This window comes from Trichosurus vulpecula, chromosome 4 (genome assembly GCF_011100635.1).
Source record: "Trichosurus vulpecula isolate mTriVul1 chromosome 4, mTriVul1.pri, whole genome shotgun sequence".
Classification (NCBI taxonomy): Eukaryota; Metazoa; Chordata; class Mammalia; order Diprotodontia; family Phalangeridae; genus Trichosurus; species Trichosurus vulpecula.
In genome coordinates this window covers 105605194-105742730 of record NC_050576.1, presented here as the reverse complement: position 1 = coordinate 105742730, position 137537 = coordinate 105605194, and the positions used below count along the sequence as shown (strand labels likewise).

Here is a 137537-nt window from a genome sequence, read left to right as displayed (position 1 = left end):
GATAAAATCATATCTGTTTCTGCTGTCAAATATTTGACAGTCCCAAGGACTTTGGTAATGAAAACTTTCTTTCCCTGTTCTTTAGGTTGGGTAGCGGTTTGATACTTGCTATGTGACCCTGAACAAGTCACTTAACCTCTATTTGCCTCATTTTTCTCACCTGTAAAATGGGGATAATTATTGATAGCCCCTCCCTTAAAGGGTCAAATGAGATAAGAATTGTAAAGTTTCTGGTGCTATATAAATGTTAGCTATAATTATTATTATTACTGTATTTAGGTACTGCGGCTGCTGAGGAGACAGGGCTGCAGCAACCGCTGAAGCATCTACCAGGTTGCCTCTCCACAAGGGTTGCTTCCCAAGCTTTGGGGGATGGGCTAGAAGCAAAACCCAGCAGTCTGAGGGATTTTACACCAGTTCGTATTGATGGTGACAAAGAATGGGGTCTCTTTTTCCACAGTGATTGTTCCTCTCAGTGATGGTTATGGGGCCCGAGCTGGTAGTAGGACCGGTGGTCTGAAATGTACTGCTATGCCCAAGCTTCCTGGGCTCAGGGCCTTGGGTTGTCTCATCATGGTCTGAGGGAAGGTTGATGAGGGGTTTGGGGTGAGAGGTGCTCGACACCCCAAAGTACTGACACACCGGGTCCTGCCGAAAGAATTCGACTCAAGCTCTCAGCCAAGGGAAAAGATAAAGTTTATTAAGAGTTAGCCACATAGGCCTGCCCCCAAGACATCCCACCCCTTGTGACGCCTGTAAGGAAAGCGGGCCAGACCAATCTGAGCTAGTTTGGATCTCACCACCTTCATGGAGGCAAGATGGAGATTATATACACAAAGGTTGTGGGAGGGATTGAGGGGTGGTCTGGGGTGACCAGAAGAGGGGTCTAGGGAGGGACTTAAGGATGAGGTCAGACCCCAGGGTGGGGGAAATAGCTGAAGGCTATATGGAAATGACAGACCATAAAGGGCTAGGGTAACAGACCTAGGGTATAGATATTTTGATCAGGATTAAGGATGGGAAACGGGATTAAGGGTGGGAAACAGCTGGACAATAGAGGACTGGGCAAGGTAGGCATTTGGGCTTAATGGTTATAGCCTCAGGCCAAGGCCAGGTCGAGTGGGAAGATTCAAGGAGAGTTCAAGGGTTCGAGGGGTTCCCAGAGACTGTGCCCTCATCAAGGTGGTAGTCCAGAGACAATGGTAGTTTAACTTGCCTGCATGGAGGAAAAATAGGAGCCTCAATCATTTCACTACAACTTAATGGACTAACAATGTGGAAATCCCCCAACTTCCCAGGGGCACCTAATATTAGAAAGTCCCCAGACCTTTGCAGAAATGGGTAAAGAGTATCATCCATTGTTGTAATCATTACTTTCTGCTTTGGATGAGTGATGCTGTTTTGTCTAAAAGGACTGCTTTTACAATTGTAAAACTATTTGATCTCTTCTCCTGGTCTCCCCCTACCCCCACCAGGAATTTCCCCTTGCTTTCATTCCAAATACTCCCCTTTTCTCCTTTGGCTAATTCTCCCAGTTTCTCTCCAGTGAAATGCTTTACATTTCTATCCTAAGTAGCTGAAGAATGTTGATTGTGTATTCTAAATGAAAGTTTACAAAAAACAAATCTGTCCCTCAGGAATCAGAATTTGTGTCAATGACACAACTGTATCATTGTGTAGAATTCCTTAGCATGCTAATAAATGTCTTAACTTTCAATTTGGCTGGCTATGTTTGATTCACAGGTGTAGGATTCCCCCCACCCCCACCCTCCAGCTGAAGGGTATGCCTCTAAGAAGTTGACAGAATTCCCCTACCCTTAGTCACCTCCTGTATCTCCCTCAATGTTCCTTCATGATTAAGTTACCTTGGTACATCTGTTCTAGAGGGGCAATTATTTCTCAATACCTCCTCTAGAGATAGAATCTTGTAGGCATGAGTGCCCAGTCACCACCCTCGTCTTCTTCCCCATAAGGATAGAAATCACTGTCTCCCTTGGAGAAATGGTGAACCAAACCTCAGAACACGTATCTATCCCTGCCACACACAAGCCAACCATTCTATATATTAGGTAACCATCCACATATATGTCTTATACACTGAGCACAACGTGGTAAATAAAGACAATTTTGATTTAAGAACTCTTATCAAAGCAGTGATGAATCATGACTCCAGTAGCCTAATGATGAAGCATGTCTTCCATCTCTTGGCGGGAAGGCGATGAATTGTAGGTGCCGACTCAGGTAGACATTTTCAGAACAGATCAATTGAACACAATTTTGTTTTGTTTTGTTTTGTTTTTAAGAAGAAAGAAAAAAATTGGTGCTTAATAACTATTCGTTGTTAGAAGGAAACTTGGAAACAATTTGAACCAACCTTTCCTTATTTTACAATGAGACAACTGACTTAGCCAAGATAATATAAATAGTATATGGAAGAGTTAGGGTTCAAACCCAAGCCCATCACTTATTCCATTACACCACACTTCCTTCCCAGAATCCACCAATATTCCCCCTTGGATCTTACACAGCACTTTGTTTTCCAGTTCTCTAATTCAGCTCCCACATAATTTTTGTGTCAAACCTACTTGTTTTTTGTCTTATGATCTTACTGGACTGTGAACCCTTCTAGGAGAGTAAATACTGCGTATGTACCCTAGGGCCAAGCACAGTATTCTGCATGTCTCACCCTCAGTCATTTATTCTTGTGTAAGAACTGACTGGCAGCCTGGGATTTGTAATTCAGAGAGATAAATCTTCTCTCTTCAACTGAGAGTAATTTGGACTATCAAGATCTCTGACCTTGAAGGTGGACTTAAGTCACACTCAGGAGACTTAGAGGAAAGAAAGACGGGGGACTGAAAGAACTAAGCGGCATCAAGGTGGGGGGGTGGTGCCAGACAGCATGCCCAGTGGTACCAGGACTTATATATGGCACAAACAAAAAGAGAAGCTGAAAACAATGTAAATTGTGACAATGTAAATTGTAGGGAAAGGTTGAGGTGGAAATTGGGCTTTTGTAAACATCTCTCTACCGGGGACTTGGACTGAAGCTACTGGTTGTGATGAGGGCACAGTCTCTGGGAACCCCTTGAGCCCTTGAATTCTCCTTGAATCTTCCCACTCGACCTGGCCTTGGCCTGAGGCTATAACCATTAAGCCCAAATGCCTACCTTGCCCAGTCCTCTATTGTCCAGCTGTTTCCCACCCTTAATCCTGTTTCCCATCCTTAATCCTGATCAAAATATCTATACCCTAGCTCTGTTACCCTAGCCCTTCATGGTCTGTCATTTCCATATAGCCTTCAGCTATTTTCCCCACCCTGGAGTCTGACCTCATCCTTAAGTCCCTCCCTAGACCCCTCTTCTGGTCACCCCAGACCACCTCTCAATCCCTCCCACAACCTTTGTGTATATAATCTCCATCTTGCCTCCATGAAGGTGCTCAGAACCAATCTAGCTCAGATGGGTCTGGCCCTTTTTCCTTACAGGCGTCGCAAGGGGTGGGATCTCTCAGGGCAGGCTTATTTGGCTAACTCTTAATAAACTTTATCTTTCCCTTGGCTGAGAAAGCTTGAGTCGAATTCTTTCGGCAGGACCTAGTGTGTCGGTACTTTAGGGTGTCGAGCACCTCTCACCCCAAACCCTCATCATTTATGGTTCCCTGAACCGGGAAGCACTGCTAATCTCAAGTTCTTCTCCAGCCAAGACCAAAGGTATGTGAGCCTCCCCCTCTCCCAATCCCCCTCCTCGCTCTCCAAATATTTTGGATGTGCTTCTTGGGCCTGACCTTAGCAGGTCTCCGTGGGTCGGACAGCTTGGTCCAGTGGTCTCAGTGAGTCAGACAGCCAGGCTGTCGTGGTCAACCTGACGCTATCAGGTGGTTCTCGGTCCAGTGGTCTCAGCGGGTCGGACAGCCACGCTGTCCTGGTCAACCTGACGCTATCAGGTGGTTCTCGGTCCAGTGGTCTCAGTGGGTCGGACAGCCAGACTGTCCTGGTCAACCTGACGCTATCAGGTGGTTCTCGGTCCAGTGGTCATGTCGGAGGCCATGAACCTAAGTGGCTTCTGAGGCATGAAGGACATGGACGGATGCCCCATCCGGAAGCATGTGCCAGATCCTTTCAATTGTTTCAGCGCTGGGAATTTGGGAAAGTTTCAGGTACCCTCTGTATATTTTGTTTTCTTGTTTTATTTTGTTTGTCTCCCGACAATTACTCCTAACTTCTCCTTTACTAAGGAGGAAGGAATTTCCAGCCGAAGGGACGCCTACTCAGGTTTTGGCCTCATGGTCTGCCTCTGCTGCAGGCCCTGCACAACATCTATCACCATGGGCCCTACCCCCAAGGCAATCCCTACTCAGGTTCCAGCCTCGGGCCCTACCCCCACGGCAATATCTCCTCCCCTAGCCCCTCTCTCTGAGGTAGCACCCGCTTGGGTCTCTGGGGTATCTTCCCCTCTGACCTCTACCCCTCCTCAGGTACTAGCTGATCTCCCTTGCCAGGCAGATGCCCTGGCCTTGCAGTCTAATCTACCTCAGCCCCAAGCTCCAGGTCCCACAGCACCTTCAAGGCTTTTTCCCCTGAGGGAAATGCCTGCCTCCCCTGCTGGGACAAGGAGATTGCATGTTCCATTCTCCATTTCAGATGTCCTTCAAATTAAAGAAAAACTGGGGAGATACTCAGAAGATCCCACTAAGTTTACTGAGGGTTTTAGGGATCTGTCCCTACAGTTTGAACTTTCTTGGTGTGATTTGCATATCCTTTTCTCTACCTGTTGTACCACTGAGGAGAAGAGGAGAATTCAAGGGCTCAAGGGGTTCCCAGAGACTGTGCCCTCATCAGTTGTACTCACCTTTTCAAAGACTAGGAGAATTTCCAAAAGTTCTTCTTTCCCCCAGTTTCTCTTCTTCATGCTTGTCCAGTAATTGGCACTATAATAAACTCTGCTCATTTCCTTTACCTAAACATTTCCTGTATTTCAATTTTTAGTCAAATTATATGGATATATTGCTATTATAATATGTTATCTATTATAATTATAACATTATATGTGTCAATAGTTAGATGGAATTGCACAAAATTTAAATTAAGAAAGAGAACTACAACCCTGAATATCAGGGGTTTTCCTAACTGTGAGTTCAGGACTGTTGTGATTTTTTAATAATTTTTTTGTCATACAGACAAGTAGTAAAGTAGTAGAAAGAGAGAAGATGTGCACCTGAAGGACACTGTATTGCTCCTAGGCTAAAGAGTTAGCTTCATGTTTTAAAAAATGACTCCTTAAATCTTCAGAGAAGGAGTAGGAAGTGATGGGGTGCTTGGGTGCTTGTGCTTAGACCCCGGTTCCAAGATCACATTTCTGTCTAACGCTATCCCTGACAGTTTTCTCCCCAGCCCAAGGACACTATGCCTAGCAATAACTCATGAGCGGGCCCCACTAAGACAAACTACCTTTCCCCACAATTACTCATGAGCGGGCCCCAGTAAAACAAACTATTTTTTCCTATGACAAGAACAAGCTGACCTCTGAAGAAATTCTCTTGTAAAAATAGAACTATCTTGTAACCACAAAATTATCATGTATTTGATGAGGTCAAGGAACGATATATTTTTAGGGGCGCTTGAGACCCCAAACTACCAAGACTCCGGGTCCTGCTCGAATGAATTTGACTCAAACCTTCTCACAGCCAAAGAAAGACAAAGTTTACTACAGGTTCGCCGCAATAGGTTGTCTTAAGAAATCACAACATTTGTGACTGTTGTTTTCACAAGCTGGCCAGGTTCCATCTGAGGTAGATGGAATCTGAGCACCTTCTCAGAGGCAAGATGAAACTTATATACACAAAGATTGTGAGAGGGATCTAGGGTGGCCCTGGGGCGATGGGAGGAGGGGGTTAGGGAATGTTTTGAAGAGGAGTCTAAGGAGGAGCTTGATGAGATTGGGGTGAGGTCAGACTCCAGGAGCCAAGAGAATGAGATTAAGGGTGGGCAGTAGCTGAAGGCCACCTGGAGGTGACAGACAATGGAGAGCTACGGTAGTTAAAGGGCAACAACAGATTTGGGCACAGACATTTTGATAGGATCAAGGGTGGGAAGTAGCCCGACAATGGAGGGCTAGCCTATGTTAAGAGTAACCTAGAGATTTGAGCCTATCAATAATGAAAGGCTTATGGCCTCAGGAAAATTGAAGATTCCAGGAGAGTTCAAAGGGCTCTCGGAGGCTGCACCCCATCATACAGAAGCAGCTCTCAAAACTATCTTGCTACAGATATAACAGACCAAAAGTACACCCCTGAGAAATCCCTTCCCCTGGTTTCCAGTACGAAATGACCCCTGTGACCAAAGCTGTAAATTATCACCTAATTAGCATATCTGCCAGATAACCCACTACTTTTCCTGTGTAAGCTTTAGTATCATTCCTGTTGAGTTGCAAGTTTCTTAAGGAGCTCTGCAAGCTGTAATAGCTTAACAATAAATCTTTGCCACCTTGACTTAAAGAATGCTTGAGTCTGTGAATTCATTCCAGATGACCCTACCCAGTACTCCAGCCTCAAGGGGGTCTCTGAACCTCTCAAACCCCCTTCAAATCTCATCACAAGGACTGAGTACTGACCACCTAACCCTGGCCTTCTCAGATAAATTCAATAACATAACACACTCATGCATGGGATGGATAATTGTGCAGACTTCACAGGGTATGTCTAATGGAGAGATTTGGGGATTTGGCCTTGTAATTTTGGGAAGGCATGCCCTTCCCCTCCACCCCCCCCCCAGATGTTAGAAGATAATGAACTTCCTGTGAGCTATTTGTTCTCTATTCCAGGAAGGGTCTCTCCTTCCCCCACCCCATTTCTTCTCCTAGACTTTCAGATGCCACCCTGGCAGTTGAGTTCTGATAGGGAAAAACCTGAATGGACCGGATCAATCTTGGTCCTCTGTGCAGTTTTCGAGCCCAGACTGCAAGCCCACCTCCCAGCCAATGGTGAGAAGGGATAGAGGTGGGTGGGAATCTTTTTCATTAAGACTATAAATTAAGGCAGGTTCCCTTTTACCTCGCCTCCTCCATTATGGAGGTGTGCCCAAATCTTGCAAGGTTTGTAGAATAAATTTACTTTGTTTCTCTCAAAGATGTCTCTCCTATTATTTAAAAAATCTGTCCCATACAGATTTGGAGGTCCCACCGAGATTTGCACTCTCCATGTGGGCAGGCACCTGGCTCAAGGCTTAGCCAGCGCACACCGGAGATTTCTCCAACTAGCTGAGCGCCTGAGGGCAGCCTGGTCTCACTGGGAAGTCACAAACTCGGAGGAGAAGCAAAGTAAAAAGGGGGAAATTTGAGTGCACTATGAGCTGAGTGGAAATCAGCTGGCCATGAAATTTTCAGTCATGAACAGTCATATGCCGTGTGACCAAGGGTAAGTCCTCAGTGTCCTCTGTCTTTGCGATCCAAGAGTGTCGACTGACAGATTTAAGGACTCTGAGAAGACACTCGGGGACTGAGCTAAGATTGCGAGGTCTTAGGAAAAACCAAACCACCTGGCCTTGGAGTGCCAGGGGATTGGAATATGTGGGGTTTCTAACCCGGAGACTAGGGTGACCTGTCTCGTGTAAATTGGTTGCAAATCTCAGCACTTGGACAGCCCTAATGTGCTGTACCAAAGTAGAAAGGAATGGCCATAGAAAGAGTTCTTAATTTAACTCAGGTGGGGAAAATGGGTTTCCCCTGGTAATGTTGGAAGTGAGTCTGAATGCGAATTCGAAATTGTTCATGTGAAATGTCTGTCTGACTAATGTTTTGTCTTTTTTCATTTTGTTCTATGTTCAGGTAAAAATGTTTAACTCTAGGAGACTGAAATGGGCTCCTTTAGTATGAAAATTGTTAGATAAGGAGTCAGAGCTGAAGCTGCCAGCCAGGAGGGCTGGGGGCTCTGAATTAAGGGTTGGTTAGATTCTAAAGGAAAAATCTGTGTATTTTGTATTGGGTTAGCCTATCTAACATCAGGCAAGTGTTTAAATTGTAGAGGAGAGTAAAGGGGTCTGTATGAAAAATTGGATGACCACTTTAAGGAGGTTCAGTGGTCTGCTTAGGATGTGATTAAAAGTTGTTGGTCATTTTAATCTTTAAGTTTTAAGGTGAAAAAGAAAGCAGCTCGGAAAAGGAAAAGCTGGGTGAGTATGTAATTTATTATTTACTTGAAATGTTTGAGGTAGTTTGGGTCAAGATCAGGAAAGAAAGATTGAAATTGGACATACAGAGGGTAAAAAGAAAAGAAATGAGAGTGATGAAAGGTTTTATTGAATCTCTGGGAATTTACTATAAGAAAGATTCTGATTTGTATAATCATTAAGCTTTGCCCATGTAAGGTATTACTGAATTTTGTTTTCACAGAGATTATATAAAATCATGATTTGAAGCCATATGCTAATGGTTAGGAATAGGAAAATTAGCATGTCTAAAAGGCTGGCTCCTTTGTTCTCAAAGGGATGCCAGGCCCAAAGTAATTTACCCATGGCTGAGATCTTCAACTCACATTTGTCAATCTCCCTCAGCATTTAAAACGGATTTTTCCCCTCTATGTTATCTGAGGCAGACAAAGGGAGGGGAAACAGAAAATATTTTAGCTTGGTCAAACCCATGTGCTCTTAAGGACCACTCCCTCTTGTCTTTCTTAGGAGTCCAAAATGTTTTTTTTTTTTTTTGAAGAGAAGTGCCTGCACCCCTTCCCCCTCAAAATCCTTTTAGGCATTTTGTTAATTGCCAGTATGCATAAGATGAAGCTTGGATAAAACAGGGTACCAAATTCAAACCTAGACGGTTCATGAAAGCAGATAATGATATGAAATAAAGTTTTTCTTTCCTTTTATAAGTTCATTCATGGCCAGGCAAATATTCCTGATGCTTGGGCCAGAGGTAGTGGGTGAATTTTAAACTGTCATATTTGGTTTAGAAATGTATTTACCTAGACTGAAATGAGTAGTTCGAATTTTACATATATAATATATGTTTAGGGCATTATTACATTTCTGCAGTATAAATTTTGTTAGAGTTGTATTAACTTAAGAAGTTGGACAATTGCTGTAACGTAAGAGATTATAACTTTCAAGTTTTGTCTGAAAGTTCAATTGAAATCGTTTTTGCTATATATCAAGTATTTATACAAAGGCCATGTTGGGTCCTCTTGTAATCTCTGTTAAAATGTGGTTTTATAAACAGTAATCTTTTCTTTTACAGTGCTAAGAGTATTGGGCCTTAGAAATTAAAATGTTACCGCTAGTGATTAAAATAATTGCTCTTATAATCTAGATGTTGTTAGATTAAGAATTGTACTTAATTAAGAAATTGAGGTTGTTAACTGAACCAAGAACTTTTGGATATTCAATCTTGTTTAAAAGTTTTCAGTGTAGAGGGATTCCTATGCACAAAGCTTTTAGAGTCCTGGTAAACTAAGTGTTATCCCCCTTACAACACCTTTTTAACTAAAGAATTTTTGTGATATCTAGAAATTCTGTTAAACAAAGAATTGAGTTGTTATAATACTTTGAAAAACATAGGGGTATGATTTTCAAGCCTGTATTGTCTAAAGATGTATTTATGTATGTTAATCTGGAGGTTTATGGACTAATTTGTGAATGAACCCCGATGTTTAAAGGTTATTTTGCTTTAAGAGAGAGACACATCTCATTTTAGAGCTGTCCAAATAATTTTTCTTCATGAAAGTTTAGTGACAATCCCTGTTTATATCAGGATCAATTTTAAACTGTTTTAAAGAAGGGAAAATACTTTTGAAAAATGCTGTGTAAAATCTTTTTGTGTGATTTTCAGAAGGCCTGCTCAATTTCCACCTGTAAGCTAATTGGTTGCAGTTCAAACCTGCAGTTTTCCAAGTTCTGGGTGAGAACCTTATCTGTAGAAGTCTTGGGGGAGGGTGGTTAAAGCATGTGTTTTATGTACCCCAAGAAAGGCCCATTCAATGTCTTATTCTACATTTTTGAGTAAGGAGGCAGTCTGCATTCCTTACTCATCCCCCCCTTAGTTTAAATAAGAAGAAAGATTTCTACCTTTGCCCACCTGTCAGAAGGGAAGGAAGGGGGAGGAGCAGTAGTTACTGAGATTTGCAAAAGTGATGGGTTTTTAGAATAAGATTAGGTTTTGAGAATGTGGGTCTTAAGGATACAGTTTTTATTAGTGAAGCTTGCCATCTGAGGGGAAAGAACCCACCCTCAGGGGGAGATGAGATGGCAGATCTCTGTAATCAGAAATAAGCCAGTAGTGACAAAAGGGAAGGTATCTGCCAGAATCTGTTACCATTGTGAAAGAAGTTGGTTTTATGGGAAAAATAGAAAATTGGATAAATACAAATATGTGAAATCTTGTTGTTTTTAATCAAATGACTAGTCACGTTGGTACTCTTGTATAGTCAAGTGAAAGATAATGTGGCTTCTAAAGTATTAGTGGGAATAATTTGGGAAAAAGGGAAAAGAAGTTTTATGAGATAATATTGTTTACAAATGTAAGGTTGAATCATTATCCCATAGACTAAGACTGGGATCTTAAAGTTATATTGTATCTATGTGAGATAGAGTTCTTAGATGTTTTAAAGTGATAAGAGCAATTAGGTATTAATACAAATAGTGTAATTAATTACCGCAACTAAATCAGAGACATCTTCAGTTTAGGGAAAAGAATTTCAATGTAAGTCTCTTTAGGAGAGAAGTTGTAGAATATTTCTGTATTGATGGGAAAAGTTAAATGTGGATTTGAATTCATTCCATTTTCTAAAACATAAAGACAAAGTTATACGGTTTAATTCTTTCAGATCAGGCATAATTAGAGAAGAATAGGAAAATAGAAGAGAAACTGATGCAAATGTGTTAGAGCAATAACTTATGATCTTAATGGGAAGACTTTATGAATAAGGGAGGAAATGCATGCAAGCTATTTAAAGCTAGTTTTAAGGATGTTCCTGAAGCAATGTGAGATTATATTCATTGGAACTTGCCATTAAAAGACTTAATGGGACTGTTAACTGACTGTTTTTCTGAGCCTAACTCCAGTTGTGAGTATCCAGGAAGGCTGACCCAAGATGCCAGCAGCCCTGTGGGAGGGCAGGCATGAGCTGCAGGTATGATTTCTTGGCAAAGTTAAGAGGGCAACTGTTCAGCATGTGCTGAGGTGGGACCCTTTTGACTTGATCTTCTTAACTGAAGCCTGGCAGACTAGGCCTGGCTCAATGCAGCTTGCAGTTTGACATAACTTCTGCCTGGAGTTGATAGGAAGCTGGGGAAAATATGGTCCCCTTACTCTAAGTCCCTACTCCCTTGGTGGCAAATTTCTATAATCAGAAGGTTTTGTACAGTAAAAAATCCACTAAAATATTGATTATGGAACATCTTAGATTACTATAGGACTGGGAGTAGTGTTTTTATGTAGGTCTGTATATGAGTTAGATTTTCTCTCAGTAATGGTATAGAGATAATTAGGTCAAGGGCTTGTGAGAATATTATTTTGCTATTTGGTTAATATCAAGCTTGTCTAAAGCTTTGTTACAATTAGTAATGTTAAAAGAAAAATGGCTTGTGGATTATTCTGTAAATGCCATCAAAGAAATATGGCATGACAAAAGTTTATGATATTGTATGTACTGTGATAAAAATTGGTTATTTAATGTGTTTATGTATGTACTGGAGCCTGTTAATTCCTTAAGTGAGATATCATCCTCCTGCTGAGGAAATTAATGAGTGATTGTAAAATGTAAGAAATTGGGTTCTGATGTGAATTTCTTAAAGAGAACAATTGGTCAAGGTTCCAATTTTGAATTTGTAAAATGATCAGGGTTATAAGGATTAGAAATGGTAACTTAAAATTGTGCTAAGGTGACTTTTGTAGGAGAATGGACAGAAAGCTGGTTTCTATAAGAAGACAAGAGGAAGACACTGGAATGCTGTGCTGAGAGCAAATGCCAAGGACCAGAACACTTTTGATGCTCTCTGCTGGAATCTTAAAGGGACAACTGCGTCATCATTTTCATTTGGGTCTCTGTATCTGTATTTACAAAGGGGACTGCCCCCTTTGATTTGTCAATGTGTCGGAGATTTTGAAGAATAGAAACCTTAGAAAAGGTTAACGGGGATGCAACTTATATCAGCAATTATGTGTGAAGTCTTCAGATTAGTATAAGAAGAGGGGGGACTGCATGGGATAGATAATTGTGAAGACTTCACAGGGTATGTCTAATGGAGAGGTTTGGGGATTTGGCCTTGTAATTTTGGGAAGGCATGCCCTTCTCCTCCACCCCCCCCCCCAGATGTTAGAAGATAATGAACTTCCTGTGAGCTATTTGTTCTCTGTTCCAGGAAGGGTCTCTCCTTCCCCGACCCCATTTCTTCTCCTAGACTTTCAGAGGCCACCCTGGCAGTTGAGTTCTGATAGGGAAAAACTTGTATGGACCGGATCAGTCTTGGTCCTCTGTGCAGTTTTCGTGCCTAGACTGCAAGCCCACCTTCCAGCCAATGATGAGAAGGGATAGAGGTGGGTGGGAATCTTTTTCATTAAGACTATAAATTAAGGCAGGTTCCCTTTTACCTCGCCTCCTCCATTATGGAGGTGTGCCCAAATCTTGCAAGGTTTGTAGAATAAATTTACTTTGTTTCTCTCAAAGATGTCTCTCCACACTCACATGGCAAAGGGGTGTCTATTTAATGTTGAATATTTGTTAAATATTTAAGAGAACTTGGAGAGTTAGGTTAATTGGAAGCATATTCCAAAAGAAATTAGGAAAATCTAGCTAAGAGAGAAGAGACCAAAAAACATTAATGAAGCTTAACAGTGAAGACCAGATTTGCTACATTTCACCCATCCCAGGTTTCTCCAGTTGTCTTAGGGGGAGGCGGCTGTATCCAATCTCTCTGCCATTGCCTGAAGCCCCTACTGATTGTGTTCCCTCAGTTTTAGGCCCTGTACCCCACTTTCATGTAACCACTTAACAGAGTAGCTTTTACAAAGAAATATTTACTTCAAAGGTATAACAAGAACAGACATACAAACATGCTCCCCCAACACCTAGGAGACATAATCTTCCTTTGTATGGCCTCAGTCTCTGGAGAGGGGAGGAGAATTAAGTTCATAGTTTAACTCAGTTCTTAATAAAGTGTGTTCCCACAAGGTCCAAGTCCACAGCCCCTGGACTCACATTCCAGCCCCCTGGCTTCTATGGATTTCCTTGCAGGGCTGGCAGCAACATCTGGCCTAGAATCCTACCTCCAAGATTGCTATAGCTTGAGCTCTGGAATCTGGGGAGTCCACGAACCGTGCCTAGAACTAAGAAGGTCAAATGAAACAGACTAAAACCCCAAGATCCCCTTGGGGCCACAGGTCCTAAAGAGGGGGCGGCTGTAAAGTAGTCTTTCCTCTATATCCAGGTCAGTCTATAGAGTTTGTGTAGTGGGTAGTAAACAGGACCTTCATCCCACTGGACATGACTGGAAGCAGAGAGAGACTGTCCCAGTCTGGTGCTTTTAAAGAAGCAGCCTGCTCCATTATGAAAGCCATTGGGAAAGTGGCTGCTTCCACCCATGTAGTAAGGAAATGCAGAATGTCTTCTTCCTTTGTCTCCCACATGGGCACCTCCATCTTGGCAGATCTGAGCATTTGCTTGGGCTTGAAGTTAGGGAAAATCTGAGTTCAAACCTTGTCTCTTATTAGCTGTGTAATCCTGGCAAGGTATTTAACTTCAGTTTCCTCGTCTCTACAGTGAAGCAGTTGGACTAGATGGACACTAAGGTCCCTTCCACCTCTAAATCTATTATTCAATGAGTATCCTCTAATTCTTCCCCTTGGCATAAAACTGACTCCCAGTTCCCAAAGGCAGAGCATTAGCCCAGTCCAAAAGGCCAGCTAAGTTTAAAAAGTCTGGCATCCCTAAGGCACTGGCCACTGTTTTTCATCCATAGCACTTCAATTGTTGAGGAAAAGCTTGCAAAATTATAGGTCCTTTTAAAACATAAAGTAAATCAAAAGTCTTTAAAATGGAATTTATTGCATTTCAACGAACTGACCAGGGTTTGACATTATTCCCTTCCACCCAGCCCTTTGATGAAATCTATCATTTCTCACAAATAACATCCATTTTTTAGATTTTTCCATGGATTCTTAATCTCGTTGATTGTGATCTCACCAATGCAGATCTTAACCCCTCCAGGCCTCCTTGCAATGTGATTCTTGTTCATATTTCCATGGTCCTTAAAGGGTCTTTCCCAACTGATGGATGCCTTTTTGTTTCTTTTCTTTTTTAAATAAAATTTTACTAACAACTTTTGCTTTTATGCTACCCAAATTCCCCAACTGTATCCCTGCCCCTCTTTCTGTTCCTTTTATTATCTTGAGAGTGCCACGGGTACCAGGATGTCCATCTATCATCTCTCATTCTCTATACCTAACTGGCTCATCTGTGTCTTGGAATATGTCTTTTAACATTCTTCTCATGTAACAAGTTATTGTTGATTGGCTGCAGTCTACTTACTCCCACCATGTGTTTTTTCACTGATCTTAAAGTTACTGTTCAAATTTGCTGTACCAGCCCATAGTTCATCACCATGGGGAAGATATTTTTTTTTAATGGCTAGATCCAGTAAGGAAAAAAGGCTTTGTTGATGTTGCTCTGATGTTAAGGTTCTGTTTGGGAGACCGTCTCGTTGGCTAGGGAAATCAAAGGTTATCAAATTATTATATAGCCAAAAGAAGAAAGGGCAATGGAAAGGAGGCAGCTAGGAAGAACCCTCAGTCTGAGGGGACAAGGATAGAAATTTACACTTACTAGCTGTGTGATCCTAGGCAAGTCACTTAACCCTGTTTTTCTCAGTTTTGTTTGTTTGGTTTTTTTTTGGAGGGGGGGCGTTTTGAAAGGTGGAGAGGCAATGGCCAAACAATGAATGTAATGGAATACAACTGGGATATAAGGAATGACAAAGTTAAGTATCAGAGAAACATAGAAAGATGATGACATAACAATTGTTCAAGGATTCATTGATCGGTACTGCTGCTAATCATGCTTATCAATGCACAGAAACATTTTAATAAGCAGTTTATTTATATTCTCTGAATATAGACTCATGGTATACAAAAACCAGTGCCTTGTCCACCCCTCCCACCCCCATTCCCCAGCCTATTCAACGACCTTATATAAATTTTAGTCACAAAGCAGGACAGGTACAATGGAATTTTACAGATAGTAGATGGGGAAGATAAAAACTTACACACCAAAGAACAGTAGGGGAAGGTCTACATCAGGTAAAACTATAAACTAGGGATAAAGCTGCCCCAACCTCCCATCCAGTTGAGAACACAAAGAAAATAAAATTCATTACACACATGTATAGTCAATCAAAACAAATTTCCACAGTGACCATGTCCTAAAATAAAAAAAAAAATTTGTCTTGTTCTGCATATGAGTTTCCTTATTAATCCTCTGGAATCCCGGTTGGTCATTACACTGATAAGAGTTTTCAGCACAATATATTCCATCACTTTACGTACCACAACTTGTTTAGCCATCCACCAATTTATGGATATTTTCTCAGATTTCCATTTTTTGCAGCTCCCAAAAGAGCTATAAATATTTTTTTAACATCCTTAGAATTTGTTTTGCTTAGGACTAATCCATCCCTTAATCTACCCTCCTGCTAATTCTCCCTCCCCTTTCCATCCTATTTCCCTGTTGAATGAAAAGTATTTCTGCATGTGTATGTGTTCTTCCTTCTATTGACCAGTTCAGATGAGAGTGAAGTTCAAGTCCCTCACACCTTCCTTTTTGTATGGATATATCTCCTCATTATATGAGACAATTTTTTCCTAATCTTCCTTTCCCTCTCCCCCCACCCCAATTCCTTTTCCTTTCTTTTTCCTTTCTTTTGAGATTCTCAAAACATAACAGAACCACTCCCAAGTTTTGTGTAATCGAGCTCCCTGTATGAACACTGCTGATAACAGAGATCAGAGTATCATCTCACCATATTTGAATATGAGCAATTCCTCCTTTTTTAGTCCATTCATGTTAACTTTTTTATGTTTCTCTTTACTCTTGTGTTTGGGCTTCAAGGTTTCCCTGAAACTCTGGTATTTTCATCAAGAATGCTTGGAAGTCCTTTATTTCATTAAAGATCCAGTTTTCTTCCCTATACAATTATACTCAGTTTTACCAGGTAAATTTTTCTTGTCTGTAAGCCCATATTCTTTGCCTTTTGGAATATCATGTTCCAAGTTCTGCACTCCTTTATAGCAGTGGCTGCTAAATCATGTGTGATCCTGACTTTGGCTCCTCAGTACTTGAAGTCTGTTTTCACTGTTTACAGTATTTTTTCTTTCACCTGGAAATTCTAGATTTTGGCTTTGATGTTCCTGGGAGTTTTCATTTTAGGGTCACTTTTAGGAGTTCACCAGTGGATTCTATTTCCACTTTTCTCTCTGGTTCTAAGAAATCTAGGTAATTTTAAGATTTCTTGAAATATGATGTATAGGCTCCTCTTTTTCTGGTCATGGCTTCCACATTGTTCAATGATCCTCAATTTGTTTCTCCTTGTTTTCCAGGGCAATTGTTTTTGCTAGGAGATACTATATATGTATATATATATTCAGTTTTTTGGCTTTGTTTTGAAATTTCTTGTTGCCTCATGGAGTCATTGGCTTCTATTTGGTCTATTCAAATTTTCCACAGGGTTTTGTACCTCTTAACCAAGCTGTTAATTCCCTTTCCCATTCTTTCTTCCATAGATCTCATTTCTTTTCTAAGTTTTCCTCAAGTGCTCTCATTCCATTCATAAAAATGTCTTTACACTGTTTTTTAAAATTCTTGCTTCATCTCTTCGAGGAATTCTAGTTGAGTTTGTGCCTAAGCTGTGTTTTTTCTGAGGCAATGCTTTTAGATGTTTTATAGTCATTCTCTTCTACATTTGTGTCTTGAGTGTCTGCAATAGCACAATAGTTCATCATGGAGGGATTCTTTTTTTGTTTGCACATTCTTCTAGCCTCCTTCCTGACTTCAAATTTGATATTAGAGCTGTTCTCTGCGGCAGCTCTGGAAAGAAGGGCTGTGCTGGGCCTCTTACTTCTTTCTTGGAGTACTGAGTTGGCAGAGGGAGTGGGGCAGACAAGCATGTATATGGTGCCTACTCTGTGCCAATCACTGTGCTAAGTGCTTTACAAATATTATCTCATTTGATATTTACAACAACCCTATGAGGTGGGTGCTTTTTTTTTTTTATCTCCGTTACATAGTTGAGGAAACTAAGACAAATGGAGGTAAAGTGACTTGCCCAGGGTTACACAGCTAGTAAATATCTGAGGTCACATTTGAACTCAGGTCTTCCTGACATCAGGCCTGACCTTCTGTCCACTGTGCCATACAGCTGCCAAAGAATGTGTGTTATTCCAGGATCTGAGGGTCAGACTGAGTGCTCCCAAGCTTTTGGTGCTCCCAAAGTGGTCTGATCCAGGGCAAAATCTGATTACTGCTCCCCTGGTCTGAACTCTGCAAGTTCCAGACCTGGTTTGGGTAAGCTGTTGCTAGACTCTGCCGCTATAGGCCGACTGGAAAGTTCTGTCGGATCACAGCCTTAGCATCGGAGGTTCCCTCATGATCCAGGATTCTCGCCTTGATTATTTCTCTGCAGGCTAGGCCAGATGTTGGAAGTGAGACCCTGCTTTGTACCCGAGGTCTTAGCCGTACCACTGCTGCTCATGCTGCTACTGGCTTCTGAACTTCCTCCTTTCTCAGTATTTCATCCAAGGCCTTCCTCCCCAGGAAACCACTTCGGTTTGCAGTTTCCCTTCTCATTCCGTCTCATGCATACTCTACTTGGTACTGGGTAGTAGGTGTCAAAGCTGCCAGTTGGCACTTCTCCCTGTCTCAGTGGTTTGGTTCTGCAGGTGTCCCGAAGTGGGTCTTCTCTTGCCCTGTGGTTACAGCTTCTTCCTAGGCACTAAAGTGTTTCCTGTTCAGTGCGTTGCTGGCCTGACCCCAATCCCCAGTGTTCCCAGACCTCCTAGTGTGCCTTCCTATGCCAAGCTAGGTGTTAGGAGATGCCTGTGGAGAGCTCACTGCATTGCTTCCCATTACTCTACTTCTAACAACAACATAGGAAAGACAAACCGCTTTGAAAGATTTAAGTAAATCAACAAGCATTTATTAAGCACTTATTCTGTGCCAGGCACCTAAGAATGCTGCTCATTAATGCAATGACCATTCCAGAGGACAAATGAGGAAGCCTTCTACTCACCTCCTGATGGAGAAGTGATGGACTGAAGATACAGAGGAACATACATTTTGGGACATGGCCCATGTAAGAATTTTTTTGTTGTTGTTTGACTGTGCATAATTGTTAGAGGATTTGGGTTGTTTTTCTTTCTCATTTGGAGAGTTGGGAGGTGGTAGAGAGAGAAATTAAATACTTATTAATCAAAACAAAAAGAGGATAGGAAAGAATAAAACAAAGCTAAATAAATGAGAAAGGAATGCAGAGGAAATTGAGATCACAGGGGATTTGAAAAATGAAAACATAACTGGGGCTCATGCTCATTTGTGTAAGATATTCCTCATTAATGGAGACTGGTTAACTAACTCAGCCCCTCAGGTAGTCTTGGAGTAATCATTCTCCACCAATGAGGAGAATCTTAGGCAAATAGCCTTGAGCCCTAGGTTACCAAAATCTTAGATTTGGAAAGGAATTTAAGAACCATTTACTTCAAGCATTCACAGGGATCCTGTCTTCAGCACTAATAATGTTCCCTCCAGCTATAAATCTTATGAGCCTTGGCAGATGCTCATGCAGCTCCTTCTTGATTATTCCCAGTAACTGAGTTCATTAGCTTATAAGACAGCCCGTTCCATTTTGGGGACATGTCGGCTTTTTAGAAAGTTCTTTCTGATAGTAAACCAAAATATGCCTCCCTGTAATCTTTACCCACTGGCCCAGGCTTGGCACTATAAAGTCATACAGAATAAGTCTCACTCCTCTTCCACACATCAGGCCTTCAAAATCTGAGGATGGCTATCCTCAGATAACCATCAAATATGACTGTCCCTACTAGGTAGCTGTCCTCTTGCTGGGAGAGTTCCTTAGGGTAAACATTTCTGACTCTTCTGACAGCTCCTCATACAATACCTCTAGCTGGTCAGGGACCCTCTTGAAGTTCGACGCGCTGAAGCAGAAACAACAAATATGATCAGCTGGACTGTCTCACCTCTCAGCACACATACACCTGATTCCTTTTGATTCAGCTTAAGTCTCATCACATGAACTGTGCTTTGTCCACTATATCATACACAGATCCTGCATTCGAGTACTTGTACAATCTATATTTTTAACTGGATCTCATTTACATTTATCCTTATTTTATCAGTGCTGAGGAAGGAAACGAGCTTTTACGTAGCACCTACTGTGTGCTAAGTGTTTTACCAATATTATCTCATGTGGTCCTCACAACAACCCTGGGAGGTAGGTGCTATTATTAGCCCCATTTTACAGATGGGATAACTGAGGCAGGCAGAAGTCAAATGATTTGCCCAGAGTCGCACAGCTATAAGTATCTGAGGTCAGATTTCAACTCCCATCTTCCCAACTCCAGGCCCAAGACTCTATCTATTTTGTTATGAAGCTATTTCAAACAAGATTATTTATTAAAAAGTACTTTCATGATATTCTACCCATTCTTCTCCCTACCTGGTCTTAATCCTCTCATTCCAACCCTTTACAAGGATCTCAGATTAATTTTCTCTATGCCCAGATTTGATCGTGTCCCATAAGTAGGATTGCATCTCACCTTCCCTACTCTTGGAATGCCTTCTTCCCCCCACCCCTCACCTCTTCACCCTCTGGATGACCTCTAATTTGTTTCTCCACCTCTATATATTGAACTCCTACCATCCTTCAAGAGCAAATGAACCTACCCTGATTATTTTCTCTGCCCCAACTTGGAAACTTTCTTTGTTTCCGTGAAAAGCACTCTCCTTTTTACTTGTAAAAGTGAATTTGCCATGCTTGATTTTGTATTCTCTTTGCCAGCAGTTGTACAGTCAATTTAACTCAAACATTTTGTGTACAAGAGAGCTGACAATTGTCTATCATGTTTTGAGCCACAGAAGGACCAGTTATTTTCCATATCCTACTTTTGGGGCTGGGAGATGTTAAGTGACTTGGCTTTTTTCACACAGCCAGTAAGTATGAGTGACGAGTTTGGAATGCAGGCCAGCTCACCCAAGCCCAGCATTCTTTTTACTACTCCATGCTGTCTCTCAGTGACAAGAGTCCATGCCTTTGAGGAGCCATGTTCTACTGGGGGATGGGGGGCAGGAAACACAACATATACACAGGTAAGTATGACGCAAGATAGGATGGGATGGGGGCAGTTACAAGACCCAGACAAAGCACTAGGAAAACCTGAAGAGGGAGAGATACAATTTTAAGCTGTGGGACTCAGGGAAACTTCACAGAAGAGGTGGCCCAAGAGTGGAGCTCTGAAGGACAAATGAGGAAGAAGTACATTATTCCAGGTATAAGGGATGGATGGCCTAGCTGAATGCACAGTCAGAGCACACAGTGCTAGGTCTGAGAAACGTCTGACAGTCTAGTTTTAAAAGTAGAAGGCACGAAAAGAGTACGTCCGAGAAGATATGATATTGGAGGCCCTGAAATGTCAGGTTAAAGTTTATATTTTATATTATGGGCAATAGAAAGCCACATTTTTGAGCTGGGAAGTGACATGGTCAGACTTACACTTCATAAAGATTATTTTGAAAGCTTTGTGAAAGATGAACTGGACAGGGTACTGTTTCAACAATGTGGCTAGCAGCTATTGTGGGAGTGAAAGACCAGCACCAGCCCAACAACAAGAACACTACCAGCATGCTGCAAAAGCCCTGGTTCTTTTGATCTGCTTTACTAAGGAAAGTAACGTTAAGGGGTTAACAAGGTTATTTTAATCCAGCATATAAATATCACTCACTTAGTTCAGGGGAAAAAACCAGCACCCTGAACTTCAGAGCAAAATACAAAGTACAAACATCAACAGACAGACCTTGTCTGATTCAAATCCCAATACATAGTTACCAGAGTTTAACAAAATCCCAGCATCTGGGTTACAAGCTGGAGGGCTCTTAGCTACAGCTGCCTGGAGTCTCCACACCACCAAGAGTGAGAGCTCTGTCTTCTCTTCTTATACCATTTCAGACGTCATCAAATGTCATCTGAATGACCAGAACTTAGGCTCCTATGATTGGCTCTTGAGTTAGCATCTCCCCTTAGTACCCTGGGAGCTTCACACCTACATAGGCTTAGCACCTAATAGGGGTTTGGGCCTGGGGCTCAGCACCTAGTAAGACACAATGAAATACACTGAATTAACCAAAGGAAACAAAAGCCAAACTCTTCAAGGGCACTTGGTTGAACTGAGTGCTAAGAGCCCATTTTGCTTACCAACACAGACACAGATAGGAAAAACCAGAGAGACCAGTTAGGAGGTTATTATAATAGCCCAGGTGAGAGGAGATGAGGACCTGAAACCCAGTGGTAATAATGTAAATAGAGAAAAGGAACTAGATATTCGACAGGATTTGATAATTGGCTTGTGTGATGGAGGGGAATGGAGGAGGGGGGTGATTGAGAAAAAAAATCTTTTAAATGATCCTTCAACTAAACCAAAACCTCCCTGAGGGTATAAAACAGACCACTGTCTGTCAATAAGCATTTGTTAAGCACCTATTATGTCCCAGGCACTGAGCTAAGCACTGGGGTTATAATGAAGGCAAAAGACAGTCCCTGTTCCTCAGAAGTTCATAATCTAATGGGGCACACAGCATGCAGACAACTACGAACAAACAAGATATATAGGATAAAATAGAGATAATCGACAGAGGGAAGGCATTAGCATTGAGGAAGATCAGAAAAGGCTTCTTGCAGGTGGGATTTTAGCTGGGACTTGAAGGAACCCAGGGAAGCCAGGAGGTGGCGATAAAGAGGGAAAGCATACCAGGAATAGGGAATAGGTCATGAAAATAAAATCCAGAGATGTGCCCTAGGGTATACCTTGCACATTGCTCTGCACACAGGAGGCATCTAATGCTTGTGTGTTGAATCAAATTGGCTTTAGTCCATCATCTCAGTTTATGGGAATATTTTTAATCTCTGATTCTGTAGCACCTTCCCAACTTTGTGTCATACCTATAGGTTCAGTTCAATGCAGCAGGTAAAGAACTGAGAACTGAGTAGATTTCTTAGGACAGTCACATAATGTTTACCTCTGAAACAAAAATTAATCAGACTCAGAATACAATGGGTGAGATTAGCCATCTGAAGAAGCGCAGGTGAAACATATTACCTACCAGAAGTCATGGATTTAGGGTACAGATTGAGCTATATCTTTTGACATATTCACTGTGAGAATTTATTTCTTCGCCTGACTATACGTAATTGTTATAAGAAATTTTTTTCCCTTTCTTTTTCATTTGGGGGGAGGGATGGGAAGAAAAAAAGACTTTTTGTTGTTGTTACTTTTTAAAAATTAGGAAAAAAAGAAAATCTCAAGAACTCTGACCAACTGCATACAGTTCCAGAAAACTCATGAAAAAAACATATTGCCTATCTCCTGACGGAGATGCGATAGATTCAGGCTGATACATATTTTTTGGACATGGCCAATGTGGGAATCTGCTTTATTTGACTTATTTACATTTAATTTACTATATTTTAATGTATTATATCAATTATAAAAGTTTTTTTTTCTTTTAAATGGGGGGTGGTTGGAGGGAGAGAAAATAAGTGATTGTTAGTTGCAAAATAAAATAAAATGAGGGGGAAAGTGCTTAGTAGGAATAGCACATTGTATATAATAGATTTGCAGTTTTGTGTGCGATCATCTTTTTAAAAATATGCTATATTGTGAAAATGCTTGTTTTATTTCATAAATTAAAAAAAATTAAGTGCTTTACATATAGAATAAGGGTTAAATAGACTATGCCCGAAGCTGACCTTTTCTGATTCATGCTGACCACGTGGGCCTGACTCAGTACTGGGCTTGGCTCTTTGAAATGACAAGGAAGGGTGGTAAAAGATTTTATTGAGCCGTGAATAGGAAGAGCTGATGATTTATTTTAAAAAAAGTGACCCCTAGCCTTCGAGTTTCTTCCTTTCTGGCTACTATTTCTAGCTGTAGGCTTGAGAAAAAAACCTAAGCTTTATATATGATATATCATATATAAACATATATGATCTAGCTATATTATATAATAATTTACCCCCACAGCAATGGGATGGGAGTTTAAAAAGCTGAAGAAGTAAAAAGTAGCCTATCCTCACCTTTCATTAGAGGCTAGGATGCCCTAAGACTAGACTCAATGCTGGTCCTGTCCATGGGTCCAGAGTGGATAGGGTCCCCTTAGAATGAGGGCATGGGAGTGTCCCGCGAGCCCCTGGGCTCAGCAGCGGCTCACAGTGTTAGACAAGTAATCTCATCTGATCTTCACCCCTGCCGCATGAGTTAGTTACTGGGGGTAGCCTCATCCTCATTGTACAGACGAGAAAAGTCAAGTTCAGCAAGATGCCCACAGTCACACAACCAAGCCCGGGGGATGGGAGGACATAGCGACCTTGTCCTTAGTTGCTTTCATGTCTCTCTCACCAGACCGAGCTCTTGCAGAGTAGGGACTTCGGTCATAGTTGCTGTTTGTCCTTTCTGTCCCCAGTACTCAGCACGATGCTTGAGACGTAGCAAGCACTTAATAAATGTCGACTGACCGATAGATGAATACAACACGATTTGAGTTGGGAGAAAGAGTACTAAGAGCTAGGGGAGAATAGGAAAGGCTCACTGGAGGAGATGGCACCTGAGGATCTGGGACCTTGCCCTTCCAGCTGCCCACAGGAGAGGATCTGTCCACATGCTGAAAACTGAGCATCCTCCCCACCTTCAGCAGGAGGCCTTTGCTGGTACCCTTCAATGCTAGCACCTTCCCCACGTGGATGAGCTCCAACTGTATCTGGTTAGTGCATAATGGGTTGCAGTTGTGTCCCCCCCATTAGACTGAGAACAGGGACTATACTTTTACTTTCCTATGTATCCCTGGCTCTTATACCTAGTGCAGTCGGTGCCTAATAAATGCTCATTGACTGACAGGCTGATCTGTCCTCTCTACTTTGGAAGGGTTTTCACACTCCAAACTTTTTTAGCTCCTTCAGTTGCTAATTTCTTCTCCTCCTCCTCCCCCTCCCCCTCCTCCCTCTACTCCTCCCCCTCCTCTCCCCCTTTCTTTTCCCTACCCCCCCTTCTCTTCCCCCCTTTCCTCCCTTCCACCTTCTCTCTTCTCCCACTTCCTCCCCCTCATTCCTCTGTATCCTCCCGCTCTTTCCTTCTTCACGTCCCCTTCTGCTCCTTTCTTCTCTTCCCCTCCTTTCCCTTCCCCTCCTCTCGCCTTCCCCCATTCCCCCCTCTTCTTTCCTCGCCGTCCTCCCCTTCTTTTTCCCCCTCCTCCCCTCTTTTTCTTTCCCCTCCTCTTTCCTATTCTTCCTCCCCTTCCCCCCTCCTCTTTCTTCTCTGTCCTCACCCTTTCCCCCCTCCTCCTCCCCCTTCTTTCCCCTCCTCCCCCCTCCTTCTCCTCCTCCCCCCTTTCTTGTCTCCCCCTTCCTCCTCCTCCTGCCCCTCCTTCCTCTCCTCTCCCCTTTCCCATTCCCCACCTCCTCTTTCCTCGTCGTCTTCCCCCTCTTTCTCTTCCCTCCCCCTCCCTCCTCCCCTGTCCCTCCCCCAAGCTCCGCAGCCTCCGCAGGCCCCGCCACGCGCAGGGTAACAGCTCTGTGCAGTGCCATGCCGCGGGCCCTGCCTGTGCTCGCCAGGACCGTGTTTTTCGAGGCAAAAATAAGGACACGTGGTCTATCAGACAGATGCTAGCACCAAGTAGACAAATGAGGAACTAAATACACAGGGGTTGTGCATGAGCTGCAAGGCTGGGGAAGGGAGAAAGGCGAGCGTCTTCTATCTGGGTTTCAGGGTGCAAGCTTTGAGTTTCTTCTGGTATTGCGAAAACATTGCAAAATCAAAGAGGGTGGAGAGAGAGAAAGAAAGAGACACACATACACGCACACACAAACACACGCGACCTTTACACTTCCTATAGAGGGGGCAGCGCCGTAGCTTCCTACCAGGAGCCCGGATAGCTCAGTCGGTAGAGCATCAGACTTTTAATCTGAGGGTCCAGGGTTCAAGTCCCTGTTCGGGCGATCGTTTTTTCTAATTTTAAAAGCTTCCTCTTTTTTAATTAAGCAATTTGAGAAACGAAACTCCTAGTTTGAGGAAATGTTTGCTGCTCTTCCTGCAAAATACTGGCTTCCCCAAGACGGCGTGACGCCTTGTCTATTCTCTACGGTTCTGAGGGAGTTCTTAAATGCTGGTCCAAAATATGGCTACTAGTTTCTATTAGTTTGACAAGTGGTAGTACAGCAGATGTTTTCAGAAAATTTTGCAAATCAAAAATCCCACGCCCGAACAGGGACTTGAACCCTGGACCCTCAGATTAAAAGTCTGATGCTCTACCGACTGAGCTATCCGGGCGCTCTGAAAACGTGCTCATCTGCAGCTTACTTGTTATATTTCTAATGGACAAATGGTTACGATTTGTTCTTAAATTTTAACTTGTAGAATATGTTTCTATTGCAGAGCAAGAACTAACAGAGCGCCTTTCTTTTTGTTATTCGAAAGAAACAATAGAATTCTAATTTTTAAAAAAATTAGACCTGGATTCTTCAGTCCCATTCACATTTCCTGTTTGGTCAGCAGCCAATGAAAGCATTTGAAACTAAACTCCTTGAAATCAAAGGGATGCCAGAAAACGAAAGAAAACTACACATAAAGATGAACATTTTCAGAGCTGAATTTAGACTTAGATTTGCATCTTCCTCTCACCCCAGTTCCTCTACCTTCTACCCTAAGGCAAACACTTCTATGTTTTTTGTAAAATATGTCAATTTACTAAAAACAAATTTTCCTTTCTCAGTGTATCATTTTGACACACAGATAAAGCCTCTCTAGCAATGAGGAAAGAGGAGACGTGCTTGGTTCCAGGGTGATGGGGGCCAAGCCTAGTAGGTGAATGAACTTCATGCAAATTGTTACGTGAGATCACATGTGTAAAGCTCTTTGCAAACCTTAAAGCCTAGCTTAATGCTAACGTTTATCATTTTTTATTAATTACTATGAATGCAAAGATGACTGGATAGCTGGGTAGAAACTGGGATCAAAATAAATCCAGCAAAGCTTACTGTCATTTTTTTCCTAGGCAAGTTGTTACTGGCAAGACCGGCTCCACAGATGGGTTTGATGGTCATCAGAAATGACAAAATGAAAATACAAAATATTCAGAGAGCAAACCTTGAGGTCGCTGTAGCTACTGTCTTAATGCATTGCCTCCAATGTACGTAATTGCTTGCATGTTGTCCCTTCCTGAGAGCCGGGACTGTCCTTTGACTTTCTTTTATCCCCAAAGCTTAGTGCAGCGACTGGCACTTAGCAAAAGCTTAATAAATGGTTATTGACTGACTGACCTTACAAGCTTTAAAAGCAGTTTGGAAGGATGACAAGAAAATTCATTTATATTTTTATTCTGACCTTGTTTGTTGTTCATTCCTTTTTCAGTCCTGTCCGACTTTCTGTGACCCCATTTGGGGCTTTCTTGGCAAAGATATTGGAGTGGTTTACCATTTCCTTCTCCAGTTCATTTTACAAATGAGGAAACTGAGGCAAATAGCGTTAAAGGACCTGCCCAGAGCCACGCAACTAAGAAAGTGCCTGAACTAGATTTGAACTAGGGAAGATAAGTCTTAACATGCAATTGAATGGGCATTTTAATGTAGATAGTAGAAAAGGAAGAGAGAAAGAGAGAGAGAGAGAGAATTGTACATGAAACTACAGATCTCTATTACTGAACAACTTGTTTCTCTTTTTAAAGTATTTAATAGATCAACCTCTATGTTTAAAAAAAAAACTGGCCTGCTTCCCTGGCCTTCTTTCTGTTCTTTTCTATTTATTAAAAAAAAAAATGTCTCCATGAGGAAGAAGCAACAAGCAAGCTATATTTTAATTGTTGGGACCCCTAGAAAAATTCTACCTGAATGATTCGTGCAGGCAACCCTGGATTCTCAGAGGCTATGCTAGAAGGTCAGAGTGTTGTCAGGTCCTTAGAAGGTAGAGATGGGTTAGTATGGGCTGCTTAATGTATTAGTGTCCAGTGTGGCACCAATTTAACTAACTACTAAAGGCTGGTCATCAGGTGATAGGGTTTTTTAGCCATAAATTAAATACAAAATGTCCCTCAGTTGTATGTCCTTTCTCAACCCCCCCCCCCACCCCTTTCCACTTCCAAAAATGATTATAATGGAGTAGAGGGCTAAGAACCACAATGTCTTTAGACTATATAGAAACCTAAATTTAACATGACCAACTGATGTTGCACATTTCCACCTGGATATCAGCACAGGACCTGGAGTCAGGAAGATCTGAGTTCAAATCCAGCTTCAGACATATACTAGCTGTGTGACCCTGGACAAAGTCATGTAATTCCATTTGCTTCAGTTTCCTCGTCTGTAAAATGGGAACACACTGCAGACGGAAGTGGCAAACTCCTTTAGTATCTCCGTCAAGAAACCCCTATGTATCGACAAAGAGACAAAACAATAAAATAACCTGGGTATCCAGTAGGTATCAGAAACTCAACTCATTTAAAACGACTCCTTATTTCCTCCAAACTTCCTAATTTCTGTTGAGTGTGTCCCGTCTTTCAGGGCACCCAGGTCTGCGTGCAGCCTTGGAGTTGACTCTCCTTGTATTTGAGTCTTCTCTTTCCCTCATCTCCACCTCCCACATATATAATCAGTTGTCACACAGTTTCCCCCACACCCCTCCGATACACCTCTCCGGTCTCTTCTCTGTTTTCGCACTACCTGTAACCTGGACTATTGCAACAGCCTCCCGTTTCCAGCTTGCAGATCGCTCCTCTCACTCATCTATCCTCCTCACAGCTGGCAATCTGGTATTTCTAAAGCCAGATCTACCCTTCACTCCCACCCCCATCTGCAATGACTCCCATCGTCTCCAGGATAAAACACAAAAATTTCACAGCATAGCTCCAAATTGTTTTTCAGATAGAATCTCTTTCATAATCTTTTGCAAATGAGCTTTTCAGCTACCATGTTTCTGACTGGCAAGAAATGCTTACTGGTTAAGGTGGCTGCTCCTGGGCTCCTCCAGCCTCTTCTCAAACTTCCTTACATCTATTGATCTTTGCAAAGCAAATGAGAGCCAGAGTCTGTGTCTTTACTTTTGTCCATTTTGTCCTCAATAGCTTCTTTAAAGAGGTCAGGTGGATGCCATACTCTGCTGCTAGAACAAAGTGTATTTTATCTTTATTTTCTCTCTGTCTCTCTCTCTCTGTCTCTGTCTCTCTCTCTTTCTCTTTCTCTCTGTCTCTCTCTCTCTCTGTCTGTCTCTCTCTCTGTCTGTCTGTCTCTCTCTCTGTCTGTCTCTCCCCACTCCCCAATATTGTTGGTATTATCCAGGAAATGATCTGACTACCTGCAGACAGCTAATAATAAAATGACTGAAACTCTCAGATCACTGTAGCTGCTGCCCTAGTTTCCTGGCAGTTCAGATATGACTAATTTCATTTTTATAATGTTGCTTAGAGCTCACTACATGGAGCATCTTCTAATTAACTTAACGATTATCAATAAACCCAAACAGTTCATTATACAAAGAACAACAAAAAAAAGAGGATGGTATATGAAATTATAAATTCCTACTAGCTGTAGTTTTTAAAATTGCATGTTAAATTCAACAGAGTAGTAACAAAAGCAATCTGGTTGTGTCCCCTCCTGAATTTGTTTTCTTCTGTATATTCAATTATATTCTTGAAGACAGTATTTTGAAGAGGACATATTTCTCATATTAGCCTCAATATGAACATTCTTAAAGGATTTAATAATACAGCAAGTATCAGTCTTTGAATATCAAATGAGATAATATTTGTAAAGCACTTAGCACTGGGCTTGGCACATAGCAGGTGTTGCATAAATACTTATTCCCTTTTTCCCTTCCTTTAAACATTTAACTATGCAAAAGTCATCTCAAAAGGAACCAGTCTGGCTCGTAAAGAAAACGCATTGTAAAAAAGTGACTTCACAGTGATAATATAAAATGAAAGAAAAAAAAAACGTGCCAAGCATCTTCTAGTGGGTTCAGAAAATTAGGGAATACAGTAATAGAAGTCCTGAGCAGAAAACCTCTCCAGGGATTCGTGCAAATATGAAGGGCCTGATATTTATCCGAGATAAGACTTTACATGTAGCCTTTATAGACTCACCCTAACCCAATTCTCACTCAAACTGATGAGTCAGATTCCTCAGAGCAAGGCTAGGCTACATGTTCCCCTTCAAGCTTCTAAGGGTTTCCCTAAGGAGCAGCCAGGGTTTCTTTTGTAATGCTATTGGACCGAGTGCTCATTCAGGCATGTTCTCCCCAATATCTTTCACTCATTACATTTACTACCTCCCCTATATTATTGGTTGACTCAGTTGGAGTCTTTTGCATGCATGCTCAGTTCTGGCTCAGTAGGCAATTGAAGAGGCCTTTTTCTTCATCACATGTTAAATGGACAGGAAATAGTCATAAAATACCTGCACATGCTCCAAAACCTACATGGGAGATTACAACAGGCAGAGGGCGATGTACATGCTCATAAGAATGGGCTCTCATTGGCCAGTCCCTTGGTTACATGTAAAGTAAATGCATAATCATTTGAGGAGGGATCCAGTACAAAGAGATAGGAAAGATTTTCTCAAATGAGTCTTTCTAAGAGGAGAAGGTGAAATGGGAAGTGGACTTCAAGCATGGTGGACCATCTTTACAAAGGCATTCATTCAACAGAAAGAGGAGATGGAAGGCTCTGTATTGTGAATAGCCAGAGGGCCCACTTGGCTAAAATACAGACTGAGTCAAAGTGGAGGTGGGGGAGGAGGAGAAGTAGTATGAAATTGAACTGGAGTGATAGGTGGGAAATGGATTGTGGAGAGTCTTAAGCATTAGACTTAAAAAAAAATATATCAATAAAAAAGTAAAAACAAACAAAAAAAAGAGTTACTGTATTCTCTCCAGACTCATCTCAAATTAGACCTTCTGCAGGAAGATGTTCTCTGTTCCATCCCCCCACCCCATCCCTACTGCTAGAGCCTTCACTCTGAGATTACCTTCCATAATCTCTCTCTCTCTCCCCCTCTCTCCCTCCACGCGTGTGTATGTGTCTTTTTTTCTTTAATGTATGCAGCTTCATTTTATGTCTTGAGTCAGTGTGCGGGTAAAGCTCCCCCAAATACCAGCACCAAGCTCATTAAACTCCTGGGGAAGCCATGAGAAGCCTTCATGTACAACTATATTGGGGGCAGTGAGAGGAAGGAGAGGGCCATTATAGGCTCTGACAAATGTTTTTTAAAGAAAGGAACAAATATGAAGGCAGAATCTGTTTTGAAAATGTTTTTTTTGGATTACATAATTTACCTATAAGCAACACTACTACCTGTCCCTCCCCCTCTATCTTTTGGATTGATGTAATTAACTCTTTTTATAGAACAGAGCAGCCTTCATAGAAGCAAATAACTCCCTCTAACAATGTATTATGCAATATTTGGAATGACTCTTTTTAAAAAAATGTTCAGTCAGATGAACTATAGAACTTTGGTGGGGGGGCGGTGCTTGCCACTAATTTACTTAAACTGCTAATCACCTTCAACATTCTAGTTTTTAAATCATGAGTCAAGGACCAAAAAAAGAAAGAAACAAAGACAAAAAACCAAACAAACATGCTAATCTCCCCTCTTTTGGGGGGTAATTATCACATAAGACCCTTTTGCAAAAAAAGAAAAAAATCAACAACGGTCGACTGAGAAGCATTTGTGGTGGACAGTAGAGGACCCAGGTTCATTATCTTCTTGCTTGCTGATCCACATGGGTTATAAGGTGGTTAGGAGGTCCAGAAAAGAGCCTCCAATTCAACCAGAGTACTTTTGCTTAACTGAGGTAGTGATTATTATTTTCATTGCTCTGGGATCTAAGAATGTAATGTTTTTGCATCCTGGTAGCAATGCTTACGTACATGGCAGTACCACCAGACAAAATAATATCGGTGCACAGATCCCTACGGATGTCAACATCCCACTCCACCAATGAGTTGAAGGTAGTTTCATGGAAATTACAGGATTCTATATTTAAAATTCAACTTGACTCAATTAAAAAATATTTATTGAGGGCCTACTATGTGCCAGGCACTTTGCTAAGCACTGGGGATATAAATAAGAAAAAAAAAAGTTCCTGCCCTCAAGGAACTTACAATCTAATAAGGGAAGACAGCACATAAGAGAAAGATGGAAAGCAGGGGTCCTCAGCTGGGGGACATCTTGTTCCCCTAGAGTGGGGGGAGTATTTTTCTCTGTGGAGTTGAGACCAGATGCAAAAAAAAAGGACAGTTGGAAAGCAGTTTGAATGTCTCATTGCCAAAGTGAAAACTTAACTATCTGTGAGCTCATAGCTCTTTTCCAGAGAACTAGATGCAGCAATAGCCTTTTTCTGTTCAAAGTCTAGGACAATGTAACAAAGCTTCTTGATATCACGTACAATTTCTCTCTCAGCTGTGGTAATAAGGCTGTAGCCTCTCTTAAGATCTTCATGAGCTGGTCTGTCAGGTCATGGCTAGACAGATCTGGATGGAGGTTGGCATGGGGAAGGGCAATACTTTCATAAATGGGCACAGTGTTGATCATACCAGAGTCCATTTATATTGCCAACAGCACAACCAGAAGCATACAGGGACATCAGGAGCTTGGATGACAACATACAAGGGTGGGGTGTGGAAGATCTCAGATATGATCTGCATCATCTTTTCTCTTTTGGCTTTGGGGCTCAGGGTAGCTTCTGTGAGCAATGCAAGATACTCTTCAAGAGTTAAATAGGAGTCTTTGTAGAAAGTATGGTGCCAGATCTTTTCTGTATCATCTCAACTAGCAGAAGCACTATGCTCAATAGGGTACTTCAGGATCAGAGTACTTCTTTTGCTCTGGACCTCATCCCCCCACATAGCTATCTTTCTGACCCATACCCACCATCATACCCTAGTGTCTGGGGCACCCAACGATGGAGAGGAGAGCCAAAGGGCACTGACTCCTGCAAAGTCAGCTTTGCATGTTCTGGAGCCAGGTCAACAGAGAGCCACAACATCATCATTCATGTCAAACTTTGAAGTGGCAAAGTCTAATCCCATAAAACAGAAATGAGGGGGTGCAACATCTGGAGGAGGGGGGTAGTCTAGTCCAGCATATGCTAGGTAGAAGAGCCCACAGCTCTCTGTATATGTCTTGCATACACGTAGTTGTGTTTGCATGTTATCTCTTCTGTTAGAATGTCAGCATTATCAAGGCAGATTGTTTTCTCCAACTGCTATTTCAACTGGGTGTGTGAGGGCAAGGAATGTGTTTAGAACATAGTATGCACTTAATTAATGTTTGTTGACTGACTTGATAGGGAATTTAGTAAATGTGAATTTTTTTAAGGACCACAGACAACCTTCATAAGACTATTATATAGAAGTAAAACAAAAGACTATAAATAATATGACCTCACAAAACAAGAAAAATAAGCTGAGAAAATGAACAAAACTAAGTCAGATCAGCATATTTAAGAGACAGGAAGGTGGACAAGAGACAGGAAATGGCAGGGATGTGCAAGTGTTTTACAGTAATTGATTTTGTAGGTGACAATAACGGAAGCAGGACACCAACATGCTGTTGCCTCAGTATCTGATATAATATATTTTGGAAACAGCACTAGCTGCTTATCTTTAGACACGGTCAGAAAGAGAAGAATTCCATGTTGGAAGTGACCCAATTCTAAACCCTCTAAGGGATAGATTTTCAAAATATCTCAAAGAGAGGACAATCCTACAAGAGTAGAAAAGGTAATAGTTTATTCTTCTACCTCTTCTCCAGAGGTATCAGCAACTCCTGACCCACGTACAGCCCAGCCATTGACATCAGCAGCACTTTGGGGAAACAGCTAACAGAGGCATCAGAGGAAAAGAAGAGTTTTAGCTCAGATGTCATCAATAACAGCATGAGTTGCCTGGGCGATGTATGATACTGCTTATGCCCTTTACATTAAAGAAATTATTGGTAACTTTCATTTTTATATCACCCTCATTTTTCAAATGTATCTTTCTCCTATGGCTACCCAGATAGTCATCTCTTGTTATTGTAGCATGAGTACTCTGGCCTCTCTCCCAGAGCCAGGCAGTCTATAATCCCTCTCAGGGTTCCAGGGTACCCTGAAGGGTTACTGCCATAAGTTCCAGCTACCATAGCTTTGTTTGATTATTTGTGGAGGATCAACGACTAGCCCCCCCCCCAATTCCATTTAATTACTTAAGATCAAATAACATTTACAAAGGAATATTTACTTCAAAGGTACAGCAAGAACAAACAAATCCTTAGGGGCATAATCCATACTCTGTACACTCAATAGACCAAGGGAAATAGGTTCAAACACATAGCTCAGTTTCTACATAAGCAATGGTCCCACATGAACCAAGTTCATGTCCACACGTGGGACTACTACTGAATAAACTCATATCTCTGCTAACACTGGCATGGGCTCCTGAAGGTCACTCCCAAAGGTATGTTATACCAGATAGGCAAAACCCAGACTGGACTCTGACTCCTGGATATCTCAGATGCTGTTGAACTAAGAAGTCACTCAAGCTAACAAAAAAAAAAAAAGATTGGGTGCAAAGAGAATTCAATTGAATATGACAGGCCTTTTTGAAAAATTTTAAAGCATATTTAAGGATATTTTTAAAAGTGCCCACAAAGAGCTTCTTCAATGTGCAGAATTTGTTAATAATAATAATGACCACATTTATATGGGGCCTCCTATGTAACAGGAATCGTGCCAAGTACTTTACAAATATTATCTTATATTTGATCTTCACAACAACTCTGGGAGGGAGCTGCTATTATTATCCCCATTTTTTTTTACAATTGAGGAAACTGAGGCAGACAGCAGTTAAGTGACTTGCCCAGGGTCACACAGCTAATACATGTTTGATGTTGGATTTGAATTTAGGTCTTCCTGACTCCAAGCCCAGCTCATTATCTACCACCTCACCTAGTTGTAGAATGTCTATGTATGTTCCACTCTTTCTCACCAAGATACTTTACTTATATGTTGTGATAAGACTAGGTTCCCAGTCCTAACTCCCTATTTCCTCACAACAAGAACTGGTTTTCCCTAAAAGACAACACAACTGTCCCTGGGAACTGATTGGCCCCTGCCTACCGTGATGTAGCTTCCTGGTCACCTAAGGGCATTAAAGAGCCCCATTCAGGTAGAACTGGGGCCCCTCCAACTTGTTGGGTATCTGAAGCCTACACGGTTCACTATACTCTGCCCCGCTGACCAGACATGTTTTAATATGGAGAGAAGGTGGGTTACATCAATAGAAACTAAATGCCATCGTACCCTTGTTGCACAGCCTTGCTGTTAGGTCAAAGTAATCTTTTTGTTCATTGTTCAATGACTTACATGTGCCTTATTTTATCCCAAAATCTAACCTGAAGGTAACAGAATGCTAAAGCCAGACTTCCCTACCACTCGGTGTAGCAGGGACAAGATGAGATGGCTTCATGACTCATGTTGTGGTTGACTTGGGGAAGGGCACACGGCCAGTACAAGATATCTTGGTTTTTAGGGACCATTCAGTGAAGGCTGAGGTATAGTTAATGGGGGGTTGGTGGACCTAAAGTGAAGAACTCTCTTCTGAGGAGGATGAGATCTGATAGAGGACAACTAGGAACCCACTGGATGGTCTCCCGGAGACCCACAGGGTCTAGTTCTTGTAGCTTCCTAAGATTGAAACCATGAGGAAAAAGAGAACAGAAATGAGAAGGAGACTTTAGACCTCCCACTGGGGCTTAAAAAAAAGCCCACTCCTAATGCACATCATCACAATTCTCCAAGAAGTAAGCTTTCTGGGTTTTTCAAGTGGAGAGACACTTACTCTCTCAGGTGGTCTATGCCTGTGCCAGACCCCCATTAAATAACAAAGAACAAAAAATAGCCAATAAATCAAGCAAGTTTGACAGTATAGGTAATGTTGCATATTCCTAACCCCCCACTTCTGCAAAGGAAGGTTTCATCTTTTTTCTAGGGCTAAGCTTGAGCATTATAATGACACAACATTTAGTTTCTTTTTTGTTATTTTTCTTTCAGTTTACCTTGTTGTCATTACATATGTAGATATTTAAAATATATATCTTTCTATTGTGTTAAAATATATTAATATATTTCTTATAATGTATATTTTAAAAAATATTTATTATATTTATATGTTTATTATTTTTAAATGTGTATATGTTTTTCCTAGTTATGCTTATTTTATTTTGCAATATCATAATTTCTTATGGAGCAGTAACATTTCATTATATTCATAACCACAACTTGTTCAACTATTCCCCAGTCAATGGACACATACTTTATTTTCATTTCTTTTCTACTATAAAAATGCTGTCACGAATACCTCATGGTATATTCAGATCTTTCTGTTTTTAGGCTCCTTAGGGATACCCAACAGTGTGATCTATGGGTCAAAAGGTATAGATAGTTTAGTTACTTTCTCCGCATAATTCCAATCGCTTTCTAGAGCAGTTGATTAATCTGGAGTTCCAACAATGGTGTATTAAGGTACCTATCTTTTCCATAATCCTTCCAACACTGATTATTCCCATCATTCTCATCTTTGGCAATTTGCTGAGTGTGGGGTAAAGCCTCAAAGTTTTTTTTATTTACACTTTTCTTGTTATTAGTGATTTGGAACAATTTTTCACATGGCTTTTAACAGTTCGCAATTCTTCTGTTAGCTTTGTTCAGAGCTTTTAAATGATGCGAATGAGTGAATGAATGAATGAAGCATTGAAGTTCATACTATGTGCAAAGCACTGTCCTAAGCATTGATGATCCAGGTGGAAAAGTATGGCAGTCCCTGCTTTCAAGGTGTTCACATTCTAATGGAGGACACAACACACATGCAGGGTTTTAGATGCAGGTCAGATGGAAAGGTCCTAATGCAAAGCAGATTTTAAATCCTCTCCTTTAACATCATGTCCACTGATAAAATCGTATCAGTTTTGACAGTGCCAAGGACATTGGTGACAAGGGCTTTCTTTTCTGGGTCTTCAGCAGATGTGGCTGTATCACCAAGAAATTGCCACGTTGGCTGTCCATAGGGGTTTAGACTCTAGTAGGGGAAACCCAGGGGGTTCCAGCTCCTCTCATCCACACCTCCCCTATACTCCCAGCCATCATCCAGAGGAACAGCCATTACGGAGACATGACCTTGCAGCCCCTACTCCTTAGGAGCCTCAGCTGCTGAAGCTCTCTGCTCAAGTCCTTGACACCATCATATTTGCAAGAAGCTAGGGCTGGAGGGATAGTATCCAGGAAAAGAGAGATGTAGGATAGAATGATACGTGTGACTGCAGTTCAGCCTTCCTGCCATCGCTAAACTAACCTTCCTCATGCATAGATAGAGTGATCTCACTCTGCCCCCAAATCTTCAATTTGTTGCCTTTGTGGCCATTTAGGTGTTAGGAACTTTGCATGGGGTGGACCAATAAACAAACAAACAAAAAACTAGGTCTAGCTCTAGCAAATCAAGTTCATGTTCTTTGCCTAGCCCTCAAAGATCTCCACCATTTGGTAGAACCCTATTCACTCAACTGTTATTTCATATGCTCCTCTCCATTTAGCCTATGAACTAACTGTCTTGTTCTCTATTTTCAGAAAAAGCTCTGCATTTCCCTGTCCTCCATTCCCTTCCCTGTCTTGGCTCAAGCTTTTCTCCATACTTGCAGAGTTCCCTTGCCTCCTTTTGACATTTAGAATTCACACCCAGCTCAAAGCCTGCCTCTTCTCAAAGCTCAATTCAAATATTCCCTCTTCCAGGAAAGCCTTCCCTTCTGGAATGCCCTTCGTCTCCCTCAAGACCTCATTTTGCCTTATGCCCCTCTGAAATTCTCATCTTGCATCATTTCGTATTATAGTTATCTTAATCTGTGTCATGTTCTCTACAAAGGCGGGGACATATACAGTAACTGACTTCTGCTTGAGCTATGCCTTGGACACTTGCTAAATGTTGAGCTCAACGAAAATGAATTCCAAATGGTGAGTCCTTGAGGGTTCACTTCACAAAGGTGTATGAATGGCAGTTTACCACTAGGGGGCAGGTTGAACTAAAAAGATTCTGAAATCTGTAAAATGTGGATTCCTAGGATCATGCTTAGAAGAACCCCTTCATTTTACAAATGGAGAAACTGAGATCTAGAGAGGACTAAGAAACTTGCTCAGAGTTATGTAGGTAGTAAGTGCTAAGACCAGAATTTGAACCTAGATTCTGTGACTTCCCATTCATCCCTCTTCCCAGAAGGGCTTATAACAGCCTTTAGAATAGCATTGTCTTTAGCGCAGTATTTTTTTCACAAAGACCTTTGAGAGATGAGTAGTGTCATTTTTTCAAATCCTTACTTTACAGGTGAAGAAACTAAAGGGCAGAGAGGTAGGTAATATTCTAAGTAACAGAACCAGAAAATCAGTCTGTAAATGTCAATAAGCATTTATTAAGTAACTACTATGTGCCTGGCACTGTGCTAAACCCTGAGGATATGAAGAAAGCCAAAAGACAATCCCTTCCTTCAAGGATCTTACAATCTAATGGGGGCTACCACATGCAAGCAAAAAATATGTATAAACAAGCTATATACAAGATAAATAGGAAATAATCAACAGAAAGAGAAGGTACTAGCATTATGAGGGATTGGGAAAGAACACTAGATTTAGAGTCAGAAGGCTTGGATTTGAACCCTAGCTTTGCTAATTACTATTTGTGTGATATTAGGCAGATCTCTTCACTTTCTCTGGACCTGAGTTTTCTCCTTTGTAAGATGAGAGGTTTGGACTTCATGGTCTCAGGTTTTTCCCACTCTACCACAATGCCTTTCTCTGGGTTAAATGTTTTTCTTAGATGCCCCTTTCTGATTCAGAGGCTTGGGGGCAGTTACCATGAGAAGCAGGCAGATTAAGTGGCTTCTTGCACAGTCTGCTTGGAGGAGCACCAGGAAAAATCCACCTAGCCCAAAATACCTCCTGCAATGGCTGCCTGAAATGGGTGCCTGAAATTCTCACCATTAGTTACCTCTTTGAGTTAGGACCCTGCAGGATGTTAACATCCTGTCTTTCCACCTCTCCCACAGCCTTACTCTTCCTAAAATTAGCTCTTTGCCCCCATGGTGATCTCTGGTCACTCAGGCCCATATACTGTTCTCCCAATTCCTCATTCATGATCTGGCCTTTCTTACCTCCCTTTATAGTGCGAACCAAATGGTAAACCCTATCAAACACTCATGGCTCCACCCTTGATTCCCTTGACTACCTTGCTTCCCTGTCCTGCTAATAATCCTCAATCCTGGGTCATCCCCCCAATCATATCTTCTGCTTTCAGTGGCACAGTGGATAAAAGTCTGGACCTAGAGTCAAGAACTGCCTCAGCCTAGCTGTGTGACCTGGAGGAAAATCACTTAACCGTTGTCTGCCTCAGTTTCCTCACCTGTAAAATGAAAATAATAACAATACTTACCTCCTAGGGTTGTTGTGAGTACAAAAAGAGGTAAAAAGCTTTGCACACTTTAAAGCATTTTATAAATGCTAGTTATGATTTTTGTTTTACCATTATTTTATTCCCAAACCACCTAGTCTTATTGAAGGAAGTCACAGAACCATGCTAACTAGGCCCACTGGAAATTCATGCCTCTTAGGCTTTAATTGGGTTCTTCCAACTTCCAGTCACTCCTTTTATTAATTTCTTATTGACTCCCAAGCCATTTCCCTCAGGAGATGTTCCTTGGTTCTCAAGCTCCTCTAACACCTCTTCCATCCACCTATCATAGCAAATAACCTTACCTCCTCTTTTTACAAGGAAGATTAAGGCTGTGAGCTTCTGCCTTCATACCCCCAAACTCCTCTGTCTTTGAATGTTTACTTCTCTTTTACTCCAGTCTCACAGGATGAAACACACCTCTTCGTGCCAAGGCATAGCCCTCTATTTATGTCATTGGTCACTTTTGAGTTCCCTTCTCTAGCACCTTACACATTGGTCACCCCCAATTTCCCTATGGTTAACCTCTTCCCTTCTTCCCACCAACATACTCTTTTCTTATCCTTTAAAAAAAATCTCCCCTTCCTTCTGTTACCCCTTTAAGCTATCATCCTAACTCTATTCTTTCATAGTCAAATCAACAAGCATCGATGAGAGCCTTTACTACTTGTCAAGCTTTGGGCTAAGAGCTGAGAATACAAATATATGCAGAAAGACAGTCCCCTCCAGACAACACGTAAATGGAAGCTGAAAAGGAGAGGGTGGGTCACAGGCATGGGCATAGCAGAGAAAGTCCAGAGTCTCCGGAGTAAAGCCCGGAGAGGAAAGAAGACAAGATTAGGCTGGGCATTCTCCTTAAAATGGAGATTCTGGAGGAAACAGCTAGAGGAGAGGCCTCAGGGGTGGAGGGTACTTCCATCGAGAAAAGTCCCGGAATGAAGCGAGCATCCAAGGTGAAAAGATTTCTTTGCACAATAGAGGAAGAACAAGTAACTATTGATTCCAATGGCTGGTTACCCCCATTTGTTATTTATAGTCAGCATTTCTATAGAGTTATAAGGTTGGCAAAGCACTTATATGTGTTGACTTATTTAATCTTCACAACAACCTTGGGAGGTAAGTTATTATTCCATTTTATAGTTGAGGAAACTAATAAAAATCTGAGGCAGGATCAAAACTGAGATCTTTCTGAGTCCAAGGCCCACGCTCTATTTTGGAGTCCAAGGCCAAGCTCTATTGTTGGTACCAGGTCTTCACGGAGAGGCAGCAGGATGTTGCCCTGTGAATTGGGCAAATTTGTTACTTCGAGGGCTTAGGAGGAGACTGTCTCTTTCCTCCCTCTGTTCCTCCCAAGCTGTTGGCCCCACTTGCAGTTCTCTGAACATGACTTCCATCTCTCATTTCCCATCTCCATGCTTTCGTACCAGCTATTACCTAGGCTTGGCATGTTGTCTCTCTTCCCCTCCACCTCTTAGTTCCCTGGCTTCTTCAAGACTCAACTCAAATCTTCTTACCTTCGATAGGAGGTCTTTCCCAGTTCTTCCAGCTGCTAACTCCTTCCCGTTTCTGGTTCCCTTCATCTAGTCTGTGTATAGCTTGTATATATCTAGTTAATTATATGTTATCTCCACCATTAGAATGTAAGCATCTTGTTTTTGCCTTCCTTTGTATCGCTAGCACTTCACACAGTGTCTGGCACATAGTAAACACTTAATAAATGCCTGTTGACTGACTCATTGATGGATCACTCTGAGGGTTCCTTTCTGAGTCCTTTAGTTTCTCTTCTTCTTTCCATCCCCTAAGTGTGAGCCTCCCTCAAGTTCTGTCCCCAGCCCTCTTTTCTTTTCTTTCTATAATCTTTTCCAAAGGGATCTCATGCATTCCCATGTCTTCAGCTCTCACTTCTTTGCAGGTGGCTTCCACTGTATTTCAATCACTAACCTCTCCCAGTGCTCCCAGTGACAGCTCAGGAATAACATATCCAGCACTGGATTCATCACTTCTCTCCTAAAACTTTTCTTTTTTCTGAATCACTTTCCCCCCTCCCATTTCTATTTATGGAACCACCATTTTCCTAGCCCCTTTGGTCTGAAACTTCAGAGGCATCTTGGACTCATCGCTTTCCCTCCCAATCCCCTGTCCCACTCCCCATAAGATAGCTGCCAAGGCTTGTCCATAGTACTTGGGAGATATGTTTCACATCAACAATTTCCTTTCTACCCTCTCTGTCACCACCCTGCTTCAGGCCCTCCTTACCCCTTACCCCTCGCTGCACCATTGTAATAGCCTTTAATTTTAATTAGTCTCCTTTCCTCCATTCTCTCCCCTCTCCAGCCCTTCCTGGTATCTTGTATCCTGGTATCCTGTATCTTGCTTCATGAAAACATCCTTCTCTGATTCCCTCCAGCCAGCAATGCTTTCTCCCTTCCTCCCTCTCTAATCTCTCACACTTATCCTCTACAAGCTGTATGATCCTATACACACAAACCCTTCTAACATATATTATAATTAATGATGTTTACGTCCCTCCTCCAAACTAGAGCGTGGGCTCTTTGAGAACCGAGACTCTGTCTGACTCATCTTTGTCTCACCAGCACTTATGTTGTACACATAGTAGGTACTTGGTAAATAGCTGAAGAATTAATCAAGGAAGGGGAAGACCAGGGACATGGGGCCACTGGAGGCAGCATAAGGGAAATGGGGAAACTGAGAAATTGGGGGTCTTTGGGGAAATAAAAGGGGCATTTAAATCTATCTGAGCATAGTGTATGAAAGAACAGCAACCCTGTATACCTATGCACATTATATTCCAATATAGGAAAATACTCCTAAAACCCTAAACTCCTTAAAGTTTCCTCAAAAAAATAGAGTTAAGATGAAATATACACGAAATGACAATGGTTCCTTGGCCTTTCTGCATGTTGGGGATTCCCCTTTCCTTTCTCCATGAGTTTATTGGGAATTTCCCATTCTCCAGGGGTTTTGTCTTCTCTTCCTAACCCTGAATCTCTCAGGCTTCTAGAGCACAACCACACAAACCTTTTTACATGCAAGGAGTGTTGGGTTGATAAAGGAGATGAATGTGAAGAAGTGCTTGGAAATCCTGAAGGGGAGACATCTGGGCAACACCACACTCCTTAATCTGGGCACCCCAAAATTGTTTCCTTTTTCTCCATGTCTAAAGACTTTTTTTTTTTTTTTTTTGCTTTCCTATGGTCCCAAATAAATGGAGTTTGGGGAGGGAAAAGTTAGTAGAAATTTTGGGCTTTCTGCCCGGGTATCAGTAGCAGGATCTCATCCCTTCCTCCCTTTCCTCCCCTCCTCTTCCCCTTGGCTGGATGGGAAGGCCTTGGAGGAGAGGGTGGAGAGAGGTCAGAGCGGTGGGATCTGGGCTCCTCCCTCCAGCTCTCTTCAGGCTCAGTGACTTGGCTCTGGCCAAGAGACTGGGAGCCTGTCAAGGGTCTCAGAGAGATTGAAGCTGGACTTGCTGGTGCAGTGCCCCTCGTTTCCGGGAGATGGCTCATTCCCTTTTTCTTCCTTTTGCTATTGTCCTACCCATGGTTGCTGTACTCTGCTAGCAAGCTTGAGCTCCTCTTTTTGGTCTCTCTCTCTCTCTCTCTCTCTCTCTCTCTCTCTCTCTCTGCATGCAAGTCCAGCACTTTGCCCTTGGCAGGCTCTCCCACTGCATCAGGGACCCTTCTTCAGGGACTCGTCGGCTTTGTATGTTGGTTTATGGACATCGTGGGCTGGAAAAGGGAAGAGGGGAGGAAGGCTTGGGGCTCGAAACACCTTGAGGCTTGTGCACGAAACAGCTTGCGGAGAGGAGACATCAGCGAAGCCCCAGCGAGACACCACCAACCACACGCACCAAGCAATCGGGAACCCGTTCGATCTTGCAGCGGAGCCAACCCAGGTAAGCCTCAGCCGGCCGCGGGTGCTCCCACCCCACATCTGAGAATGACGGACGTGGGGAGCACCGACCCGGTCAGGGGCTCTTCCCAACATGGAGGTGTAACAATGGGAGGAATGGGGAAGGTTCCTGGACTGCAGCCTCAGCCTTGGATGTTGTGTGGAGGAGAAAGGAGAGCAGAGCCTGTGGGGCCGAGCAGGTTGTAGGGCGAGCGTGCTCCCAGCCGTGCTGGAGGAGGTGGAGGGGACGGGTGGGGGTGGGGGTGACTACTCTGGCCCCAGAGTACCCACCCCTTGACTCCAAACTGAACTCACTCAAACCTTTAGGTTTTGTTTGCGTACAAGATGAGAAACAAATAGAAAAACCTGTCCCGAGGGATGGCTGTTTTCTCTCCCAGTGGGGGAAAAGTCAGTGTCCAGTCCGGGGAAGGACAAGAATTTTTATTACTTTTTTTGGGGGGAGGGTAGGGAGGGTGAAGCCTGGCTTCTGCCTTATAAGGGCGCTGTAGCAGCACCCTTCTAATAAGAGGAGGAAGAGCGCAAGTGGAAGGGAGAGAGCCGGAGAGCCCTAATAAGCTCGAGTTGCTAGGCTGGATGGGAAAGTGGCCCCCTTGGCTCACTCCCAGGCCCGGGCTCTTCTTCCTTCCAGCTTCTCCTAGGGGTGGTTTGGGTGCTTGGGAGGAACCGCAGTGGAGAGCCAGCAGTGGAAAAGCGTGGCTGAAGTGGGGTGGGGTAGAGAGACCGGGGGCTTGGCAGGATCCCTGGATGTGGGAAGAGTTAGTTACCAAAGGCATCACGGTTAGTTTGTGCAAACACAGTCGGGGTGCCAGGTCAGGGAGCTCCCTTGCTGCGAGGAAACCTTCCTCTTTTCATTCCTTCGCTTCCCCCCTCCTTCCCCCTCCTCCCACTTTGGGGCTTTCATTGCATTCCCCTTCACTTCTCCACCAGCCCAGCCTGGGATGGAATCTCTATTGTCCCTAGCCGGACTGTTTTCTTTTCCCCCAACTCTCCCTGGGAGTTCTGTACTTTGGGATGATCCCCTCGTGTCAGAATATTTTTCAAGAGAGAACCCCAGATTTGGGGCCCTGATGCCACCCTGTCCCCCTGTTTCCTATCCTCCTTAAACTCCCTGACCAGCTAGGAGGTGGCTAAGCCAGCTCTGGGAATCTGCATTGAATTTTCACCCTGGACCAGCCCTTGACCAAGGTCTTGCCGTGTTGCTCTGTGGGACCTTGGAGTGATAGAAGGAGAAACAGGCCTGGAAAGTGGTAACTGGGCCCAAAATACTGCCCCCCTCCCCCCTGCACACACACCTCCAGCCAATGATCACAAAGTGGAAATGAAGAGGTACCAAACCTTCCAAATATTTAGCCCTTCTGGAACCTGGCCTTCCCATTCTTGGTAATATTCATGGAAAAATTAAATGAAGGCAAATTTTATAGCTTTGCTGGGCGGCCAAAGTCTGAAGAGACTGCAGCTCTGGATTCTTTCTGGTCTGGAGTCTAAAGCTGGGGCTGTCACTGGTTTTCCTTTGGCCCTTAGGTGAGTCTGAGATTGATTTTTATGACTCTTGGTATGCTGCTGAGTGTGTATGTCTGACTGAGCCTTTGCCTGAGCCCTCTACTCATATCTAGATCAGTGTTTGCCTGTAGTATATACACCTCAGCTGGGAATTACCTCTAAAGGCCAAGTGTAGCTTCAGATTCTACCAAGGGTCTAGAACAGCTTCTTCAGGACAAGGCTATACCTCTGCCATTCTTCTTTGGATGGGAGCTCATCATCCTTAGCTATGACTGGTCTTTGCCATTGCCTAGATGGATTCTCCTATTTGTCTTGGCGGGAGAGAAACTGAGAATTGCGTGTATATAGGCACACGCTCACGTGTATATGCCTTTGGTCCATTCAGTGAAGTCCCCCCTATTTGGCATAGAGCTTTGCAGATCTCTGATGCAGACAAGGGCTCCCTAGGAGAAACCTGCAGTGCATCAGTCCTGTGCAGGGCCATCGAGGAAAGAGAAATTACAGAGGGAGAACCAGGAGCAAGAGAGAACTCAATAGAACCTTGTCTCATCCTCACCCCCCCCATATTCCGAGTCCAGGATTTGTGAGTGGCATGGACCACCCTAAATCTTACAATGTGTTCCCGATGACCTCTAAAGTTGCTTCCAACTCTGAATTTAGGATCCTGTGGGTGACCTGGGCAAGGCCTTTGAAGTGGAGGGAAAGGAGAGGAAAGGGGCTGGTGCTCAGAGCCGGTGGGATATTGAATATGCAACAGAAGTAGAAGTAATGTTGTGGAAAAGCCTGGTGCCATTCCTCTCTGATAGCTGGGTGGGCAAAGGGAAAGAGGTGACTCTAGGTCTGGAGGGGCACTCCTTGGCCATATCTCTTCCCAATGATCTGGAACTGACAGAATGGAAGCCGGGGGTAGAAAATGGACTTTCTAATGGGGGCTGGAGGCAAATGTCTGGAGAGTGAGAAACATCAGAAGGGCTAACATCCTCTGGACAACTGAGGGGACCTACTGAAGGGACAGTACTGGGTTGACAGATGAGCCAGGGAAAGAATGAAGAGCACCACAAGCCCAAGAGAGAAAGAGAGAGAACAGGTTATAGTAATTTATATTTATAAATAGCATTGACATGGTGTTTAGGGTTTGCAAAGCACTTAACAATTGTTATCTCATATCACCCTCCCAACACCCCTGTGAGGTAAGTGCCCTGATCATCAGCCTCATTTTACAGATACCTCTACTAAGTGCCTGAGAAAGAATTTGAACTCAAGTCTTCCTGACTTGAAGTCCATTGAAGGATCCACTAGGCACATAGGGTGTGGGCTGCTGTCACCCACTCAGATTAATAGCTCAATCAGTTCAACAAATGTTTACTAAGCATGCCTACTTTTAAAAAAGAAATTAGTTGTATCCTCAGTGCTTAGAACAGTGCCTGGCACATAACAGGTGCTTAATAAATGTTTATTGGATTATTGAACGCTCACTACATGCCAACATCTTTGCTAAGTTCTGGGAAAGTAAGATCAAAATGTTTTCAGCTCTCAAGGAGCTTTTACTCAACTAGGCGTTACATCATGTACCCAGATAAATAATCATACGGTAATCTGAGGAAGGGGAGAATGTTAACCACTGGGGATATCAGGGAAGGCCTCAAGGAGGAGGTGGCCCCAGTGAGAAGCCTTGAAGGAAGGCAAGGACTCCGAAATCGTTTGTATTTAATGGGATGAACCAAGAATGGTAAGCTCAGGATCAGAAACAATACCTGGTAAATTTGATTTATACTGTACTCAGCATCGTAGTTCTGGGTAGACATCCTAAAATGGCTAATTGTCTATTATTCAGGAACAGATAGCCTTCGGGTGAATCAATGAAGTCCTTGGCTTCCCTGCCCTGAAGTGCAAGGAGAGGAGGAGAAATTAAAATCAAAGCATTTCACCTCTTCTGAGCAGCTCTGGTAAGAGATTTGGTTGGGGAGTGGTGGAGTGGACTTTTAAAATAAGGTCTGGGGATTATTTAAACATTTCCTCTATTACTAGGGACCCTGAACAATTGAGAGTGGGTTATAAATTGTGTTGGCTAATGAAAAGTACAAATCCTTGAGACTTGTCTATGTTGACAAGGAGCAGGCGACTTGGGTCTCTCAGCACCTCAGATGATCTCCCTGGGAAATGTTTTCTCCCTGTAGAAACTAAGGATCTACTTTCCCAAAATAATAATAATAATGATAATAACTGACATTTATATAGTTTGCCACATATATTATCATATTTGATCCTCACAACAAACCTGTGAGGGTTGAGGTTCTATTATTCCCATTTTGTAGATGGGGAAACTATTGACAAGAGAAGTAAAATGGCATGGCCAGGGTTACACAATCAAATCTACATCTTCCTGACTCCAAGTCTAGCGGACTCAGGTGACTGAGAAAGCAATAAACCTTAAGGGTTGTAAGAACAGAGGACTAGCACAGGAGGGAGAAGCGACAACACATCCAAAAGCCATATTGGAGAAGAAGCAAGACACAGGTTGGGGCTTCTGGATGTCCATTTCTTCTTTCCAGGAGTTCTCTCTCTACAGAAAAGGGCATCTCCCTCAGGCCCAAGGGGACTCAGCCACCTGTTCTCCACTCATTTTAAAAGGAGAGCAGAATCATTTACCTCTTTCACTTTGTCACTCCTCCATGTCCTTGGTCCTTCATGAATCCATGTCCCTCTGCTTCAGCGTGGCTCAACATTCACCTTCTCCACAAAGTCTGTATCAATTGCATTACCCTGTTCCTCTTTGATAATTATAGACTGGGCTGTGGTTGGCCTTCCATTCCATAGCATTTGTTCTTGAACCTGTGACCTCTGTGATTCACTGGTTGGGTAGGTTGTAAGCCACCTACAAGCCTCTGCACTCCTGGGTTATTCCCATGACCCTCACTACAGGGCAGTTGCTCAGCCCATGGGGCTGCCTTGTAGTTCACCTTGCCTAGCTGTGCTAGGATCAATAGGATTGGAGGATGGGGGGCTTTGGTTGGTGGAGTCATCTCCCATCAAGACTTCTTCATTCCTCTCCTACGACCCCTGGGATAGCCTTTGGAGAAAGGGAAGCCTCTCTGCATTCTGGCTATGTCTGGTACCCTACTATATCTCCACAACCATGGACTCTGCAAGGTCAGAGAGAGGGATGGGCAGATGATTGCAACAGATGAAATGGAAGGGGGAAGGGAGTGACCTCCGCATCATAATCCACATTGGCCTTATGAATCTGGGTCGAGAGAAGAGAAGAGGGGGTGATAATCCAGGTTCTGAATCTGAGACAGAGACTGCAGGGGGATAAAGGGGCTTGTCAATCAGTAGTCTACCACTAAACATTAATTGCCTACTGTGTACCAGGCATTATGCTAAATGTCTGTGTGGCGCAGAATCAAGTTCATCCATTTTATAGATGAGGATTCTGAGGCCCAGAAAAGTGGTGTGGCTTGCTCAAAGTCACACAGTTAGGGGCAGAGGTCAAAGGTGAATCCAGATTGTAAGAGCCATGCCCACTATTCTTTTGGCCGATCTGTGCCTGAAATACTGGGTGTTACATTTAAAGACAATTTAATTTCCAGGGGACATGTTTGAAATGGAAGCAGTCCTAAAAGGCCTGTTTTTAAAAACTAAGTTTTATTGATATCTTTTGTCTTTATATCATCTATATTTCTCACTGTATCACTCCCTCCTTCTCTTCTCAGACAACCATCCCTTATAACAGATAAGTTTTTAAAAAGAGATTAAAAATAATTTAGGAAAACTAACCAACATTTAAATTATAGTATTACAAGACTTGCGGTAGACATGAGGAAGAACTCAGTGATAGTGAGGGTTAATGTACACCAATCCATTAAATATTTGTTAAACACTTTCTTTGTGCCAGGTGTGGTGGGGGATGGTAAGTTCTGCCCTCAAGATGCCTGTAATGTAGGAAAGGAGATGTGAACCAATCACTATTGTAAGGCAGAATGCCCAAGTGCTATAGGAGAGGAGCAAACCAAAAGATCTTAGTGATTCAGAAATAATAATGACCATCATGATGATGATGATGATAGTTAATATTTATATGCCACTTACTAAGTTCCAGACACTAAGTGTTTATAATTATTTTGTATTATAATTTAATATTGCAGTTATTACAAATCTTGTTTGATCCTTACAACAACCTTGAAGGGTATATGCTAGTATTATTTCCGTTTTATAGATGAGGAAACTGAGGCAAACAGAGGTTAAGTGACTTGCCCAGAGTCACACAGCTAATAAGTGTCCGAGGCCAGTTTTGAACTCTAGTCTTCCTGGTTCCAGTCCTAGCACTCTATCCACTGCACTACTTTTTTTTTTAAACTGCAATATCATTTAAGGTGCTCACATCTAAGTGGGAGGATCAGGGAGGGCTCCATGGAGAAGGTGACATTGAGCTCATGCTCAAGGGTGGAATAATAGAAAGAATACTGGCTTCAGACTCAGGCGATCTGGACTCTCCTCCTGGCTATGCTACCAAGGGGATGTTGGATCAGCCAGTTAACCTAACCTTTCCTCATCTCAGTTCCCTCATCTGTTAATAAGGGAGTGGACCATTGGATCACAAAGGTCACTTTCAGTTCTTAATCCTATGAGGATGGATAGGTTTTTACCAGGTGAAGATGATCATTGGAAGGCATTTCAGGCAGAAGGAACAACATGAATAAAGGCATGGAGGTAGGAAAATAGGGTATTTTTCGGGGTGGGCAAATAATTCGATTTGGCTAGAACATAGAGGAAACAGTATGAGATGAAGTTGGAAAGATAGATTGCATTCAGATGGTGGAGGACCTTGAATGCCAGGCTAAGACATCTGGACTAAATTCTGAGCAAATTAAAGAACTATTAAAAGTTGTTAAGTAGGGAAGGGAGTGACACATTTGAAGCTTACTTTAGGAAGGCTGTTCTGGCACATTGGTGTGTAGGATGGGCAGGGAAACCTGGTAGAAGCCATTACCATTGCTTAACCAAGAGTCAGTGAGGGCTTAAATTAGGTTAGTGGCAGTGGGCGTGTTAAATAGGTGACTAATTTAAGAGCTATGAAGGCCAGAATAATAATAAGTGACATTTATGTAGTGCTTAGCAATTCACAAAAATGTGAAATATAACATTATAACATCATATCCATATGTTATAAACATATATGCAAAATACATACACCACATACAATGTTCACATGCTATAAGTATGTGTGAAACATGTACATGACTCACACGTGTGTCATATGTATGAAATATAACCATTAGGTGTGACATGTACATGTTATAAACACATGTGGGATATATTGCATATGCTATATCATATGTGATGTGCACATGTGACATACACATATATGTGAAATATACAAATTATATATGATGTGCACATGTGATATGAATGTGTATGTGAAATATATACATTATATACCATGTTCATGTGTCTTATAAATATGTGTGAAACATACATTATATATAACATACAGGTGTTATAAATATGTGTGAAATATAGACATTATATGTAACATATACACATTATAAATATGTATGAAATATATTGTATATAATGTATATTATATACACTGTGCACAGATTTTATAAATACATGTGTGGAAAATATACATTACATATCATACACCTATGTTATAAATATGTGTGAAATATATACATTATATGTCATGTATATAAGTGCATGTGAAATATATACATTATAGGTAACATATACAATATATAAAACATTCTAGATTATATAATATATTAGGAGTATGTGTGTTTCTCTGTGCATATGTATATACATATATTTCCCTCCTCCCTCACATCTTTGTAATATTATTCCTGTTTAATGGATGACAAAGCCAAAGCTGAGAGAGGTGAGATGACTGGCCCAAGGTTACTCAGCTACTAAATTTTAGAAGCAGCACTAGCTCATCAACAAGAACTAGGGTTTTCTGCTTACCAATCCAGTATTTCTTTCCACTACACAGCTGCTACTAAGGTTGTTGAAGCATGAACCCTGGGAGATCTTTAAGAATACAAAAAAAAATTAGGTTTGTTTAGTCCTGCCTTGAAAGGAGAAGAGCTGGAAGTTGGTTACCTTGGGTTCTATTCTGGTTCTGTCCTTTAGTAGCTGTGTGAAGCCAGGCAGCTCTGTAGACTAGGCAACTTCTAACAGCTCTGAATCTAGAATCCTTCCAGCTTTAATATTCTGAAGCAAGAGGCTTTCGGTTCTAGAGACATTGTGGTATTGTGGAAGAGACACTAGACTTGGAGCTAGGGGAGCCAGGTTCAAATCCTGGGTCCAGTTGTTGGCAGCTGTGTGACCTTGGGAAAGTCACTTGGAGTCTTAACCTGATGAGTGGGAAAGTGCCACATTTCAAGTTGTACTTTAGGAAGATGACTGGCAAAGGAATGTGGATAAGGAAAGACTTTCATTCTCTACCTTGGCGCTGGCACATAATAGCTGCTTGATTAATGTTGGTTGACTGACTGATGTACTACCTCTTGGGTTATGAGGAAAACATTTTGTAAACCCTGGGCGGAGCACTACATGAATTTGAGCAAGAGTGGCCATGACAGGAACAGTAATTCTCCATTTCTGTGGGTTCTTCCCCACAGACAAGGTAAGTTGTCCTTGCCCCTGCACATGGAGTTGTGATAAAGGTTGTTGTTTTTGTTGGTCCTTCGTTTTCGAAGAGGACCGATGACATCACAGGGTGATGTCTTGTCTTGGCATACCCTCTGGAAGGCATTAATGTAATGGAACTTTAATGCTTTTTTTTAATGTGGTTCCAACCAATGATCTTGTTTGTGACTATAAACAGTCACACCTCTGTACTTTTAAACTCTCTCCTACACAGTGCTAACTGGTGTTTTCAGTCCACGCCCGCTGGCTGCCAACCCCAAAGGGGAGAGAGCATTATGAACCCAATCAAGAAGAGCCTGGGTCATGGCTAGTAGGAAGGGTCCCTAAGCCTGAAGCTATTGCACTCTCAGTACAACTGATAGAATGAATATTCGCAGGGTGTAGTCTTCCCTATATTGGAAAGGAGATAAATGGGGGCTTGGTCCCTGCCCTCAAGGAACCTCCATTTGAAGATACAAACACTTAGGAAGGAATCAAACCCAGGTATCCTACTTCCAAGCCCAGTGCCCTTTTCTCTATCTCATCTCTATCACCTCCATTGTGATCCTTCGGTTCTGGGGCTGCTCAGCCTGCTACCTACTGGCCTTTCCACCATATCTAGGCTTTACTTTTGAGGCCTCAGAGGTAGACAGTGGAGTTTGGTGTGGCCCCATTAAGAACATAGGAAGGGCCCTGATTCTTTCTGTCCTCAGAGGTAGGGTGGAGGGGTCAGAGTTATGCTGAAATCCGGGGCCAGGAATGAGAGCGGATTCTTTGCTCGTTTCTGGATTTTTCAGCCTGTCCTGGACTGACCCTAGGGCAGGAAATCCTTTCAGCAAGGGTAGCAGGAAAAGTGGAGGCTCCGTCTTGGGGAGCTGTGTGGTCTGGTTCATGGGTGCAAGCAAGAGCCAGTCTGGGCTAAGAATTGTACCAAGGCCAGGACCCCAAATCACAGCAGGAACATCTTAAAGGAACCTGCTGTCTCTGGGATGTGTGAGCTTCAGAGTCTGGAGTCCTCTCCTCCCCACCCTCCTCAGGCATTCCTATAGAGCTCCCTGAAGGCACTGAACCCAAGATCTGGCCTGTGGCTGTAATTGGGAGTGGCCTAGGAAGGAAAAGGGGAGGGAGAAGGCTGCTACATTCTCTCTTCGGCCTCCCGGAACTGTAAATACTGGGTGGCGTGATAGATCTGGCAAGATTGCTCTTAAAGGTATGTGGGTGTGGCTTTTGGAGTCTCTGAAGCCTACCTTTCAGTACTTCCCTTGATGACACCTAAAATTCTCACCATTAGAGATTTATTCCTTTGGATCAAATATTTCCCTCTCCTGGCTTTTCTGTTAAAATTTAAATACCTCTGGGAGAGGTAATGTGTTGTTTATACTATGAGTTCTACTTCTGCCGGTAAACTTGTGACCTTGTTCAAGTCACTTCTTTCTGGGTCTTAGCTTCCTCATCCCTAAAAGGGGAATAATAATATATACGCTACCTGTTTCACAGAGTTGCTATAAGAAAAGCCACTTGTGAACTTCAAAGTGTTCTGGAAATGTTTCTTACCTCAATGGGTACATTGTTTCAATGAAACAAACATTTGTTAAGCATCTACTACATACTTTGTATCCCCAGCACTTCACACATAGCAGGTGCTTTATAAATGTTTATTGACTGACTTGCTGATTGACTACGTGCTGGACCACTCTCCTTCCCAGGTCCCACTTCTCCTGAGGATCTATAAAATAAGGAGGTTGGGTGAGGCAGCGATCTCTAAAGTTCCTTCTAGTTCGTCAGAACTGTGATCTTTTATGGGAGGGGAGGGCAAAGAGAGAAGGGGTGGGGCTCTGCAAAGTAAACTCGGGAGACTCCAGAGTCTTGCCTAGAGCCTGCACTGGGGATTGGGCATTTATCCTGTGCAGAACTGTGTGTAGCTAGCCCAGCCTCCTGTCTCTCTGGCCTCTATCTTTGAGTTTCCTCTCCCTTCATTTGGCCCAACTCCCAGGGTGCTGAGAAGGAATCGCAGAGCCAAGGGATCAGGCCTCCCCTTTGGGTGGCTGCTTCACATCCTAGCTCCCCTCAAGGGACTCAGCTAGCTGCCTTTAAGGGGAAGGGTTTGGGGATTGCCCGGAACTGCAGCCTGAGAGCCGAGAGACCCAGGAGTCCACGGTCCTCAAGCCACATTTTCTCATCCTTCCTCACAGATGCTGGTGACTTTCCTGGGCCCTTTGCTCTGTTTATGCTAAGGCCTATGTTCCCAGGAATGTGGCATTTGTACTGCCTGGGTTATTTCCTCCTCTCTTAGAAGAATAGGTGAAGAGTCAGAGTGTGTGTGTGTGTTTGTGTGTGTGTGTGTGTGTGTATGTGTTTCCCCAGGGGACTCTCTGGCCTTGAAAAGAGAGAGGCTGAGGCAATAAAGTCAGGGGTGCTTCTGGCCCAGGCTGGGAGTGGGGAGTGGGGGCAGGGCTATGGCCAGCAGAGTGTTCCCACGGATGGATGGCTCGGCCATTTTCTGCTTGGGTTCCTTGGCCCCTCCTTACAGCGGAGCAGGTGGCCTGGCTTCCACACAGCCTGTCCCCGGCCTGCTGGCTCCATCCCCTTGAGCACCCAGCCCCTCCCCCCCTTTCCCACTACTTTATTGCCACCATATGGGGTGACTGCTGGCCCCTCCCTCTCACTTGCTGCCCTGCCTGCTGTGAGAGGATCATTTGGGGACCAATTCCCCAGGCCCTTCTCACCCCAGGGCTTTAATCCATCTGTGCATGGGGGGCTGGGGAGATGGGGAGGAGGGAAGAAGAAAAAGAGATGGGGCGGTGTGCTATGCCTCTTCCTAGTTCCCTCAGTCCTGCTCCCAGGGAGCGATATCCTACCAGCCCTGTCACCATATTGGAGCTCAGCAGCAAGAGTTGGGACTGGACAGAGCCCTGGTGACCAGGAGGGCCTGGTGTCCATCACAGCAGCCCGGCCTCAATGTGAGCTCCTTTCACCTCCTTGGCCCTTGGTTTGCCTGACCATGATCCATGGAGGGAGGTGGGGGGTGGGGTGAGGGGGAAGTCTTCCTTATGATGAAGAGAACAAGATCTTTGAAAGAGAGGGAGTAGAGCATCATTGCCACATAGATTATTAGAATTTAACGGATTGGAGGTGGGGAGTCAGAAGCTGACCCCAGACAAAGTCCTTACTTACTTCTGTGGATGTTTTCGTTATCCTCTACTCAGTAGAGAGCTTACATATTTCTTCTCTCTCTCCCTCCCTCTCTCTCTCTCTGCTTCTCTTGTCTTTCCTCTTCTCTGTCTCTTTGCCTCTCTCTGTCTCTCCCTCCTTTCCCCCCTCCCCCTCTCTCTCTTTCTCTCTTTTTTCCCTCTCTCTCCCTCTCTCTTCTCTCTCTCTCTCTCTCTCTCTCTCTCTCTCTCTCTCTCTCTCTCTCCCCTTTCTCTCTCCCTCTCTCTCTTTCTTCCCCCCTCCCCCCTCCCTTCCCCCCTTTCTTTTCTCTCTCTGTGTCCTCTTTCTCTTTCCCGCTTCTCTTCCTCCTTCCCTCTCTGTCTTCTATCTCTCTCTTTATCCTCTCTGTTCTCTCTCTTTCATTTCTTTCCCTTTCTCTGTCTTTTCTTTTCTCCTCTCTTATCTCTCTTTCCTCTCTTTCCTCTCCTCTTGTCCCTCCCTCCTCTCTATTTCTCTCCCCTTGTCTACCTTATCTTTTCATCCTCATCAGAGGTAGTAGTTAGGTGATGAAGTGAACAGAATGTTGGGCCTCAAGTCAGGAAGTCTTGACTTCAAACTTTAGACACTTGCCAGTCTAGGCAAGTCATTTAATCTCTTTCTGCTTCAGTTTCCTCCTCTGTAAAATGGGGATAATAATAGCACCTACCTTGAAGGTTGGTTATGAGGATCAAATGGTCCTCACATAAAGTGCTTAGGGCCGTCCCTGGCACATAGTAGGCTTTTAGTAAATGATTGCTTCCTTCCTTTCTGCTGCTTCTTTTTTTTTCTTTCTCTTCCCTCCCTTCTGTCTCCCCCTCCCAAACCCCACCAAAGGGCAGGATAGTAACTATGTTGAGTTTAAGCCTTACTTCATCAGCACCTTCCTCCCTGAAGGAAGAGATGTGTTAGCTTGAGATTGCAGCCCTGTGAGGAACCTAGGTATATAGGAGTTGGCCTGACACTGATTTTGGTGCCCTAAGTTTTCCATCTGATGAATCCTCAGGCAGAATACAGACATGGTGGCTACCAAGACTGTCACTCTTGTACAGCTCACAAAGGAAGGGTCATCTCACTCCTGCCCTGGGGAGCTAGATTGCTGAGAAAAGTTTGGGCAGGAGCTAGGAAAGCTTGATTTGAGGTGATGGTAAGAGTGGTGGGAAAGGGAGACAGGAAATCTGGAAGTTTGGCATTGTTGGGGAGATCGTTGAGTCCAATGATGAAGATTAGAGGGAAAGAGTATGGATGGATGTAGGGAGAAAGGCTTCTAATGGAGCTGGCCGTCTCCCTCTCCATGCCCATTTCACCACTGAATCCTTCTAACTCCCTGAAGGGCTTCACTCAGAGGTCTCATCCCTCCTGTGATTTATAGTGTCTCTGCAAATCTAGAATTTCTACATTTTTGGTGGGGTTTGAAAGGGACAAGAGGATAAAGAGAGAGATAGAGAGAAGACAGAGAGGGAAGGAGGCAGAGAAGAGGGGAAAGAGAAAGAGGACACACAGAGAGAAAACAAATGGGAGGGGAAGAAAGAGAGAGAGGGAAAGAGAGAAAGAGAAAGGGAGAGAAATGTGGTTCAAAATGAGAGGACACCCACTAAATCACTAGGCTGGAAGACAGACAGATCACAATAGGCAATACCTTCCTCACTGGCAGTTTCTCTCTCCTCTCACTGCCTTTCTTTCTGTCCTCTGAGGGCCCAAGGAGGTGGGGAGAGGGAAGGGGGTCAGTGTTTCTGGAAGGAACTATGGGCTTGACACCAGTGCAAAGCAGGGGTTGGGTTCTGAACATCAGGAGGTGTGGGTCAGACAGAAACCTGACGTAGCTGCATTGGGTCCTGGGAGACAGCCCAGGTTTAGAACTTTCTACTCCCTGCCAAGACTTCTCGTGTTTGCCAATGGTTCCATTCAGCAATCTGGTCCTGGCCTTAGATCTAAAGTATTGGCTGGAAGAGGGAGCTTTCCATTTCCACCCACCCTCACCCCTACTTCCCTTCATATTGCCTTATGTGCTTCTAATAGCTAACTAGTCCTTTCATTTCACAGTCTCAAAGGCAGGGATGGCCTAACTACCCCAAAGTTTTACTAGTTCAGGTTATGTATATGCAGATAATGAAACTAACCATATAGGTTGACAAATGGTAGCAGGTTTAGAAGAAAAGACACCTGGGTTCCATTGGATCATAAAGTAAATCCAGAGATGACTTGAGAAAAGAAAGTAGACATGAATGATATTTGTGGACAGTATCACTTAAGATCCTAGAAGTCATTTCTATTTTGCTAGACACTGGGAAGGTCTCTATTAATTAGACCATTCTGAAAACTAAAATGGAGAACATCTTATTTTATTAACAACTTTTTTTCCTTTGCACCAGTCACTCCCTAATATACTTTGCTCTAAAACCCTCCCTTATAACAAAGAAAAATAATTACGTAAAACCAGCAGACATTATGACCATAATTAATAGTGTATGTGATATTCTGCACCTGTAGCCTCCCGCACATCAGAGGACATATGGTCTCTGACATCTCGACATTACCCTCAACTTGCATTGGACCTGGAAAGAATATAGTTTTTAAGGGATATGAAGAACATTCCTAATCTAGGAAACAACCTCATTCTACAATAATGATTTAAAAAATTCATTAGGAAAATCACTAAGGGACAAAATCCCTGAAGCCTGCACTCTGTACGTGTGATCCTCCCTTTTTTTGTTTTTTTAACATGCTTTTCCAGATAGTCAGAGGATAGATCCAACTCCCCAGCAGTCTACATTCTCCCCTGGGGGTGGGAGGGAGATAGAATTAACATTCTGTATCTTCAGCTGGTTGGTGGAAAAGAAGAGCCAGATAGATTTTTGGTCTTATCGTCATAAAGAGGACGACTCTAATATCACAATCTGTTTAGCAGTACATCAATCTCTTCCAGCCCTGATGATGGTAATAACAACCCCACATTCCATAGAGTTCGAAGGTTTACAGAGCATTTTTCAAACAACAGCTAGTAGTACAAGTATTACTGTGTCAATTTTTAGAGATGATCCTGAGGGGGTCAGTGACTTACCCAATGTCATATAGCCAGGACTTGAACCCAGACTATTTTGATCTTAAGTACACCTCTCTTTCCATTATATCATGATGTCTCTCTGATATGATCCCAACTGGGAGGGTTACTTGAAGACTCCTTCTTTCCCTGGCACAAGGACGTTGGTATTGATATCAGCCATGTGGATCAGATAGCACTGTAAGGGTGGACCTACCCCTTCCCTTCCACCACGTCCCTCGGTACCATGGTGTACCTCTACCCTCTCCCTGTTTCCTCCACCTCCTCTCTTCTCTCACTTCACTCTTAAGTGCTAGCTGCTACATAGGTTGAGTTGGTGTCTGGTGATGCACAGATCTTGGCACCAACCCACTCAACCATGAACCTACCCTCAGTTTGTACCAGTTGGCTGCATTATAACTATGGGGCCCAGTTTCTGGGGCCCCTCCCTTCATCCTTTTATTGAGGCCGACCTAAGTCTGATAAATCTAATAGCCCTCCTGGGATCTCTGACTGCTTTAAATCACATTGGGCCCTCATTCGCATCCCTGCCTGGCTTCCTAACCCTGAAGAGCATGGTTTAAAATGGCCTCAAGATTCCTGTTCCCAGCCATGCTTTCTGACGTCTCTTCTCCACCTCCCCATCCCCCCACCCACCACCATTATCAGAGATTTGCTACCTGAGGTCTGGGTACTAGTTAATGTTATAACAGAAGATCAGTCATCTCTGGCCTGGTTGAAGGAGGAGCGGCAACTATGATGTGGCCCCCAAATCATGTACTACTGGCACCTACTTGTAGGATCCACAGATATGGCCCTTGGCCCTCCGGGGGTAAGGGAGAGTATCTATTGTCAGCTGATCCAAAGAGGCCTAAAGGTGGGGACCCTGGATGGCAAGGGCCAGAGATTGGCCTGAGCCATCCTGAGGAGCACAAGAGACTGATTCCTATAGCATTCATGCAACCCTTCTTCTAGAAAGAGAGAGCTTGGGGAGTGGGGTCTAGGTTCTTTGAGAGGGGTGGCTTCATTTTTTTCCCTCTCCAAGTTGCACAGGTTAGTTTTCCTGCTGCTTCCACTATACTGTCTATCCAACCCTCCCCATTGTCAAACCACTCCACTTACCTTCTTTCCATACCCCTCTTTCAACTCCAGAGAAGGCTTGGCTGAGGAGCAGCTACTGGTGTGGCCTAAGGGCAGGAGATCTGTCATTTGGTTGGGCTTAGAGCCCTGTGGCTGCCGTGGTTCTGTTGACCTGGCCCAGAGTCAGGGGGTATTGGTTAGAGTGGGATAGACTTGTCTCTCCTCCGTCTGAATTCCAGGCTGGGAGGAAGCCTGTGGGGAAAGCCTCATCTGCTTGCTTGCTTCTCCATGTATTCTCCCTATGCCCCCCCAAGTTCACCCTGGTTGGGGGGCTGGGGAAGGGCATGTCAGACAAGGTCACTGGAAGCCTGAAACTTCTTCCTGTGTCTATATTGTAGGGAGAATGGAGAATGGTAGGGTGGGAAGACAGAAGAGGGGCAGCATTTGGAGATTTCTTTGTATTGCTCCTGTGGCATGGGGGGATGTAATCTGGGCAGGGGAGGTGGGTAGGAGGAGCTGTCAGACAACAGCTGAATGAAGTGGTGGCATCAATACTCCCAGACCATGGCAACAGGTCTACTCTAACCTAGATCAGACTGACTTAGACACAGGAAGAGCAAAGTGAGTGGTGAACGTGAGCAGTCTGAGTATCTGTAGGCGGAGAGGCTGATTGAGACTGGGAGAAGCAGTTTGGAGGCTATTGCCTTCAGAATTGGGCCCAGAGTCTTCTTCCATTCATGTTTTCATTGTGGTGAGTAGGATTGTTCATGGGTGTTTGTGTGCATCTGGGATTATGGCTTGGTCAGCCTCAGAGCCCACCCAGCATGCCCTAGATTGATGTTGAAGCTGTGATCAGACCTAACCCAGAGCTGTCAATGTGATTTCTACTGACTACACTTACTCTTAACTCTCTGTCATTATAGAAAGGTGGCCATTGGAATAAGACCAGTTTTTCCTGAACTCTTTGCTCAGAGTTCTCTGTGGGAAGGGGATGGATGGGTTGGATCCTGTTATCAGAATAGGATGGACTCTTGATTTGTAATGTTTTTTTTTTAATATGGCTGTTGATAGCTTGGACTTCTATAGAACTGCCTGTTCATATCTTTTGGCCGTTTATCTATTGGGCAATGTCTCATGTTCTCGTGTATTTCAAATAGTTCTTTATATATCTTGAATATCAGACCTTTGTCAGAGAAATTTGCTGTGAAGATTTTTTTCTCAGTCACCTGTTTCCCTTTTTAACTTTAATGGCATTGATTTTGTTTGTGCAAAAACATTTTATAATGTGTCCGTGTTATCTCTTGTAACCCTCTAGAGCCCTTGTTGGGTTATGACTACCCCCCTATCCACAGTTTCAAAAGGTACCTCCTTCTTTACTCCTCTAATTTGTTTATGATATGATCTTTTATATCCAAGTCATGTAGGAAGAGAGCTTGAGAGATCATCTTCTTCATCACTCTATATCTAATTAAAAGTATCTCAACCTAGATCACACAGTGGATAAAGCACTGGCCCTGGAGTCAGGAGTGCCTGAATTCAAATCCTGCCTTAGACTAGCTGTGTGACTCTTGGCAAGCCATTTAACCCCAATTGCTTCCAAAAAACAAAAATAAAAAACTATCCCAACCAAGTGAAACCCTGACCTGTGTTTAAGAGCTTCCCCTTCCTTCCACTCACAAAAAAGGGGAGACCATAAGAAAATATTCCTGACAGAAACTGGGAGCTGTTTCTGAAGCTGAGCCTAGACATCCCTTAATCTATGAAGTTTTCTCTTGTTGCCACAAGACTGTACTTGACCTTGGAGGAAAATTTTGAAAGTTTCTAGATGGTTAGGGGATGCAGAGTTTAGAGTACTGGCAATATAATCAGGAAGACCTGAGCTCAACTTTGGCCTCTGATACCTACTAGCTGTGTGACCCTGGATAAGTCTTCATCGGCCTTAGTTTCTTCTTCCGTAAAATGGGAATAATTATAGCCATGACCTCCCAAGGTTGTTGAAAGGATCAGATGAATCACTGTATCGCTTTATTCAAGTGTCTTCAGTTTCTCTATCCCTTAATTCAATTGAGATCTGATCAAGGTTAAAAAAGGCTTTCTAAAGAATTGTGTATATAGGTGACTTGTATGTGGTTTTTCAAAGTTGGCAATACCAGGGGTGGGGAACCTGTGATCTCGAGGCCACATGTGACCTTCTAGGTCCTCGGGTTTGGCCTTTTTACCGAGTCCCAAGTTTTACGGAAAAATCCTTTTATTAAGGGAATTTATTCTGTGAAGTTTGGATTCAGTCAAAGGGCCTCACTTGGGGACTTTGTGGCCTTGAGGCAGCAGGTTTCCCACCCCTGGGCAAAACACCACATGCCCAACTCAGTGTCACTGTAGTACAAGTATTATTGTCTTGTTCTTCAGAGGAGGGAACTGACGTTGAGAAAGGCAAAATCACTTGCCTGGGTTTTCTTTTGCTAACTAAGAGATGCATAAAACTCTTTAGTTATCTAGACATAGGAGGAAGAGTATTCTTTTACCGAATAACATCTGATCCTCTATCAATCAACGAGCATTTATTGAGGATTCTTCTCTGTGCCAGGAACTGTTGTTGCTAGGCACTGGGGAGACAGTCAAAAAATAACAATGGTTCTTTCCTTCAAAGAACTTAAATTCTACCCAAGGAAGCAGCATTTACCTATGTAAGTAAAAGCACATACAAGTAAAAACAAACTAATTTCAAGAAATAGGGCAGTGATCACCCTGGGCTAGGAGCCTTTGGTGTGGGTAAGTCTGGTTCTTCAAGTAGGTGAAGCATAAGCCTACTTTATCTCTAGCTAAGGGTAATCTCAGCCTAACCTTAGCTAATGACACTTAGTTTTAAATGGTTGGGCCAATTTAGGACCCTGGAGTGAGTCATCTCCAGGACTTCATACTCGATATCATTCTCCGGGTATCAAAACTGTGTTCCCTTTGGCTTCTTGTATTTGGTTCCTACCACCTTGAAATTTTGACATCCTCATAGTACTTTAAATAATACAGTAATAAAGTAATACAGGTGAAATACAATGGACTTTGCTGGTACCATTCTACTGAGGTTAGAACCCACATCCTTCCTTTCTGTTAACTATCAGTAAACTACAAATACGTAAAGTAACTTGTACTGTCATCACACGACTGAATGCCTTTGCTTAGCTATTTTTAAGAAAATGTACTTTATGGAGAGCCTGTGTTTATTTAGCACAGTGCCTGGCACAGAGTATGTGCTATATAAATGTTTGTACACTGAATGACCCTTCTCAGTGCCTAACATTTATTACTGTCAGGTTTCAAGTGCTAACTGAAATCCTTTCTTGCTCCAGCAAAAGTCCATTTCCTCAGTGGAAATGAAGAACATTGGGATTTAGATTGTATTCCTGGCTGCACTTCTTATCCTGGAGATTTCTCACATTGGTGTTTGGCTAAGCTTACCCTAAGAATCTTACATTTGAGGTGATCCCAGTCCAGGCTAGTACAGGAAAGCAGTCTGCCCTCCTTGAAGGCTCAGGTCCGCTCTCCAAGGTCATAGATTAATAAACTTATTAAATGAATGTTTATTGACCACTAGTTCTGCACTGGGCACTGGCATTTACTCCCAAGTAGCCAGACTATCAGGTTTACATTGACAGGGCTGATGCAGTGTAGGGCTTCTTTGTAGGATTTTGGCTCACCTCTCCTCAAACTGAGTAACTGTCTTGTATTTGGAAAGAACCCTTTCTATCCTCAGCAGAGGAGTAAGCAAATGTGAAGGGAGTGAGAACTGGAGAAGCCAGGGGAGATGAGGGTGGGGTCCTGCCAGAAGAGCTGGCATATATAGGCTTTTGAGTATCAGCACTGGCACACTGGGTCAGCCCTAAGGTCCACGAGGGGGTTTTGTGGGGTAGTGGGAAGAACAAGGAACTTGGAATCAGAAGACCTAGATTTGAGTCTCAACTTTGCTGCTTATTAACAATTCAATTCACTTCAACAAACACTTACTAAGTGTCTACTATGTACAAGCCAGGGAGAAGAAATTATTATTAGGGGGAATTCCAAAAGAGCTAAGAGGGAATGAGATTAAGGGCATGAGTAGGACTGGACCTTCTCCTTGTGAAGGTCTCCTCATCCTTTGAGACTGCATCCAATGAAGAAACAGTGGAGAGGTGAAGGAGCTGATGATGGGTGGCATCAATCCCCTCAGTAAGATAGGAAATATAGTCATCTGGTGGGAGAGAGGTGAGGTGAGGGTGGAGCTTGAGAGGGAAGAAGGCTTGGGACAACTTTGGTGGGAAATTTCATAGGGAGTTAATCAAAGGTGAATTAAATGATTACTGTGCAATGGTGAGGTCCCAGATGAGGCAGGTAACACAAATTTGTATCAGACCTGGTCTGCATGGCTTTGTGAATCCTTCCAGCAACCTTCAGATATTTAGAAGTAGAGGATGCTAGAAGAGAGAGATGGTAGAGGTAGTTCAGAATTGAAGGTCAGTGGGATGTAAATGAATATTGGGCAAAGGGCCAGTGGATTCAAGGTGAATGGTGGTTGACTGTAAGGTCAACATTGAAGGGTGTAAAGTGAGATGAGAGTTTATGGAATAGAAGAATGAGGGAAGATTGCAGGAGGAGTGAGGCAGTGGAGAGGTGGGAGGACAGAGGATTAAAATCAGAAATCAAGATATTAGAGGTAAAAGGGTGTTATAAGAGTCTTCCTGGAGGGGTGACTGAGGTAGAGTAGAGGGAACACTATCAGTCACGATATTAAAACTGCCAAAGATGAGAGCCAAGGTTGGGATGAAAAGAACTGTGAACTACTAAGTCTCCCAGAACTTCAATTACCAGTAAAATGGGATAATAATATATGTACTCCCCATTTGTATCCCACAAGGTAGACCCTCCAACCACTCTATCTCATAGAGTTTTGGTGAAGAAATTACATTATATTTGCATGTGTATATTATGTATAGTATATATCATAGCATCACAGATTTAAAGCTGGAAAAGACCTTACAGGTCATCTAGTCCAATCTTCTCATTTTACAAATGAAAATGTGGGACCCAAAGAATTTAAGTGACTTGTCCAAGATCACTCAGCTCATGAGGTCTGATGTACATTTAAACCCAAGTGTCCTGATTCAAAGTTCACTATACCATGATGCCTCCATATAACAAACGCCAAATAAATGCTAACCATTAATAGAGGTATTTTGTTTCCACTGAGGCATCAGAGCACAGGTTGTGGGAGGATGTGGTTGTTCTTCATGTCAACCTTAAATATCTTTTATAAAGAACTTGAGGGTTTGCAAAGCACTTCTCATCACTCCAGGACATAGATAGTATGAGTATTATTATCCTCGTTTTACTAATTGAGAAACTGAAACTGAGAAAACTCAAGTTGACTTGCCCAAGGTCACACTTATAGTATGTGTCAGAGCAGGAACCCAAATTCAGATCTTCTGATCTTAAGTCTATTGCTCCTCCTGGGTGTCCTGTGAAGCCTTAACTTCCATCTAATAACTCATTGAGCCAATGGATCTGTCAGCCATGGATTTACCCAATCTGTGTTTCAGACATGTACCAAGTCCAGGGGCAGGAGATGAAAGGAGTAACACATTTCATATGTTTATTCCCTGTTGGGTAAAGCATTACAGTGAAAGGCAATAAGCACTTATTAAGCTCCTACTTTATGTAAGGCACTATGTAAGGTGCTAGGGATACAAAGATGAAATTGAAACTGTCTCTGCTCTGAGGTAATTTACATTCTCCTGAACTCTAACGAACAACGAGTTGGAGCCTGCATTCTCCTGAACAATAGCGGATGGCAGGTTGGAGCCTGCATTCTCGTGAACTCTAATGAGTGGCAAGCATTTTCTTGAACTCCAGTATGTGGCTAGATAATCTATGAGTCCATTTCAACTCAGAGATTCTGTGATCCTGGGAATAATTTTCCATGACAAGTACTAGAAGACAAGACTAACTTTTTTTTTCCAGATGTATGTACACATACCCCTACTATATTTTAAGGTTATGACACGTTTGATCAAGTTTTCTATTATATGTCATTGTTGGGAGAGTTGACCCATTTTATATTGAAATCCATATAAAAATTAGCCCTCTTACAGTAAGATTGTATTATACTTACTTTAATTTGCATTAAATTACCTCTTTGCAACATCAAGGGTGTCCCCAGGTCTAGTGTTCTGAGATTTGGTGAATGAATCCATGTTAATTTTTTCTATATCCCCATGATTATTAACACCTCAATCATATTCCCTCTCATCCTTTGTCTTTTTGGAAGGAAGAGTTCTAATCTTTATAGTTGTCTCTCTTAGTAGATGGTAGGAGCTATCTCTTCTTGGGGTGTATCCCTTTAAGGTTTGCATAGTGCTTTACAAACATTTCATTTGATCCTCACTATAGCTCTGGAAGGTTGGCATTATTATTATCTTGTTTTAGAGTTAAGGAATTCAGTGACTTACCCAGGTTCACACAGCTAGCAAGTGTCTAAGGCAGGATTTAAACTCAAGTTTTCCTGACTTCAGGTCCAGTGCCCTATCCATTGTGCCATCTAGTTGCCATGTGTGTATGTGATGGTGTACATGTGTGTTTGTGTGATGGGATGGAGAATCAGAGGTCTCTTTCCCTGACTGGCTTAGTCTCAAGCATTGAGGAAACAGAGACTGGATCTGTCAAATTCTCTTTATATAGCAATTAATGTGCAGTTAAGTCATCATAACAAGCTTCCTGATGATTGACTGGAGTCTTTGTGTTTTCCTCCTGACAGGTGCCTGGGCACCATGCCACAATCCTTTAGCCCTGACGTTGGCAGGAAGTAACAGACCCACTTACCTGTTCTCCATCTAGCTCCATCATGTCTTCAACCCAAGGAAATGGGGAGCACTGGAAGTCCCTGGAGTCTGTGGGCATTAGCCGAAAGGAGCTGGCAATGGCTGAGGCTCTTCAGATGGAGTATGATGCCCTGTCCCGGCTGCGGCATGATAAAGAGGAGAACCAGCGGGCCAAACAGAACATGGACTCCTCTCTTATCAGCTGGGACGGTCCTGTCCTGGACTTCTATGGCAAGCCAGTGGGTGGGAGGAACGACCTTAAACTTCTTCGAGGGCTCTCGGGTTCAGATCCCACCCTCAACTACAACTCCTTCTCCCCACATGATGGAGCCCCTAACCACTCTACCTCCGAGGGCCTCCAGCCGGGACCAGATCCTTGGCTGAAGGGCCCTTTCTCTGGAGACTATCTCTATATTTTTGATGGTTCAGATGGAGGACTTTCTCTGCCCCCAAGGCCAGAGGACAGGAATAGCTCCCCCAAGAAGCTGTCCCCACCCCCGATTCCTCCTCGGGTTTCTATCTGGGATACTCCTCCCCAGCCTCCCAGCAAAACCTATTCCCTTTCTCCTAAGCCTTCCGAACCCAATGACATAAACACTTTTTCCTCAAACCAGCAACCCCCCAGCAAGCTACTGGGTCGCCGAATCCTAGAAGAAGAAGAAGAACCCGGGAGTGGGGGCCAGGGAAACCTCCTGGGGTCTGTGGACTATGACAGCATCAATGACGCAATAACTCGCCTCAACCTGAAATCTACCTATGACTCTGAGCTGCTTCAGGATCCCAAGAGGGGCTGGAAAGAGGGCCGAGGGCTCCTGGGATTCGGCAAGGACACCCCTGGGAAGCCTGTAGCTCGGAGCAAGACCATGCCCCCTCAAGTCCCTCCCCGCACGTATGCCTTACGTTATGCCAACCGAAAGAACACGGCACCTGGTAAAAACCGTAGGATTTCTGCTGATCCGGTGAGAATCTCCCCTATACTCTTCCTTTTTCTCTCTTCCTCTCTCCATCTCTCTCCTTCTTTCTCCCTTCCCTACTGTCTTCCATAGGCTTAGGATGTCCCCATCTCCAGTGTCCTGAATCTCAAGCTTATAGGTTCTGGTCCCTAAGCACTAATGTAGAAGAATTAAATATGGGTGGGATGACATGGAGTTGAAGATGTTGGCATGACTGGAAGAGGAAGATGGGGAAGAGTAGAATACAGCCACAGTCCCTGCCTAGGGCAGAGCTAGGGCCATCTTGGCCAAGAAGGAGTTAAACATCCCGCGGGTTCTTGTCCCAAACACTGCCTCAGACTGATAGTGTGACTTAGCAAATCATCTCACCTCAGCTTCCTCATCTATAAATGGGGATAATAAACATAATTATAATAAAAACAATAATAACCAGCATTTATATCACACTTTCCTAATTATGAAGCACTTTCCGTACAACTCTGTAAGGAAAATAATAATATTTCCCTTGTTGGCTGTACAGGTTTGTTGTATAGTTCTAATAAGATCATGTGTCTGAAAGAATTTGGAAAAAGTAAAAAATTTTATATGAGCATAAGATAAAATGATTTGTCATCATCATTATTATTGGGTAGAGACTCTTAGACCAAGAGATAAGAATGATAGAGTTCTTTGTTTGAACTTGAGAGGACCTGAGTTCAAAGCCTGGCTCAGACATTTACTAGCTAGGTGACCCTAGGCAAGTCATTTACCCTCTTTGAAACTTTTTTCATCCTTTGGGATAATAATAGCACTTGCCCCATAGTTTTTTTTAGGGGGTGACATTCAAATCAGAGAATGTGTGTAAAGCCCTTTGCTGGTGTTAAAATTCTATGGAAATGTTAGCTGTGGCTATGAAGATGATTCCCCTAAGAAGGCATCCTCATCCTCATTATCCCTTGTGCAGATAATAGTACAGCAACTTTTTGTTGTGTCCAGAGCAGGTTGGTTCCTGATTCCAAACAAAAATGGCTGGGGTCACCTCTACAGGTAGGTAGGAATCTGGTTTCCTGTTGTAGGTTCCGTACTCTAGGGGCTTTCCGTTTGTCCTCATGAAGGACTTAGGCCATAGAATATGTCATGACTTGATGTTTCCTATAATTGCCTCTACCCCTCCTGCTGGTTCATCCCCATTGGGAGTCTGGGAGTCCCCCATGGATGACAGACTTGTCAAATAGCCTAGATTTCTCCCATGCTCTTTCCTTCAATTTTATCTTGATCACAAAGAGAATTGTACTCCTTGGTTAGGTACACTAAACTGCTCATCCCTCCCTATCTGGCAGTCAGGAACCATCCAAAATCTTATTATGAGGTCACTCTCCTGCCCTCAGGGGACACCCCTAGAAAAGTAAAACCTACTCTGCTCAACTCTAGAGCTGGGAGCTTTTTAAAGCCCCCTGATCAGAGAGGTGTGGCTGTTCCCGCTATTTTTAGGGGCTGGGTGATTTCTGCTCCTGGATCCTGCTTCCTCAGCTGGGTGAGCTAGGCCTGTTTGACAGCTCAGGCCATCCTGGCAAGGGGGTGTTACCTCCTGCCTCCCTCCCTCCCTCCCTCCGCGCCTGGCTCCAGTGTGTCACCAGAGCTGAAGGAGAGAGCTCCCAGTCTCCTTGAAGAGCCTAGGGCAGAGCTGCCAGCTCTTGCCTGGGGCAGGTTGGAATGCAGCCTCCGTCTTCCCTGCCTCCAGTCAGTTCAGGGGCTAAGCCTGATGGTAGAGGGCCTGCCAAAGACCCTCCAGTTCCACCTCCCCGGTTCCATCGGGCTTCCAGTCAGGGGCATTGTCCCTGTCCCAGGCCAGTAGAGCCAGTGATAGGAATGGCTGGCTCCAAATGTCAGCCGGGTGCCCCTGCTACCAGCCTCCGCCTCATAGGCTCCCCCAGTCAGCAGTGGGTGATGCCACCAGGGTCTGCCAGCCTAGCTAACGTAAGTGGGTTTTGTTGTTGTTGTTTTCCTTTGGTGCCAGTGAGTAGTTCTGAAAGGGCATGAAAATGGCCTTCAGCAGCCGCTCTGTTCTCTTGCTTTCTCTCCCTCTCTCTCTCCCTCCCTTCCTTCCTTTCTCTCTGGTGCTATTCTGTGGGCTAATTGCTGACAGTGGGGCTATTGTTTTGACTAGGACACATGCACAAACTTGGCAGAGCTGGGTCCTGGCACACCATGGGCTCCTGCTGTTGCCTCCCCCATCTCCCTCAGCCTGGGGAGTATGGGTAACAAGAGAGAGAGAGATCTCCTGGAGGAAGTGACCTGGGTATTACAATCAGGGACTCCTGCTGATTCTATAACCGCTCATCTCTCTGGGAGGGGAAGTAGAAAGAAAAGGCAGTGAGAATATCTTGTGTCAGGGGAAGTGAAAAAAATGAGGCATCAAGAATGCTCCCCTTGACCAGACTGTCCTAGCTGGAAGCTTGTTGCACAGTCAGTGTGATCGCAGGCTTTGGCCCAAGGCAAAGCCTTCTGGAAAGGTGCCATCTTGTACATCACCCTCCAATGGCACCCCCACCTCCACCCTACTCCATTTTCTGTCCTAGGACTGTGCTATAGGGTATATTTTGAGCTTATTAACAACCTGCATCCTCTGTCACCTTAAGTCTGATGACAGCTGTGTGGTGGGGGCATAGGCTCTGGTCCTCTAACCCCCTCCTTTCTCCCCACCCTACCCTCCTTGCCATTCTTGGTGTTGAAGCAGGAATTAGGAAGAGGCTCAGCTGAGGTGAGAGAGACTTGGAACCAGAGAACTCAGGACTTGGAGAGGAGCCAGAGGTTTCCACTTGGTTCACTTCAGCCCTGAACAGCTGTTTTTTGCTTTCTTCCCCAAATAGTATCTACCAAAAAAAAACAAAAAAAAAAACTGCATGTGTGTCTGAGTCAGTGATCCATGAATTCTAGGTTTCAGTACTGTATTTATAAGGGACTATTCTGCCCTTTGCTGGCTTTTATCTAGGGTCTGGAGTCTTCAAAGTAGGTTTAGGTGGATATCCAGTTGCCTGAGGTGGGTGTGATTCATTTGTCCAGGGATCATCAAGTGGTCAAATGGATGCTGTGTCCCGCTCCTACCCCAACCCTAGCAATGCCTCCCAGTAACAGCACTCAGGAAGCCGAGCCTGGCAGCCTTGGGTCATGGGAGTCTCCCTATCCTACTGTGGCCAGCCAGGTAACTCTGTAGATGAAGCTTTGGACTAAGAATTAGGGCGATCAAAGCTCAAACTCCGCCTCAGAGTCCCTCTGTGACTCTAGGCAAGTTGTTCCTCCTCTCTCTGACTGTTTCCTCATCTGTAAATTGGGGATAATAGTAGCACCTACCTTACAGGGTTATTGTGGGAATCAAAATGAGAAAATGCCTTGCAATCCTGAAGAGGTTATATAAATGCTGTTATCACTATTATCTAAGCCTGCCACTTTTGAACCCAAACTGGGCAGGTAATTTGTCCATTCTGCCTCCCCAAAGCTTACATCCTTTATTGTCCATTCAATTTGTTCTGTAATAGGGTCTGGACCAATGTTGAGGCTATTTGATTTTCTTGGGCCCATTATCAGAAAGAGAAGATCCCAGAGTGTAAATGGTGCGGGAATGGGAGGGAGAGGGGAAACACAAAGATAAACAGGCCATTAAATTCAGGCAATCTTTCCCCGAGGTGACCCCCCGTCCCCGGTCTAACGCCAATGGCTATGAGCTGTTTGAAGTCTCAGAGGAGAGGGATGAAGAAGTCGCTGCGTTTTGCCACATGCTGGATGTGTAAGAGCGCAAGGATGGGGTCAGGGATGGGGTTTGGTGGGGGAGGTGTGATGGAAATGGTGGGCCACCCGTATCCAGATCTCCCCTGAGATCCCAATCCACAGAATAGGCATTTCAGACCATGAAGTTGAAGACACTGTCCTATCTTAAAAGACAATATGGACTATTAGGTGGCGCTGTGCATGGAACACTAGCCCTGAAGTCTGGAGGAACTGAGTTCAAATCTGGGCTCAGACACTGACTTAGCTGTGTAACCCTGGGCAAGTTACTTAACTCCAATCGCCCAAAATTAAAAAAAAAAACGAATAGTCACACTATGAAGGCCCTTTTCTGGCATGATCTCTAATGGCATTTGGGGGACAGATGCACAACTATGGAGTTGAAGGTGAGAGTACTGAATCCTCAAGTAATATATGCTCACACAGATTTGATGTAGAAAAAGAAAGCCTCTAATAATCTATCAAACAACAAGCGTTTTATTAAGGCCTTCCCACGGACCAGGCATTTGTGCTTGATGCTAGGGAGATGAAGACAAAAATCAGTTTCTATCCTCAAACAGCCTACATTTTAATGAGAGGAACAACATGTCCATCCATGACATCACAGAAGACATACAAAGGTTAGATGGAAGGCAGGCTTACAAAGGAAGCATTAGCAGCTGGGGAGATTGAATCTCAAAGGAAGCTAACAACTTCACAAAGGGCAGCAGCTCGTGTTTGTATAGACTTTCTCCTCTTCTATGAAAAGCAGAATAGTGTGGTGGATTGGGTGCTGACCTCTGAGGGAGACATGGATTCAAGTCCTGCCTCTGACACAGATGGGCAAATCACCTTATATCTCAGTGTTCTAAGCAATTCTCTAAGACTATGAGTCAAGGTGGTGCTTTGCTATATTGTTGGAGGGAATTTCCCTACCCTGTATCAGTGAAATCACAGAAGTAGTTCCTATCCATTTTCTGGTTGTATCCGTAATTCTATATATTTTTCCTCCTTGTCAATCCTTAGATGCTTATGCAAAGCAGGTTTGAAAAACCCTGGCTTAGGTAACCTGAGAATGTGAGTGCCTATTAGGTTCCTGCAGTCTAGGGTCCCGATAATTATGCTGGGGAGTGGTGGGTATTATTTTGTGTGTGTGTATTGGGGCAGGGGGAATACCCAACCCACAGCTTTGTGTCCTGAGATATTGTTACAGAGAAAGGTACTTCCTCTTCCCTTTCGTCTCTAGCCTTAGGTCTGGCTCTAACATCCAGGACTATTCCCTCACTGGCTACGTCTGGAGTGCTGTCAACCCGAGTCCGGAGCACCTTGGTGCTGGGGTGAGCCTCAAGGTGACCGTGGTGTGTGAAGGCTTACGGGAGCCACTCACCTTCACCTGTGATTGTAAGTCAATCATTTGATGGCCGTGACCTCCAGTTAGGGTGTCAGACGGGTTTGGCAGGTCCTCGTGATTCTAGGTGATCCTGATGATCTGAAGAGGAGCCTTGAGGTGCGGGTATAGAAATAAGGAGCTGAAGCTGCTTGGGGTGAGATGGCTGATGGAAGGAGGAGGGGAAGGAGAGATAAGAATCTAGAGGGAGAGAATCCTAGGCCAGCTTGCTGAAGCTTTTCTTCCCTCTCACCCACTTCTTATCAGAGTGCACCCCTGGCCTTGCCTCAGTGAGGCATTTTGCTAGGGTAGAAAAAGAGGGTGTAAAGACCAACCACAATTTAGGAGGACTCATGATGAAACATGCTGCCCACCTCCTGACAGGAAGGTCATGGACTCTGCAGACTGAGACTTCCTACTGTGGAAATTTGTTTTGGTTGACTATGCATGTTTATAAGGTGGTTTCTGGGTTCAGAATTCAGAAAAGAATTGGGTAGGGTCAGAAGAAAAGAAGGCAGATTTTCATTGATTTGGGGGAAAAAGATTTAATTAAAAAGAAAAGAAAAGGTCACTGGCTTTAGAACAAGGAATAGAATTTAGAAGAAATTTAGACTGAGAGGAATCATGGACCTCAGAGGTCATCTAGTCCAGCCCCCTTATTTTACAGATGAGGAAACTGAGGCCCAAGGAAGTTAAGGGGCTTGTCCAAGGTCAAAAAGGTAGTTAGGTTTGAGTCCCCAACAGGACTCTACAACCTGGTCACTCAGCAGAGAGCTGGAGCATTAAGCTAGGCAATCTGGGTTCAGGTTCTGGTCTTGCCTCTAAAATAGCTGGGTGACTTTGTGCAGGTAATTGGATTGCTACAGGCCTCAGTTTCCTCTTCTTTAAAAAACAAGGCTGGCCCAGATAACCTCTAAAATTCCTTCTATCTATGAACTCTATGATTCTATGAGTTGAAAGGATCAGGTAAGGCAGCAGATATACAGTGGAAAAAACATTGACCTTGAAGTCAGGACAACTGGCTTCTGGTCCTAACTTGTACAGCATTTCCATTCATTGGATGTAATTTTCAAATAAATTAATTATTTATTTTTAATATTCTTTTTTCTAAATTTTGAGTTCCAAAATCTCTCCCTGCCCCCAGTCCCTCCCCTACCCACTGAGAAGGCAAACAATGTGATATCAGTTATACATGTGAAATCATGCAAAACATATTGCCATATTAGCCATTTGGCGAAAAAAAAAGTGAAAATATGATGCTTCAGTCTGCACTCAGAGTTCATTAGTTCTTTCTCTGGAAGTGGTTAGCATTTTTCATCATGAGGCCTTTGGAATTATCTTAGATCACTGTCTCGATCTGAGTAGTTAAGCCTTTCACCATTGATCATCGTAACAATATTGCTGTCACTGGGTACAATGTTCTCCTGGTTCTGCTCACATCACTTTGCATTAGTTCATATCTGGCTCGTCATTTCTTATAGGACAATAGTATTCCATCACAATCATATACCACGACTTGCTCAGCCATTCCCCAGTGGATGAACATCTTCATTGTATCACCTTAGGCAAAGCATTTCACTACCATGGGCAATTAATTCACCTGTTTAATGAGGAGGCTGGAATAGGTTATCTCTCAGGTCCATTCCAGTTGGGAAAATCTATAAGGGGCAGAACCAAAATCTGTTTGTTTCTTTTACTGGTTAGAAACAGGAGTGAATGAAAAGACATTTATTTCAATATTTACTATGTAGATATAATTTATTATGTAATTTACTATGTAAATGCCAACCTTTACCATAGTGCCCAGGATACCAATACAAAAAGAAGCTTACCTTCTAATAATGAAAGCCGGCACATCTAAGAGAGTAGTGGCCAGGAAGGGGTCTTTTGAATTGGGAAGATGGAGGTAGATGAGGTTGGCAGGACAGAAAACTGAAGACCCATGTGACCCTGTTCTGTTCTCCCCCATTCCCTTTAGGTTCCTCCACAGTGGACTTACTCATTTACCAGACGCTGTGCTACACACATGATGAGTTAAGGGATGTGGATGTGGGTGACTTTGTGCTCAAGCTGTGTGGGCTGGAAGAATTCCTTCAGAAGTGAGTGATCTATCTGCTTGGCTGAAGAAGGGGTCAGGGAATGTGGGTATGGGTCCATGGGGGAACTGGTTGGCAGAAAGTAGTCAAGGCAAGTGAGAAGTGACAGCTAGCTTCAGTTAATAAACATTTATTAAGTGACTACTGTGTTCCAGGCACTGTGCTAAGGGCTTCCCCATTCTCCAGGCCCTTTGAGCCACGTCTCACTCACTGCAGGATCTCTGGCCTCAGGCAGAGCTGGCTGGATGTGTTGGCAAAATCTGAAGGAACTGGAAACCTGGGCTGGGCAAATATTAAGCCTTGTGTTCCCAAACCCATGGAAATAGAGAAGCAATGGGTGTGGTAACAACATCTCTTATTTGGGGATAAGAGACTCCTGCCCTGAATTGGCTATGGAGTCTTTGCAGCCAGGATTGAGGCCAAGGACTCCCGAGGGATTGGGTCTAAGTGTCTCTGTGGAATAGGGGAGGAAAATTTTCTTCTTTACATTACTATACTTCTCTTTCCACCCCCACAAAACTTCTCCTTCCCAGGTGACGCAACAGATAAAGTGTTGGACTTAAGAGTCAGAAAGATCTGGGTTCAGCTCTTGTTTCAGACACTTATTAGCTACATGAGGCTGAACAAAGAATGTAACCTTGCTCAGCCTTAGTTTCTTTGTCTGTGAAACAGGGATAATAATAGCACCTACCTCTCAGGGTTGTTGTAAGGGTCAAATGAGATAACATATGTAAAGTGCTTTCCAGACCTTAAAACTCTCTTATAGATGCTAGCTTTTATTACTGGGGCAGTGGATAGAGTACGGGGCCTGAAGTCAGGAAGATTCATCTTCCTGAGTTCAAATCTGGCCTCAGACACTTATTTAGCTGTGTGATCCTGGGCAAGTCACTTCACTCTGTTTGCCTCAGTTTCCTCATCTGTAAAATGAGCTGGATAAGGAAAAGGCAAACCACTCCAGTATCTCTGCCAAGAAAACCCACATGGGGTCACAAAGAGTCAGACAGGACTGAAAAACTACTCAACATTATTATTATTATTATTATTATTGTTGTGTAGATGGGATCTCTTATTCAGGGCTATCTCTAGCTAAGTTTTATCATGTGCTTTCTTTAAAAAATATTTTTACTTCATTAAGTGTTTCCCAATTATTAAAAAAAATTTAGCATTCATTTTTTAAAATTTGGAGTTCCAAATTCTCCTTCTCCCTCCCATCCCTTCCCCACCCTTGAGAAAGCAACATGATATTAATTATACAATATCATATATTTTTAAAAGCAGCCTCCTAGCCTAGACAATCTGATTTGGACCTAATGAAACAATTCCATTCCCCGCTTCTCTTGGGGCTTTGGTTTTCCTTGGCCAGGGAGCAGGGAAACCATGGAGGGCAATCGGTCAATCAGCAGCAATTTATTAAATGCTTACCTTGTGCCAGGCACTGATCTAGGAGGCAGATTGGGGATGGGGAAGGAGGTTAGTCTGTCAACTAGCATTTATTAAGCATCTAGTGCCAGGCACTGTGGTAGGTGGTGGGGATACAAAGAAAGGCAAAAACCAAGGAGATCATAGTCTAACGGAGGAAGCAATATGCAAACAGCTAGGTACAAACAAGATGTATACAGGAGAAATTGGTGGTAATCTCAGAAGAAGGGCACTAAGAAAGGAGGACTGAGGAGAGGTAGATGGGGGAGGGGAAAAGAGGAAGGCTGGGGAGTTTACAATCTCAGCATGTATGCAAATCTACCCCTCCCCCTGGGACTACTTTTTCCTGTAAGCAATTTCATTTTTATATTCTGTCATTCAAGATGGGCAGAATGGGAGAGAGCAAGATTTGGGAGCAGGCAGCATTCACAGGGCCTGAAGTCACCCCACTTTCATTTTTCTCTCTCATTAAAAGAGCTAGTAACAGCAAAGATTGTTTTTGTGACTGGCATCCAGGGTGGGTGACTAGGACCCATGACTGTTGTAGTCCATCTACTACCTTACTTTGTACTCCCTGGGCCTCTTATTCCAATCCCCAAAGTTCGGGATATTGAAAGGGGGTCAAGAGTATCAGGTGCTTTTAAATTGGAGAAGCAAGAAAGGAGGTTAGTACTCCCTTTCTCTCTTGGGAAGGCACTGGACTGACTGCCACTCCCACGGGGTACAGCTCTTCCCTTCCGGGGAAGGCACTGCCTCTCCCTCAATCCCTGGGTGCCAAAAGCATGGAATCAAACTAGAAAAGAGGAATGGGTAGGTACTGGGAAGGTAGTAGGGTTCTTGACCTTCAGTGGATACAATCAATCTCTGGACTACTCCCAGGTCTCTTCTCATGGTAGCCTCTGCCACTGGCATTTTTCTGCCTTCCCTGCTGAGATGCCAGGTCTGGAGTGAATCAATGACTACCAAGAAGGCTGAGCATTTGTTCAGGATGCAGGCCAGGCCACTGAACAGAGTAGTACCTAGGGAGCTGCCTCTGGCTCCTTCAGTTCCTTTTTCCTCAGAAGAATTTATTCCAGGGATTGTAGCTGTTTGGCTGGCCTACAGGGAAAAATGGGGAGCAGACTGAAGAATCAGTTCTCAAGTAGCCCTGAGTCCTAGCCCCACCCCCCTCTTAGCAGCTGCCTTCCAGGATGCACGGAGCTCCAAGATAAGAACTTGGAGTCTGGCCGTGGGGGAGGAGGGCTGAGTTTCCTGCTCCCCACCTCCCTCTTCTCCCCACCTTCCTTCCTTCCTTCCTCCCAGGACACTCCCTCCCTCTCTGGCCACAGCCTGCCTCCTTACCTTGCTTTGGCTCTAGGCTAATCATGGAGGATTCAGGAATAAGTGCCTCTGAGACTCAGGGTTTTCCAAGATTACAGTAACTTGGATAGAGTGAACTTCAAGGTCCTAGCTAGATCTACGTTGGCTTCTGACCTTGGACCTACCCATGTTATTTCTCTACCTTCTCTTCCATAGAAGTTCTTTCCACGATATTCCCCACCCCCACCTTTAGTCAAGGGTTCCAGATGTGTTGAGGAAGGAAATCCCAAGCCCTTCCCCACCCCACTTCTAGTCAAGGTTTCCAGATGTGTTGATGAAGGAAATCCCCTTCCACCTTCTGTTATCCAGCTGTTGAGATCAGCTTAGCTGGGGTTATTTCTTGATACCTCCCCTTCCCCCCACCTTTCCCGCTACTTTGCCACTGACCTGTCACCTCCTTCCACTAAGAGGGAAGGCAAGCAGAAATGGGGTGTGGTGAGGAGGGAGGTGTCAGAGCCTGATTTCCTGGGCACCCGTCATAGTCACAGCTGCAAACCCGGATAACATCCCTCACTGGAGGGAAGGGTTAGGAGAGGGAGGAGGCTACTGTATGTATAGCAGGAAAGAGATGGAGGTGGGAGTTTTGGAGGAAGTCTGCTGTATTTGCTCCATTAGTCATGAATTGGGCAGGATCCCCTGGAGAGTAACATGCTTTTTGATTGGCATACGGTTTAGGGCAGGGAGGACAAGCTGGTAATTTGGTGATGCTGCTTTTTTTGGCCCTCTCAGCTCCTGTGCTGTGTTTACAGTAGTTAGGCTGGGAAGCTTGTGACCTGGTCGTGGGGGTTTGGGGGCATTGTGGTGCTGAACACTAAGACTCCCATAAATCTCTCTGCTTCCCTCTCCCTGTCTTCCCAAGTAGCACAGGGCTTAGGGACTGACCAGACTTCCCCTCTATAACTCACTGTGCCCTCGGCTCTTCTTAGCCTCCTGTTTCTATCCTGCTGAATGAATGAACAAAGGCTTAATGTGCAGATAATAAACACCTAGGGAATGAGGTTTCAGAGCTGTAAAAACCAAGGCTTCAGTGCATTTTAGCAGGGTTGTGAGAAGCAGGTGAACGTGAATATTTATGTTTATAAAGAAAGACCTTGTTCTTAGTGGTTAGCCTTCTCCCTTATTCAAAAATTATTTTGTAATTTATTTTTATGCATTTTCTATTCACTTCTCTGTGTATTTTTTATCTCCCCTTCCCACCCCCCACCTTGGAATGGAAGCTCCCTGAGGGAAAACCATTTTTGTCTTTGTTTTCTTAGTGCCCATCATGGTCTGGAGCTCTTAGTAGCTGTTTAATGATGGCCTGTTCAATTAAATTGAAAGACCTCCATTTCTCTTTTTCCAAGTTGCTATGCCATTTCCTCCGGGACCAAGATGGGGGGCAACAGAAGCTTCCTTCCCTTTTTTTCTCTCCCCAAGGCTAGGTTATACAGCTCTGTCTGCCATTGAGATCTCTTTGCTGAGAAGAACTGCCCCATGTTCTTATTGATGGTTTTGAGCCAGCTAGGTGGCATTGTGGCAGCTAGGTGGCATTGTAGATAGAGTATTGAGCTTGGAGTTCAGGAAGATCTGAATTCCAGTCTGGCCTCAGGCACTTACTAACTGTGTGACCTTAAGCAAGTCACTTAATTGCTGTCTACCTCAGTTTCCCCAGTTGTAAAATGGTGGTCATAATAGCACTTACCACCCAAGGTTGTTGTGAGGCTCAAATGAGATAATATTTGTAAGGCGACTACTATTATTCCTTTCCTCTTCCTTCCCTCCACCTCACCAGCAAACATGCCCTGGGCAGCCATGAGTACATCCAGCAGTGTCGAAAGTTTGATACCGACATCCGGCTGCAGCTGATGAAGCGCAAGGAAGTTCGGACTGACTTGGCACGGACTGTGAGTTGGGAGGGGTTTGGGAAGGGGAGGTGGTGGATGAGAGTGCAGAGTTGGGGGGTAGGGGCACAGGGGTGATGTGGAGGGAGAGTGGAGTAGGGTTACTGCCTAAAGATGGGGACCTGCCTATCGCACCCAGATGAATGATGACCAGAGCCCATCCACCCTGAACCACTATATCCACCTTCAAGAGAGGCCTGTCAAACAGACCATCAGCAGGTGAGAGAGGGCTGACTCCTGGAAAGAGCTGATGCGGGAGAAGACAGAGCAGCTTAAAACACCTCTGCTTCCCTATTCATCGCTTACCTTGAGTAAAGCGCAGCGGTAGGCGATGGAGGAAATAGATAAGACCCAGCCCCTATCCTTATGGATCTTACAGTCTGTGGGTCAACTCCCTCCAAACCAGAGGAAGCTCTGGTATTAGTGCTGAATTGGATTATGGGGGAAAGGGCCCCCTCCAAGATTTGTCATATCTGGCACTCAGTCCTTGTGGCTTCTGTTCTCCCACACCTCTTCACTAGTTTCTTTGCCCACTAGTTCCTCTTGCTTTGATACTCCCTTCTCGGATTGGGGGATGGGGAGGTGACCTGTCTTCCTTTTGTCTTCATGGGACTCAGGGGAGGTGGGGGGAAATTTGGAAGCCAGAAGAATTTGGGGATTGTGTGATACGAATTTTCCTAAATGTCCTCCCCCAGTCCTGGAAATTGTAGAACTTTCTTGGGAAGAGGGAGGAATAGATCCTTCTACTTACCATGTCTGCCCTGATCTTTGCTATTTCTCTCTATCCCCTTCCCCCAAATCCCCAGGCAGGCCCTGAGTCTTCTCTTTGATACCTTCCATAACGAAGTGGACGCTTTTCTGCTGGCCGAGGTGCGTCTGTGTAGGTTCTGGATGGGGCTAGGGGAAAATCTCCCCTCCCAGTCTGTGTTCCTAGGTCATATGAATGCTCTAGATTCCACAGGATCTAGAATTATCCTTTATGGGGGACCAGAATGGGGTGGAGACCCCTCACTGCAGTTAGAATAGCTAGAATTCTGAGTTGGCATAGACACGACCAGAATTCTTCTGCCTGCCTAGAATTTTGGTCCTTCCTGGTAATCCTCCAGGGAAAAAGAAAGTGCTCTTAAAGAAATGACATTACTATCTTTTAGTCATCAGGCAGTCACTGAGTGCCTATCCCTTACTTTCTTCATCTATAAAATGAGAGGGTTACGTAGACATACAAGAACAACGCTAGCCAGAATTTGTATAGTGCTTTAAGACTTGCAAACTCTTTTACATTCAGAAATATAATAATAATGATGATAATAACAACTTTATAGAGTTCTTTTAGGTTTGCAAATCGCCTTCCATGCGCTATCTCATATGATCCTCACAGAAACCCTGTGAGGGACGTTCCACTACTATTCCCATTTTTCTTTTCCGTAGAATGGGAATGATCATATTGGCACTATTGATTGGCACTAGGGCAGTGTTGTGCGGAGAGCACTTTAAGCCTTAGCGTCCTAAGGAAATGTGTGAACTCAGGATGAAGAAGCACAGAATGTGTTTGCCTTGCCCATGAGGCCAGTGACTCAGATGAGGGTGAATGTGATGGGTGATGTTGTGGGTAATAAAGTTGAATGAAGTTGGAGACACAAAGTTATCTAGTGGACTAGGTGCTAGATTGGCAGTCGGGAGACTTGGGTCCCAGTGCCGCTTCTGATACTTAATGAGATGTGTGAACATGGGTGAATCGCTTACCCATTCTGTGCCTCAATTTCCTCATCTGTAAAGTGAAAGATTTTGTGGTTAAGTCGTGTCTGACTTTCTGTGACCTCCATTTGGGGTTTTCTTGGCAAAGATCCTGGAGTAGTTTGCCATTTCCTTCTCCAGTTCATTTTACAGATGAGGAAACTGAGGCAAGCAGGGCTGAGTGACTTGCCCAGGGTCACACAGTTACTATGTGTCTGAGGTTGGATTTGAACTCAGGTCCTCTTGACTATAAGCCTAGCGCTCTAGCTACTGTGCCCTGTGTACTCTATCTATGAGCTGCCCTAAAATGAAACATAATATGGACCATCTTCTACTTAAAACCTTTTCTGATCCATATAGATACTAGTGCTCTCCCTTCCAAACCATTCTATGTGCATTTTATAGACTTTCTAATATATTTTAATTTAATTTGTAATATAGATTATGTAATATATATACATAATATACATATATGCATAGATATAAATACACATATCCTTCCCTTCTTCCCTTACTTTATTGTGTACATATACAATACAACACAGATAGACATACACACATACATACAGACATACAAATACATGTTCCACATATATATATGCATAATATAGAGACCTGGACTCAAGAAGACCTGAGTTCAAATCCGGCCTCAGACACTTACTAGCTGTGTGACCCTGGGCAAGTCACTTAACCCAGTTTGCTTCAGTTCCTCATCTGTAAAATGAGCAGGAGAAGGAAATGGCAAACCACTCCAGTATCTTTGCCAAGAAAACCCCAAATGAGGTCACAAAGAGTCAGACATGACTGAAATGACTGAACAACAACATGCATTCACCTGCACGTATACATACATATATACAGATACACATACACATACATAAACTAATATACACATACACATAATTTTATACACATGTATATATGCATGCATATTACATATATATATATATATATATATATATAGAGCTACACACACACACACACATATATGCATATATATATTTATATATAAAATCTCCCCCATTTGAATGTAAGTTCCTTGATGACAGGGACTTTTTCATTTTTGTCTGTATTCTTAGGGCTTAGTGTGGTGCCTGGCCCTGGGTAGATGCTTCTGGTTTAAATGATTGAAAACCTTAAAGGAGTATATAAATGGAAGATTATTAGGTGCTTTGAATGACCTTAATAAATTGGTCCTATTCATGTTCCCCTCCTGATTTCCCTGGAAATTTGTCACCTCAAAGAGCTGGGGAGAGGGGATATAGAGGAGACCCTAAATGCATTTGCTTGCTATAAACTGACAGTTGCTTTCTCTGAGCTGAGGAATGTTGGGTGGGGTGCCCCTAAAGTGGGTTTTGGGGTAAGTAGGCATGGGCAATTCAAAAATGGTAGGCTTCAGAGGATTTACTTGGCTGAGTGATGTTTGAAAATAATTTACAGGGTTCACTAGTATGGTCTGATGGTCTGAAAGTTGCCTGTCTCCTTTTCAAGTCAGCTTCCCTTTTGAAACTAAGGGAATGGGGTAGGATGGGTAAGAAAGGGGAGTTGTCTGGCCCTGGTGTCTGCCAGCTTCCCTGTATCGCTTCTTGCAGGGGGATTTCCCACTGAAGGCCGACAGGGTGGTCCAGTCTGTCAAAGCCATCTGCAATGCCCTGGCTGATGTGGAGTCCCCAGAGATCACCAATGCCCTCAACCAGCTGCCACCTTGCCCCTCTCGAATGCAACCCAAAATTCAAAAGGTAAAGGCACAGAGGAGGAGGGGTGGGGGTGGGGGGCTACTGGGAACTGGGCAAACTCCCAGGATGACTAGATGTCTACTTTTAAAAGTACCTCTGCCTGCCATCCTTCCCTCCCCACCCCCCAGACAAATACTTTATTTCCATGTCCTGGGAATTCTTGAGGGGCAGCAAATTGCTATTCTTGTTGGAGGGTGAGAACAGGACTATTCAGCTCTCCACTCCTCACACACCCCAAGATTGGTCACTAGGAATCCAGTGTGACTGAATTCTTCATTTGCTAGAGAGTTGGGCACTGCCTGGCAGCTTTCTAGTAGGGCCTCTGTGGAGTCAGGGCAGGTCACCAAAACAGGAAGCAGAGCCTGTCCTTGAAGAAAGGGGATGCTTTACATTTTTGTACTGCGATGAAAAGTGTTTCCCTAGAGCCATTAGCTCCTCTCACCCTCCCTGTCCCACAACTCAACAATAATTTATTTACTCATTCCTCCCTCCTACCCTTCTTCTCTTCCTTTTACTGTGTATGTTCCACCCTGTATGGTAAACCCCTACTTCAGAGTGGGGGACGGCCACATCTCCTAGGCTGTGAGCCTTGGTCAGCTTGCTGTACATTTCTGTCTGGATCACAGACTATGCTAGGGCACGTAGGCATCTGTGCCTTCTCAGGGACGGGGGCCTGAGTATACCCTGTGTCCTGGAAATGTGATGGTCACTTTTTGGAACTTTGATGATCATCCTTGAAAGATTTGCTCCCCGCCCCACCCCCCGAGTATGTCTGTCCATCTTTTAAATTTCTCCAGAGGCCTATTTTTCCTTCTTCCTGAGCAGCCACTGTTCTTCAGATGATCACATCTGGTGGCAGCTGGGGGTGCCTGGGAAGGGTTTGACTCTTAGCTGTGGCAGAAAAGGCCACGGCACTGAAACAAGCCTTCTCTTTTCCCCAACAGGATCCAAATGTCCTGGCTGTGAGGGAAAACCGAGGTAATGCAGCTGGCTGCAAGTTCTTTCCATCTGCCTCTTGGGGAAAAGCACCCTCACCTAGCTTGCCTTTTCCCCCCTAGTTTATTTCAATTGTGTGTGTGTGTGTGTGTGTATATGTGTGTGTGTGTGTGCGTGCGTGTGTATGTGTGAGTGTGTGTGTATGTGTGTGTGTGTGTGTGTGTGTGTGTGTGTGTGTGTGTGTGTAGCCATGCTGGTGTATACATACTTTCCAGTACGAAGTCTGAGCACAGCTGGTCAGCACATTTTGCTCCATGAACTCTGTCCTCATAATTTTTACTCATTATTCCTTGTGGTGTTCCTGGGAGGTATTGATAGGGTGGGGTAGAGGATGGTGAGGCTGAGTCGTTGTTGCCTGGGTTCCAGATGGGAAAACTCACACTTGGAAGATGATGGTTGTTTCCTGGGCATCTTGGCTTGGCTTATAACACCCCCATCCCTACCCCCACCCCCAAGTTTCCATTTTAGCATTCCTCTCCAGGATTCTACTATTGTGTTTTAGGCAGGATTCAGGAAGAATTTACTACCTCTCCCCTTCCCCCTGGAGAGAATTAGGCTCTCTTATACATGCACATAACCAACCAATACCCCATTCCTCTGTGGGTTTCCTAGATCATCCAATCCCAACTCATGTCATGGTAATGAGGCCCCTGGGTATGTGTGTGGAGAGGGGTGGGTTGGGACTCATTTCTTTTCTCTTCCTTTCACAGAGAAGGTAGTGGAGGCATTGACAGCTGCCATCTTGGACCTGGTAGAGCTCTATTGCAATACATTCAATGCTGACTTTCAGACAGTAATGCCTGGAAACCAGAAGCATGAGCTGATCCAGGAGGCCTGCCTCCTTTCTGGGCCTCTGGCTTTCACAGTTTATGCCACTCACAGAATTCCTATCACCTGGGCTACCAGGTGAGTGCCAGGGCCGGGCAACCTCAATGAGAAAGCAGTGTAGTGTGGTAAAAAGAACAATGGGCCTGCAATCAGAGGACCTCAATTAAATCCAAGCTCTCATGTTTCCTACCTGTACAACCTTGGATAAGTCACTTAATTCTTGGTTTTCTTCATTTGTTTTTACAAGAGGGTTGGAGTATCTAGCTTCTGAGTTCTCTTCTAGTCTTAGTTCTAAGGTCCTATGAATGTTGGCTGTCTTGGTTTCGAATAGAAAATGAGTTGACAGAACCACTTTCTGTCTCTTCTTAGCTTCCCCTACCTTACTGCTGGGTTAAAAGATCTCCCCTTGACTGCATGGGGTAGTGGAAAGAGAGCCCTGGGCCTGGAGTCAGGGGATTCGGGTCTGAATCCTGCCTCTCAGACACTAAGTAGCTATGTGACCATCGGCAAGTCACATAAACCTTTTTGGCTTCCAATTTCCTCTTCTGTAAAATGAGGATAAGGTGTAATGTTTTATCTCTTAGGAAACTAAATTTAACATTGGAAAGATTTCAGGGGTCATCTAATCACCTCATTTTACACAGGAGGAAACAGACTCAGAGATTGTGCTAGAGCAGTGTCTTGACATATGTAGCTTGCTCAAGTCACAAAGGTCATTAGTGGCAGAGGTGGGATTCTAACATATACCCCCTGACTCCAAATTCAGTTTAGGGGAGAGAGTGTTCTGTAAATCACCGAATGATAAATACATGTGAATTGTTGGTAATTATGGAGAAACTCTGGACCCTAAAGGGCACCCGGAGTGGGCTGGGAACTCCCAAGGGAAAAGGAAAAAGATGGCCACAGTGGAAGTGGTGCCATAGAATTAGGAAAAGGAGCCTCAGAGTCCATACTGTGCCATCTCCTTTCTCTCTAGTCTGTGCAGGCATCCCAGCCCCCTCCCAGTTCTGGGCCTGAGGGAGAGACTGTGACAGATGGCCAGTTCCCAGATAGAGTGCATGCCCCATGGCTGATGTCTATACTTCCCAGTGGAGACACAATGGGAAGGGGGAAGGGAGGTAGGAGATGACCCTTTGTTTGGGGTCTCTAGGCCTGTAGGAGTGGGAGGAGGGGGCTATGCAGTTGGTAATCCTCCATTCCTCTTCTGGAGCCAGGGTGGATGAGTGGGGGACCAGAGGAGATGTGGGGGAGTTGTACTTGGCGGTGTTGTAGTCAGTGTGCTGAGCTGTGTAGTAGTCAGTGGACTCCACCCCGCCCCTTCCCTCCCCTTCATCCCCACCCCTAGCCCTTCCCTTTGTTCCATACTTAATGTATTCCTCTGGGCGATTGGCTGGGAACAAAGGAGGCAGCCTGGGAAATCGGGGCCTTCTCTGACCTCTCCTGTCACTAGGCACCTGTCATGAGCCACAGGGACCCCCATGTGTTGGCATTCATGGCGGCATATGTCGTTCTTCCTCTCCCTCCTCCCCCGTACACAAACAGGGCATGCCTGGTTAGTTTGGGGGAATAGAGAAAGAGCAGACTTAGAAGTTGAGGCCCGGGAGGCAAAACTGAAGAGAGCCCTTGCTTGCTTGGTCGGAATGAAAGAAACCTCTGGGGGCTCTGAGCTCCAACTTTGAGCTGAGGAGAAATAAAAGGTTAGAGGTCGCTTCTCCCAGAGCGGCCTTCGGAAAGAGGCTTTCTGATTTTTCTCTCCCTGCTCCCTTGCCCTCCTCCATGCCATTTTGGGATTTCCAGGCTTTCCCCTGTAGGGTTTGAAAGGATTTTAACTAGACAAAGTGGCTTCTGGAATAGCAGGTAGGCCTGGAGGCCTTGTTCGTTTATTCATTTGCACATGAAGCTTTCTGACTAGAATCAGGGTGAAGGAGGTGGCAGTAGGGAAGTAAGTGAGTTTGGCAGTTTGGGCAGGGAAGCATGGGACCCTCATCTGTTCTGTGTCCTTTTGTAGCTATGAAGACTTCTACCTTTCCTGCTCCCTCAGCCATGGTGGCAAGGAACTCTGCAGTCCCTTGCAGACCCGAAAGGCTCATTTCTACAAGTACCTCTTCCACCTCATCGTTTGGGATCAACAGTAAGCCATCCTCTACCTCCCCAGTCCCCAGGCTCACAGGACCTGCTCAGAGTTTGAGACAGGCAATGTCCACTGTGTCAGTCAACTGGTGGGGGGTGTTTAGGGCCCAGTTTCTGATACCCCCTTAAAAGCTCGAGTACCCAGGCCAATGGGCTAATGATGGAGTGTCCTCTGCCAGAACCTCACCCTTTCAGCTTGCACATAGCCCTAAAGGAGGGGATATAGATGAGCATCCCTCTGAATACTCTCTTGCTGGTGGCCAAATCAGTGGGGTCTATAGGATAGACCAACAAGCTGGTGAAAGATAGGAATATTGTTGAGAAATGTGGGTTTTGGCCAGATCAGTTTAGGGGTTCTTAACCTTTTCTGTGTCATGGATTCTTTTAGCAGTCTGGTTTTTAAATGCATAAAATACATAGGATTTAAAAGGAAGCCAATTATATTGAAATCTATTACCAAAATGTAAAAAAAAATTCAGACATCTCAACTTAAGAACCTATTGGTGGGGGCAGCTAGGTGGTGCAGTGAGTAGAGTACCAGCCCTGGAGTCAGGAGGACCTGAGTTCACATCCCGCCTCAGACACTTGACACACTTACTAGCTGTGTGACCTTGGACAAGTCACTTAATCTCAGTTGCCCTGCCTTCCCCCCTTAAAAAAAAAATTGGTGTAGTAATGATCATAATAGCAGATAACATTTACCTAGCTCTTGAAGCTTGGCAAAACACTTTGTATAGATGATCTTATTTGATTCTCATAATTCCAGGAGGCATACAGGTCTGGAACTTTTTACTAGTAAGACAACATGCAGAAGACCTGGGTTGAGTCTATGCTCCGCTCCTTGACTAGCTGTGACTGTGAGGCAATTCATTAAAGCTTCCCAAGCTTCACTTTCCTCATCTGTAATATGGGGCTGATATTTGCCCTTCTACCTTACTGGTGCTTGTGAGAATCAAAGGAGAGCATATCTATGACATGGCCAATGAATTGTGCTGATCCAAAGTAGATTGATTTTTGTTCTTGGCCTGGTAGTAAGCTTTTTGGTTGTCGTTATCCTTACTAGTGGTTATAATGCCTGTTTATGTGAGTACTTTAAGCTTTACAGAGGGCTTTCCTTATTGTGAGACAGATAGGAAGCTTAGCAGAAAAGACTTGTTCCCTGAATCAGTGGCTTCTGGTCGTTTTCTGTTTTGGTGAGCTATCTGTTCTCTGTTCTACCCAATTCCAAGAGAACCAGTTAGGAAAATCTTCTCTAGTTTGCTGCCTGCCCCCTTCACTCATCCCAGCCAATTTAATTAAACTAATATATATTAGAAGATTACCATTGCTCCGTGGGTTGGAGTCCTGGGGTAGGTACTTGGGAGTTTAGATGAAAAAACCCAATCCTTACCTTTCAGGGAACACATAAATAGAACCAATTACAAAGATGTTTTGAGGTAGCCAGGTATTTCCAGAATGATATGAGTGGGTTATTATCAGAGAAGACTTCTTGGAAAGAATAGGATATGGTAGGCAGGATTAGATAGAGGTTGTTCTAGGCATGCGAGTAGGCTGTATCAGCTGTTGTGGTTATCCTTTAACAGGCCCCTGCCCCACCAGGTGGAGGCTGCAGGTCTACCTGGTGCTGCTACTTGGTGGTTATGGAGAAGTATTTAAGGATTGAGCAAAAGAAGCATCAAGTGGCAGGTCACAGAGCATGACCTCAGCTTCAGATGCCTCTCCCTTCTCCCTTCATTAAGCCGGAAGAAGGCCCAGGAACTGGCTCCTGGATGGAGAGACAGTTGGGGGAGAAGAGTCAGAGCAGTCTTTGATTTCCTTTGATGCTGGGTCACCAGATCCTGCCTCCTGTTACCAAAATGGGGGATCAACCGACTCTCAAAATAGTCCCAGCAGCCGAGGGTTGCTGCTCCCAGCCAAGCCCCAGGCTGGCATGTTCCCTGGCTGGTGGAGAGGGGACTAATTATAGTTGTACAGGCCTCCTAGGGTAAAGAAAGCTGGGACAGAGTGGTGTGGTCACAGTCCCTGGAGGGAGCAGATTGCTGGTCCACATGGAGGTCTCCCTAGAGGAGATAGGGGAGTGGGGCTTCCCTGTGGTGCTTGCTTTGGGGAAAGGCCATTTGTTATGGGACTGTAGCTAAGGGGTAATCGTGCCAGTGCCCTCTGGCTATGAATCAGCCTGGCCCCAGGCCGGGAGGGTGTGACTGTGTGGACTTTGGCTCAGAGACCGACTTGGAAGGTAAAGTAGGTCCTCCCCACCCCTTTCCTCATATTGAGCTGGGGGTGGGGGTGGGGAAGTACAACTGATGGCCCATGATGTGGATCTGGGGGATGGGATGCACACAGAAATCTGGATATCTATCTTTTGTTTCCATCCCTTGGGGGTGGGGCTTAGGAAGCACCGTAGGACTTTCAGGGAGCTCTTTGGCTTTCAGAATTTAGAGTATGAGAAGATGTGGCTAGAAAGAAGATTTGGGCGGGGGATATGATGAAAAGTTCTGGTGAGCTGTGAGCTACTGGAGACAGAAGACATACTGCTCCTTCCTAGTTCTTATTAGTGGTGGGGAATAAAGAAGGGATCCAAGATGGAAAAAGAAAATGTGGTACTGCTTGATTGGGGTTCGTGGTGGCATTACTGAGGAATCCTAAAAGAGGGTGGGAATCCTACCAAGTGGGATGTGTGTCCACCCTAAGACCTGATGTGGACCAGATTGTTGGAGTCTTGTTGGTTCATAGTTGGCATTCTAAAAGTTGGTGGGATTTTGCACCCCACCCCACCCCTGTCCCGGCCATTGTTTTGGAGTTCACAGGAAGAATACTCTTTGGTTCTGGGAAAAATCTGCATTTTGTCTAATGTTTTGGGGATTCTGCCAGTTCTTGAGGATGGCTTCTCCCAGAGCTCCTATCTCCACCCTTAAAGAATAGGAACAAACTGAAAGTTTCTACAATACTTCTTTGGATGATTTATGGAAGAAAATAAATCCTGTGTGTGGTATCACCCCCTGAGTTGGATTTTCCTTCCCTTTAGGATCTGCTTCCCTGTTCAGATCAACCGGCTGCCCCGGGAGACGTTGCTGAGTGCCACCCTCTATGCCGTGCCCATCCCACCACCTGGCAGTTCTTCTGAGGCCAATAAGCAACGACGGGTTCCTGAAGCCTTGGGCTGGGTCACCACCCCCCTCTTCAACTTTAGACAGTATGTGTGTACCCCACTAGGCCAGAGGCAGTAGAATTGAGGCTACCTGGCTTTGGGATTTTTGGAGATGGGCCTAGTTATGGAGTTGTTTGACTCTTTAAGCCCACTTCACCTTCTCTTTTCTTCCTGCCTCTGTACAGAGCACAGCCCAAGACTTTTGGGGGGAGATTAAAGAGAGGAGAAACAAGACAAAATAAAACACAGAAGCCAGAGATCACACACAAACACACATACACACAACCCCACGCCCCTAACACACCCCTAGGATACAAACAATAGCATCTGGGCAGAGTAAAGACACATGTATTTTGGGGGAAAATAAAGGGACCTGAGCTAGAACTCAGACCTAGGTCAATTTAGTCTAAGACCTCATGGGGGAGATATTTTTTGGAATGATGGAAAAAAAGTTCATGATTTGTTGGAGAGCAGAGAGGTGCCTCCAGTGAGGTGATAGGGGTCCAAAGGTGGTAGAAAGCAAATGATGAGTAGGATCTATATGACTCCTTGGTTTTGCTTGGTCCAATCTCTTTCATGGGCTCACCCTAGCACTATTGCTCCTACTTAGGGTGCTGACCTGTGGCCGGAAGCTTCTGGGTTTGTGGCCAGCAACTCAAGACAATCCCAGTGCCCGCTGGAGTGCACCTAACTTCCACCAACCTGACAGCGTCATCCTTCAGGTGAGCCTTGGTCTCCAATTCCCACCCCTTCCATTCATCCTGGATCTTCCAGAGGCAGCTCTCTCACTGGGGATTATGCTCTATTTGGGGATTTCTATGAGCCTTGAACTCTTGGAAAAGCAGAACAGTGGGGATGGAGGTGGGGGTGGGGCAGGGCAGTGGGTGGCATTGTGATGAAAGTGACCAGGAAAAGGTTGTTGGGGGTGAGAGGAGGCAATTAGGGTCAGTCCTATCCTCTTGGAGATCAGTTTTGATTCTAAGGCCCTCGAAGCTGGGGTCTGAGACTCCCTAGAGACAATCTGATTCCGTCCCTCAGGGTTCTTTGTAATGAGTCTTCCCTATCATCTCCCTCCCCACACCCCGCAGAGCCTTCCCTTATAAATTACCTTGAGTTTACACTGTATATATTTTGTCCGTCTGTAGTTATTTCCAGTTGTCTCTCCCATTACAATGTGCCCTCCTGGAGGGCAGGGAAAGTGTTTTCACCTTTCCTGGTGTTCCCAGCACTTAATGCAGTCCCTGACAGGGAGTAAGCACTTAATAAATACTTGTTGAGGACTCGATGATTGACCCCAAGAGCTGCCCTAAACCCAAATTCCCCCCCTTTGAGGAACAATGTAGGACATTCTCCATCTTTCCACTCTCTCTGTATTCATTCAGCTGAATGAGTTGGATTGAGGTGTTCTTTGGGGGCAGGAGAGGTACCAAGGCCTGGTTGGGTGGGCTTCTATCTTCCCCTTCCTTTATACCCTGAGGCATAAATTGATTCCATTATTCACCATCAAATATTGATTATCTACTGGCCCTGGGATAGTAAATATTCGTTAAGCCCCTCCTGTGTGTCAGGGACTATGCTAATCATTGTGGGTACAAAGAAGGGTAAAAGACAGTCCCTGTTCTTAAGGAGCTCCCAATCTAAAGGGTGAGACATCATGCAGTCAATTATATAGAAACAAGCTCTGTACAGGCTAAATTGGAGATTTAGCAGTAGAATTAAAAGGGATTGGGAAAGGCTTCACGTAGAAGGTGGAATCTTAGCTGGGACTTGCAGGAAGCGAGGTAAGATAGCGGGAGGAGAATGAGAAGTCAGAGTTCCCAGGCCTAGATAAATCACTGCCCCCTAGTTCACACTCATCTTGATTCTTATCTCTCTGTTCCTTTACCTGCCCTCCCTCACCCCAATCCTCCAGATTGACTTCCCCACCTCAGCCTTCGACATTAAGTTCACCAGCCCTCCTGGAGCAGAGTTCAGCCCTCAGTACGAGTTTAGAAGCCTTGGAGGGGAAGACCAGCAAAGGCTCAAAGGCATCATGCAGAAGGAGTCATTATACTGGTGAGGCCCCTGACATCTGACCCCACCTGTCGCTGCCCAGCCAGGCACTGAGCCCTGTCCACATTACCAGCCCCAGCCTCCTCCCACATCCCACGTTTATGTATGTCCAAGAGAATTGAGGGGGTCCCTTAAACCCCTGTTGAATTGGGGGGTTAAGCACGGATTACTTTGAGTAGGAGAGAGGGTTACAACTAAAAAATGGGTTCCCCAGACTTTATCCTTGGGTACAGCTCTAAGAGGGCAGCTGAGTGGTACTGTGAATAGAGCACTAGGCCTAGAGCCAGAAAGACTCATCTTCCTGAGTTCAAATCCAGCCTCAGACACTTACTAGCTGTGGGACTCTGAGCAAGTCACTTAACCCTGTTTGCCTCAGTTTCCTCATCTGAAAAATGAGCTGGAGAAGGAAATGGCAAACCGCTTCAGTATCTTTGCCAAGAAAATCCCAGATGGGGTCATGAAGGGTCAGACACGGCCAAGATGACTAAATAACAACGACACAGTTCTACAAAGAGCAGAGAAAGCTGGGATAGAAAGGTAGATCGAAAGGCTCTCCATGCCCTCCCTTAGTCATGGCTCAGAGTTCTTTCAGAGCAGGTTTACTTTCCTCAGGGAGCCTCGTAAATTAGGAGACTCCCCAAGGTGGATTCCCACCCCAGATGCCACATGCCCACCTCCACTTGCTTCACAGTCAGGAGAACCATTTCTCCCTTTCTTTCTCTCTTCGCTTCTCTAAACACACAGACATTCTTGCATTAAAGGATCTGGTGCTAGAGCAAAGGAGTTGAGGCTGGTTTTAGCTGTGGGGTGGGGTGGGGCTTGGAGAAGAGGGGAAGAGACTGATTTGTAGGAGCTAATAGGATCTGGACGCTGCTGGTCTTTTATCTCTCTCCCAGAAAGATGCTTCTTTGCCACCAGCATTAGGGGAATGTTCGCTCCAGCCTGGTCTCCCTGGCTTCTCAGTCCAGCCTGAGCAGAGGGTGACTACAGACCCTCACTTGATTCCCCTCTCCCTCAGCCTTGAAGCAGCTGATTCCTCACTTCATTAGCTCAAGCAGTTTTCACTTCCCTTTTTAGACACCTGATGTCAGCCCATCCAGAGAGAGGAAGAGATGGTTCAGGAAGGTGTCTATCCTATTCAATAGCCTTATGCACGCAGACATACACACACGGAGCCTGGTGGGGTGGCTGCTGCCCTCTGGTGGCTAGATGGGGAGTGCTACCAGATATTTCTTAAAAAGGATGTTTTCCAGGGAAGCTGGCTGTTGGTTCCTTTGGCTATGTCTTGCTGCTTGGAGCTTGGTACCTACATCTCGGATTTCCCTGAGTTAGAGTGGGAATAAGATTAAAGTCAATATGTCTTGAAATCATAAAAAATAAGAGCAAAATTTCTTGGATAGATCTTCATCCCTCTAGGGGACTCAGTCTTCTTGTTGCCTTGTCCTGCCTACCACAGGCTCACAGACGCTGACCGGAAGAGGGTGTGGGAGAAGCGCTACTATTGCCACTCAGAGGTGAGCTCCCTGCCCCTGGTGCTTGCCAGTGCCCCGAGCTGGGAATGGGCTTGCCTGCCTGACATCTATGCCCTCCTGAAGCAATGGACACACATGAACCACCAGGATGCCCTGGGACTCCTGCATGCCACGTGAGTATGACCTGCATCACCTTCTCCAACTGGATATGCTTCCAGATCCCAGGGCCCCCATGACGCTGCCTCCCTGGGGTGACCCAAGGGCAAAGCTAGTACTGGGAATGGTTCTGAAGCAGGTGAAGTTTATGCTTTCCTTACTTTCCTTATCCCAGGAGACTCCTCTGGCCTCTCAGGACTTTGATCTCCTCCAGATGGTTGGCATCTCCTCTTCCTAGTCTGTCTACACTAGTAAATACCCCATGCTATGGAATTATTCCTCCCCTTCCCCTCCTCCCCCCCCTCCCCCTCCTTCTCCTCCCTTTTCCCTTCCCCCTCCTCTTCCTTCCCCTCCCCCCCTCCTCCTCTCCCTCCTCCCCCTCATCCTCCCTGCCTCTGGCTTTGTTCTCTCAGAACCTTTTGAAGTTACAGGCTTGCTAACCTCTGATGACTGACTAATTACAGTCACAGAATTTCAGTGGTGGAAGGGACCTTAGTGGCCATCTAGTCTAACCCATACCCCAAAAGAATTCCCACAGCCAACAAAGGGACATCCACCCTTTGCTTGAAGACTAGCAGTGAGGGGAAGGCCACTTTCTCCTAAGGCGATCCACTACCCTTTAGCTCTGATTCTTAGAAAGTGTTCTTTGGCCTCAATTTGCCTCTTTGCAGCTTCTACCCATTGCTCCTCCTTCTGTCCTCTAGGACTAAAAGAACAAGTGGAATCTTTCTTCCACATGAAAACACTTGAAGGTAGCTATCGTATCCTCCCTGAGTCTTCTCTTCTTCCGGCTAGAAAACCCCCCGTTCCTTCAATTCAGAAGACATGATCTTGAAGCCCTTCACCTCTTGTGGATGTTCTCACCTGTCATTCTCCTTCCTAAAATGTGATGCCCAGAACTGAATATACACCCCAACCGGGAATCTCACTGGGGTGAAGTACAGCTGGGTTATCACCTCTTTATTCACCCATTGTGCCTGCTATATGCCAAGCACTGTTCTAGGGCTAAGGGTACAAAGATACAGCCTGAAATTGGCCCTCCTCACATCCAGGATCTTACATGCTGTAAGGGCTGGCATACACAGAACTTATATCTGTCTTAATACAGCCCAAGACTGCATTGGCTTTGGGGGCTATGATATGACACTATTAACTCCTATTTGGCTTAATTTCACCCAGATCCTCATCTTTTTGAGACAAACTGCTTTCTCACCATGCCTCCCCCCATCTTGTACTTGTGAAGTTATTTTTTTGAACCCAAGTGGGAGATTATTATCATTAAATTTCACTTCATTAGAGTTAGCTAGCTCAGTGTTCTAGCCTGTTCAGATCTTGTTGCAATCTGACTCTCATCCTGGGTGTTAGCTATCCCTCTCAGCTATGTGTCAGCTGCAGTTTTGATGAGTATGCCATCTGTGCACTTGGTTCATTCATATTACAGGCATTTATTAAGTATCTATGAGGTGCCAGGAGCTGGGGATACAAAAATGAACCAGTCCTTGCCCTCAAAGAGCTTACATTCTCTTTTATTTCTTCATCTCCATAAAGCTAAAATGCAGGCTAAGCTGGTTATTCATCTGAAAGGGACCTTAGAAGTCCTAGAGTCCATGCAATCTCCTGATGGGGAAATTGTCTCCGACAGCATGATTTGTATAATTAGGGTTCTTTCCCCAGGGATAATTGTAACTGAAAATGTTTTTATTGGTATCATGTTTTAATATCCCTGTCATTTCTAGATGTATCTCTAATTCCTCCCCTACCTATCAAGCCATTCTTTATAATAAAGAAAAAAGAGAAAAAAATTAGCCTTTAAGCAAAGTTAACCATCACATCAACTGTGATGTGATGAGCCTAAGAATATAGGCAATACTCGACATACATATTCCCCTGTTCTACAAAGAAGGAAGGCAGGTGCACTTTGTCATCTCATCTTCAGGGCTGAGCTTGGCAACTATGGTTACTCAGTTCAGTTTTTTATTTTGTTCTTCATTGCATATATTGTTTCCTTGGTCCAACTTCCCATGTTTCTCTGAATTATTCCTATCCATTGTTTCTTACAGGGTATTTATGTTTTCCAAGATAATTCTAGGACACAGCAATGACAATCCAAATTAGAGTCATAACTAGGAATTCTTTCACCTAGGGAGGGTGTACAGAGGACGATGGAATTTGGAGGTGGGGGTGCTGAAGACAGTCCCACAGACTGCACAGGACAGTCTGATTGTGGATGCAGAGGGTCGAAAGGGTGGCTTATCCCTCAGAGACACCTGCTCAAGCCCCATTAAGGGTAAAATTGGGAGAGCGGTGTCACAGTGAGGGATTTGGGTGGTGTGCAGGTGGAGAATTTGGAGTCATGGAGATGACTGTCTTCTCCAGACTCTAGGGAGGGAGCATGATCCCCAGTGGTCCAAGCCTAGTTATAGCTCTGACTTAAAGACAAGGATATCTGAGGTTAATGAATATTTAGGTGCTCTGACATGCAGAGTATTTTCAGTCAAAGTGGGGAGAGAGGGCCTTTCCGTTTTCAGCAAACTTCTCCATGAGTGTGGCTGCTTGTTCCTCCTGTACCCAAAACCTTCTCTAATTATGGGGATACCAGTACCTGCTGGAACATGGTATAATAAAAATAAAGACCGGGCGAAGAGTCAGGAGGCCTGATTTCTAGTCCCAGCTCTGACACTTAACTACCATGTAACATTAGGCAAGTCACTTTACTTCTTTAAACCTCAGTTTAAATTGGATGACCTCTAAGTGTCTTCCCAGCTCTCACATTCTAAGAAAGGATGGCGGGGTGCAAGTGTCTGCATCATTTTCCCACTTGCAGTGTCTTGGAGGAGTTACTCAAATTCCTCTGCCAACGACTTTATCCGAAGCAGGTACCTGAGATCTCCCCTGATCATAGTCCCAGTACAGCCAAGAATGGGCATGGCTGGTCTGCAAAGGCAGAGACAAGGACTGAGCTGTTCCACATAAATATTGGGTCTCTGTTTTGTAGTTTCCCAGACCAGGAGGTACGCCGTATGGCTGTACAATGGATTGACTCAATCTCCGATGCAGAACTCCTGGATTACCTGCCCCAGTTGGTGCAGGTAAGTAGAAGAAAGTGGGTGGCTGAGGTGGGTCTCTCTGCCCTTCTTCCTCTCCTGATCATATTCAATCCCACCCCCACTCATGCTGGGTATGGTATCTCTTTTGAGACCCTGAAAAGGGGGAAAATGATGCTAACACCTATACCCCACTCATTGTAAGGCATTAGTGAACAGTAGATCTAGAGTGAGAGACCCTGGGGTCAAATTCTAGCTCTTCCACTTGCTAACTGTGTAACCTTGGGCCCACTTAGCCTGTTGGGGTCTTAGTTTCATCCCTCAAAGCTCTGACTCATTGACTCCAATGTGGAGGAGGCGCTTCAAGAAGTACAGTCAAGACAAACCAAATTATGTTTCCCCATATTCTAGACATAATGCTATATTTACCTTATGGTCTAGAAGACCCTACTGAGTAAGGGAAACATTGGGAGGAGGGTGGGTGGTATAGACATCAGCGGAAAGCTAACAAAACCTCACTCTAGTGCTCTCTCTCCCTTTTTCTTTCCCTGGAACAGGCCCTTAAGTACGAATGTTATCTTGATAGCCCTCTGGTGCGCTTCCTCCTGAAACGAGCCGTCTGTGACCTGAGAGTCACTCACTATTTCTTCTGGTAAAAAAAGCACAATGCAGATGGGTGGGAAGCAGATGTGTCTTTCTTGTTGGGTGTGCACACACATGACCTCTTTAGGCCCCAGTTTTCCCCTAGGAAAATGAGGGGGAATGGGCATATGTAATCTCTAGGATCTCTTCCAGTTTTAAAGGTCTGTGATTCTCATTTTATGTGTAGTTCCAAGCATGTAGAAACTGGGAGTCAGAAGAACTAATTCCTGGTCCCCAGTTTTGTTATTGACTAGGCTAGGCAGTCTTGACAAATCACTCACCATCTCTGGACTCTTCTTTCCCCTTCTTGTAATTATAGGGAAAATCATTCTTGCTATCCAGAGATGGTGGAGTGATAAAAGAGAGAATGGATGTGAGGGTACTTCGAGTTCTATGTAACTATGAGGCAAGCATGAAGCTTAGCTTGGGTTCGGGTTTGCAGGGGTATAGACCTCTAGCTAGGGTACTGAGAGGTGGCCTACCATAGTGGATAGAGGGCCAACCTTAGAGTCAAATTCAAGCCCTGCCTCTGACATGTACTGACTGTGTCAACATGGTTGGGTTATTTAATTTCTTGGTGCCACGGACAATCTTCTAAGATGATAAGTTACAGGTAATATGCTAATCTATATGAGTAGAAAGATTTTCCTCACAGAAGTTCCCCATCCCTGAAATCAGCAATCTGCCCCACCCTCCCTGCCAAATGTCATGAAAATAAGGTGTGGATATGTGTTGAGGGTGGAGATAATATCCCTCTCCCTATAGAGGTAATATGTCTTTTCTTTTGGAGCTCCTCTAGGGGAGGCACTGCCTTTTTATTTAATAATTGTATCCCTGGCACTTAGCCTAGGCCTAACATATGATAGCCACTTGATAAATGTTTATTGGATTGGGTTAGGTAGTCAGTGGGGGGTGGAGGGAGGGCAGGTACTTCCAGGTGCTGTTTCCCATGTGATGCCATTTTTCCCCTGTAGGTTGCTGAAAGATGGCTTGAAGGACTCCCAGTTTAGCATCCGATACCAGTACCTGCTGGCGGCTCTGCTGTGCTGCTGTGGGAAGGGGCTTCGGGAGGAATTCAATAGGCAGTGCTGGCTTGTCAACACCCTGGCTAAACTGGCCCAGCAGGTCCGAGAAGCAGCTCCATCTGCACGGCAGGTATGTGGATAAAAGCTGCTGCTAGCCTTCCCACCTTTGCCCCAACACAGCCACTGTAACCCGGTAGCCAGGGTCTGGGGTGCTGGTGCTCATCATGGAGCCTCTCTAGCCCCCTGCTTTCAGGCCAGGATTACATTTCCTAGACTCATAGCATCTTATGAAAGGATTGGCAAGAACCTCAGGGACCATGTGGTCCAGCTTGTATCAGAACGGGAATCAATCTTCACCACCTCTAACTCCTCTGCCACATGATTTCTTGGCTTCCACGGAAGAGATGGAGAACATCCTCTCCTGGAAGAAAGCCCATTCCACTTTTGGACAGTTCTAATTATTTCCTTATATTAAACCAAAATCTACACATTCTTCCCACTGCTCCTAGTTCTGCCCTCTGGGACCAAGAGAAACAAATCTCATTCCTCTTCCAAGTGACAACCTTTTAATTACTGGAAGAGAAAGCTTTGGTCACTGCCCTACCCCCCACCTCCTACTCCTGCCTCCTGTCTTCTGTTTTCTGGGCTAAACATCTCTAGTTCCTTTAACTAGTCACTTCGTGTCAGGGCTTTCAGATTTGGAAGGTGGTGTGAGAAGGGAGGTATTTATTAGACTTTATCTGAAGGATTTCCATATGAACTTTCTCTAGGGTCTTATTGCCCAGTGCTCTGTGTCCACCAATAAACCATCCATGGAGAGTTGGGGAAAGTCTTTGTCCTTGTCATCTTCCTTCCCTTCCTCTCCTTACATCTCCTCCTCCTTCTTCTTCCTCTAACTTTTTCTCTTCCTCCTCTTCCTCCTCCTTCTCCTGTGTTGGTACACAGAAGCTTTGAGCTCTCAGGGGCTCACCATATTGGTACTGGATTTAGTAAGGCTTTGACTGTCCTGCGGCTTAGAATACCCCAGCCGTCCAGCAGCAGGGATTATAGGCATGTACCACGATACCCAGCCTTTCCTTGTTCTTGAAGGTCCCTTAGAAGGAGAGGACAGTAATAAAAATGACTGATACGTGTAACGCTTTAAGGTTTGCAAGTATCTTACAGCCATTATTTCATTCAAGCTGTATTTCATTCATCTCACCCTGTGAGATGGGTAACTATTTCTATTTCCATTTTACAGATGAGGAAACTGAGATCACCTTGTCTGTGGTCACCCATATATTGGGTATTAGAGTCAGGATTTGAACCTAAGTCTTCCTGGGTCAGCACTTTCTCCAGACCAGTTTTCTCAGGCACTTCTGAATGTCTAACACCATCACCCCTAATTACCCTAAACTATACGCTGCCTTGGGGAGATTGATAGATTTTCCCTTCTTGCCCTTTCATTCTTTCTTTCTCTTTCCAACAGGGGATCCTTCGAACAGGGCTGGAGGAAGTGAAGAAGTTTTTTAAGCTCAATGGCTCTTGCCGGCTGCCTCTGAGCCCCAGCCTTCTGGTTAAGGGCATCGTGCCACGGGTGAGTGGATTTCAGGTGTGAGGCTCCTCATTTATCTAGAAATGAAAAGGGACTAATAATTATGGTTTTCCTGTACCTTTGCAACCCCAGGAACATGCTCTGGTTTCTCCCTGAGAGATGTCCCAGGCTGGGAACCTAGCTCTCTGAGCACCTCAGAGGACCCAAGAACTCTAGCTTAGGACGGACCAGAGTCAAAGCGTGTAGGCAGGTGTTATGCATAGTGTCTGGCCCTGTGATTCTGCTACTGTCTCCTTGTGGGCCATTCAGTAAACAGATGTTGAGTGCTAACTATGCCCAGGGTGCTGTTTGTGTTATATAGATAGAAAGATAGATAGATAGATATAGCTATAGATATGGATATGGATGTAGATATAGATAGATATAGATATATGCATATAGATAGATCTATAGATAGATAGATGGAGAGACAGAGAGAGAGAGAGAGAGAGAGAGAGAGAGATGAAGGGAGGGACAGAGAGAGAGAGGGAGAGAGGAAGAGAGAGAGGGAGAGAGGAGGAGAGAGAGAGGGAGAAAGAGAGAGAGAGAGAAAGGGAGAAAAAGAGAGAAGGGAAAGGTCACGTCTGGAGAAAGCAAGGAAGGCTTTATCAAAGAGGTGGCATTTGAAATAGGCTTTGAAAGATGGGGTAGAATTTCAGTAAAGGGAGAAGACATCCCTGGAGGAAGGAATGGAATGAGCAGAGTTATGAAAGTGGGAAAGTATAAGATATGTTGGTAGTAGTGAGGAATAATAATAATACCAATGATAAGAACACTTATATACCCCTTTGAGGTCTGCAAAGTGCTTTATATATGTTATCTTATTTTATCCATACAACCCTGTGAGGTAGGTGTTATTCTTATCCCCATTTTACAGGTGAGGAAACTGAGGCTCAGAGAGGTTGTGACCTTACCTGTGGACACATACCCACTAGATATCAGAGTCAGGGTTTGAACCCAAGTCTTCTTGCCACCAAGTTCACTCACAACTATACATTACAGCACCTACCTGCCTCAGAGTAGTTGTCTAGTTCAGCAAGTGGAAAGGGTTAATTCAGGGAACACATGTTAGATAAAGCTGGAAAAGCAGATTTCATAGAGCACATTGTTGTTGGCCTTGAATGCCAAGCTGAGGAGTTTGGACTTCGTTTAGAAGATGTGGGGTGCCGTGGAAAGGTGCTGAGAAAGAGAGGAAGAAGATCAAAATTGTATATTAGGGAAATGAATCACAGGGGATTGATTAGAGGCAGAGACTAGAGGCAAGGAGGCCAGTTAGGAAGCTAAGGCAATAGCCCAGGGGTGAAGCTGGAGGGCCGAAACTAGGAAGGTGACAGTTGGAATGGAAAGGAAGCAAAAGTGACAGGAGGACTTGGGCTGGGGTAGGATTTCAGGAAGGAGAGATGACATTCCCTGTCAGAGATGGGAAGAGGTCGCCATCCTCTCCTCTAAAATAATCCTAATTCTGGCCCGTCTCCTTCCCTGTGGCAGGATTGTTCCTATTTCAACTCTAATGCGGTCCCCCTCAAGCTCTCTTTCCAGAATGTGGACCCACTGGGTGAGAACATCCGTGTCATTTTCAAGGTGAGAGCATCATCCTAGGGTTGGGTCAGGAAAAAAGAAACCATGATGGGCCAAGGGGTCAAGATTGCTCTTACAAGCACTAACCTTGGCGAAACACATCATAGCCCCGATAACCAGTTCCAGAGACCAACTGTAAGCCCCAGAGACTCCTCAAGAATCCAGGCACATGCCTGATTTTATGGAATGGGGATACTGGGAAACTCCCTTTTATAAGTCCACAACTCTCCCTTCCCCCAGTCAAGGTACAGAGCCTCAGTCCACTTCCTTTTCTTTGCATCTGATTTTCCCTACATGTGACAGGATCAGTAGATGTCACTGGGAGGACACCAGAATGTATTGAGACATTTCCTGAGCACCTTATTTCTGAAGGGAATATGAGAAACAAATACCCCAAATGTCAAATGAGTGAGGCCAACAAGTATCATGGGGAGAGGGAAGAAGGGAACGAGCCAGTATGCTAAGCACTTTGCCAATACCTCATTTGATGACCACAGCTCTGTGAGGTCAGTGCTATTATCATCCCCATATGATAGTTAAGGAAATTGAGGCAGACAGGGATGCTCACCCAGCATCTCACAACTAAAAATCCAGTCGGGGGCTGGATTTGAACTCAGGTCATCCTGACTCCAGGCCCAGGAATCTACGCACCAGGCCACCAAGCTGTCTCCAGTCATAGGATTTCAGAAGGAAAGACATTCACTGTGGATTGAACTGGGACATGAACTTGATTCACGAATGAATAAAACTGAGAGGCAGTGTGGTATAATTGTCTCTGAATCAAGAAGACCTGGGTTCAAGCAGACACTTACTAGTTATGTTGGCTCTGTGACCCAGGACAAATCACAGGTTGCAAAGCAGATACTGTTCCATGCTGCCAGAGGGGGTTTCCTCACTGGGAGTTCCCTATCTTAGTGAAATCACAGGTCCAGTTCCACCCCTTCCAAAGCAAAAATGAAGGGTAAGATTCAGAAAACAGGGGTAGGGGAGGAATCTCATCTTTGTTCTAACACAGAAAAAAAAAAAGATAATTTCTTCCTCCTTGAGGTGGTGTCTGATGAATGAGGCAAAATCAGCGGTGTCCGATGAGGGGCGGGGGAACACGCATCAACGATTTGTATAGCTGGTGGATGGAGGGTGCCAGGGTCGGAGAGGAAGGTATCATGGTGTCCTGCTCTGACCATATGGGGCCACCACCCTTCCCCCTTCTCACAGTGTGGGGATGATCTTCGTCAGGACATGCTAACTCTGCAAATGATTCGAATCATGAACAAGATCTGGATCCAGGAGGGACTGGACATGCGCATGGTCATCTTCCGATGTTTCTCCACTGGCCGAGGTCGAGGTCAGTTTGGTTCCTGGGGATAGGTGGGCCCATAGCAAGAGGTGAAGACTCCCTCCCCTCTGTGCACCTCCTTCTGCTCCCTTCCAACAACCAGAGTGTCAGGAGGGTGGTTGTGCCCCAGTTTAAGGCTATATATCTACTGGGAAAGCCCTGAGAGCTACAAAGAAAGATGGCATATGGTGGGGGCTTGGAGATTGAGTTCCCTTTCCAAGATTATCCTGAAATTATCCTGGCCTTTTCCTCAGTTGCTCTTGAGCTAGGAAAGGATTCTGATTGAAAAGTCAATGACACAGCAGGTGTCAGCCTGAGTCTTTCCTTAATCGCCCTGGAACCCCATTTCTTTGAGTGACCTAGATCCCTTCTTTCTCAGGCATGGTGGAGATGATCCCCAATGCTGAAACCTTGCGCAAGATCCAAGTGGAGCATGGGGTGACCGGCTCCTTCAAGGACCGACCCTTGGCTGACTGGCTGCAGAAGCACAACCCCGGGGAAGATGAGTATGAGAAGGTAGGAGCATGGATGAGGAAGCTTGGTGTGGTGGAAAGAACACTGGACTGAGATCAAAAGGCCTGGGATCAAGTCCCGCCTCCACCAATGATTACCTGCATGACCTTTTGGCCTGTTGGCTTAGCTCTGTAGTTTAACCTTCTTCATTTGTAAAATGAGGGGTTTGGATCAGGTGATCTCTGAGATCCCTTCAGCTCTAAAGGTCTGTGGTGCAATGACAAGGGGTGATCCTGAGAGACCCATAACCATGCTGCTTTAAGTAGAACAGCTTAATCCTATAAAAGTCACCTAGGAGTTGACAAGTCTTGGGGTAAAAGAAAAGAATGACCAGGGAAACATTTCCTCTTGGTTGGTTTGGACTGCCGTCTTTAGGGCTTACGTCTCCAATGTAAGCCAGGGAAATTCTTAGGGTGTCATCTTTGCTCTTTCTTTTGTAAGAGGCTTCCCTCCTCACTTGGGGAGTGGGAGTGGGGGTGGGGGTTAACTTGCAAAGTCCAATTAATATTTCTACCGAGCCATGTTTGGTGACCATTTTTCTTCTATCAGAGGCTTTTTTCTTTTGGAATTTTCTTTTGGAATTTCTTTTTGGAATTTTGTGAGGTAACCTGTACTTTATCAGCAATGGTGTGAGTTCCTGGTTTTATACTTTGTCATAGGATTTTGGAATGGAAAGGGTCCTTTCAGCCATTTTGTTTTGTGCCTTCATTTGACAAATGAGGAAATTGTGGCTCAGATTTGGGGAAGTGACTTGTCCAAAGTCACACAGCTAGACGATGGCAGAGTTAGGACTTAAACCCAATTTTCCTGCTTCCTGGACCATTATTATTTCCATCCATCAATCAATCAACATTTATTAAGTGCCAACTATGTGCTAGGCATTGTGCTAAGGGCTAGGGATACAAAAAGAGGAATAAGGCAGACCCTGCCCTGAAGGAGCTTATAATCTAATGATTTCCATGATACAAGGGATTCATAGCCTGTGTGTGTGTGTGTGTGTGTGTGTGCGTGTGCGCGTGTGTGTGTGTGATGGACTCCGTTGACAATCTAGTGAAGCCTATGGGCCTCTTTTCAGACTAATGTCTTTAAATTAAAGAAAATAATAAAATTCTTAGGACTACAGAGGAAATCAATTAAACTGAAATACAGGTATCAAAATAGTTAAAAAACAAGTTTGTGAACCCCAGATTAAGAACTCCTGCACTCTACCCTATTGTGGCACCCTGAGTTCCCATTCCTCTACTAAAAAGAACCAACTGAAGCCAGCAAATACTATAATTATCAAGCTTTTTCTGTTTACTCATATCACGCCAGGTGCATTGAGGTAATAACACACACTGACATTCATCGCTTTCAGGCTGACAAAACACACTTTCCTCACAAAAGCCCTGAGAGCCTTGTAGGCTGCAAGGGAAGAATAAGCCCCAGAGAGGGTCCCCGCTTACAATCCCCAAGCTCACAGTCTTCTAGCTGAGGTAGGCCTTACAAGATTTATAATGGTCTCATGAGGAGAAGGGGGAAAGATACATTAGGAAATGTAGGTAATGTAAAACCCAATGGCGTCAACACAAATTTATTAAAAATCAATACATAAATTTTAATGGGAAAAAAAAGCCTCATGTGCAGTCCAGGGCACAATCACCTGCCAGATAAGTTCAGGGTCAGAAGGCCTGTGGACCGGATGGGGAGTTCTGAGGCAGCCAAAAGACACAAGAGAAGGAAGAGGTCACTTTTCTTTTCAATCTTTTTCCTTTTTTTAACATTTAAGTGTTGTGTTTTTTTTATTCTAAGCTTAATTATAAACATCTGAACATTTCAATATACCAACCCCGCCCCACCCCCAAACAAAAAAGAAAAAGGGAATTGTGTGTGAAGCTGTAAAGTTCTTTTTTTTTTTGTTGTTTTCTTCTCAAGAAGGCAAGTCCCAGGGAGACAGATTTCCCCATTAGCACTAAGACAAAAGTGGTGTTACTATAATTATCTCCCACTTCTTTCCCTCCATTTCTTCTCTCCATCCCACCCCACCCACTCCCACTCTTGAAAAAAAAAATGAAAATAAGATTATGGGATTTATGAATCCTTTATGGATACTCATAAAGTATATCTATTCATATGTAGAATGTAAGCTCCTTGGATCACAGTGGGAGGAGCAGTGTATTTGGAGTCCGAGTACCTGGATCCAGGTCTCACGTCTGACACTCCCTAAGTGGTGTTGAACAGATTAATTCACCTCCATGGGGCTCAGTTTCCTCAATTCTAAAATGAGAGGGTTTGACTAAATGGCCTTGAAAGTTCCTTCCAGCTTTAAATATATTCTCTAAACTCCCTACGCTGGTATCCATTGCCTTTCCTCTGCCATCTGGCTCCAGTCTCTATTTCTGGCCTCATTTCATATTCCTTTCATTCTAAGGGTCAATCAAGAATTTTGGGATTTGTCTGTCCTTGTCCCTTTGTTTCCATGGTTTCCTTTGCCTGAAATACCATCTGGCCTTCTAACCTCTCTCCCTGTAGAAACCACCTCTGTGGAGAAAGTCTTCCCTGTTTTGTCCAGATAGAAATGATTTCCTTCTTTCTTCTTGTAACTCCTATACCACTTTGTACATTTGAGCTATTATTTTTATTACTTAGACTTACATAGCACTTTACGGTTTGCAAAACCCTGTGAGGTAAGTGCTATGATTATCCCCATTTTACAGATGTGGAAGCTGAGGCTGAAAGAGACTAGTTTTTAGGGTCACTATCTGAGGCAGGATTTGAACCCAGGCAGTTTTGTCTGACTGAGTAACTGTCTGAGGCAGGATTTGAACCCAGGCAGTTTTTTCTGACTCCAAGTCTATCCACTACATAAAGGGTGGGGCATTCAAGGAAGTGTGAGACTGTCTATTTACTGACATACTACTTAAAAGATGAGAAACTGGGGCAGCTAGGTGGCGCAGTGAGTAGAGCACCGGTTCTGGAGTCAGGAGAATCTGAGTTCAAGTCTGGCCTCAGACACTTGAAGCACTAGCTATGTGACCCTGGGCAAGTCACTTTGCCCCAACTGCCCTGCCCCCCCCCAAAAAAAGGCAAAAAAAAAAATAAAAGATGAGAAACAAATACAAAAAGAATTCAGTATATGAATGAACAGTAGGACAGTGAGGACTCCAAGATAGGGGAGGGTTGGAACAATTAAGGACAATTTCACAGGGGAGAGGGGACTTTGACTGAATCTCGAATCATAGAAATGTTGTGGGATATAGGATCATATGTTTTGAGATGAAAGGGCTGTGTTAATAGTCATCTCTTCCAAACTCCTTCTTTTACAAATAAAGAAACTGAGTCCCAAAGAGGTTAAGTGACTCACCTGAATTTCTACAGGTAGTGATCCGCAGTGCCAATATCTGAGCCCATGTCAGTATTCTCTTTCCACTATGCTCTATTGCCTAGCTGGAAGAGACCTTTCATATCATCTTCCTCAGGCTGTTCATTTTATTGATGAGGAAACGGAAATGTGGAAGTGAATTGTTGAAGCCTATGCCCAGTCAGAGAACTGGAAGAATAGGTTTTTTCACATTCCTGGTCTGTTGTGCCAACTGCTGGTCAAACAGAAAATGAAACAAAACCAAACAGCCTAGTTTTACTGAACCTCATAGGGTACAGACCTCACAAAAGTGAAAGTGGGACTGAATGTGGGCGAGTGGCTGTAATGTTAGTTATATAAGTTTTGTTCCTTGGGGAGAAAAGGATTGGACAGAAGAGTTCAAGGGAGTTAACCAGAATAGATAAGAAGTACTTAAAGGCTCCCTGCTCAAAATATTTCCCCCTTCCATGCTCCAATTAGAGAAAATTCCATCAGAGATTCATGTCGAGCTCCTCAAACACCCACTCCATGAGTTCATACCTTAGCTAAATTATTTTAATCAGCTCAGGACTGAGCTAAATGCCAAATGAGCATTTAATTCTGTTCATTTTAATTTAACAAGCATGTACTGAGCGCCTACTATGTGCCAGCCATCCTTCTAAACACTGGCAGTTATTTGGGGATATTTTGGCCTTAGAAGGAAATTCCTTCTTGATTTCCAGCTACTTGTATTCCTATACGGCCATAGATGTTTCTAGGGCCCCAATCAATGAAATCTCTGACCTTCCTCACTTGGACCATAAACCTGCCATGGGGGTATTTATGTGTGTAGAGTATTCATAAACCATCCTCTTGATACTGAGGATCTGTCATGCAAACAAGTATGATACGGAGTTGAATGCAAGACAGTATATGATCAAGCAGCAGTGGTGGCAAAGACAGAAAGCATGACGTTTGTCCCTCTCCAGCTGGCTCTCATGTCAATCCATTCAGGCAGGACAAACCTATGGCCCCTGTTGTCCCTTGGCCAGTTCCATGCTTTTCTTCTCCTTCTAGGCTGTGGAGAATTTCATCTACTCTTGTGCCGGCTGCTGCGTGGCCACCTACGTCCTGGGCATCTGTGACCGGCACAATGACAACATCATGCTCAAGACCACGGGCCACATGTTCCACATTGATTTTGGTCGCTTCTTGGGCCATGCCCAGATGTTTGGCAACATCAAGCGGTGAGTGGGCCTCCAGTGAAAAAAGTGTGTATTTATTTACATGTGAGAAGGGCACGGAGGCCAGGTGAAATGTTTCAACGCTGGGAAATGGGTGACAGGACCCTAGAGTTTGTTAGCCTAGGGAAGAGAAGACTTGGGACCAACTTAATAATGCTCCTTGTGACACAAAAAGTTAATTTAGGAAAGTGAAGATCAGCTATTTTCAGCACATATTGAGAATTGACCTTAAATTGCAGCTGAAAGAACTGAGTCTAACTACATGGAAAATGACTATCTGGATGATTTGATGTTGGAACAGGTGATCAAGGGAGGTCATGGGGCGTTCTTCCCTAGAGTTCTCTTAAGAATTTGAATTAGCCAGATGTGATAGCACACACCTGTACTCCTTGCTGCTGAGGAGGCTGAGGCTGGTAAATCACTTGAGCTTGGGAGTGCTGAGCTGCAGTAGGCAATTCAATGTCCTCACCAAGTCCAGCACCAATATGGTGAGCCCTCAGGAAGAAGGTCACCAAACTACTTAAGGAGAGGAACACTGGAAGGAGTCAGAAAGGGAGGTCAAAACTCCCATGTCAATCAGTGGTGCGATCTGATCTGTGATCCCCTACTGTATGTCCAGCCTGGGCACAATCTAGTCTTTTTTTTTTCATATGTAGGCTCTTTATTCCTTTTTTTTTTTCCGTTTACAATACTTGGTTCTACATAATTTTGAGTTCCTGATTTTCTTTCCCCCCTCCCCCTCTCCCTCCCCGAGACGGCATGGAATCTGATATTATCTTTTACGTATAACTTTGCATTGAACTTATTTACACAATAGTCAAGTTGTGGAGAAGAATTGTGACCGATGGAATGAATCATGAGAAAGAAGAAACAAAACCCCCAAAAAAACCCAAAAACAAAAACAAAAGAGAAAAAAAAACAGAGGGGGAAAAAACGGCGAGCATAAAGTGTGCCTCAATCTGCATTCAGACTCCATAGTTCTTTCTCTGGATGTAGTAGCTCTCTCCATCATGAGTCCTTTGGAGCTGTCTTTGCACCTTGTGTTGCTGAGAAGAGCGAAGTCTATCAGGGTTAGTCATCACAGAATCCATATATCTGTGGTTGTGTATAATGTTCTCCTGGTTCTGCTCCACTCACTCAGCATTATATCATGTAGGTTTTTCCAGGTTGTTATGAAGTCCTATCATCCCCATTTCTTATAGCACAATAGTATTTCATTACCTTCATATACCACAACTTGTTCAGTCATTCCCCAGTTGATGGGCATCCCCTTGATTTCCAATTCTTTGCTACTACAAAAAGAGCCGCTATAAATATTTTTGTACATATGGGTCCTTTTCCCACCTGTGTGATCTCTTTGGGATACAACCCTAGAAATGGTATTGCTGGGTCAAAGGGTATGAACATTTTTATAGCCCTTTGGGCATAGTTCCAAATTGCTCTCCAAAATGGCTGGATCAGTTCACAACTCCACCAGCAATGTAACAATGTTCCAATTTTCCCACATCTTCTCCAGCATTTATCATTTTCCTGTTTTGTCTTAAAAAATAATAATAATAACGCTAAAGAGATTCACTTATTCTTTGGGTGTGGGAAACTCTCTGGGACTAAACATTTCAGGTAAAGTGCTAATCTGCATTGGTAGGAGAAGTTTCTAACTAGTGGTTTCTGATACTAATAACATTATAGAACAAAAAATAGAAAAAATGTAGAGATTTCTATTTGTCTTGGTTGGATAGATAAGTTAAAACATCGATCCGGTCCAGGAGGGTGAGATTTTGTCTTTCATTTTAACCTCGCCTCTGTCCATATGTTTCTCTTTGCCCAGGGACCGTGCCCCCTTCGTCTTTACCTCAGACATGGCGTACGTCATCAATGGGGGTGACAAACCATCCAGCCGCTTCCATGACTTTGTGGACCTTTGCTGCCAGGCCTACAACCTCATTAGAAAGCATACCCACCTCTTCCTCAACCTTCTGGGCCTGGTGAGAGGACTGTCCTCCTCTAATGTCCTCTTCCTCATAGCTTGATACTGCCCTTAAAACCCCACCCCAAGCTGTGACTCGCTGCGGGGTGTCTGGTCAGATCAATAATGTGCCTTAAACTGCTATAGGTATCAGTTATTCTTATTATTCCCCAATAGAATATAAGCAACTTGAGGACAGAGACTCTTGCTTTTTGTCTGTGCCCCTAGCCTGTGCCTAGCACATAGCATGCCACTCATAAATGCTTCTTGAATTGAATCAACAGTTCTCTGGGCACCCTGTCCTGGGTCCTTAGGCTGATTGGTGTACAGACCCTTCCCCCCACTATTACCCTCTAGGATGGTCAAGGGCGTCTACGTGTAATAGGCTGCCTTGGAAGTCACCAAAGTCACATGCGTAATTTCCTCTTTCCCTCTTACCCAGATGCTGTCTTGTGGGATCCCTGAGCTTTCAGACCTCGAGGACCTCAAGTACGTGTACGACGCCTTGAGGCCCCAGGACACAGAGGCCGATGCCACCACCTACTTCACTAGGTAATGCCCTGAGTGCCGCAGCTATGCTCCCCCTGAGATACTAGAAGGAGCAGGCCAGGAGTTGGGAACTAGAGACGGCACAGGTGTGATGCTAGTGTAGAGGGAGGTGTTGGCTTTCATTATGGACTCAGTTTTATTCTCGAGTCTCTGTGTGTGATCGATGATGGGCAAGCGAGTTCATTTCTGGGCCTCAGTTTTTCCATTTGTATTTGTTTGGGAGGTGCTGTCCTTTAAATATGAAGTAATTGGACCATTAGTGAGGCACGTTTTGAATATTTTTTGCAATGAAATCAGTAGGGATGGATTTACCTATCTTGGCCTCAGGTTCTTTATAAATAAAACGGGGGAGGGAAAGGAATGTTGGACCAGATGATTTCTAAGATCCCTTCCGGTGCTAAGTCTGTGGTTCTATAATTTGCACTCATTCATGTTTTCCCTAGAAGGTTCAGTTCCACACGCATTAATCAGGGGCTTACCATATATAGAATGTGGTACTAGGGTGGGTGAAGACACTGTCTTTGTTAAACTTATGAAAACCACTCACTAATAACTACAATACAAAATAATATGAAAATCATTGTGGCATGGAAGATCAAGGGCTGGATTCAAGTCCTGCCTGACACATAATGGAAACGTGATCCTGGGTCGATAACATAATCTCTCAGTGGGCCCAAGCATCTCTAAGTCACAGAGAACTTGATCTATATTGGTAGAAGGGATTTCCTCACCAAGAGTTCCCCATACAAATGAAATCACAGATCCAGAACAAAACTAAGACCAGAAAACAAAATTATTTGTAAATACATGAGAATTGCCAAGCAAGCGCTATGCCATGAAGTCCAAGGGAGGACCGGTATCCTATGCAGAAGAGACATGGGAAGATCCAGCAGGGTCCATTCCTCTATTTCCTTGCCATCCTATAACAGGTTAATAGAGTCCAGCCTGGGCAGCGTGGCCACAAAGCTCAATTTCTTCATCCACAACTTGGCGCAGATGAAGTTCACAGGTTCCGATGACCGGCTGACCCTCTCTTTTGCCCCCCGTACTTACACCCTCAAGAGCTCTGGGCGCATCAGTGATGTCTTCCTCTGTCGCCATGAGAAGGTCTTCCACCCCCATAAGGGCTATGTAAGTGTCCTGCTCACCCGTTCCCCACGGATCCCAGCTTAGGGCAACAACCTCCCCCTGATCTGATAGGGATGCAAATGGAATATATGTTAGAGGGTTGTCAACACCCTTTCCTTTTATACTCACATGACTGACTTGGCTGATGTGAGAAATGGACCAGATGATCCTCCTGTCAGCTTAAGTATTTATTTTATGAAGTGTGCCCAAGAAAACATCACTTATTTTTTGCCACTTTGCTACATAATATTTTCTCTCCATCTGAAAAACCCAGTAGATCCCTGGTCTCTGTTTAAGGAGGATCGCTAAAAGTTTCTCAGAGGGCCAGGTTCCTTTCTCATCCTTCCTCTCCTGTTCCTAGCCCTACTTCCCCAAACAAACAGAAATCCTCTGGGTACAGAGGGCAGGGAGGGCACAGAACAAGACTCTGGGCCTTTGCAGATCTATGTGGTAAAGGTGATGCGTGAGAACGCCCATGAAGCTGTCTACATCCAACGGACCTTCGAGGAGTTCCAGGAACTACACAGCAAGCTCCGCCTTCTCTTCCCTTCCTTCCATCTGCCCAGGTATACAGCCACTGCCTGGCAGCCCTTTGTTAATGCACTTTGGGGCAATGGGGTGGTGATGGTAGGGGAGCGAGGCTCAGGGCAGAAGCAGGCCCCTCCTTGAAAGAGGGACTTCAGATTTTAACAATGTTGATTGATATATTTTGTCAGTCAATAAACATTTAGGAAGCGCCTACTCTGTACTGGGCACTATGCTAAGTCCTAGGAATACAAAGAAAGGCTAACAGTCCCTGCTCTCATATCGCCTATATTCCTCAACATGCAATTTAGCAAAGCTAAGCAGCACATCAGGGCAGTCAGGTGGTGCAGTGGATAGAGTGCTGAGTCAGGCCCTGAATTCAAATCCAGCTCCAGACACTTACTAGCTGTGTGACCCTGGCAAGTCACTTAACCTTTACCTCCATCATTTTCTTCCCCTGTAAAACGGGAAATCATAATAGTACCTACCTCCTAGGCTGGTTGTAAGGATGAAATGAGATAATATTTGTAAAAAGAGCTTAGTGTAGTGCCTGACATATAGTAGGCACTATATAAATATTTATTTCCTCCCTTCATATTTCTGCTTTGGGGCCAAGGTTGGGCATTATAGTTTTCATTCCCACCACCCCTCCTCTGCACCCACCTCATGCAAATTTTTTTATCTTTTTTACAAATTAATTTTTTATTCTGAATCACCAATTGGGATGGACTTTTGTATATCTACACAGTGGAACAGAAAATGAGGATCATACTATGAAACTAATGCTCTCTCTTATGTATAGCCCGCTTTTATTTTTAGGTGTATAAAAAAGATCATTCTCTAGCTTTCAAAGCTGTCCTGTCAGTCTGTGCCTTTTTCTGACTGTCTTCCAAATATCTTTTTAATTCAAAAAAATAAAAAAGATGCCTCAGCTGGTCATTATAATTTCCCAGCATTCTATTCCAGTCACTTATTGTGCTTTTTTATTTCTATTCCTGGGGTCATTGGGTATATTGTTTTCCTGCATCCGCTTGTATCACTTTATATTAATTTGTATGCTCCATATCCATTATAGTCATCATTTCTTACTCTACTGTGGAATTCCATTGCTATCATACACCAAAATTTGTTTAGCTATTCCCCAATCAAGGGGCATCTGTCTTGTTTCCACTTTTTTTTGCTATTACCAAATGTACCGCTATACAGGAGGTGTCCCAAGAGTCAGTGTAGTTTTTTTTTTTTTTGCAGGGAGGGAAGGGCAATTGGGGTTAAGTGACTTGCCCAAAGTCACACAGCTAGTAAAGTGTGTCAAGTGTCTGAGGCTGGATTTGAACTCAGGTCCTCCTGACTCCAGGGCTGGTGCTCTACTCACTGTGCCACCTAGTTGCCCCGTTAGTGTAGTTTTAAGTTATAAAAGCTTAAATTATTAAATATACTTAATTTAAGTTGTTAAAGTAATTAAAGTTACCTAGTTTAAGGTGTTAAAGTTTAAAACTTCACTAAGACTTTTGGGACATAACCTTGTATATTTTATTGCTGTAGCCCCCTTTTTTTTCTGTAGAGGCACATCTTTGCCATTTTGCAGAGGTTTCTCTTGGGGGCCAAATAGCTGTGACTTTCCCATAAACCCCCTAGAATTGCACCAGTCCAGCTCTTGGTCATAAAATCAAGCCCTGTCTTGCCAGAAGCAAATCAGGGTGCGCCTCATGAAAATGAGAAATGAGCCTATAGGAAATTGAATCTCTTTTTTTTCATTTGTAAAATTTAGGGTAATCTCTATAGTCCCACTTCCTTCTTATGTTCCAAAATAATTATATTTTTATGCTTATTTTCTTTTAAATTTTTTTTTCAATTAATAAAATATATTTTCTTTTTCTCCCATTTGTGCCCCCCCCCCCCGCTGGAAAAAAAAGAAAAACAAATCTTTGTAACAAATATGTATAACTAAGCAAAACAAATCCCTACATTGGCTATGTAAAATAAAAAATGCCTCATTCCAGCACCCGAGTCCATCACCTTTCTGCAGGAGGTGGCAGCAGGTCTTCTTTCTGATTATTTTTCCCAAAGCCATTCAGTTTGTCCATGATAAGTCTTTCCATTCTTTGCTAGGTTCATTCCAACACAACAGCTGGTCTGATGCTATATTGAGGCATTAAGGAGCTAGATCAGGATACGTCTATGTCCTCTGAGTCTAGAGAAATGGGGCGTTTTATGGGATGGGGAAAATTTAGACTTAAGTCCCTTCCAGTTGTTCAGGTTAAGGGGAGAAGTATGGGTTTGATCAATGGAAATATCGCCAGCTTTTGATATTTGAGGAGTAACTCCCTCTTTTGTTTGTTTGTCACCCTCTTCCTCCTCCCCTCTCATGGACATCCCTCATTCCCACCCCAGCTTTCCCAGCAGATTTGTGATTGGCCGATCTAGAGGTGAGGCTGTGGCCGAGCGGAGGAAGGAACTGCTGAATGGGTATATCTGGCACCTGATCCATTCGTCCCCAGAGGTGGCAGAGGTGGGCATCCCCATTCATAGGACAGGAGTGGTTTGGGAGTGATTGGAAAAGAAGGAGCAGGAATATGATGGAGGGAAGAGGGTACAAAGGGACATGGAGATACCTCTGTCAAAGACTCTGAAAATCCAATGATCTTTGGTCTTTTCCTTTTAATCTTTAGTTAGTAGCCTGCAATAAGCACCCTCTCTGTGTAAAGCCCTGACCCTCACTGTGCTATGTCTCGAGATAAAAAGGAAGAAGATGGTACAGTGTCTGCCCTCTGGGAGGCTCCCAGCCTAATAGAGGCCAAAGATGTAAACACAAATGACAGAAACAAGCCAAGTCAACTATGGGACTCAACATGTATTCATTAGGGATCCTAGAAGAATTAGGGTGATTAGAGTCAGAAGCAGTTAGTCATGGAATGTTTCCTGGAAGAGAAGGAAGTTTGGGGCTGGTTGTTAAGGAAAGAGAGAGTAAGATTTAGCAGAGTAAAGGGCAGATGACTTACACATGAGTGTGTTAGGGTGTGGGGGAAGGGCAGAATAGCTCATGTGAAGGCTGAGCCTGTAAAGACAAGGGAGGGCCAGCGGGTTTGCCTGGCTGGGGCAGAAGGCCAGAGTCGGGTTAGGTAGGAGGTAGGGAGCCGTTGGTGGGAGGAACCTGATTCAGGGCTTCAGGATTTCAGGAGGGAAATCGGAGAGCCAGGAAGAGCTGAAGCTTACTGCCCTTGAACTTGAGTGGGTTGTGTGCTTTCCTTCCAGTGTGATTTGGTGTACACTTTCTTCCACCCCCTGCCCAGGGATGACAAGGCTGCTGGCATCAGCCCAGCTCCCAAATCCTCAGGTACAGTGTCTGCTCCAGGACCATAACCCTACTGCCCCTTCCCCAAAGTCTTCCCTTCTGGCCTGTTAGGGTCTTTTCTGTCGCTGTTTCCTCTGCTGACCCCATCCTCAATCTCCTGTCCTTAGTCCTGCCCCTTCTACCTTTTCCTATTGCCACAGCATATTCTTTTGTACATCCTTCTCAGGGTTCTATCCAGGGGATGATAGCACAGTTACAGTTCTCTGTCCTCATTTCTATATCCATCCTATTCCTAGGACCATCTAGTGACAGAGGAGGAAGCAAGCCCAGAAGTGCAGGCACTAAGTAGCACAATGGGTTTTCAAGCTTCTAATCCAGCGTGCTTCCCATTATATTATGCCGCTTTCCAGGACACTACTCAGACTTAGTTCACTTAAGACAGGGCTGTCCAAAACGCAGCCCATGGCCTGCATGCAGCCTGCAGTGCAATTTATGCAGCTCACATACAAGCATAGAAATCTACATAAATGTTTTAGTAAATGAAGCCGAGCTACTGCAGAGCTCTCACTAAAATGGCAAATCCAAATATGTTGTCTATTGTTTCAATAAAAACCTAAGGTGGGACAGCCCTGACCTAGGAGATTCCTAATGTAGTCAGGGCCAGAATTCCCTTTCCTTGATTGGACAATGAGAAACTGGTGAAGGTGGGGCAGGAGGCAGAATTAACTGACCGTAGCAGGGAAGTGATTAGAACTCATCCTACCTTTTCTTTTCCCTTTGATTTCTGTAGATGGCACATGGGCCCGGCCAGTGGGGAAGGTAGGGGGAGAGGTGAAGTTATCCATCTCCTACAAAAACAATAAGCTGTTCATCATGGTGATGCATATCCGGGGTCTGGTAAGTTCTAAAGTCAGGCAAGTATGGGCCAGTAATCTTTGTTTTTCCTGTGTTTATACTGAATGGCTTAACCCATTCTTCTTCAATTCTCCCTTCCTCTTATCATGATCGACCTCCATATCAAATCCAGTATTGACTGAGTAGGGCAGGTCTAGGTGTTGTAATAGATAGAGTGCCAGACCCAAAGTCAGGAAGACTCAATCTTCCTGAGTTCAAATCTGGCCTCAGACACTAACTGTGTGACCCTAGGCAAGTCACTTAACCCTGTTTGCCTGTGTCCTCTCATCTGTAAAATGAGTTGGAGAAGGAAATGGCAAAACAATAGTATCTGCCAAGAAAACCCCAAAAGGGTCAGGAAGTGTTGGACATGACTGAAAAATGACTGAAAACTGGCTGAGTATCCACAGTGTTAGGCATGTAGGAAACACAGTGTAACAACAATGTGGCTTGCAGATGCTGTAGGGGTGTAAGACCCAACAAGACCAGCAACAAGAGCTGCCAGCACAGATTCTTTGATCTGCTTTTCTAAGGAAAGCAACTTTAAGGGGTTGACAGTTTCACTTTAATCAAACATACATATATCATTCACTTAGTTCAGGGGGAAAAGCCAGCACCCTGAACTTCAAAGCAAATACAAACAGAAAAATATAAACAGAGCAAATAATACAATTCAATAGACAGGCTTTGTCTGATCGAGACATCATATACATAATTACCAAAAAGAGAAGCACCAACATCTGGGTTTTCTTCAAGGGAGGGGGAGGGGGGCGGCTCCAGCAGCAACTCGGAGTCTCCACACCAACACTCTTCCAGTGAGTGAGAGGCCCAAACAAAATGCTAACCTCTGAGTTTATATACCCTTCTTAGGGCCTGAAGACTTCACACCTAATCAGCAAAAGGGTGTGGACCTGGGACTTCACACCTAGTTAGCAAAAGGGGCTTTGCACCTAGTAAGACTTAATCAAAGGCACTTGATTACTTTAGCATTTTAAAAGAGAAAACAGTAAAAAAAAAAAAAAGTCCCACCTTAATTACCAATACACACAAAGAAGCATAAACCATGCTATGGTTCTTGTCAAATAGCTCACAGTATGACTATGGATACAAGTCACAAGTATGTGAAACAAGTAGAGAATTTCATGAAGGAGTATGTAATTAAATATGAAATTTTGTGATAGGAACCCAGAGAAGGTAGAGATCAATGGGAACTTGCATTAGGTCTTGAAGGATGGGGAAGATGAAACTTCAGTAATTTAATTGGTACACATCCTCCTTTCCTTGAGATATCTGTATGTCTATCTATATCTATATATCTTTCCAGCTCTAAGGCATATGATATGATCCTAAGGTGTAGGGATTCCTATCTTATCTCAATCAATTGTGTATATATATGTATATGTATATACATACACACCATATATATGCATGTGCGTGTGTGTGTGCGTATGTGTATATACATGTAGAACATATACACCTTAGATCATAGGATCATAGGACTTAGAGCTGGAAAGGGATTTTAGTTTGGTGGTCTCCAAAGTAGGGTCTGGGGAACCATAGTATCCCCCAGGGGCATTGTGGCCTGATTCCAAGGTGGCGTGTGAGCAATCAATTGAGAGCCAAAAGGAAGATAGGTCAAATCCATTCTTGCTGAGGTACTCAATAATAAGGATTATCTGTAACTCGGCAGCACCTACCTTTATCAAAAACCTGCTACTTCAGCCCCTTCCTTCTGCTATGAAAGCTCGTATTTACCCCTCCCTCCCAGTCTGGGGTGCTCTCAAGGCACCTAAAGAGCCTAAAATAACTGCTACCAGCCATGGCTGAGCTGGTGCCTTGAGCAAATTCTGCCTCACCTGTCCTGCAGATCACTTGGTGACTGCAGCAGGCTCCCCTAGGAAAGCAGACTCTGTACTTGGAGGGCATTGACCAGTGAGTAACAGCCCCACTTTTTTGTTTTGGGGAGAGATGGAGGGAGTCGTATAGGATAAGCAGACACACTCATCTTCCAAACTTTCTTACTCCTTTCAAAAGCCCTATCTTCTCATTGACTCAGGTTTTCAAAGCCTTGGTGCCAATCTTCAGCTCCACATTCTTCCTCACCCCATATATCTAATCAGTTGCCAAGTCTCTTCAGTTTTGCTTCCGCATCTCTCAACCTTTCCCCTTTTCATTACCTCTCACCTGGACTTTTCAAGTGGCCTCTTAATTGGTCTTCCTGTCTCTAGTCTCTCTTCTTTCTACTCTACCCTCCACATGGCTGCCCAAGTGATCTTCCCATTATGTAGATCTCACCGTGTCATTCCCCTGCTCAATAAATTCCACTAGCTCCCTATTGACTCTATGATCAAATATTAATTCATCTTTATGTCATCTTTTTGAAACTTCTTTGTGTAATTATATATCACATATTATATAATTATTAGTACAGTAGAACGTGCACACAATTTACAACTAAGTAAATATACACACATTGGGGGCAAATGCTCACAAATTTTACTGAGAGGGATATGAAATGAAAAATGTTTGGATATCTAGTCCATGGTCTTCATGGGGTGCTGCAGCCAAAAATAAAAATTATCACCTGGTAGCCAGTCTGCTCTAAGCTTTACTAGGCTGGTCCTTGGACAGCAGAGGTATGATCTATCCCCAGGCCTGTATTCAAAGCCCTTCCACCTTGATAAGATTTGCCAGAGTCCGGGTTTTGGAATCCAGGGCCACAACGAGGCATCAAAATAGGATTTTAATAAGAGAAGATTTATAGGATGGTATATTCCAGGTGTTGAGAACTATAAAATATAGGTGTGGAATTAAGCACATTGCCTATAGGGGACTGGTCTGGCTAGAAGAGATAGTTGGCATATGATAGATAAAGTGTTAGAAGTAAGGAGGGGATGTCTGTCACACTTTGCATCTTCTCTGCAGCAGCTGCTCCAGGATGGGAATGACCCTGACCCCTATGTGAAGATTTACCTCCTCCCTGACCCCCAGAAAACCACCAAGAGGAAAACTAAAGTGGCCCGGAAAACCTGCAACCCAACCTACAATGAGATGGTGTGTGGGGGAATCTAACAGAACCAGAGTTATCAAAGCAGGGTGTGGGCTGTCCCTAGATGGTTTGAAGGAGGCTCCTTTGTATCTTGGTGTATCTGTGGGCGTAAGGCCACAGTCCCCTCATGGCCTGTGTCCCTAGGTACCCTCTGGGCCCTCAAAGCTCTCTTTCTTACTTTTACTGGTCTTTTTTCTCTTCCCTTTCTTGCCTTTGCAGCTGGTGTATGATGGGATCCCTAAAGGAGACCTCCAACAGCGGGACTTGCAATTGAGTGTACTGAGTGAGCAAGGATTCTGGGAAAATGTCCTCCTTGGGGAGGTTCACATCCGTCTTCGGGAGCTGGACCTGACTCAGGAGAAGATGGGTTGGTTTGAACTAGGATCCCGAAGCCATGGAATTGTGTGAGCCCAGCATAGCCATGGCCCAGGACCATCAGGATGATGGCAGAACATGAATCACTTCCTTTTCTTGAAAATGGGCAAAGTCATGGCCCTAGGAGCATTTTATCCCCTATACAGGTGGATCTAGCCTCCAATGCTGGGAGGGAGAGAGAGCAATCTTTCCCCATCCCTCCATCCTCAGATTGAACTCGGGTTGTGATGGGCAATTCCATCATGGCTGCAAGGGTGCAACAGAGTTTTAAGTTTACCTTGTGTCAAGGGAGCAATGCCTGGTTGGGGTTGGGGTGGGAACAGGGTGGGGACATTGGGGAAACTTTTTTTTAAAAGAGGAGAGGTGGATATCTTAATTTTTATTTTTAAAAAATGAAATAGTAATTTTGTCCTAACTGGACAGGGAGGCATTATGAGAATTGGTATATGCCTTAGAGAGTGGGGGTGGGGGGTGGGAAGAATGTTTGGTATCCTTTTGTATTATTGATAAGGTTCTTATTGGACTTTTCCCTAGGGTTTTTTTTCTATCCATAGGAATTTTTTTTTGGAGGGGGACAGGGAAGGGGTCCATTAGGTCCCCTCCTAGAGTCCTCCTTCCCTCTGGGGGCAGGCTGGGGGAGAGATGGAGAGGTAGGGGAGCATGTGCTAGGACAGATGCCTGCTCCTCTGTGCCTGTTAGAGATTTTGCTTCCAAAGGAGAGCTGTATAATTTGTACATGTGTAAGGAAGGGACTTCCATTTCTGGGGTCCTGCCAGGGGTGACCTGTGTTCAGGGGACCATGCTCTTCTGGGGGAGTGATTCACCTTACTCCCTCACTTCAGTAGGATCTGATCTGATCACCCTTGTCTTCCACCCCTTCCCCCTACCATCCACTGGGTCCTCTTCAGGAGGCTACCAGGGATTTGCTTTCATCTACCCTTCTGTGTTTCCTCTGGTGGGACAAAATGCCATACTGGATCCTGAAACAAGCAGCCCTCATTGCGTGGTCTGGACCTTGAGTTAGACAGAGCCTGGGGCAAAGAGGAAATAAATCAACTTTGCCTTTCAGGTCATTTCTGAGAAGCATTCCTTCCTCACCACTTTTCGTTTCTCTTTTCCTCTTATTCTCTCTTGAACTAATTTTCTTTCTTATTTGCCTATTCTTTTTATATAATGGTTTCCTCCTTCCCACAATCCCATCCATCTGTCCAGTCTGGAGCTCAAGGGATATCTATAACTGGAGTGAAATGAGATGGAGCTGTTAGCTGCTTTGTGTCTTCCTCTACTTTTCTGGGTTTAGCTGACAAGGAACTGGAGTGGAAGGTGTGGTCATCCCCCTATCACCTACTTCAGGAGTTGGGAGGGGGGAAAAAGTTTCCTTGTAGCCCTTAGTCTTCCACCTGTGGATGTTAGATGCTGCCTTTGGGGCTTCATTTTTCAGAGTCTTCTGTGGCAAAGGAGAGATTTTGAACATTATATTTAAAACTGAACTAGGGTAGTTAAATTAAACTGCTTCTTCCTCTAGCCCCATGATGGAAAGCGGAAAGAAATGAGGCCAGAAGCCACTCTTCCGGTTGTCTTGGTTTTCCTCCCAGAACTTTCACCACTTCTAGGATCAGAAACCCTCTGATCCATAATGCTTTGTGTATGTACTCTCCCAAGGACTGGAGAGAACAGCTCCAGTTGGATACACAACATTAGCCCCAAAGTCTCTATTTTTCTTTTATATTAAAAAGAGCGGAGAAGGAAGCTGGGTTCTTGTTGTTACCCCTTGTTAAACTTGCATGTGGGGCCTTCCCAGATGAGTGGACCAGGAGTGTTTTAAGGCCATTGCTTGGAGCTTATTTTATTTTGTATACCCCAGCAGCCTTGGTAAAAAGAGGCTTCCATACTGTACCCACTTCCCCATGGCCCCATGTGTTTCTCACTTTCTCTGGAACTGTATTTTTTAATAAATAACATTCAAGGAACAGAATTGATGGCTTTCAAAGCTAACAGGTGCTGAGAGGTTTGGGTTCAAAATATCTGGTGTGGGCTAAACATCTTATCTGCTTTTGGCTCATAGTGCTTCAGTTACCCACATGAAAATTATTTTACTGGGTCAGAACCATGGGGCATCCAGCTTAGGATTTCAACCATGATACTGGTACCAAGGGATATGGGGGAAGGCACAGTTGTCCTATATGAAGGCAATTGGAAAATGTCGGGAAGTTTTGAGAGGTGACTCTGGTTTCCCTTATGGATCTAATCCATTATACATTTTGAGAGATTATTGGCATCCTGGGATTTATAGTTGAGGGACTATCTTTCTGAACTACAAATCCCAGGATACAGTCAGTTTTCAAACCCTGATTATACACAAATTTCTCTAAACCCTTATTGAATCTTTTACTAGCCTTTGTGTAATCTGTTTTATGAGTCACCATGGCCAAAGAATTCTCCTCCATAAGGTCAATCTTCTGATGACAAGACCCTCACATTCTTGTCTTGGTTGGTTCCCAGACACCAGCTGCTGGTCTGTTGCTATATTGAAGCATTAAGTATAAGGTTATATGGAATATTGGGCCAGTGACCACAGTGATATCCTTGCCTTTGCAAGAAAGTTTAGTATGTAAAACCACAGCCTTTCATAAGGAGCCTCCAAGGTCATCTACTCCAATCTGGACCTGATTGGGCATCTCCTCTATCACATCCTGCACAAGTGGTAGTCCACCTTCTGTATAAGATCTCTAGTGATAAGGAATTTGCTGTCTCCCAAGACACCTCACTGGCATCTCTAATTGTTGGGGAATCTTTCCTTATAGAAAAGCCTGAACTTTTCCCCATGGCAATTTCCATTTGTTTTTCCTAGTTCTGCCCTCTCTTCCATGAAAAGTTTTTAAGATGTCTCTTCTCCGGGCTAAACATTCTCATTTCTTTCAATAGATCCCAATATACCATGGTCTCTGCCCTACACTTCCCCTGCTAGTAGAGAAAGGGAATGCTGTCCTATCCTACTGAGACTGAGCACTTGATATGAGTTAGGGCTGGAAGAGATCATATAATGACTCCAAGGTGGAAACTGAAGGCTAGAAATGCCTATGTTAAGTGACTTGTCACAATTCATTTAGCTTGTAAGTAGCAGAAATAGAATTCAGTCCTAGGTCTTCAAATTCCAAATCTAATATATTTTAAATTCAGCTCAGCAAGCATTTATTTAAGCTCTTACTGTGAGGGATACAGTGACAAAAATGTAGCAGAATTTGCCCTCAAGGATCTTAATGGTCTTGCTGGAGGGAGATGCTACACATACATAAAGAAATACAAAGTATAATCGAGGCAAATATAAGGTAATGGGGGAGGGGGGGCAGGGTGTGATAGACCTGTTACTGACGCTGTACAGAGGAAAGAGGAAAATAATTCTTTTTCCTCAGATTGTGATGATGACGATTAAAGAAACGAGAGGGTGGGGAATTTACTCACACAGTTTATAAATTTTCCAGTAGTGAGTCAAACAGAAGCTGGAAGAGGTGGGGATTTGACAGGGATTCCTTGGGTGTTTCTGTTTGGTCAACAGTGAAAATTAACTAGCTGCAGGATACGTCATTGGCCTTAAGGTGTCGCCACTGCTCTGGACTTTGGAACTTCAGAGAAGCAAAATCCAATGCTTCCCAAAAGGAAACTTGAATCCCTGTGTAAGTCCAAGTAAAGGCCATTTGTAGAACATTTTTCCTCACAGAATTTTACAAATATGGATCAAGAAATGAGCATCTGAAGGAGTGGATAAGGATGAGGGGGTGAAGGAAGAATAGCGAGACTATGAGAAAGGCAGCTAGGTGGAGCAATAGTCCATAGAGCAGCAGGCCTGGAGTCAGGAAGACTCATCTTCCCCAGTTCAAATCTGGCCTCAGACACTTGCTAGCTGTGGGATCCTGGGTAAGTCACGTAACCCTGTTTGCCTCAGTTTCCTCCTCTGTAAAATGAGCCGGAGAAGGAAGTGGCAGACCACTCTGAGTCTTTGCCAAGAAAACCCCAAAATAGGGTCATGGAGAGCCAGACACAACTGAAACCGTTGAACACCAATGACAGAGGCAGGATGGTTCGGAAGAAAGAGCACTGGATTTGAAGTCAGAGATTATGGTTCCAAGTCCAGCTTTGCCACTGTGTGACCTCAGTCAAAGAATGAATGAGGCATTTACTATGCAAAGAACTGTGCTAAATGCTAGGAATACAAATAGAAAAGACAAAGCCATGCTTTTGAGGAGCTCCCATTCTGGTGGGGACACATTTGAACTCCTCTGGCTGTCTATCTGCTAAGTGACTTAATCTGTTTGGGCCTCAGTTTCCTCCTCAGTAAAAGGAGGGGGTTAGATTAGATAATGTCTAAGGTTCCTCCCAGTTTTAGCTTTCAATCTACGATTAAATGATAATGAATAGGCCTAGAAAGGATATATATGTACATATATGAGTTATATATATATATACATACATATATATATGTATACCCTTTACAAGTTAACTCGTATATGTACATACACATTCATAAATATATGAGAAATAGTGGGGGTTGGGTAGAAGAGGATGGGGAGGTCAACTCCTTTATATAGAAGGGGTACGTATGTGTGGCAGGCAAGAAGAGAGAGAGAGAGAGAGCCCACATAGTGGGCCAGGAGTAGCTTCCTATTTTAACTAATAGTTCTTTCCATCTATCTACTAAGCTCAGTTGTTCCTTTGCTGCTGAAGGAGCTGTCAGTGTTCTCCAAACTGCAGAGCCCTGGGGAAAATTGCCTCTCTCCCTGACCTAGTTATGGTCTTGATCAGAATGTCAGACAATGCTTAGTCTAAACCTCGTATTTTACAGATGAGGAATCTGAGATCTAGAAGAAATAAATAGCAGATCTCCTAATTCCAGACCCAGCATTCTGTCCATTGTAGCATACTGGATGGCTCAAAGTAGTTCATGACTGGTGTGGTTGATTAGGGCCTTGTGAGTTCAGAGTGGGGTTTTAGCTACTGTGTGTCAGGGAGTGGGAGTTATTTGGGGGGAGGGTGGGGCACCTCCTTGGACCTGTCAAAGAAAAACCCAGCATTCTAATTCTGGTCACAAGTGTGTCAGAAATAGATTTGTTAATTAAATTAGACATTTCTGCTTAGAGGAGTCCAAAGATTTTACAGAGTAGATGCTGCTTTTGAAAAATCTCTCTGTCTCAAGCCATTTTCTACTTAGAGTTTATAGTGTTCGAGAACAAAGACAAAATTCTATAGTCAAGAAGAGTAAGGGTACAGAGTGAGAATTTTTGGTTTGCTTGAACAGAACAATAGTAACTTTTAAAAAAAGTTTTGATATTTTTTGATTTTTACATTACCATAGTTATCCTATGTATCCCTCCCCCCTCCCTTCCCAAAGGGAGCCATCTCATATGATACTATTTTTTTTAAAGATAAAAAAAGTCAGCACAGCTGATCAATGGAATAATAGTAACATAATGGAGTTTGAAGTTTATTGTTTCCTTAAACTACAATAATAAAAAAACTTTCAGAACTGCATGGAAAATAATTTCCCTAAAATCATTAAGTCCTTCTTTAACTACTCCCTTTAAATATTTTTCTCTTAAAATTTAAAGCTAATTCTGTTACTTGAATTAAGGCATTCTTCTTAGTCTGATTGATCCCTAATCAATTTCAGGGAGTATTCATTCCAGTCCTGGAGTCAGGAAGAATCATCTTCCTAAAATTAAATCCAGCCTCAGACACTTACTAGCTATGTGACCCTGGGGCAAGTCACTTGACCTCGTTTGCCTCAGTTTTCTCATTTGTAAAATGAGCTGGAGAAGGAAATGGCAAACCACTCCAGAATCTTTGCCAAGAAAACCCCCAAAACGGGGTCAGGAAGAATTGGACAGGACTGAACCAATTCAACAATAAAACTCTTTCCTGAGCTAATTAAGCCACTTCTTTTAGAAACTAGTTAGGGCTTTTGCTCCATAAATCCAAATCAATCAAACCATCAAAGCAATCTTTGACGCTATCAGGATTGTGGAGGATGATGATAAAGAATCTACCCACCTTTTTCCTTATAGAAAGGTGATGGACTAACCTGTAGAATGAGACACACATTTTTTGGACATGGCCAATATGGGCGTTGCTTTATTTGACTATGCTTATTTGTTCCGTAGGGAGGAGGTCCTGGTGGGAAGGACAGGATAAAAGGCTTGATAATTAGGCCTTTAGTAAAAATATGAAAAGAAAACATTGTTTTGGAATTCATAGTTAAAGAAAGACTGATAAGATTTCTCATTCAGATTAGTTAAAATTTTTCTTAATGTTATTCTAAATAGAGAAGGGGAGTGGAGCTTAGTAAACTTCTCCTATGCTCTTAAATCAGGTTACCGAGCTCAGCACAAGCACCTGGGTGTGCTTGCCCCACGTGGATCTCTTTGGCACTCACGTTTCAGGCCATGTTCCTTTATATAACAGACTTTCTATGAATCTTTAGACAGAAAAACCACTTCCTTACTTCTTTCCTTAACTCTTTTCCACCTTACACAGAGCCCCAGCAAAATCACTGTGTATGATAGTCACAAATCATCAAAGTTTTAACAGCCTTCTGACTGAGTGCCATTCAGTCTAGCCAAGGGCAGCCAGTCTCTTCTGAAGATACTTCTGGGTCCATGGTAGCCTTCCTCCTTATCAATGTGTACAGAGCTACCCTGTCCTTACCCTACAAATTGATAAGTTTAAAGAGGCATGTTGTTGGTGTGTTGACACTTTATTTTTCTTTCATTTTTTTTTTGTAGTAAAGATACTTGTTTTATAGAATTGTAGGATTTTTAAGTTGAAAGGGACCCAAGATATCATTGAATCCCATTTTCTTGATTTAGGCAGATCATAGGAACATTGCAGGATAAATTAAGACTTGGAAAGGAATTTTTAGATACATGAATCCAACCCTCTCGATTTACAGATTAGGAAACAGAGGCACAGAGCAGTTCAGTGACTTGTTTGGAGCCGACTACAGATCCCTTATTCTTTTGACTACAAATGAGTTTCCTCTGGCCTCTCTTCACTGTTCAGAAAGACCCTGAGAGACAGGGACTATTATCCCAAGTGAATGGCTTGGGAAATGGAGGCATGGGACATCATTATTATATGAATGGAAAAGGTCTTGCTCAGGGTTATGTGATAAATGACCACCTGAGAGTTCTGGCCACTGGGAAGGTGCTGTGATCTCAACAGATCACTATTTTGTCCAATTTAACATCCTTGCCCAGAGGCATCAGCATCAAGGGATAACTGAGATGTTTCTAGGCTTGCCAGTTGTGGGTAGATCTCTACCTAGAAAAAGAGTCCTAGCTACCTGTACAACCTGGCCAAATCACTTACCTCTGCTAGCATCCCTTTCTTCCCGTATAAAAAGCATTGGATTACAATATGAATTCACTTCCAGCCCTACAGCCTTTCCACTTATGAAACTCTATTTATTACTTTTCTTTTAAAAAAAAGTTTACTTAAACATGTTTTAATTAACATTCTTTTTACACCAGTTGTCACTTCCCAATGACTCCTCCATAATAACCCTTCGTTGTAACAAGTGGAGATGAGCAAAACAAATCAACATATTGGTCACGTCTGACCGTGTGTATGTTTTGCTCTGCTATACTGCTAAGAGTTAGGGGACATACTTCATCCTTTAGTCTTCTGAAGTCGTCAATCGTTATGTCTTCAATCACTCATAGTAATTAGAGGGAGCTGGCATCCAATTCTTGCTGCCCCTGTGTTCCAATAACCAACACCTTTCTCAATACTAAGCTTTAGTGGAAAAACAAACCTGTTCACAAAGGTAAATACAATTCAGAGGCTAAGATTACCCACCCGAACAACCTGACCAAACAGAGGTCTTTTCCCCCACCTTGGGTTTATTTTAGGTCTGAGAACCTGTCTGGGCACTTAAAAACACCTGGCTTGGAAGCTGTTCAAATAGGAATTGACTGGTCTCTGTACGAGTTGGGAGAGGGCACGGGAGAGAAGAAGACTGAGAGCTCTGGGGAATGGGAGGAAATTTCCTCCATCCTCTGTGACCCATCCCCTCCTCTGTGACCTCAGTTTCCCCCTCTGTGAAAAGAGGTAGCCCCGTAGGGAGGCAAACACATCATCTCAGGATCTCCAAAGCTGACAGAGCATGTGATTCATGCTTGGGTTCAGAATTTTTTTCCTCTGTCGCAAGAAGAGACTTATTCATCTAAGTGCTAGCATGTTTAGCGACTGCATCATCACTCGGGTCAAAGGTCACGAGACCCTCCTCTCATCCCCCACCGATACTAAAGCCCCGCAAGGTGGCGTGTAGGTATAAGCTGTGTGTTTACACCGCTGCTTGCGTATACTAACAGCTTCGGGCTGCTCTTTGCATTGAACCACCTCCTACAGCGAGTCATCAGCCTAGACCGTGTGAGGGCTGGTCTCCTCGGAGACCCCAGAGAGTCTACTGCGCACGCGCGCGCGCTCCCAGCCCGGCTGATGCAACTCCAGCGCACCAGTCAGATCGACGCGGGGGGTGGGTAAGAGCTCGCAAAAGGGAGAAGAGAAGGAGGAGTGGGGGAGGGGGAGGGTGGGACCGACGCGAGGAGGCCCGGATGAGGGCGAGAAAAGCCCCTCCTACCCGTGCGCTAGCGGCTGACGTTCGTCGGCGCGCGGCCAAGAGGCGGCGACGTGCGGCCGGCGCGCCCTGTCTTGTTCCGTCCCTGCTCGCTGCGGGCTGTCCCGTGCCGACGCCGGCGCTGCGGCCATTTTGGGTGTCTCTCTGCCTGGGCGTCTGCCGGCTTCCGGGCCCCCCGCCGCCTGCAGCCGCCGAGGGGCAGCGCGTCCGCTCATCTCGTCGAAGCCGCCGCCCGAGGGGTCCTCTCTATGGTGACGGGGCCTCCGCCTGCCTGAGGCAGCTCCTTCCCGGCCCCTCCCGGGCTCGCCGCCTGTCCCTTCGCCATGGACGCCGCCTCCCCGGCCACCGCCTGCGCTCGGCCTGTCGCTCTTCGGCTCTCCGCTCGCCGCCGTCACCGCCGCTTCCCCCCGTGGCGCCCCTGCCGTGCCGCGGATCGTCATCGGCCCGCAGCACCGGCTCCGCCGCTCGGCCGGGCCGAGGTCGTGTAAGAGTCGGCTGGCTCGTGCCGAGTCCCCGCCCCGCCACCCCGAGTGACCGCCCCGAGAAGGCCATGGAGCCTGGAGCCCAGGTGCCCCGAGAGCGGGGCTCGTGGTTCCGGCTGCCCTTCTTTGCGCTTCCCCGCCAGGCGCCGCAGGGCTCGAGCTCCCCCTGCCCGGCCCCGGCAGCCGGCAGCCCCCCGGCCGAAGCCCGGGCTCGGGCCTGGCTGTCGCTGCTGGCGCAGCTCCTGGCGCCGCTGCCCAGCCTGCTGCAGAAGGTGCTGCTGTGGGGCCAGCTCCTGGGGGCCATGATCCCCGGCAGGTGGCTGGAGCTGGCCGCGGTGAAGAGAGCCCCAAGAGCAGGTGGGGACGGTGCCGCCGGCCCCGCCGCCCGCAAGGCTTCCAGCCGCGACCACCCCTCCGACGACCCCGCTCCCGCCCCCCTGAAGTGGCTGGAGGAGGGCATCCACTGGCCGTGCGGCCCGCGAGACGTGCGCCTAGAGCTGGAGAGCAAGGGGAGCCCTTTGGACCCCGCGGCGCGCTCCCTTCTCCTGCAGCAGCAGCTGTGGGGGGCCGAGCTGGTGCAGAGCAGCCTCCAAGCCCAGCTGTTCCCGGACAAGGACCTCTGTTCTTCGCCCAGCGGCGCCCTGAACATTCAGCACTTGAACAATTTCGACGTGGTCTCTTACGTGCTGAACCCGGCCGGCCTGAACTACCTGTCTCACGTGGAGCTCACCTGTCAGAATAGCTTCGAGACCACAGAGGTGGGCGACTTCCAGACACTAACCCTGGAGAGCTGCTTTTTGGCTGCTGACCAGAGTCACCAGCCCCAGCCCCTGAACGCAGAGGGTCCGGGAGCCTCCTGGCAGGGATGTCCGCACAAATCACCCCTCTCCACAGAGGGTCTGCCAGAAATCCACCACCTTCGAATGAAACGCCTGGAATTCTTGCAGCAGGCTGGCAAAGGACAAGCACTACCCACCCCTGACCAGGATCATGGCTATCACAGCCTGGAGGAGGAACACAACCTGCTTCGAATTGACCTGAGCCAAGCCTCGAAATCTGAATGTTGTACAGACAGTCCTGTACAGTTTGTTCCCTCCACACAGGCCCTTGTAGGAGGCAAAGAGGACCCAACTGAGGACAAAATAGGGTTGTTGATAAAAGAGATTCCCACTCTTTTGGAAAGTCAGGAAGAAAACTGGCCGACTTGTGATCTGTCTGTAGAGAGAGACACTGTGGATGTTCAACCAAGTGTGGTTGACAGCTTAGATATCGAAGATGACTTTCCTATTTCTGCCAGACCAGCATGTAGTAACAAATTGATAGATTATATTTTGGGGGGTGCGTCCAGTGACCAGGAGACAAGTACTGAGTCTGAGGGTGAGAATTGGGATGAGGAAGGTGAAGATGATGGTTTCGATAGTGATGGTTCTCTTTCAGAATCAGACCTTGGCAAACAGCATTCCGAAGGCCTTCACCTTTGGAACTCTTTCTACAGTATAGACCCGTACAACCCTCAAAACTTTACAGCGACAATTCAAACTGCTGCTAGAACTATTAGCGGAGACCATTACAATTCAGAGGATAACTCTTCGGGAAAGTCTGATGGAGAAGATTCTTCCTGGACTGAAAGCCCACCAGGTTCTCCCGACCATAGCTCTGGAGAAGAAGATGATTGGGAGTCTAGTGCGGATGAAGCAGAGAATTTAAAACTCTGGAACTCGTTCAGTAACTCCGATGACCCCTACAACCCTTTTAATTTTAAAGCACCTTTTCAGACAGCAGGGAAGAAAGGGAAAGACAGATGTGACTCCAGCAGACGGACTGAGTCCGCAGTAGCCATCTCTCGGAGTGAAGTACAACTTAGTTGTGAGGTACAGCTGTTGGGAAGCCCAGAGACTGGAATCTCAGACGTCCAGTATGGGCTTCTTCCCAGAGACGGATGCACATCTACCAGAAGAAAAAAGGTACATTTCTTTTTTATTTGTATGATTAATGATATGTATTTTCATAAGGACTTTTAGGGATGATGATATGAAATATGTTTTTGGGAATGTCCTTTCTAATTTTTGGATTAAGAAATGGTTAAATGGTCCCTTTACATTTTTTCTCATGTTAGATGATTTGTTTTTATTCCAAAGTAAAGATCCTGATACGACAGATAAGTTAATAACAAACTGCTGTTTTTAGTGTGGTTTATCCATTATTTCAGCTATAGCATAGTTGCACACAAATAGTATTTTCCACTTAATTCACAATCTAATGTTTAAAAGGTCATTTTAGTATGATAAAGTGGAGATTCCTTACTTATGACACACTTCCTGTTTTCAGGGGACAAAAACATCAAATTACACTCATTTATAAAAATCTCATTTTTCCAGGTTTTGGGAATTTCTCATTATGAGGACCAAATGGATTTTGTAAGATACTGTTTTAACGAAATGTATATTTTCATTATTACTGTATGAGACTATAACATCTGTTGTTGAACTTTATTCTCTAATTTGTTTTACGTTTTTAGTAGTCCAAGGGTGGTGGTAGTAAAGTATAAGGCTGTATGGACCGACCTACATGTTCATATTCGATTTTTTTCAATATAAAAACAAAATTCAGTTTCCTCCCACAATTGCTAATTTTTGTAAGAGCTTGGTTTTGACTAGATTGGTTACTTTAAATATGAAATTTTTAAAATAGTCTGGTTTGCCAATAATAGCCAATACGTGTATACAGTCAAATTATAGTTATTTGTTGTGTATATCTTGAATTATTTCTTATTCCTGGACCTGTGGTGAAACTCTTACTGCCAAACTAGTTTCTAAAAAAACAACTATTAGCATTTTACCAACTCATTAGAAAGAAACCAGGTAGTCATCTTTATGGATTTCCTTTTTTAATTCTGTTTGTCTCTAAAGGCAAAGATTTTCTGGTGTCTGCTGATTAATAGCAGTGGGTTTTTTTTTGTGTGAGCTTGTCTTAAATTTGATGACTAAAACCGGTATGTCTTCACCCTTTTTCCAGGAAGAGAAAGGATTGGGGCTGAGGCTCTTCAAAGACCTCCTTTTGACCATATAAGGGTTTTGGCTTCATTCTACTCCACCTTGGAGTTTCAAGAATGTACAGTCAGTTCTCCGTTCAGGAAATTCCACCCCTATCATGAGGCCTTCATTTTTCTGATGTATTTAACGGACATTCCCTCAAGATGCCATCAATTACTAATATTAAAATGTTAAATATTTACTTAAATCCCCACAGATCTGATGAGAAATTGGTTTTGTCCCAGTTGTATCATCACTTTATTACTTTATAATCTTGATCCAGTCATTTAAATTCTAGGTCTCAAGTTTCTTCATCTGTAAATTGAAGTGATTAGTTTTAGGGGATCATTATAGAAAGCTCCTTATAACTCTAGAATTCCTTGATAGAAAAAAATTCTTTAGTTCTGAAAGTTATGAACTTGTCAATGAATTACCTGTTTGCTTGTTGTCACTTTTTGGGAGTGGGGGTGGGGGAGGGGGTTAGGGTAGGGCTGAGAGGAGAAGTGTTTGAATCGTAATAATTCTTAGGGATGTTGTACCTACAGGTTATCTTGAGCCCTGTTGTAATTGTGTAGAAAAGGAAGAGAACTTCCTTTTGCTATTTAGTGGGACTTCCTCTGTATCCACATTCAGCTGTATATGCAGCCTGCTTATGCATCTGATTCTTAAAGTCCTTTTAGATGGAAAGGCACCTTTAATGACATCTATTTAGTTCAACTCCCCCATATTTTACTGTTGAAGAGATTGAAGCAATCAGAAGTGATTTGGGTAGGGTTGCACACAGGTAGTAAAAATAGAGATTTAATAGTTTGAAGCTAATTGTAAAATTTTCCTAGTGACCCAAGAAGTGAATAATGACCTGAATGCAATATCTAGTATTATATTACAATACCTAGTAATTATACTCAGGGGCATTCCTTGGCCTGATGTAAAAAGAATGAAAGCTGTGAGCCACAATGGGATTGGCTGATGTAACTATTGAACATGCTTTAAGGCAGATATTTACATATTAGAGTCTGATCTCTTAGGAAGAGAGTGCTGTATTATCAATTAAGCAAGAGTTAAAAAGGACCAAGGATTCCATTGCTTGCCCTATTACATTTTACCCTTTAAAAATAAAAAAAATTACAAATAATTTTGGATATACCAATTTAATAGGAATGTAAAAAAAGACATTTTGTAGCTAGATTATAATCTCCCCCATATATCTACTTTGAACATATTAAATAATAAGCCATTATTGAAAGCTTCATTTGCATATATTATGAGTGGAATTTTGAACTAATGGGATAATTTTAGAAATCTGTCTTTTTAATAGATTTTTATTGATATCTTTTTTTTTGCATTAACTATATATTTCTCCTTGTGTCCCTCCTACTGCCAAAGAGTCATGTTTTACAACAAAGAATTTTTTTAAAGAGGACAAGGGGAAAAGAGTAAGAAAAACCAATCAACACTTAAAAAATCATGATTTTATGTATTGTTCCATGCATGTGGACCCCTACTTCTCTGCAGAGGAATGGGGGAGGTGTTTTTTCATACCTTTTCTTTGGGTCAGGCTTGGTCAAACTTTTACAGCTTCTGTCATTTTTAGAAATTCCTAAAGTTAGTTTATGAGTTCACATATGGTCTCAGACACTTATTAGCTTAATGTGACCCTGGGCAAGTCACTTAACCAGTTTGGTTTAATCCACTGGAGAAGGAAATGGCAAACCACTCCAATATCCTTGCCTAGAAAATCTATGGACAGGTATGATCCACTGAACGACTAAACAACAAAAAGTCTAAAAACAATTATTTCAGAGAAAAATAGTAATTATATGTATTACTATCCTAAAAACACTGTACATCATTATCATTGGCTCTGTTGTACATAGGAATTTTCATAAGTTGCAAAGGACTTGAATTTATTCAAACTGTTTCTTTTCACTGTTGAAGAAATTGAGAACTGGTCATGCTGGTGTTAAGCAGCAGTGGCAGGATTTAAACCTATGGCTTTTGACTCTATTGAATGTTCTTTTTTCACTGTTCATAAAATAACACTCTTCTACTTTCTTATTAAGTTGTTAAACACTGGCAGAGGAAGCTTTACTAAAAGGCATTGGCATATTTTTAAGTTTTCAGGGAGTATTTTTAACAAATTTTCTTTTTTATATCCCATATTAAATTGTGAACCTAAGCAACTTTATAGGGAAAAACTAAACTTAATGGATATTTAACCATATTGTTCCAAACTTTATTTTGAGCTTCCCTATCTATCTATCTATCTATCTATCTATCTATATATATATATATATATATATATATATATATATATGTATATATACATACACTTAAAAAAATAGCTTTAATAGGTTCTGAAAAAATACTACAAAATCCTTTGAGTCAGCTTAAAGCCCCTAACATTCCAGGCAAATGCTTGCTTGCAGTACATAATTTAGAAAATATTGCCATTGACAGAAGATATAAGTAAGTTTGAAAATTTAAATATCTCACTTGGACTAATGTCTTTTGTTATCTATAAAAGCTTAAACAAAGCATAAAAAAATCCTAATTTTTTAAATCCAGTCCTCATCTAGATATTGTTCAGCCAGGATTTTCTAATGCCATACAAGCAGTCATGGTGTAGTAGGTGGAGAGGACCTCAGAGTCAAGAGGTTCAAGTTCCACTTGTAACATAAAGCCTCTGTGACCCTGGGCAAGTTGCTTAACCCTGCTCAGGGGAAGTTGCCAAGATTACAGAGAAGGTACATTGTTAGAGGGAATACCCTATGCTACTGAGTAAGTTGAGTTCCTATCCCCCTATTCCCTCCTACTTCTAATAAACTTGTTACAGAGGTCAGTTTGAGTATGATAATCGGTAGTACTATATAGAGTAGATAAGGACTAACTGCTTTGATAACTGTGTTCATATTATATAAAGAATCAAAAGTGCTTATATATTTAGTTTGAATTTTAAAATAATTTTGTCTGTGTAGGTAACCTTTCTTGAAGAAGTTACTGAGTATTACATAAGTAGTGATGAAGATCGCAAAGGACCCTGGGAAGAATTAGCAAGGGATGGATGTCGGTTCCAGAAACGAATTCAAGAAACAGAAGATGCTATTGGATACTGCTTGACATTTGAGCACAGACAGAAAATTTTTAACAAACTCCAGGAAACATACTACAAAAGATTTAATGTTTTCTAGTGATTGGAAGGTGATGGCCCTCTTGCCCCACTAATACACACTACCTCTTAACATAAGAGGTGTCTTCCTTTTAAGAGCTGAAGTTGGCAGTTGCCCTTTAGTTTCTGAGAGGGAATGAAATTTGAATGCGGTGCCCCCAACTTAACGTTACCTGTGTGCAACAAACCTACTTTGAAGTGTGTGTCTGGTTTTATTGTTGAAATAAGACCTCTCAATGAAAGCTAGGAGTGTGGGGTGTGTGACTTTTTTTAATTCTTATTTTCTTGAAGAAATTAATCCTATTATGTAAGTTGAATGTGTTTTGAACATCTTTTTTGCTTTTGGGGAAGAAGATGGGACCTATTAAGTTGTAATTTTGCACTTTTTAAACTTTGAAGGGAAACAATATTTATAGGGTTCAAAGCCCACTTTCAATTCTAATTTAAAGTACGTATGTATGCCCGTCTAAAGTCTTTGTGCTCTTTATACTTTTCTTTTTCACTCCAACAAATAGAAAATAGGATCTTGTATTTTCTGTTGTATTTTTCCCCACCTACTTAAAATAATTGCCCTCTTGCCTTAAGCCTAAGAAATCAGTCTTGCTTATACTACTACTAAATTTAAAGAAATTTATCTCACACTTTGTGTTTTGTTAAAGGAGATTGGTGGTAAATTTTAATTTTATTTCAGACAAAACCCTGGCCTCAGTGATCAGAGTGGCCAGGAATGATTGTAAAAATACTGTTAACCTACTTTTGGAAAGCTTTATGTTTACCCATAATTTGTATCTATTCACACATGAAAATTGTAGACAGTAGTATGAGAACCTGGTCTCTCTTCAAAAAGGTTCTTTACATTTTTCGTGTTTCCTCAATGTATATTAACTTTTAATTTTTAAAAGGCAGCAATTGATTGGCATAAAATAATAAAATAAAATCCAGAAGCATTAATACCATTGCACAAACTTGCTTTATTTTTTAAACTTAAGCCTGGCTGAATCTTGCTGGGCAGAGGGTAAAAGAATTCATAGAGCAATTTGGTTTTGATTGCTTATCTTCTTAAAAAAAACAAAACAGTGTTATTAATACCATGCCTCAGCACTGTCACTTTGAAAACTTGTCAGGGTAACACTGTGAACTTGGAAACTGGCAGTTTTGAATTTTCCAATTCCAAATATTGGAATATAGGCTTCAGTCATTCCAAGTTTGTGTCAGAGAAGTGGCGAATAAATTGGTAAAGCCCAATTCCTTTTGGAAAGGATAGTACTGTAGACTAACAACTAGGCCATGTTAATAATAACTTAGCCCAAAGGTTACCTTTGTTTTTGTGCTTTTGCAGTTACTGTTTGAGCTTATTTCTGTTTTGCGGGTCTGTGCATTTGCTTTGTTGAGGGAACATTAGCTGAATATTTAAAGGACAGTCTCATTTTTTTACTCATCCTTCTGTTATAGGTAATGGAAGATGTGGGTAGGAGAAAAGATCTCCAAATCTGGCTTGACCACATGTTGGAGATGATTCTTTAGATCAGGAACCTAGTGGATTAGACAAGGCCTTGAAGGTTAACTACCTCAGCTTATCCTCTACCTGGCCACTATTCCATTTATGTCTAGTTTACTCTAAAATCCACACTGAGTGCATTACCATGAAGATACTTAAACTTTTGAGTATTTAAGAAAGTCCTTGTTCTTTTTTTTTCCTTTCAAAATAGACCTCCCTTAAAATTTAGAAAGACTAAAACTAGTTCTAAGGTGAATTTTATGTACACCACAGGGATGAGTGCTTTTACTAAGGTATTGACCATATCTTGTATGATCTGCTTAATAATACCTTAAGCTATTTTAAATTACAAATAACATTTTGTGTTTTAGAAAAAGCATGCATCATTTGCCCTATTTAAATTTTTTGATAAAGAGAAAATCTTTTTGAATTGAAAGCATAATGTCTTTCTTCATAGATGGTGCAGATAAAATCCTTGTGTAATTCTTGTGTACATAGAAGCTATGGAACATCTACTTTGGACTTTAGAACAACATTCATTTGGGCCCTTTTTATATTTAACCCCTCTGGCTCTGGGTTAGGGTGGTGGGCAGGGAAATAGACCACTACAACTGTGAATAAACTTTTTTGTTGAGGATTTTTTCCCCCCAAAACCTGTTTTTTTAAGTATTGGGCTTGAGGGTTTTGAGGAGAGGGAACCACGTTAGAGTTTGACTGAAGAAAATCAAGAGTCCTGTCAATTTCATTCTAGCTATAGTGCAAACATGGTGGTACTGTTCTAGCTATAAAAACTTTAAAATTGTTATGGTGCTTTAAGTGGCAGTGTAGTATGTGGGAGACTGTGTACAGAGATGTGCTTGTTTCTGAGTGTTGTGAAATATTATAAAGAGCACCTCTTCATTTTCATCTTTAAATCAAAACTGTAACTAATTATCAGATTTTATTTTTATATAATTTTGCAAAGTAAAAGTTAGGAGACTGGCAAACTTCTAGATTGGCTTTTACAGACCCAGGCCTGATGTAAATGTAACTTGTTTGTTGGGGTTTTATAACTAAAATTATATTTCACTGTATAAACTGTTCAAAACTAATCTTGTAAAAATTGTAATAAAAATATTTGCATCAATTAGTTTGTAATAATTTCTTAAGATTGTTGCATCTCAACTTATTTAGTCCTAATGTATTTCATACTCTTGATGCCTTACGGTAGGGCTGTCCAAAATGCAGCCAGTCTACAAGCACAGAAATTTACATAAATGCTTTAGTAAACAAAGCCAAGCTACCACAGAGCTCTCACTAAAATGGCAAATGAAAATATATTGTCTATTGTTTCAATAAAAATCTAAGGTTGGACAGCCCTGCCTTATGGCATGGAGGTGGTCTGAGTTCTCCAAGGCTCTGCTAGGTGAGTACAAGCTCCTGCCAATCTGAAAAGTCTGGTGAGGCCATCCAAGAATCAAAGGTGGTGAAAGTTTAATAATTACCAGGAGGTGGGTTCTTTGTTCTGTATGAAATTTGTGGCTCTTTTCAGAATGCGCAATGGAAATGGAGGCTTAATACTATTTTAAATTGAGTATCTCTTAGGGAATTCTTTTATTTAGTATATTTTCTAGGATATATAAGTTAACAAACTCAAAGAGTTCCTACTAAGAGGAAGAGAAAAAGGATTAATAAAATACATAGACAATTAAAAATCTCTTTATAGATAACGAAGAAAGGATCATAAGAGATTGGAGTTGGAAAGGGACCCTGTGGAGTCTAGTCCAATTCCCTCCTTTTAAAGCTGAGGAAATGGAAGTGTCCTTAGAAGTTAAATAACTTTCCTAAAGTCACAGAGCTGGATCTGAATTAGATCCTCTCACTGCACATGTGCTGCTTTTCTTAGTATACCTGATTTTAGCTCTTCTGTAGTAGATTTTGATTGAACTAATCTTAGATCGTATCTGAGATTTTGGAGACGGGTCTCCAAATAAATAGACATCTCTTGTTAAAATGAAGTGATGAAATATGATGAAAAAGTGATTAAATGAAGCCAATGAAATTACCCAGCAAATTCTGGGAATATTGAATTTCAAAGGATTTCTCTTTCTCTTCTCCATTTGCTTATAAAAACATGCTTAGTGTGTTGAGACTTTTTAGGTACAGGAACTCACATGGTCTTTTTTGGGGGGAGGGGGGTAGGGCAATTGGGATTAAGTGACTTGCCCAAGGTCACTCAGCTAGTAAATGTGTCAAGTGTCTGAGGCTGGATTTGAACTCAGGTCCTCCTACTCTAGGGCTGGTGCTCTACTCACTGCACCACCTAGCTGTCCCTTACATGTTCTGTTTGTAACAAAGCTTATGATTATTTATCCTCACTATTTTGACCAGGCTATCATGAAGCAACTATAAAACTATTACATCCCTCTTATTTCGGCATCTACTATCTTTTTACCAGTTTGGGTACTACTCATTTCAAGTTTGTCCATCAGCTTTCCAGTTGAGGGCTGTGGACTTCACTTTGGAGGAACAGAGGTCTGGTCCCTGCTCAAAGGGACCTGTGCAACCCGAGAATTATGAGTACCTCATCTTACTGAAGCTTCCAGTTTTGAAACCAGAATAT

At 43.7% G+C, this 137537-nt stretch overlaps 2 protein-coding genes and 2 non-coding genes across 5 annotated transcripts; 3 read left to right on the top strand and 1 right to left on the bottom strand.

The window, feature by feature from the left end:
* Positions 1-25182: 25182 nt before the first annotated feature.
* Positions 25183-25255, top strand: TRNAK-UUU. Its single transcript has one exon. It is a non-coding gene; the product is annotated as a tRNA-Lys (tRNA).
* Positions 25256-25513: 258 nt separating this feature from the next.
* On the bottom strand, positions 25514-25586 carry TRNAK-UUU. Its single transcript has one exon. It is a non-coding gene; the product is annotated as a tRNA-Lys (tRNA).
* A 16709-nt stretch (positions 25587-42295) lies between these two features.
* On the top strand, positions 42296-120092 carry PIK3C2B (phosphatidylinositol-4-phosphate 3-kinase catalytic subunit type 2 beta). 2 transcript variants are annotated; one of them, XM_036756003.1, is made up of 34 exons: positions 42296-42685; positions 46037-46148; positions 64920-65942; positions 69599-69699; positions 70924-71078; positions 73043-73163; positions 77710-77821; positions 77958-78037; positions 78625-78688; positions 81145-81291; positions 82233-82266; positions 82995-83190; positions 85121-85243; positions 88268-88435; positions 89001-89112; positions 90303-90445; positions 91899-92087; positions 95066-95159; positions 95672-95766; positions 96731-96911; positions 98250-98357; positions 99843-99935; positions 101148-101277; positions 101648-101784; positions 106178-106347; positions 108173-108329; positions 108753-108862; positions 109789-109990; positions 110429-110553; positions 112904-113021; positions 113765-113846; positions 114595-114701; positions 117624-117752; positions 117967-120092. In XM_036756003.1, exons 3-34 carry the CDS (start codon positions 65007-65009, stop codon positions 118153-118155), a joined length of 4908 nt encoding a protein of 1635 aa, XP_036611898.1. In that variant the 5' UTR covers positions 42296-42685; positions 46037-46148; positions 64920-65006; the 3' UTR covers positions 118156-120092. The 2 variants fall into 2 exon arrangements, with proteins under 2 accessions (XP_036611898.1, XP_036611899.1); XM_036756004.1 differs by lacking the exons at positions 42296-42685; positions 46037-46148; positions 64920-65942 and adding an exon at positions 67776-67892 and having other exon boundaries at positions 117967-118419.
* Positions 120093-126247: 6155 nt separating this feature from the next.
* On the top strand, positions 126248-136061 carry PPP1R15B (protein phosphatase 1 regulatory subunit 15B). The gene is made up of 2 exons (XM_036754962.1): positions 126248-129200; positions 133247-136061. The coding sequence occupies exons 1-2, from the start codon at positions 126732-126734 to the stop codon at positions 133457-133459; spliced, it is 2682 nt and encodes an 893-aa protein (XP_036610857.1). The 5' UTR covers positions 126248-126731; the 3' UTR covers positions 133460-136061.
* Positions 136062-137537: the final 1476 nt, after the last annotated feature.

Excerpts from the sequence above, each read along its gene's own strand:
- PPP1R15B (XM_036754962.1), top strand. The coding sequence starts at position 126,732 with ATGAGGGCGAGAAAAGCCCCTCCTACCCGTGCGCTAGCGGCTGACGTT. Across the intron at positions 129,201-133,246 it reads CATCTACCAGAAGAAAAAAG|GTAACCTTTCTTGAAGAAGT; the intron begins GTACATTTCTTT and ends TTGTCTGTGTAG.
- PIK3C2B (XM_036756003.1), top strand. The coding sequence starts at position 65,007 with ATGTCTTCAACCCAAGGAAATGGGGAGCACTGGAAGTCCCTGGAGTCT. Across the intron at positions 98,358-99,842 it reads TTAAGGGCATCGTGCCACGG|GATTGTTCCTATTTCAACTC; the intron begins GTGAGTGGATTT and ends TCCCTGTGGCAG. Across the intron at positions 106,348-108,172 it reads ATGTTTGGCAACATCAAGCG|GGACCGTGCCCCCTTCGTCT; the intron begins GTGAGTGGGCCT and ends CTCTTTGCCCAG.